Source organism: Cebidichthys violaceus, unplaced genomic scaffold (genome assembly GCF_023349555.1).
Source record: "Cebidichthys violaceus isolate CVI_PGR_0920_01 unplaced genomic scaffold, fCebVio1.0.p SCAF_13, whole genome shotgun sequence".
NCBI classification, from domain to species: Eukaryota; Metazoa; Chordata; class Actinopteri; order Perciformes; family Stichaeidae; genus Cebidichthys; species Cebidichthys violaceus.
In genome coordinates, this window is record NW_027176296.1 from 13,686,985 (window position 1) to 13,831,163 (window position 144,179).

Sequence of the window (144,179 nt, forward strand, 5' to 3'; positions counted from 1 at the left end):
GTTTTTTTTCTTGGTTATTCTTGCTTTGTTTTCTAATTATCTGTTACATGTTTGAAATAAAAATATCTTATCTAATCCGTGGAATCTGAGGGTAAGATCCTAAACCAAACCAAAGAGATGACTGCCATCTGTGTGTGTGTGTGTGTGTGTGTGTGTGTGTGTGTGTGTGTGTGTGTGTGGAGCCCTTTTCAGTGATCTTGAGGTACTGTATCTGTACGGAGGCAGTGAGAGGAGGGTCAGGGTGAACAGCAGAAACCACCTCATGTTTCTGTTTACTACATTTTGCTGTGAGGCTCTTGGAAACATATTAACCTCAGTTTTTAAAGCTCAGTTGAAGTTGTCAATAGTCCATCTTGGCAGGTAGTAGCCTAATTGTTTGAAGATGGGCTGAAAAATGCATGTGTTTTTAGATAAAAGTGACAACGTCCAGTACAGGTGTTTGACAGATGTGGTGAAGCAGAAAGTAGGATTTTCAGCTAATGTAATCAAATACAGTACTTTAATTTTTCTCAACATATTTACTCCTTTTATCACGAGGAAACGCTGTTGCAAGATCAGAATTTACAATCTCTAGATACTCAGTTGTCAGTTACTTGGCATTCCTGATGATGTGTTATGCAACAAACATGTTACATGTCAGCCAAAAAAAGAGTAGGGGGAAAAAAAAAGCATGGAAACAACAACAGTTTGGTTTGCAGCTCATCTGGAATGCAACCGACCCAAGTTCTCCCACACTGCTGCTCCTCTTGCCTGGGTCCAGACCTTTGAATCCGCCAACTCCACCGAGTTTGAGTGAACTGATAAGTCTGGCATTGTGACATGAAGCAACGTTTTTCTTGATTGATTGGGGGGGGGGGGGGGGGTCTTTTATTGGCGTATCGCGGTTACTCTTCTGGAGCCTTCCTTCTGTAACGTTAAGCTCCAACTGCAACCTCTTTAACTTCTCTTCAATACATTGCGACACTTCAAGTAATCAAACACATTTACACATATCCTCCCAGAATAGACGCCGGGTCTATATGGGAGAATCGCCCCCGACATCTCTGAATCGTTTCCTCACTGGCCTCTCTTTGATGTTTGGGCTGTTGAAAAATTGTTTGGAATTTGATATGACCTCCTTCCAAGTCTATGAGAAAATGAGAAAATGTATTGCAAAGCTATAGTCTGTAGAGACTTCAACAAACAAACGTGGTACCTGATATTTCACCCTGCATATATGTTTTCTAGTTTGGTGTCAATATGATGATGATCTGTTATTGTTCAATTGTTTACGACCAGGCGGCAACCTCTGGTTCTGCCGAGTGAAGCCGATGCTGAAGTGTCTTAAAACGTGCATTCTCTCTACTGACCATCAGGGGGCGACTCCTCTGGTTGTATAGAAGTCTATGAGAAAATGACTTTACTTCTCACTTGATTTATTCCCTCAGTAAACATTGTAAACATGAGTTTATGGTCTCAATCTCTAGTTTCAAGTCTTCTTCAATACAGCATGATGTTCATTTAGTAAATGATGGTCCATTTAGAGTCAAACACACCATAAAGCAGAGTATGCTGTAGGGCGGGATTACTATGATTGACAGGTCGCTGCCGCTACCAGAGACGTATGCGGCGTCTCTCCGTCACTCTTCTGCATTCCAAATATGGTAACTTCCGTTCATTGGTTGCCAAAAAAAAACAACACGGCGACAGTCGTAACTCGTAACAAAGATTGACGACAGCTAAGTCGCCGAACTTGAGGCTTCAAAACGGCAGTCTACAAACCAATGGGTGACGTCATGATAACTACGTCCACTTCTTATATACATTATGGTCACTAGGACTTTCTAGTGGGTTGGTTGTTTTCCCTGGCTGTGCTCTCTGTCCCTGTCTCCTGCCCCGGCTCACTTCCCTCAGTGCTCTCCTCTTACTCCCTAGAATTGCAAATCTCAAACCTACCACCAGAAGCCCTCTCTTGCCGGTCCCGCTTACCCGACGTCCCCTCCCACCTACACACCTGTTGCTATTTTCCTCATCAGTTACCTGGCTTCTCCGGGCCTACTCGCTCACCTGTTTCCTCTTTCCCTCATCAGCCTTGCTGTCCCCTCAGCCGACCCTTTTCCACACTCTCCTTGATTTCGTTTTCATTGCCATGCCCTTCTTGTCTGTTACCTGTAACCTGGCTTTGGAAAAATATTACCTGCCTGTTTGAATCTCTGCTTTTCTGTTTTGGATATCCTTGCCCGCCCCTCACCGGAATTTTGTTCGGCCGTTTGGACTGACTTCCTGGTGTTGACACACTGTAAGCCTTGTCCTAATAAATCACTGTTGAGTCCATAACTCGGTCTGTGTAGAAACAAGCACACATACGCTTGAGTTCCTTCAATTCAAAATTCAGTGTAGAGAAGTGCAACAGTCTTACAGTAACGTTTGCTTGACACTCTGGTAGAGGCATTGTAAGTCTCCAATGGATTTTTTTAGGATAGTTAATGTAGATTGCATTCAAATGATGTTGAATGAATAATTTCAACCCACATTCTTCCCATGTTGCTGCGGGCAAAAAAGCCTGCGGGTTTATTTCCTGTTTCATGACCCGTCGGGCTTCTTCAGAGCGATGTCCCCATGTTTCCAGATTTTAGCAGTTGGTAAAAAATATGTTTTTATTACAGAGAGGAGTGATTGGCAAAACTGTATGGGAATAAAATGAAAGTTTTGATACAAAATAATCATTAAAACTCTCCAATACGTGTGATTGTTTTGGTTTTTGTTCAAATTTCATGTCAAGTGTTTTCCTACAGTGAATGTGAGAAGTGAGGCAGTCAGGCTGTGAAGTGAAGAATCCCTGAAGAACCTCAGAAAAACTGAACAAACTTCCCAAAAGAACTGACACATCTAAGTTACCCTGAGTGTGCTCCAACTGATCTCTGCACTCAGGGAGCACTAGAGCCACTGATTGCATAATGAAGTGTAACTCATTCGATTTTGTTCATCAAATTGCACCAAACCACATGGTACAACTGTCAGCGTAACGTCGCCCCAACAACAAGGACAAACCAAGAGAACATGAACGGAGTGGTAACAGAGAGGAAAAGAAAGACAATGAAGCACCAAATACAGAGCAAAGATCAAGAAATAGACTTAAGAGAGAGAAAACAAAGACCACAGTTAGGATTTACACACAATGGCAATAAAGAGAACATAGATAGACAAGAGCCTGATCATAGAAGAGACAGACATCGAGGAGGAACAGGAAGAGGAATCGCCTCGTAAATCTTTGCCAAAGATTAAAACACGGAACTCAGTCGGTCAGGAAGTTACAGCGGTGCAGAGATGTGACACTCGTACAAATGTCCTCCCACAGCACCGCTCATATCACAAAAATACAGCTGATATTTTTATCCATTCCATATGGAGGCGAATGATTCTCAGCTCTGGGAAAATGTGGGGAACATCCATCCACACAGTGAACGGGACAAAGAAACACACGGGCCAAGGAGACGAGTGTGCACGAGTCTGCACGTCCAGTTCCCCGGAGTCCGCCTCTATCATGCGGGATCCAAAGTGTGCACGTTGGACATAAGGGAAGACAAAATCCAGAGTTTGCGCATAGTGCATAAAAAGACCCTCAGTATTTCAAATACCCGTATGGCTGTGGTAAACTGTGTCAACAGCAACAAATCACAGGAGAGCTATTACAGCTTTTACACAAAAGACAACATAAGACCGTGACTCTTCCAGCGGGATACGTCTTTTCAAACATGAATCCCTTTATTGGACTTTCACCCCACCAAACTCGCTCTACTGACTGACTGTCTGATGCTTCCAGTCTTGAGGTCTTATTCTGAACTTGGGAAATTTGCCTTTAGTTTTTGTGCGCTAAACACATCAAATTAACTGCAAACACCTTTTCAAGATGGACGCTCTCACAACCTACGGACAATTCAAGACGATCATCTCCAACCACCACCTTGTTTTCCTTTTTTGATTCTTACTTTGTGATCTATGAATGTCTTTTATTAAGGAAACCTTAATGATTTTATAGGCTGAAGTAAAGATTTGAAATAAATGACTGAATGTGCAGTAAACATGACAAGTCAGGTAGGTTTCAATTCTTTTGGTACTGCTTATTTTGTTTTCTGATTGATGTTTCAGATAAATCTAATTATTGTAGGCTTCCAAGTTGTAACAACCAACAAATAATGCTTTTTGATTTATGTGCGATATTGGAAACAGAATAACAGACAGCAACAGTGAGGCTGAAAAAAGCCAAACAATGGCACTGATTGTAACCATGAAAAAGCCAAAAGCCGAATATAGACACAAAGGACGGATAAACTCTTGTAACCACGGAGAGAAGAACTGACAAATAAAGACATGCACACTATGTCTTCCTCTCTTTCACAGGCCTACACATACATGTGGGAACACAACTGGGGCCAAATAGAGATATACACACACACACACACACATTATGGGATTATACTAGAAAGCATGTGGAAGCTGAAGACTTGTGAAGACAGAAGTCTGTTTAAATTAAGCTAGCAGAGCTCCGTCCGTCAGCGAGCCTTTGATGTCCTCATAAGGGAGAGCGATACTTGCTATAATGCTGTAACAGAAACACATTACAACCTGTGGCTCCTAATCTGTCCGCTAGCGCACAATTGCACACGTTCCAATAGCATGGCTTTTTTTGAAGGGCTGACTCAACCACCTAGCAGTCTTTGAGCTGAAGTTGTATATCTATATATGACTGTCTGCTTGCCAGAATAGATGAAAAGGATGAAATCTTTCCTTCAGACTTTACCAGGTGAAGTGTGTGAAACAGCCAGAGAATTAGGGCTCTACTGTTGCGATGCCTTAGTGTGTGTGCCATAGATTTGTGCTGACGTCAAAGCGCATACCACATGATTTGTACTTATGCTGTTTTTGTGCCCAAATGACGTTCAAACTGCATGACTTAAGGTTTTTATTGCTTTACCAAGCAATGCATACTCAAACAGATCCTATAATGAAGCTTGACAAGTCTTTTCGTGGATATTATGGCTAGATAAACAATTCTATATACAATATACCTGCTGAAAATATTTATTTGTGAGCAACTGTGTACAACCGCAAGGTTGTCAGGTTTGGTACCATTTTGTCTGAACCCAACCTTCGGGTCTGAAAAGTGAAAACAATTCGAAAGTGACTTATTCTAATGTCCATCAGGACTCCTCTCATTGTATAGAAGTTTATGACAAAATAATGGACGACCGAGCCTCAGCCTGAGAAACAGATGGCTCAGCTGAAATAGAATAGGACCTTTATTACTTGTTTACTGGTGGTATCTTCATTATTTTAAGACCTAAAATGTCAAAACTTTAAAAGATTTGACTCTTTGCCTTCTGAGTTTTAACAGACTTTATTTCCCTGATGGTAAAAAGAGCACAAGCTGCTGTCGACATGGCAACAATTACCAGCCTGGTAGTAGCGGCTAAAGACCAGGAGGTGTGTGTCTGTCCTTGAAGATAAGTGTTGATTTTCACCACTGTATAATTAAGACACAAACAACGTGGTTCCTTTTTTTTTTCCAGAAGACATTAAACACACGCACACATTATTTTCACCATAGCACCAGCGACATTAAACCCCTAACCCTCGCCCCACCCTCACCCACACACACAGTTCAAGACCCCCTGCTTACACACTACACATGATGTCCCTTTAATAAGAACTGCCTGCAGACGTGCTCCCCTCACTCAGCAGCCACCGCGTCCCTGTGGCATCTTGTGTGTTGTGTGTGTGCGAGCGAGTGTGTGGTACTGGCGGGGGTCTCGCCTCAGGCCACATTACAGCTCCTCATCACAAGTGATCTCTCTGTAATAGCAGGCCTCGCCAGAAGTCATTGGCAGCATCCCTCTGATGATGTCGTCTCCATTGATCCGCTGCTATTTTGAGAAGGCCGCGGCTTCTCCGACCCTCCCCCCTCTCGTCTCCGTCTTTACAAGGTGCCATTAGTTGAGGTCGAGCCTGTGAGGTGAGTGCGGCCGGGGTTAGAAGTGGATCCGGGGGTTCACGATGATGAAAATGCTTGGGGTTAATTGAAGGCCGCTGCTCCGGGTTTTGGTTTCACAATGAGCCCCTGCTGGGCTGGTGAAGGTTTGTGGTTCAACTCTCAACAACCGATTCTCTGGAGTTTATTTTTACACTCATGCTAAACCGACAGCAAGACAATTGCTGCCTTGCTATCTATTTCCCCTGAACGAAATCTACTCACCATATGATGTCAGCCTTCTTAACAGCAGGGCAGCAAATAAACAGTTTGGCCGCAGTGACTCAATTAAGGGATCATTTCCAGGTACCACTTGATGCCTTTTGTAGTAGTTTTGTCCAATATGTCAGTTATAACAACACGGTGCTCACCAAAGTAGCTGCTGAGGTCTGGAAACCCAGTGGCATTACTACGGTTAAGTCTGATGGGGATATTTACGATCAAGAGAGTGAGTTATCATTTTGCGGTTCACCTTTGTTGTATCTGCAAATTAGGTTTGACTAACCTCATGCTTCTGGTTCTGTCTGATCTGTCAGACTCTCTTATACAATGTTATTATTACTGATAAAAAAAATGACAGACACAAATAATAGCCAAATGAAAAGGACTGAATACAGGGAATTATCCTTTATTATTAACTTTGGTATTTGTGTATCGTGAAATGGGCCTCTGACAAGAAGGTCTACAGGGTCGAAGTGATGTTATATTCCTGGAGGGTCTGGAGGGAGGGCTCATTTCCAAATCTTGAGACTCTAATGTTCTGTCTGACGTCAATCATTTTGTAATGGGAGAACGTGACGATTTGCTCACAATTTTCAGAGGACAGTATCTCTGATGGGGTTTGAGATGGGGTTTAATAAGTTGATAAATAGTAAAAAAAATCACTGTTGATATTATGGTTAGTGATTTTATAGACGAAAGACAGTGTGACCTGTTTTATTTATGTTTTTGTAGCCATTCAGTAGATTTGATGGAGAACTTGACGTTTTGTCTTTCTTCACTCCATTTTTTCAGTGAGCTTTTTTAATTCTATATTTAACTTTTAATGATTACATATGCAACAGTGATCTAAGATAGAAACATCCATGACACAGGGTGCAGTAATATTAAGTATTGTTGTTTTTTTATCTTTATTTTTTGAGCTACATGATTTTGTGGAGGACTGACTATTGGTGTCTGAACCAGTAATAAGTTGTTTAGATTCCTGTATGTTACAGGAGATAACGTGTTCTGTGTTCATGGTGTTAGTGGTTCTTATGGTTTTATGATATTTGTATGGGGTTTTACTGTCTTGTTTTTATGTCTCTGCTATATTTGAATGTACAGCAGTTGGGTGAGCTTTTGTTGTTTTCAAAAGTGCTTTGTGCATTTCAATTTGATTGGATGATTACAGGAAATTGTACAGCAGAGTGACAGTCATTATTGGACTCACCAAACATCAGTAGAGAAACTTAAGAACCCGCGACATAAGGTGTAGCCATTATCACAGCTTCTACTTTTGTTTTCAATGGACCTGTTCCCTCGGAAAGCTCCGAAAATTGTGCTGCATCCCACAGTCTGTTCTCCAGCAGGTTATTCAGGAGAACAGAGGTTTTTGGACCGGCAGCAGCTATATAGAGCTGGTCAGCAGCTGTGGGAGCTGATCTGGTGCCGATCTCATGTTCCCTCTTTATGCTTCATTCTGTTGACTCTCTAAGCTTCTATTAATCTAACACTGAATATTAATAGCCATCACATCTAAATGTAAATTAACTTTGTTTTTTTCAACTATTGTCTGACTGAACTGCTCTCATAGTTGTTGACCATTATGCCTGCGCTTAAAAATTACGACGTTTGTCTCTGTGTTGCTTTTACAATGACATACTGCACATCTGAACCGGTCTGGTTTATAGAAGAGGAGAACTATAGGCAGCCCAACTATATGTCATTTGATGTAATTTTGATGTAATACTGGTGATTGAATCTAAGTATCAGTCTTTGAGTATTGCTGTTGTTTGTGGATTGTCTTGCTTCCATCAGGGTTTATTACAGGTATCAGGACAACACAGGGACAGTGATGGTTTCCCGTGCCCCACCGCTGGGCACATTACTATGACAACAGTGCCTCCCCGTTGGCTGCATCTGTCATTGCACATGTACATTTACACAACTACCAGAGTGACACCTGCAGCACAGCAGAGGAACTTCCCTTGATGTTATCCAGGGCTATCAGCCCTGCACTGCTGACCATCATCCATAGCTCATCCAGAGTTCATTTCAAAGCTGCCCGTGTTCAACCGCTGCAAAGGACCTGCTTTTGATCCCACAGACTTAATAACTTCCGGCCAATTCGGTCTTTTGTTTCAAACGTCCTTAATCAGATTACCATATTCGGAGAAGTTTATCTGGATACTGCAAGCTACATAGCAAAGACTCTACCCTCCTTAAAAGCCACCAATGGCTTACTAAAGGCTGCAGACTCTGGCGCGCGTTATGTGCTAATATTGCTTGGCATCAGTACAGCATTTGACACTACCATTCCATTGCAACATGGAAGAAAGTCTCTCCAATTATCTCCAAAATTAGACTAGTTCTGTCCTTCAGTGCATCTGAGAAAAAATTTAACACACTCTTTTATCCTCCCCTACTGAAGGCTAATCGACGCCCATCAGTGTTATAGAATGTATGGTCATAGTTTCCCTATTGAACAGGGGACTTCGAGAGAATGAAACAATGGTAGAGTTTCCAACAGCGTCTTGAAACTTGTTCGATAGCAGCCTGACAACATTTATCCAGGTAAGAAGACAGCTATGGTATTTACGCTACTTTAAGACTTTACCTTGAGCATTGATTGGCTTGTGGTGGAATTAATGTCATGCGCGGAGGCCGCTGCATTGAGGAGGCCCTGGTGGTGATGAAAGACACTGCTGAGGTAGAGGCTGAAGCATTTTATTCCCTGAATGCGGGCATGGATCGCTTGATGGATTTAGCCGGAGACTGCATGGTGCCAATAAGTTTGTTACCTGAACAGAGTGACCAGGAGTAGCAGATGGAGTTTCATGAGCAGGTGAACAAATGAGAAAAGATGTTTTCGCCTTTGCTGAGGAATTGTATATTGCTCGCTCCTACCAATAAAAGACTGAAAAAAGTTAACGTTGTTTGTACTGAACACTCACAGACACTGGGTGTAATCAGCAGCATAAATGTACAAGACAGAATGTTATCAAAAAGGAGAGAGGAGCAAGACGATAGCCTCACAATAAAGGTATCTATTTCACATTACAGAAGATTATTTTCCATTGCTATTGTAACATTGCACCACTTACTGTCCCTGGTTTGTTTGTGTTAACATTAGCACATGAGTAGATTAAAGCAAACACACAGCCATTAACTAGTATTAGTTACCTCAAATAAGTTGCAGGTTGGAGCTGTGTTTATGTGTTTGTTACTTTGTTCAGGCCCACCACGCAGGACTACTCATTGGGACGGGCCAGACCAGCATTTCCTGATTTTAAGGTGTCGGTGATGTCATGGCTGACCAAAGAAATCATTACTGACGAGGGTTTGAATTTCATTTCTTACTTCCTGAGGTACGTCTAGAACCTGCTGGGGATTAGAGGAGTCAAGACCAGTCCCTATCACCCACACATCGATGGTCTTGATGAATGTTTCAAAGGTTTTCATCAACTTCTGCAGTTTCATGCAGTAGAGTGTCCGCTGGATGTGCTGGAAGTAGGCCCGGGAATGACCTAAACCTGAAATACGATGCAGAGTTCTCTCGTCTGTATTGAAGACGTGAGACACGCTTGAACTTGTCAGATTAAAGTATGTTGAAAAAAAGTGATAGCATTGTAGCATAGTATGTCACAGTATACAGTCGTAGGCCTAAAAAAGTAATGAAATCGTATGTCAAAAAAGTCGTAGTATAGTATGTTGATTATCTCATGTCACCTGAATTCTGTTTGACTGTCATTTTCTACCTGTGCCTTAGGTTCATTCTCTGCCTGAGATCCATTCCAGCTCCTTGTTAACCTTCTGAAGAACTTGGCCCTGTTCTCTTTACCTGCTCTGCTCCGCTGCGAGACTCCGGACCAGCTTATCATAGTCTCTATTTCATCTTATTTGAATAAACTCTACTTTAACAAGTTTCCTGGTTTTGTTCGAGTTTTGTTTTTATGTCCAGACACAACTGAGCACAACACAATGTCAAAAGGTAATAAACAGTGATATTATAGTATGTTGAAAAAAACAGATAAAACGTCATAGCATAGGGAGTCCAAAAAATACAGTCTAGTACGTCAAAGTATTCAGTAGTATGCCTAAAAAACTCATGAAAGCATATCGTGTATGGACTTTGGGTTCATACTCAAATGAGCACTATGCTATGTCAAAAAGTCGTGAAAAAGTAAAATATTATATGTTGAAAAAAGCATTACAACTCATAGAACAGAATGTCTGAAAAATGAAAAAGCTTAATTTCATGTATGTTGAGAAAAAAAATAGCAAAAAGCCTTAAAAAGTCAAGAGTATAGTATGTAAAAACAGCCATAGTATAGTATAGTACATGGAAAGTGTCAAAACAAAGCCAAATAAAAATCCTAAAAAAGTCAAAGTATTATGTAGCAAAAGGACTTTAATAAGCCATAGAAAGCAATAGAAGCTCAATTGTGTCAAGTCAGATGTCTGAGAGAACTACTATATGTTTGAATGGTCTCTCATGCTTTTAGCTTGTAAGTCCTCTTTACAAATAGTTATTTTTTGTTCAGTATGTAGAGAACAGAATGCTGTACAACGGTTCAACCTGACCGACAACTGGTTCCCACAAGATCCCTCTGAGCAACAGTTGAATGAGAACAGAATAACTCACCAGTCAATGATTAGATAAACTGGAAGCGTAGCATCAAAATGTGTTCAGATTTAAACAGGAACAGCTTCCTGTTTCAGTGTCAAACAAATCACAGTTTAAACATCTGCATTGTAACCACTGAGTAGACTGCAGATGAGACACAAGAAAAACAAACTAACTTTGCTTCTCCTCTCCATGTCAGACAGTACAGAGTCGAGATTTATGGCACAACATCAATTACTTCCAGGCTGCATAAGGAAAAAGAATCAAGAAGCCTAAAATGCGACCCATAAATCAGCTGGAATTCCTTTCTTTTATTTTTAATAGATCCAAAATGAGACGGTCAACAACCGAGCCACCATTTGAGCTTGAAACGTGGACCAAAGAGAACGTCCACCACTGGCGGATGAGATCAGACTTGTGCAGACGAGTTTATTAGAGGACCTGACAGGACAATTTCTAGTTGCCTACATTGATCGAGAATACTCTAGGTAAACTTGTTACAATCTGAAGTCTTTTAATTTCCAACTAAGACATTACACTGACTCAGCGCATAAGGGTATGAACCCATTCCTGGAAGAGACTGGAAGATGCGGACACCGTGGACATTGCTAAGTTAAGATGTTTATGTGTCACATTGAATTTTTTCAAAAAAATCAATCAGAGTGAACTTGTTTCTTAACTGGAATGAAACTGAATGATGTCTGATTCACATTTGCCTGCTATACCTTTATTGAAGGATTTTATAGTCTAACAGTAGTTTGTTCAATACTTGATTCATCAATTTACTTATATGTAATTGTTACAGTTCAAGTGAAGCCCCATCACAGAGTCTGATTCATCGTCCTGTTCCAGATGTAAACACAAGAAGAGAGAAAAAAATTCAATCTGCCATCATGCATGACAGCTGGACAAGAACCTCGCAATTACTTTGACTGATTTTCAATGAAAATGCAAGAGAACATTGATTTCCAACACTTACAATGTTGTTGGGCATTAGAAACTCCCAGAAGTCTGTCCCACTGCTGTCCTTGAGGTGGCAGTATTACACCACACGACATTGAGCTTTTTTTCCTGCTGGTTGGGGGTTTCATTCTAGACTTCGATCTTTCTGGGATTATTGAAATGTTATGTATTGCAAAAGGCTGTCAGGTCACCAGTTTGTTAAATCTGTTAAATCTCACCACCTTTAAACACTGTTTTAGATCATGTTTGTCCTCCATTGCTTTTAATTCCATCTTGTAAATGATATGCCTATTTTAAATTTGTGTTTTAAATATCTTGTGAATGTGTTTTGTCTAATGTTCAACCCTGAATAAATAAACTCGACTGGCTTTTTTTGTTTTAGAAGTGTCCCTCACTGACATTTTAACTAGTTGTACTATGCTGGGCTTTTATGATGTTCAGCTTTTGATCAGATAACCTGCAATGCTATTTATAAATGTAGATTGTTTTGGTGTGATCTGGCATTTCCAATAACTCTAGAGCATTGTGAAGTCCAACGGTCAAAATAAAAATTAAGATGCACTAACTTTACCCACAATACAAACCTATGATTAATTAACAGACTAAATTCAACCCTTTGGCCCTTGCGCCGTACTTTGCACCCAGATTGCGCGTCTTTTATCTATAGTAAAAGTTGGACAGGCCCTAAATGCACTTGTACAGCATTCAATAAAATCTCCCACTGTGAAACTGACGAAGCACTCTGGGCTTTATTACCACACTCTGCAGCTGGATATTGGACTTCCTCATAAACACACCCCAGACAGTTCAGAATGACGGTCCACTATACGGCTGAACCCCCACTCATCATCTCACAAAAACCTCAGCTCTACATGTAAAGGTACAGGTTTACATCTTCTTTATTGCAAACTGTTACACTTTCTTCATATGCACATTACCATACCGTTACCTTTGCATTACACTATTACCTTAAGTGTTTGCATTACAACCTGCATATTACAGATATTGCATGTACTGTACATATTTTGTGTGTTTACAGATACATATACATAAGTGTATATCTTACTTGTATATATAATTTAGCTTTCCATTTATATTTCTTCCTTGAGGGCCACTTTTAAATACTTTGTTCTGTCATTGCCGATCTTATTGTTTTATCGTATTCTAATTAAATATATTTCAATATTTGTTTATACATTTATGTAATCCTGTATTGTATTATCATAATAATATTGAAACTTGAACTATACTCTGACAGGGGCTATTCTGCAGCATGATGAGTATGTCATGAGTGTGTGACGCAGCTTTTCATGTCATGACATAGCTGCATCACACACCCAAGCTGCAGCTACTTACAGTCAGAAACATCAGCAACATAGGCAATCCAGAACAGTTGATATCTGGAAAAATGGGCAAAAAGTCAATATAAGGGAACAAAATCAAGGCTTGAAAAAATAAGGCTTTGTGACATGGCTTGATTGCACTGGTGATTGTGATCACTAAGACAGGGAGCAGCTCCACAACCACAGCAAGGCCACTACAGAGCAGGAGAACCTGTCAGGCTGCTTCTACGTTTGTTGCTACGTTTTTTTTTATGGTCAGAAACATCGGTGAAATAGGCCTATACAGTCTACAGAAGGAGAAATGTTACTGGTTACTTCGTAGATTTAGATTTGACTCACAAAATATAATAATTATAATATGATGTGTTATTATTAATAAAACTATCCAGCATCATATTAGAATTAAAAATGTGCACCTTAAACAGAGGTAAAGTCAATTACAGTCAAGTACATTGTGCTGATAATTCCTCTCTTTCACTCTGTACTTGAAATTAACATTTAAATGCAGCACTTTTACTGTATAGTATTAATAGTTTTATTAAAAATTAAAAGTATTACTTTAGAAACACTTCCACCACTGCCAATACCAACATTCCCAGTAAGAGAAAGGGTGAAAGGTAAAGCAAGACGGAGTTTCCCTGAGACCCCCAAATCTATAAATCCATCCCTGAAGAACACAACAAGGGTGAGGCTACTCACGGTCAGAAACATCGGTGAAATACACAAAGGTATTCATTTCCAAATGCTGTGTGTGGGTGTGTCTCTATAGAGCTGCTTCCTGCCTTAGTGATCAGTGTAATCGTGCCATGTCACGAAGCCTCAGTCTCTGTCAAGCCTGATTGTCTTGTGTTCTTGCCAAGCTCTCAAGCCACTTTTTCAAGTCTTGATTTTGTTCCTTAATATTGACTTTTTCTCCAGACGTCCAGGGTTTTTGCTGACTCCTTGTCTTTACCTTAGCCTCACTGACAAACTTTTGGGATTTTTGACCATTGCTTGCCCACAGTTTTGTTTCTGCCTTGCAAATCCACCTTTTTTCATTAAAACTCAATAAAGAGACTTCTGAGTTCATCTGCTTGTGAGTCCTCTCCATGCTGCCTGACAAGATGTGGAGGTGTTGGCAATAAAGCTGAAGACATCACAGAAGGTAACGTTTTCACTGCATAGAGCAGTATTCATTTCGACTAAATTTCAAGTAAATAGATGACCTTGCAGTTAAATTCTTTTAAGAAAAATGTTACACCTTATGTTCCAGGAGAGATGGTCAGTGGTTGAAATCCAGTCTGATGAAGTGTAAAAAGACTTCAGATGGTGAGAAATTATCTGGCTTCTCATGCTGAAATGTTTTGAAACACACTTCAATTTGATACTGAACAACAACTTCATCTGAATCTAAAATGTTTATATATATATATCTGTTGTGGTAAGCATTTGTTTAAAATTATCAGCACTGCTCTCTTAATTATTATTTTTCTGACAAGAGCTTAGGCAAGAAATCGTTAAATGTGTCAGTAGTTAAATTGTAGGTAGAGTGCAATACACAGATGTAAACATGACTACAGGAATGCACCACACCCTAATTATCAGGATCGATGGAGACTGCAGGCACAGACTGCAGAGAGTAGATAAGCATTCGAATATGTTGATCTGTTTCATTAGGAGATTCTACAAGGCTTACTTTGAAAATATATTTTATAAAACTTTAACATACATTAAAACCATTATGGGATAAAACAATAGTGTACAGGGGAGTGAATTTAAATTAATTTATATTTTTTTAATACAAATTGTGAAAAACAAGTGTCATAATTACATTTGCTTACATTGAAAAACTCATTACAATGAAAAATTAAAAACAAATTAATTGTATTAAACATCTTCAACATCTACATAATGGCATGTAGATGTTGAACAGAAGAGGCCCCCAGTATTGAACACTACATGTCATTTTAGTCAGCTCTGATGTGTAATTAGCTACAGACACAAAGTATTCTCTGTCCTTCAAGTAGGATTCAAACCAGTTAAGTGCTGTGCCAGAGAGTCCCACCCAGATTTTTAGTCTTTCTAGTAGTATGTCATGGTCGACCGTGTCGAATGCAGCACTGAGATCTAGTAATACTAAGACTGAAATTCTGCCATTGTCTGTGTTTAAGTGGATGTCATTGAAAACCTTAACAAGAGCAGTTTCAGTACTGTGGTGCTGTGAAAAGCCTGACTGGAAGACATCAAAACAGTTATTTACAGCCAAGAAGTTGTTCAGCTGTTGAAAAAACGCTTTTTAAATTATTTTACTTAAAAATGGGAGGTTTGATATTGGCCTATAATTTTTCATTGCTGCAGTTTGTAGGGCTTGTAGGAAGACACCTTAGAGAAGGGATGTGTTTACAATTTGTAAAAGATCAGTGGTCATGCAGTTTGAAATATTTTTGAAAAATGTGTTGGTAGAATATCCAAGCAGCACGTGGATGATGAATTCAGATGTTGAATAATGTCTTCTAGGCTTCTACGGTTGATTGAATGAAATTGTGTCATGATATTTGAATGGAAGTTATTCAGAGATGGGGACAACACATATACTGTGGTTGGTGTGGAGGCACTGAATTTTGTCAGCAAAAAAGGAGGCAAATTGATTGCATGCCCAGGTGGATTGGAGCTCAGCAGCTACTGACACTGGAGGGTTTGTTAGCCTGTCGACTGTAGCAAATAAGGCGCGTGTATTGTTATTGTTTTTGGTTATGATGTCAGAGAAGAAGGACTGCCTTGCATTTCTAAGTTCCAAATTATAATTGCGAAGTCTCTCTCAGGTTCAAATCACAGTGAACCTGGAGATTTGTTTTTCGCCACCTACTCTCAGCTTTACTCTCTTTTCTCTATTCTGACCAGCGTAGCATTTCTCCAAGGAGATCTTTCCTTACCAAGACAACCTTCACTTTAGTGGGTGCAATGGCATCAATAACATTTTTAACTTTAGAATTGAAGCTATCTACAAGCTCATTGACTGAGATGCAAGAGAGGGCTGGTGTGGAGGAGTACTTCTGAATAAATAGTTCACTGGTGTTTTCAGAGATGTAACGCTTTGTCACAACCTCGGTTTGGACATTTGTGTGCAAGGAGATTGCACTCTCAAAGAAAACACAGATCAGAGAGTGCAACATCAGTCACAGCAACATTGGAAATGTTTACACCTTTGGTGATGATTAGGTCCAGAGTGTGCCCCCTGTTGTGGGTGAGTCCTGTCACATGCTGAGTCAGATCATAGTTATCAAGGACACCACATAGTTCTATAGACCCTCTGTCCTGGGGATTATCAACATGGATATTAAAATCGCCAACAATAACAACACAGTCAAAATCAATACAGATTATAGACAGCAGTTCAGTAAACTCATCAAAAAAGGTTGCACAGTATTTAGGTGGTCTGTAATTGTTTAGGAATAAAGCTTGAGTGGAATTCAGAGCCACAGATTCAAAAGAACTAAAATGACCAAATCTAAGTGTAGATCACACCATGTAAATGGCATGTACATCAGATGATCTTTGTCACATAAGGCCACCTGTTGTCAGTAGGTTGCGCTATGACTATAGCTCAATATGGTCTTGAGATTCTGCTGAACAAATCTGGGATGGATCAGTTGAGTCCTCTAGGTCTAGGAGTTTAGAAAAATTTGGGGTTGCAATGGAGCTGGCTTAACAAGCATGAACCCAATCACTGTAAATTCTTGCATTGTTCCGAGGTTTTGATGTGTCCTCCCAAGTTTCCTAACTTGTATAACTACACCAAGGGTGTCAAAAATGTGTTAGCCAAACGCTAACAAAATGCCTGTAGCTAGCTAAAAACATCAGATTTCAGTATGTCAAAAGGATTTTGCATCCTATGTCTACCAGGGGTGCAGTTGATAAACTAAAATGATGATGGGACAAGTTAGCAAGCTGTTAACAAGCTAATGTTGGCTGTGTGTTACTAAACTAAGCTACTGTAGTTAGGAGAGGCACTTACAAACATAATACTGCATAGAGTGCATAGAGCTGCGTATATAGAACTGCAGCGAACGCACAGAGCAGCCACCATGCATATGAGTATGTCAGCTTGGCAAGCACTGTAGTAACGTGATTACTTATTTTAAATGTCAATACTTGAGAATACAACACAGCTATTTTCATTACATTTATTTGTCAATTTCTTACTAATAAAGCAGTGATTTGATGTAGCCTCAGGGCAGCAGCAAAGTATTTTTTCAGTTATAATCAGTTGACAACAGAAACAGGAAACTAATAAATAAGGCTTGAACAGACAAAGACAAGGTGATGATAAAAAGCAAGAGAAACTGAATGGAGGTATAACTAGCTGGGAGATTCAGCAGAGTAACAGGACTGTCAGTTCCACTACTAACCACATTTTTCTCTGACAAACTGTTTTGTTGTTTGCCAACTGAAAGATGAGTGAGAAACGTGGTAAATCATATCCTGCTGTTAAGGGGGAGTTTTAGTGTGGATTGACATCTTTTCAAAATTGTTGCTTGTTGTTGTTTACACATGTAAATGGTGTTATAAGATTTAGCCAGTTTAGTGTGGAGGAGGTCAAAATGAGCTCTGTCTTGACTGAACTACCTTGGATTATCAGTTAATCCCACAATTATTTGAATCATTAATAAATGTATAGTTTGGACTAAAATGCCTCTGAGCTGATGTAATGTCTTCGAATTGCTGTTTTGTCTGACCAACCATCCAGAACCCAACTATATTTAATGAACAATGATATGAAACAGAGCAAAAGCAGCAAATCCTCACATTTGAGGAGTTGAAACAAGTCAGTATTTGTGCTTGATAATTGACTTAAATGTTTAATCAATTCTAGAAATTGTTGGTGATTCAACTTCATGCAAGCAAACAAGAAATTAAAATGATTTCAGGCTGGATGCTTTTAAGAGGACATATTATGATAATTTTCTGGTTCATACTAGTATCTCGAGTTTCTACTAGAGCACACCTGGGCATTGTACAGCCCCGGGCCATACCCGGCCCTTTGGCTGTCACTGACCGGTCGTCAATGGGAAATTAGGACTAAAACGTAAATAATTGTACATCATGCGGAATACAGCTGCATTGCTTTCCTTTTGAAGGTGACTGTTGCTGTTTTCTTCTCTCAATTTACGTACGTTAGTACATTCGTGAATGTGTGCGAGCAGCAGCATCACTGCAATGTGTTGGTGATGCAGAGCGACACGGACATCTGAAGCTTTGCTAGCTAAGCTGGAAAAGCAACATGCTCAGAAGATCTTGGTTCTCTTTGGATCGACCTACATATGTGAACAAACAGTCTACAATATGATGTTTAACAAATCCAGATCCAGATTCTCTCTCACTGACGATCACCTGTTAGCTGTCCTTTACATATCTACCTCAGGCATTCAACCTGACTTCAGTGCACTCGTTCAAGCCCAACACAGACTAGATTTCTTGCACTGAACTAAAAAACGGAAAATTGGGTAATTGGACAACAAACAATAATAATAAAAGTACTAATTTTGCAGAAACAGATCCCTGTCAGTGTTTTACGAATATTACATATGTATATTTTTTGGATCATTATTCCTGCTGCAGATGTTTAAGGTGGAGGTCATTTTAACTCCTTTATACACTGTTGTTCAGTTTGGTTAGTTAGGGAGAGTTTGAAAATATTCGCCCACCCCTGTACTAGAGCGATGGTAACCATATTGTAACCTTAGTTCTATAAGCCCAGGTTAAGCCCTCTACTGGACTCCATGGGTAATAATAATAATAATAATAATATTATTAATAATAATAATCTCCCCCAATCATGAGCATGCAATTGTCCATTGACAATTTGCATTAGCGTAGTCAGCAAATCAAGTCGTGCCTACCCAAATACGTTAGGTCAGGTGCAACAAAACTGACACTCTCCCCAGATCCTGCAGAGGAACAGACAAGGCGTTGACCCCGCCATGCTGCAAGTATAGTGTGCATGGACCACAGTGGGAGGGTCTCTTCCAGCCTGCCTACAGGCTTTGGAGATTTACTCACAAAGCCATCCAGCCAGCTTTCTGTTGGATAAGGTTTTACCAGCCACTCCATCCCCGAAGCACACACACAGCTGTTCAGCGGATCTGATGGGGCCGTGTGTTCAACATAGCCTGCCAACACACAAATTTGGCAAAGCAGATGTAACTTAGGAGGATATGGTTTACTGGTAGCCCCACTACGGTCACCACGAAGCAACACGCAACTGAGGTGCATCGACAGGGTAGTTAGCTCACATACTCTCTTAGCTGAGGTCAGTGTAAGCAGCAAAGTTGTCTTAAATGACAACACGGCTACTTAACATCACTTTCAGCAAACTTCACAAGGAACACTGAGGGCAAAACAGCACCACTGATCTAATTTAACTGAATATTCTCTCCTCTAGTTAAGCTAAAAAAAGCACAATCGGCACATTAGCTTGTCATTCACCATTTAGCTAACGTCAGTTAGCATAAAAAAGAAGCTAACGTATCATTAACTTTTGTCAACAATCATGATTCAAATGATAGCCCCAAATTATTTCATGGTAATTTAATTTAATATCAACTTCTATGTTTGCTTTCTTTGGGAACTCCAAGTGGGTGAAACAATACATTGTGTCCTCCAAGTCATAGCGGACTCAAGAAAAAGTTTCGGACCAACTTTGAAGAAATATAATTTGCCGTTTTGCTTCGCAGACCTGCAGTGCTGGTGATTCATCGTAATTGTCTCAGTTCCATTTTACTGCCTGCTTTACCTGGCACCTTGTCGGTTTTAGGTAGTTGGAGGAATCTTTTAAGTCAAAGACAAGACATTTGCCTACTGTCATGCCTTTGAGCATTGCGCTTGAGATTAGAGCAGCTACACAGTCTGGGACACAGCTTCATTGGTCAACAAGTCAGGAAGGCAACCTCTAATTGGTCGACAGACTCGACCCAAGAAATCATGGATTGCTAACAGAACTGTTTACTGCACGGACATTTTCACTTGCCTGATCGGACCACCCTTCAGCGTCAAAGTCAGAGTCCTCTTTCTGACTTCTTGGTTTTATCTTCTTGAAAAAGAGGTTGCAGTGTCTGACATGAACAGCAAACCACTCGTATCCTAACACCTATCTTGATACTTTCATTTAACATGTTTTTACAAAAGGAATACTAGTTAACTTAAAGAGTGTATTTAATTCTTCCTTATTTGAAAGCTGGGCCACCTCAGCTGCAAAAAACAGTTTGATATAAATCACAAAAAAACTGTTTTGTTAAGATTTTAAGGTTAAAGTTTTTTGAATCATTGACATTATCACATTTCAGTTTTCATCATCTTTCCGTCATCATTTACTATATTCCTTATTATTTCATTATGTTCATCTTTTACTCAACTCACTTTAGGTTGATCTGAAATGAGACGTTCAACAATGGAGCTGCCACCCTCAATTGAAAAATGGACCAAGGAAGATGTCCGCAAGTGGCTGATAACAGTGGTCAAAGTTCATGAGACTTATGCTGACAAATTCTGTGAAGAGGAAGTGTCTGGAGACAGTTTAGTTGTCTTTGAAAAGAAAGACATATTGGATATGGGAATAAATCATGGTCCTGCTGTAAAAATCAAATTGTATCTAGAAAGTCTGAAAGAAGAATCACAACATGAATCACAATTCCCACCATATGTGAAAAACTGGACAAAGGAGCAAGTGAACCAGTGGTTACTGCAGCATGTTAGGGTATATAGCAAATATGCAGAACGACTCCAAGAGGAAGATGTGTCTGGAGATTGTCTTGTTTGCTTCAAAAAGCAGGATTTTCTGGATCTGGACTTGAAAAGTGGTCCTGCTGTGAAGATTCTGGCAGAACTCCGTCAACTGTACAAAAAACCAGAGCCAACACTGCAACCAATCCTTCACACCAACACAGACCAAAAAGAATCTCCAAAACCCACTCAACCTGAAATGGGTCTGGCTCAGGCCATAGCAATCAAACAACCAGATTCAGATTACAAAACTGAATCAAAAGCAGACAAAATGGTGCAAAATGAATCTGAAAAGGCTCAGCTGCCATTCCAAAAAGTTTCAGAGAAGGAGGGAATTCAGCAGCCAAAAGCCACAGGAACTATTGTGGTAAAATCTCAAGTTTTAGTACAAGTTTTGTAATATATTAATTATTATATCCAGAATGTATAGAGCCTTTTGATATACAACATAAATATTTTGTTAGTGTACACAAAAACATCCAACTTTCAGGATTTTTATCAAGTATGAACAGTGATTACTTTGTAAATTTTAAACTAAATATTTCCTTCTGTTTCTTCCTGCAGACCACAGACATACCAAAGATCACTGTGGAGATCCAGAAAACCCTAGACAACCTTTTAAAAGATGACCTAAAAATTTTTCATTTCTACTTACAAGAATACACTAAATCCAAGCATAAACCTATTTCTCGAGGTAAACTGGAGGGCAAGGACACCATGGACACCACTAGGTTAATGACTGACCACTATGGAAGCAAGGAGGCTTTACAGGTCACAAGAGACATTCTGAAAGAAATCAATCAACAGGAACTTGCTCGTCAGCTGGAAAAGAACATAGGTAAGACAACCAATGCAAATATTTATTCATTCTGTGAAGTTGCATTCATTTGAAAATACATTGTATTCTACTAATAGTCTGCATTATTTCGTAATGTTTTCTATACAAGCTTGTTGACACGTATTAACTGACACATTTAATTAAGTCGACAAAAACCACTGAAACAATGAACCCATCCTACAAACAATATTTACTTGTGTATTCAAAGCCTCATCCTCTGTGCCACAGAGCTATATTGTTGTCCAATGGTCCCATTGTGATCTGGGTGACATGTTCCTTTATCACCATGAACACACACTGTAGTTTATTTTGATTCATTCCATACACACTGTCCTGCTGCCACAAATACTCACTAGAGCACCAAATGTGGATTAAAATAGTCCCCAACAAATGCAGTATTTCTTCTTCTTGTATTAACCAGAGTTTAGGAAATTAATTATTAAAAAAATAATAATCTGTGAAGTGATTTTAAAGATGTACGTCTTAACCAGTAGGGTTGACGCTGAGAGCCTCAGACAGAGTAGAAAAGTCCCTAAAAAATACACAGTGGTTTTATTTTTACTCAAAAAATATATATATTCAAAAATGCATTTACTTTACTGTTCATACAGGTCCATTGGAACAGAAGAGTCTTTCAAAAGACGTTTTGAAGAAAGAAGCTAACCAGGGTGACAAACTTAAGAATTTGTTAACTTGTGGTGGGAACTCACTGGACAACTATAACCATTTTATTGTTGTTGTCAACAAGAGCAGTCCAGAACAAGTGCAGTATCTTCAGTTTTTGAGTAAGCTGAAACCCTTTTGTGTGTTGGACTTTGACCCCAACTCTGTTGCTCCGGGTGGGCTGTGTCATTCCTACAGAGAGTCAAGGGTGGCCAATCTGCATACACCATCACAGTATCAAGGACAAACTGACTCAGTGATAAAGAGTCTTAACCTCTACAAACAGACCAGCTGGGTCTTCTGCAATGGCAGACATGACCTTGACGATGACTCAAACAAGGAGTTAGACTATAGGAACTGGCTGAGGAAATCTTGCAAAGATGTAGAGGAATTGGTTTCATTCATTTCCAACCCTGACGTTCTTTTACGCGGAGGAAGTCTCATCATTTTCCTCTTACTTTCGCCTGTGTACACTGAGAAAGACCCAATATTTGACATCTACAAGTCTTTCATAAAACAAACAAAAGAGGAAAGCATCATCACTATTTGTGACTCTCAGGGCATGTATGAAAAATGGCGGGAGCTTGTACAAGAAAAGTGTGACTCTGACATTGACCAACGATCTATATATGAGCTGACCCTCAGTGAGGTCAATGGAACCGTAATGGCACTGGGGCCATTTAATCAGTCATCTGAAAGGTTGCTTCCCTCTTCTGGTTCTAGTTTTGTTGTTCTAAAGCAGAAGGATGAAGACTTATTGACAGCTCTGGATATTTTGTGTCTGAATCAGTGTGAAAACACAATTGATGAAAACAGTTCAGAGTTTGATGACCACAGAATCAGAGTTGAGGAGGAATTCTTCAAAGGAGGCAAAGTCAAATGGTGGAACTTCTACTTCTGTGACAAAGACAAAGAGAAGCCATTTGTTAAACGGGACAAGTATGAAAATGTGAAGAAAATGATTAAGTCTCAGTGGAGGGAATCCAAAAACATGTGTGCTCTACTCAACCTGTTTCACCATCCAGGCTGTGGAGGTACCACTCTAGCAATGCATGTAATGTGGGATCTCCGTCAAGAGTTCAGGTGTGCTGTGCTGAAAGACAATGCACTGCCAAAAAAAGAAGTTGCCATTCAAGTCAGTACGCTCATGAAACTTGAAAGTGAGAAACCATTTCCAGTTTTGCTGTTCGTCGATGACTCAAAAGAAACCGAGAATCCTCACGAACTAGTGAACTGCATACGTAGAGCAGTAGAGTATGGCTTAAACATGAATGTGGGTGACGCACCAAACTGCAAAGTCATCATCCTTAACTGTGTTCGTTCCCATAGCCCAAAGGAGCAATACAAACAGCACAACCCAGGACAAAGTCAATACATAATTGCTTCATTGACACAAGAAGAACAGAAGGAGTTTGAAAAGAAACTCAAAGAGCTTCAAGAAACTCATGAAAAACCTGAAAACTTTTACAGCTTCATGATCATGAAGAGCAATTTTGACAAGAAATACATCAAGGATCTTGCTCGTAACACACTGGAGAATTTTGATAACAGCTCAAAGAAGGCCAGACTTTTTGCCTTCCTAGCGTTACTTAACACCCATGTGGCAGAATCTGAAATCTCTCTCTCCCTCTGTCAAGATTTTTTGGGGATGAAAATGATACATTGGAGGGGGGACAGCGTAATGGGCAGAATGGAGCCGTATTCAAACTTTCTCATCATGGACACGGTTGAAGACTTGGGAGGATACAAAGGAATCCGAATCCTTCATCACTCCATAGCATCTGCGTGTCTGGAAGAGTTGGAGAGAAGCTACTCTTTAAGAGTAAGTGATATCACTATGGAGATGCTTCACTGTGATCTGTTCTTCAGTGTTGGAGTTGTCAAACACAGATTCATGCGCTCTATTCAACAAATGTTGATTGAAAGGCAGCGCAAGAAAGATGGAGATGAGAGAGAACCATTTTCTCCTCTCATAGGGACAATCCACAAAGATCAAGGGAGAAAAACTGTCCAAGAAATCTTTGTGAAAGCATCATCCAGGTTTGTGACAAGTGCATCTATTCCCCAGGCACTGGCAAGATATTTGTACATCAAGGAGAGTGACTTCCCAGAAGCTCTGCAATGGGCTGAAAAGGCCAAGAACATCAAACAAAACCCATACACATTTGACACAATTGGGCAGATTCACAAAAGCAATTTAAAATCGAACAACCACAGAGAAAAGCAGGAGACATCACGCAATCCAGAAGACTTAAACACAAACATTCAAATTGCAAACAATGCTATCACAGCATTTAAAAGGGCTCAAGAGCTGGCAAATGAAGAGGACGAACCTGAGACAGAAGCTGCTGATGATGAGTCGGATGATAAGTCGGAAGACTACCCCAGAAAGTCATATAATGTTTATGGCTATGTGGGTGTACTGGATATTGCCTTCCTGGTGTTTGAGATATTGAGCAGATTGCCATTCTTTGAGGAAAGTGACCCAATGAAGAAGAGATACTTGCAGAGTTTTCTGAAAAAAACAATCAAAATTACCAGTGTGCATAAGGAGGACAATGAGATCAACAACAGATATGTGGAGATCATCAAAGAACGCGAGCAGTTTCTCCAGAGTTTAAAATCAGAAGTAAAAGACATTTTCGAACTTCTTGTCTTTTACTTCACAAATATAAAAGCAAACACTTCTAAATTAGATTTTCGTGCAATTGTCAGTGTTCTTTTTAAAAAGTATGTAGCTCTATTTTGCACAACTTCAGAGGAAATGAAAAACGAACAACAATGCAATCCTCATCTCAATTTGGAAATCGATATTGAAGAACGAAGATTGTTTCTTGAAAAGAATCATGCAGATACATTTGCAGGAATTCTTCAACATTTGGACAATCCTGCCGTGGAGATTGAGAGGATCACAGAATGCTATGCATTTTTGCAACAACAACAATTTATCAACCAAAAACAAAAGACAAAGGAAACAATCAATTACATTTTGTCAAACATAGTTCTTTTCCTTTTGAAACGAAAATCTAAACTTGTAAAGAGTTACCGCTACCTCACTGATCTACTTTTGAAAACTCTCCAAGAAGTAGGACTTCAGTATCCCTTCCCAGATCCATACTACCTGGCTCTGCTGTTACTCTGGCCAAGTCCTGGGCAGGAAAACACAGCAATTGAGACATACGTGAGAGCAATTCGAAAATCGAAACGCCTGATTTTATCATTTCGAATAAGAAACACTATTGCCCACCTCTACCTGGGGAAAGAAGAGGGACTCAAGAGGCTTGTTTCTAAACGCCAACTAGATGAGAATTTTAAAGAGATGCGCCGTGACAACTTAGCTCAACTTTGGCAGAGTGGAGATATATTTAAAAACAAAGCAATCATCAACCGCCTTCACCGAGTCAGTGGAACCACTGAACAAGGAGAGGTGTTTGCCAATCATGGCAAAGTGAAAATCCCTGTGCGTCCAGCTTTAATTGCTAGTATAAGAAGTGGTGCGAGCACAGAAAAGGTTTCTTTCTACCTTGGTTTTGCTATTAATGGACCCCTGGCATATGATATCCAGTATGAAGACTAGGGTGACTGATTGTAAAAACAAGTGCATCAGAAGTGCCATGAAGAAGACATGAACTGTACAGTTAGAAAAAAAATATGTGAACTCATTGTGACAGAAAACCTCATAAAAGCACATGAGCATTTGATAATGAGACAGATTTCAGGGTTAAATGGAAATCCTGTAGCTCAACATAGCTGCATATGTACTTTTTTGTTTTGTTTTTATGAAATCTAATCTTTTATTAACATGTATTATACATCTTCTGAGGAGTTTGTTTTGTTTTTGTTGTTTCTTGCAGATGTGGCATATTTGCCAAACTATCTCCGATTCATTTATTTGAAAGTGCTGATGCATGAACTGTACCTTTTGAGAAATAGGTGCGACAGCCAGTGAGTCACTGTGATGAAACTTTAAACACACCTCATAAAAGCACATGAGCATTTGATTAATAAGACAAATTGCATGGCGAAATGATGATCCTGTAGCTCTATCTATGGATGTTTGTTTTTATATTATTTTTTATGACATTTAATCTCTTATTGACTTTTATTATCCACTTTCTGAGGAGTTTTTGTTGATTAGACATCGTTGTCTCTTGCGGATGTGGCACATTTGCCAAACAATCTCCTATTAATTTATCTGCAAGTGCAAATATAATAAGCGTAGTTAATTTTTGTACAAACAAATGCAACACAAGCACTGATGCATGAACTCCTTTCTCCTTTTGAGAAATAGGCGTGGCAGCCAGTGACTCACTGTGATGGACTTTTAAACACACCTCATAAAAGCACATGAGCATTTTATAATCAGACAGATTGCAGGGTTAAATAGCAATCCTGTAGCTCAATATAGCTTCATATGTACTGTTAGTTCTTATATTATTTGTATGCATCTTATCTTTTATTAACATTTATCATCCACTTTATGAAGATTTTTTTTATATCTCTTGCAGATGCAGCACATTTGCTAAATGTAAGCGTAGTTCATTTTTGTACAAACAAGTGCAACACAAGCCCAAAACAGTGAAAATAAACTCTTGCTCATTTTCTCAAAGAAATAGAGAACCCTGGAGCTCCCACATCTCAGTTGAGAACCATTGATCTAGCCCTCAATCATTTTGTATTTTTTTTGTTTGACTATACATTGTAATACCATTATAAACATTATCGAACAAGTTATCATGAAATTAACCTTGTGTGACAAATGTGATTGATGGTTGTCAAGTTTTTTGTAAGGACAGGATTTTGCCAGAAATGGTTTGTGAACTGTAAATGTATCAGGCGTGTGACCACACAGCCCATAATACTAAACTATGATTTGTTGTTGGCCCTTTCAGACGTGTGACATTAATTTGTATGTTGTTACTGTAAGATACTGTAATGTGAGTAATTAATGTAGATATAAGTATTGGAATCATAAATGGTAAATTAATGTTATTTGACATGTGTGTGAGCACAAATGTACTTCATGCCACATTACTGCACAACTTGGGCCACTACTGTCAAAAGAGTCTGGACATGCCACTGATATGCATGTATAATCCTAAACTATGCAATAAAAAAACATATCATATTTACAGTATTGTCTTAGTTGTTGTTAATCATTGTAGCCTTCACTTTGTATACATGTGTAGTAGGAAATTAGTGACACTTTACAGCAGCTTAAACGTGTCAACCTGTGTGTCTCTGTGGGCCGTCTACAGTTGTTCAATGTACAGATTTCAGCCCTTGGAAAACCTATGAAATTGCCTCTATATTTATTCTTACGGTCTTTTAGTATAAAATTTGTCTGTTTTTCCTTTTCTCATAATTCATCACTTTTAGCACCAGAATTCTTGTTTTACCTGTATAGCACCAAAAGCCAACCAAATGTTTACCTGTTATTGGATCTTAGATAAATACTCAAATCAGTTAATGTAACTTTGTACTCACCAAATGGCTACCGTCTTGGCTTTGTGTAGTAACAAGTGACCGTGCTTCTTTTCTTGTTAAAACATGTGCATCACACATGCTACTGGTTTAGTGTGGCGTTTGGGTATTGAGTATCAAGGGCTAAATTGCTTTGGTGACCTGTTTAAACCAGGGTGTTCCGATTGACTTCAAACCTGATGTGCCAGATGGTTTGTTACACAGAACCATCAGAGAAACGGTCATTGGAAACTGTTTGAAAAAGTGCAGGCACTTTAAAAAAAAACATGGCAGGTGATTCGATGAACAATTTGTCAATCAAACTGTAAGCCTTCAGTGTCGTTTTTTGCTCTTCTTTCAGTGAAAATGCTCTCCCGTTCTGATATAACTGATGCTATTGCAGCATCTACGCTAAGCTTTTTTTTTTTAAGCTCCATTGATGTTTAGAACAAAAGGTTGCCTCTCTGTGTTGTGTCACACGCACCTACCCAACGTCCATAGCTGCCAGTAGTTCCTCTTAAGACCCCGATTGGTCAAAACCACTGTTTGTTGTTACTGGAAGACGAAGATGAAGATGGATTTTTGTGTGATCCTGTGATCTTGGGATTCTCGCTGGATCTCGCTGGATCTCGTGATATCGCGAGAATCCTGCTGCAGTGCGAGGTAAATTGGCTTCAGCTAAACATTAGAGATATTTGTTCAGCAGCCTACATACGTATCAAGGCTCATATTTTACCAATAAAGTTAAAGTCAAAAAGACTTTTAGAAGGTAAATTAAGTCACAAGTGAAGGAAAACTAGACACAAATATACTGCAGACTCCACAGATTATTCTATAATTTATGACATTGACAAATCCTGTGGAGGAGAGAAACTACAATATTAATTCATCAGATTAAAAAACTTTCCTCAAAGCATCATTTCAAATGTAAAGTATTCTGAAAAACAAACCACTTAAGAACCAACAGTTCAATACAAAATTAAAATAAATAATTACCAGTCATCCAGTTTATTCTCTAAATACTAATAGCATTTATCATTACACGAGGAAAAAAAAGCATGTAGTTGAGAAAATAGACAGAGTTACATCTGCTTCATGCTAAAAGCTGGATTTAAAACCAGTGGGGGAGGAAGTGTTCAGATCCTTATCTTAAGTTAAAGTTCTAACACCACAAAGTGAAAAAGTACTCAATGCCGAAAAATGGCGCCTGTGACTGTTATACTATTAAATCTTATCATCAGCTTATTATTACTTGTTCATCAATGTAAAAGCAGGATTGAGATGTTTAAGGTGGAGCTCATTTTTAACTGATTATTTTCATTATGGATCAGTCTGCTGATTACTTTCTCCGGTAATCGATTGATTGTTTGGTTTGTTAGAATAGTGAGGAATGCCGTCACAGTTACCCAGAGCCCAAAGGGACACCTTCACAATGTTTAGTCCAACCAACAGTCCAGACCTCAACATTATTACTAATATATTGCGATTATTAACATTATTGAAAGGAAAAAACACAAATCTTAAAATGTGTACAGCTGGAGCCATGAAATGTTAATGCATGAAAAATCACATTTAATTTCATGGCAATAATCTAATTGCTTAATCGACCAATCGTTCCAGCTGTACTTGTGTAAACTGTTGGTAAAGTCTTGTTTTGTGTGCGCGAAAATCTTAGTTTGTGAAGTAATTAAAGCTGTTGAATGAATGTAGTGAAGAAAAAAGTACAATATTTCCCTAGATGTAGTGGAAGAGAAACATAAAGTGGTAAAAGAAAATACTCAAGTGAAGTGCAAGTACCCATAAATGTATACTTTAGTGCAGTACTTGAGTAAAGTGTTTGAAACAGATTAAAAAATATATCAAACTGCTGATCTGCATCCAAAATTCAAAGACCCATACATCGGTTTGTGCAGCGATCTTTATTATGAAAAAAATATTAAAACTAATGTACAGAGCAGCATCATTGCGTATCATTAAATATGACTTTAACATGTTCACACAGGTTGTTATGACGGTAGTGGTAAATATGTCTCTCAGTGAGTCTGAGCTGGCGATGAACAGATGAATGTGTGTTGAGTTTCGGGGGAGCAGCCTGTGGAGATCCAGCTTCTGGGGTTTTCAACCAGCACGCAGTCAGAGCCGACGCCGGACCCGGACCCCTTCAGTCTGGAGAAGGCCAGCGTCCGACCGTCAGCCCACATCCAGCGGCCTGCACCTCCAGACAGTTTAGGCCGGGGACCTGTAAGCCCCGCCCTAAAGCATACTCTGCTTTATGTCTGTTTGACTCTAAATGGACCATAATTTACTAAATGAACATCATGTTGTATTGAAGAAGACTTGAAACTAGAGATTGAGACCATAAACTCATGTTTACAATGTTTACTGAGGGAATAAATCAAGAGAGAAGTAGAGCCATTTTCTCATATACTTCTATACAATCAGACTTCTTTTTGCAACCAGAGGAGTCGCCCCCTAATGGTCAGTAGAGAGAATGCAATTTTTAATACACTTCAGCATCGGCTTCACTCGGCAGAACCGAAGGTTGAACGCCTGTTTTTTTAGAAGCAGTGACCAACAATGCTATGCAGTATACCTTTAAGAACAAATCTGTTTGTACAAGCAGTTCTTGCGTTCGGGAATTGGGAAATAATCTGACAGTTGGATCTGTAAATTAAGCTTTCAGCGTGCTGTGATAAAAGCAGCCACTCACCGATCCAAAATGGCTTCCTCCCTGCGAACTTCCACAGCCAGGCCATGTCTCTTCTGGACTGCACGCCAGTGACGTGCGGTGGGGTTTGTGACTGGTGAGGCACTGACTCTTTCAGAGTCAGATTTACAAATATATGAACCCAATAGAGTAGCTTAAATCACCATTCAACTGGCAGCTTGCACATTGACTACTGAATGTTTTTCATATTTCATATCAGCAGTCTTTACACACACATAAGTAAGGTACATATTTGATTCCACAGGGAGCGTGTGCGCCACGATCCGGCTGCACATAATGTTTTATTATTTTAAATTTTCGGATGCTCTATCCCTTTTCGGTGTCTGACTTCCTGTCTGGGTCGATCTGCTTTGTGCAGCTTGACACAATAAACCTGACCCGTGGGCTCTCGCACGCCCCCTTCATTGAGGCAGAGGTACTGTTTGCCTCCACTCTGTGCTTTTTCACTGTGGTTTAATATCAGATCAGCAACACTAAATATGTTCTACACAGACATGAAATACAGTACCTATTCTATTCAAAGAAAGTACATATAATAAAAGTGTCTACAAATATTACAGTGTGTGCAGGAATGAGACAGCAACAGGTACGCGCTCAACCCAGTTAGTGAGGGATTCACAGTCTGAGGTGAGGAACAGCTCGTTGCTGTCTCACCTCGCGTGTCTCCTCTCTGTTTGAACAGGACATGCGCAAATTCAGCGATTTTGATTATAAAAATGATTGAAATTATTGGAATCATACAGAAATTACATTTATAGCACAGATCAGTAGAGAAATATTAATATTTATTTTATTTTATCATTATTTGTTTTTTACTTTTCATGACCGCACGTCCCTGCTTTGTAATGTGAAGTAATCCAACATTCAACCCTGAACATGCTTCACTAATGAAAACTGAACACAAGAGGAAAAAGAGTCTCATAGTCTTTATGTTAACCGAAGAATTGTTAGAATCTCATACTTTGTCAAAAAGTTTTAAAATATCGGGTAAATATCAAAGAATCTTGTATTTCATCTTTCTGAATTCTCTGACAAGACAAAATAAAATATTACTAATTTTAACTTATCATGTGCCTGTCTGTGAGTGTTAATAAACCCTTTGACACGTAACATAATGGGTGTTATTTTTTCCACAATAGAGTTAATAAATCATAAAGATGTGAATCGTACCACCTCAACAGAAGTAACAACACAGGAGAGCCAGAAGGTGTGAAGAGAGATCAGTACAGACAAGAGAACTAATAGACAACAAATAAAAGAAGCTGTGTGGTTGAACCAGACTTCAATAAATATACCAGAGGCTCATAAATAACAAGAAATTACCAGTCTAAGAAGTTTAGAATCCAGAAAAGGTTAAAGGGCTTTTTAAACCTCATTACACCTAAATTTAAGTGTCATGTTGCACGTTTGTCATAGAAATGTTGGCAAAAGTAGTTCCAAACCAGACACTTTTTTATTTTATTGTTCAAATAAAGAAAATATGTCCACATTGTGATCCACTTTTAAGCTACTCAGCTCAATATACTGTCTTGTTATTAAGTGTCAGAACACATGGTGTTCTCCGACAAGAGAAAAGTGATCAGCGTGACCACAGAGAAAAGAGTCTTTAACCAACAATGAACAGACTCTTATAGGTTAATTCTCCCCACGGGCAGTTTAAAACCAGTATGTTCAGAGACCGTGACGATAATTAAAAGCGGTAATGTGAAGCGCCACTACGAGACAAAGCACAACTGTTTTTAGCAAACATATCCACTCAAATCCGAAATTAAGTCACGGAAAATAAACAATCAAACTGCCCAATATGATCAGAATCCTAACACATTCATTCACTGTCCAACAATGATGTTAACAGAGAGGAATAGAGCTGAAACAAGTGGTTTAATAACCACAGATAGTCTCTGCACACAAATGTCTCTTATTGGAAGATGAGAAAAATATAATATGCTTTTTTTAGTTGATATCACTTCACACCTGTATGAATTGAGTTTAAAGCTGCAGGACAATTCAGTGAAATATTGTTTTCTAAATTTCAGTACTTAATTTTAAGATGCAAATTTTTCAAAAGCTTTCTGTTATTTAATTTATTATTTAATCCAGTCTTTATTTTACTTGAAGCGACAGAAGAACATGTATTTATTATTAGAGTATAACATTCTCTCGTACTGGACCTTGTTGAACTTTAATTGAATACCCCTGGTATAGTATGTTGAAAAAAGGCATAGTATAGTACATGGAAAATGTCATAATAAAGCCAAAGTGTAGTATTTTTTAAAAAGTCTTTAAAACAGCATAGTGTAGTTTGTAAAAAAAATCCTAAAAAAGGCAGAGTAATATAACAAAAAGTCTTTAATAAGCCATAGAAAGCAATAGAAGCTCAATTTTGTCAAGTCAGATGTCTGAGAGGACTACTATATGTTTGAATGGTCTTTCATGCTTTTAGCTTGTAAGTCCTCTTTACAAATAGTTATTTTTTGTTCAGTATGTAGAGAACAGAACGGTTCAATCTGACCGACAACTGGTTCCCACAAGATCCTTCTGAGCAACAGTTGAATGAGAACAGAATAACTCACCAGTCATTGATTAGATAAACTGGAAGCGTAGCATCAAAATGTGTTCAGATTTAAACAGGAACAGCTTCCTGTTTCAGTGTCAAACAAATCACAGTTTAAACATCTGCATTGTAACCACTGAGTAGACTGCAGATGAGACACAAGAAAAACAAACTAACTTTGCTTCTCCTCTCCATGTCAGAGTCGGGATTTATGGCACAACATCAATTACTTCCAGGCTGCATGGGGATAAGGAAAAAGACTCAAGAGCCCTAAAATGCGACCCATAAATTATCTTGTATTTCTTTCCTTTATTTTTAATAGATCCAACATGAGACGGTCAACAACCGAGCCATTTGAGCTTGAAACGTGGACCAAAGAGAACGTCCACCACTGGCAGATGAGATCAGACTTGTGCAGATGAGTTTATTAGAGGACCTGTCAGGACAATTTGTCGTTGCCTACATTGATCGAGAATACTGTAGGTAAATGTAGCGCATTGAAATATGTAATTTCATATTTCTTGCTGATTTAATATCAGTGTGTCTATGATAATCATTTGCTTTAAATGTGTTTAAGTTCATTCATAGTTGTATTACTCCAGTAGTTAATAACATTACCTAACTGTATGCTTGCTAACTGTAAAGGGAAGAAAGTTGTTGTACTGACCCTTTAGAAGAAAGCGCTGTCGCTTTAAGAGAGTTTTTAGAGAACATGATGTATGCAGGCTGAAGACAAGATGTGCTTGTGCTTAACCGTGGGATTTGTTAATAAAAGTTGCAAAACAAAGATGGATGTGTTTTTGGACAGTTCATTTTAAGGGTGCAACATAAACTTGCTACAATCTGAAGTCTTTTAATTTCCAACTAAGACATTACACTGACTCAGGAGTATAAGGTGTCAAGTAGGTTTGAGATCCCAGAAGAGCTGCCCTATGGTTAAAGGAATAAAGAACGGACTAAGAACATCAGGCCAAAGAACACAGAGCATACTGTATATGAAAAAAAAGTATAATCCAATAGTCAACTTATGCATTTATATGTTGTAAAGTAAACTGTAATGTGATCATAATAATGAGTCTGTTGACAAAGTTCAGGAAAGTCGGGGAATGTGTTTGTGCAGCACTCATTGACCATAAAAGGAAGTTTATCCTTTCCGCTTTAGGTCTGTGTCTGTGAGAGGAAAAGAATGAGGTAATGGTGTTCCGATTAACCAAATATGGAATGTGTATCCTGTTTAATCGTAATGTGTTTGTGTAAAACTGTGAGAGAGCTTGGGGAAGTGGGGGATGGCCCGACAGGGAAAGATATAGAGTAACTTGTAAGATCAAGTTGGGACTGTCCAGTACTCAGCTGAGACCACTGGACATTGTTCTTGAGAAGCATCGGAGGACTCCGTCTCTGTTCACGGCAAGGAGAACACCGCTCGTGAGCAAGAATTGGCTGACGGAGATTTTCCTCTCTCCCCTCCTTGAAACTGGATAATAGAGGACGCTACTCTCTGACTTTGTACTGAGCCCAGAGGACTGCTGAACAAACGTTGTTGTCCCTCGCAGGAGGAGTTGAGGCTCGGCCAGGCCTCCATTCCTAAACCACAAAGGATTTATTACTTTTCCACCCAGCCTCGGCACAGTAGGAATTTAAAGTTATAATCAGATGGTAATGAATTTAAATAAAGTAGTATTATTTGTGTGAGCTGTTGCTTTGCCCTTGCTAATTATCCTGCAGTAAATATCTAAACTGCATTTAAAGTAAATATCTCTGATATTTTATTCACCAAGTAGTAAAGAGTACTCATGGCTGTAAAAAGTTAAAGTATAATTGTGTGCATAACAACTAAAGAGTTCTGAATGGTTATCCTAGTTCCTAAGCCACTAAACAACCCCTTATAGCTTAATCTTAGCTATAAAAACCTATCCTGGCACCTTACCAAGAGCCTAGATCCATTAGAGGAAAGCTGCCATCAACTGACACGACTGATAGCTGCATTCGGCCAGAGGGCCTTTCGGCCTTGTGCAGTTGCCAGAGGAAGCAGGGTAGTCGTCAGGAGTCATGACAGTGAGCAAAGCCAGGGGAGTTTCCTCAACCACCGGCTCATTAACCTTTTGAAAGAGAGCTGGTTTATTAGTTTTTATTATTTATTAATAGCCCTGTATCGGGGCTTGAAATTCCCGGATCTAACAAAGGGTATGGACCCATTCCTTGAAGCAAACTGGAAGATACGGACACCATGGACATTGCTACATTAGTGACCGACTACTATAGACGACACAAGATTTTATGTCTCATTTCTGAATTTTTTCAAAAGAATAAATCAGCATGAACTTGTAACTGGAATGAAACACATGAAAACTGATGTACCTCTCTTACTGTAAAAGTCTTACTTTAGAAACACTTCTACCACTGCCAATTCCAACGTTCCCAGTAAAAGAAAGGGTGAAAGGTAAAGCAAGATGGCGTTTCCCTGAGGCCCCAAATCCAGGGACGTGCGGTCAGGGGAGGCAGGTGAGGCAGAGCCTCAGATTGTGCAATCCCTCACAAACTGGGTTGAGCGCATGCCTTTTGATTAAAAATGATTAGATTATAAAATAGTTATAACTTTGTGATTCTGTTGGCCCTGATGGCCCACCACTGGTAGAACCTATTTAGTCTTGCTGATCTGACATAAACTGCAGTGAAAAAGCACAGAGGGGAGGCAAACAGTACATCTGCCTCAATGAAGGGGGCGCGGGAGAGTCTATTTTTGACGGACCCACGCTGAAGTCGCGTCAAGCTGCACAGAGCCGATCGACCCAGACAGGAAGAAAGGGATAGAGCAGTCGGTAATTTTTCAAAATAAAACACTATGTGCAGCCTGATCGCGGCGCACATGCTCCCGGTGGAATCAAATATGTACCTTACCTATGTGTGTGTAAAGAATGCTGATATGAAATATGAAAAACAACCAGTAGTCAATGTGCAAGCTGCCAATTGAATGGTGATTTAAACTACTCTATTGGGTTCATATATTGGTAAATCTGACTCTGAAAGAGTGTGTCTCTATAGAGCTGCTCCATGCCTTTACAGTGTAATCGTACCATTCCACAGAGCTCAGTCTCTGTCAAGCCTTTACCAGATTGTCTTATGTTCTTGCCAAGCTCTCAAGTCAATTTTTCAAGCCTTGATTTTGTAACTTAATATTGACTTTTTGCCCATTTCTCCAGACGTCCAGGGTTTTTGCTGACGCCTTGTCTGTACCTCAGCTTCACTGCCAGACTTTTTGGATTTTTGACCATTGCTTGCCCACAGTTTTGTTTCTGCCTCGCAAATTGACTTTTTTCATTAAAACTCAATAATGAGACTTCTGAGTTCATCTGCTTGTGAGTCCTCTCCATGCTGCCTGACAAGATGTGGAGGTGTTGGCAATCAAGGTGAAGACATCACAGAAGGTAACATTTTCACTGCATAGAGCAGGATTTATTTCAGCTAAATTTCAAATAGATGACTGAATTCTTTTAAGAAAAATGTTACACCTTTTGTTCCAGGAGAGATGGTCAGCGGTTGAAATCCAGTCTGATGAAACGTAAAAAGACTTCAGATGGTGAGAAATTCTCTGGCTTCTCATGGTGAAATGTTTTGAAACACACTTTTCAATTTGATACTGAACAACAACTTCATCTGAATCTAAAATGTTTATGTATATCTGTTGTGGTAAGCATTTGTGTAAAATTATCAGCACTGTTCTCTTATTTATTATTTCTCTGACAAGAGCTTTTGGCAGGAAATGGCTAAATGTGTTAAAGTTAAATTGTAGGTGGAGTGCAATACACAGGGAGGGACACAGTAAAAAAGATAGTGCTTGATACGAGATGTAAACATGACTGTTCATGACTACAGGAATGCACCACACCCTAATTATCAGGATCGATGGAGACTGCAGGCACAGACTGCAGAGAGTAGATAAGCATTCAAAATATGTTGATCTGTTTCATTAGGAGATTCTACAAGGCTTACTTTGAAAATATATTTTATAAAACTTTAACATACATTAAAACCATTATGGGATAAAACAATAGTGTACAGGGGAGTGAATTTAAATTAATTTAGACTTTTTTACTACAAATTGTGAAAACAAGTGTCATAATTACATTTGCTTATATTGAAAAATTCATTACAATGAAAAATTAAAAACAAATGAATTGTATTAAAGCCTCAAGCAGCAATGAACAGGCCCTCTCCCCTTGTGCACAATCAGGGTATTTGCTGGACTGGTTGATGCGACTCTTGTCGTGACCAATGGACAGTCCTCGCATGAGTTGAATGCGTAGCGCTGGAAATGGCATATTATAGAATTTGTACCATTGAGTCCACTATGTTGCTGTTCGAAAAATTCTACTCAACACCAAGTGTGAAATCAATAATCAGGAAATGTCTTCTTGCAAGAAGGAGCAGAGTCACAGCACATACAGTTATGCGTCTTATAGCTTGCTCAGAGCTCTGTCTCTAAGTCCCTGTCTTTTATACACTGTGACAAACAACTTTTACACATGGTATAGTGAAGGTTTGGACCAGTTTGAACCATGTTCTTGGTTGATTCATTTGTAATTGTGTGGCTGTGTGGGTGCCTGCCCAGGTGCACACCTCTTTGAAGCGAATGTGATACCTGTCTTCAAAAACCATCTGTGATTAGCAAGGTCATAAGAAATTGAAGGCTATATGCAAACAGGTGCACAGTCATGGAAAAGTACAAGCATTATGCATATATCATTCTGTATTTTTCCAACAGTTGCACTAGAGACATTAAGACAAGTTGTCTTGTCTTAATGTTTTATACATTTTTTACCTTGTTGCTGCTGAACTGACTGATGGGTTTCCAACTTAATTTCGTTATATCTTTTTACGATGACCATAAACATCCTTATCCTTCGAGGACATACACACAAATTATACACCATGTTGCTCTAAGTGTAGATCACACCATTTAAATGTCATGTACATTGGATGATCTTTGTCACATAAGGCTACCTGTTGTCAGTAGGTGGCGCTATGACTATAGCTCAATATGGGCAAATTTAACAATGTTAAGTCAAGTTACAACAGCTTCCTGAGTCAAGGCAACACATGTAAATTGCCCTCCTCTCCATGGCAACACAGCCCAAAAGCTTCTCAATTTATATTTGGGAAGGTCTTGAGATTCTGCTGACCAAACCTGGGATGGATCAGTTGAATCCTCTAGAAGTTTAGAAAAATTTGGGGTTGCAATGGAGCTGGCTTAACAAGCATGAACCCAATCACTGTAAATTCTTGCAATGTTCCTAGGTTTTGATGTGTCCTCCCAAGTTTCCTAACTTTTACACCAAGGGTGTCAAAAATGTGTTAGCCAAACGTTAACAAAATGCCTGTACTACATCAGATTTCAGTATTTTAGAGGATTTTGCATCCTATGTCTGTCTACCAGGGGTGCAGTTGATAAACTAAAATGATGATGGGACAAGTTAGATAGATAGATAGATAGATAGATCTTATAATAAATAAGTTGGCAAACTGTTAACAAGCTAATGTTGGCTATGTGTTACTAAACTAAGCTACTGTAGTGAGGAGAGGCACTTACAAACATAATACTGCAGCAAATGCACAGAGCAGCCACCATGCATATGAGTATGTCAGCTTGGCAAGCACTGTAGTAACGTGATTACTTATTTTAAATGTCAATACTTGAGGATACAACACAGCTATTTTCATTACATTTATTTGTTTATTTGTCAATTTGTTAATAATAAAGCAGTGATTTGATGTAGCCTCAGGGCAGCAGCAAAGTATTTTTTCAGTTATAATCAGTTGACAACAGAAACAGGAAACTAATAAATAAGGCTTGAACAGACAAAGACAAGGTGATGATAAAAAGCAAGAGAAACTGAATGGAGGTATAACTAGCTGGGAGATTCAGCAGAGTAACAGGACTGTAAGTTCCACTACTAACCACATTTTTCTCTGACAAACTGTTTTGTTGTTTGACAACTGAAAGATGAGTGAGAAACGTGGTAAATCATATCCTGCTGTTAAGGGGGATTTTTAGTGTGGATTGACATCTTTTCAAAATTACCTGAAAGTGCTTGTTGTTGTTTACACATGTAAATGGTTTTATAAGATTTAGCCAGTTTAGTGTGGAGGAGGTCAAAATGAGCTCTGTCTTGACTGAACCACCTTGGATTATCAGTTAATCCGACAATTATTTGAATCATTAATAAATGTATAGTTTGGACTAAAATGCCTCTGAGCTGATGTAATGTCTTCGAATTACTGTTTTGTCTGACCAACCATCCAGAACCCAACTATATTTAATGAACAATGATATGAAACAGAGCAAAAGCAGCAAATCCTCACATTTGAGGAGTTGAAACAAGTCAGTATTTGTGCTTGATAATTGACTTAAATGTTTAATCAATTCTAGAAATTGTTGGTGATTCAACTTCATGCAAGCAAACAAGAAATTAAAATGATTTCGGGCTGGATGCTTTTAAGAGGACATATTATGATAATTTTCTGGTTCATACTAGTATCTCGAGTTTCTACTAGAGCACACCTGGGCATTGTACAGCCCCGGGCCATACCCGGCCCTTTGGCTGTCACTGACCGGTCGTCAATGGGAAATTAGGACTAAAACGTAAATAATTGTACATCATGCGGAATACAGCTGCATTGCTTTCCTTTTGAAGGTGACTGTTGCTGTTTTCTTCTCTCAATTTACGTATGTTAGTACATTCGTGAATGTGTGCGAGCAGCAGCGTCACTGCAATGTGTTGGTGATGCAGAGCGACACGGACATCTGAAGCTTTGCTAGCTAAGCTGGAAAAGCAACATGCTCAGAAGATCTTGGTTCTCTTTGGATCGACCTACATATGTGAACAAACAGTCTCCAATATGATGTTTAACAAATCCAGATCCAGATTCTCTCTCACTGACGATCACCTGTTAGCTGTCCTTTACATATCTACCTCAGGCATTCAACCTGACTTCAGTGCACTCGTTCAAGCCCAACACAAACTAGATTTCTTGCACTGAACTAAAAAACGGAAAATTTGGTAATTGGACAACACACAATAGTAATGAAAGTACAAATTTTGCAGAAACAGATCCCTGTCAGTGTTTTACGGATATTACATATGTATATTTTTTGGATCATTATTCCTGCTGCAGATGTTTAAGGTGGAGGTCATTTTAACTCCTTTATACACTGTTGTTCAGTTTGGTTAGTTAGGGACAGTTTGAAAATATTGTACTAGAGCGATGGTAACCATATTGTAACCTTAGTTCTATAAGCCCAGGTTAAGCCCTCTACTGGACTCCATGGGTAATACTCTCCCCCAATCATGAGCATGCAATTGTCCATTGACAATTTGCATTAGTGTAGCCAGCAAATCAAGTCGTGCCTACCCAAATACGTTAGGTCAGGTGCAACAAAACTGACACTCTCCCCAGATCCTGCAGAGGAACAGACAAGGCGTTGACCCCGCCATGCTGCAAGTATAGTGTGCATGGACCACAGTGGGAGGGTCTCTTCCAGCCTGCCTACAGGCTTTGGAGATTTACTCACAAAGCCATCCAGCCAGCTTTCTGTTGGATAAGGTTTTACCAGCCACTCCATCCCCGAAGCACACACACAGCTGTTCAGCGGATCTGATGGGGCCGTGTGTTCAACATAGCCTGCCAACACACAAATTTGGCAAAGCAGATGTAACTTAGGAGGATATGGTTTACTGGTAGCCCCACTACGGTCACCACGAAGCAACACGCAACTGAGGTGCATCGACAGGGTAGTTAGCTCACATACTCTCTTAGCTGAGGTCAGTGTAAGCAGCAAAGCTGTCTTAAATGACAACACGGCTACTTAACATCACTTTCAGCAAACTTCACAAGGAACACTGAGGGCAAAACAGCACCACTGATCTAATTTAACTGAATATTCTCTCCTCTAGTTAAGCTAAAAAAAGCACAATCGGCACATTAGCTTGTCATTCACCATTTAGCTAACGTCAGTTAGCATAAAAAAGAAGCTAACGTATCAGTAACTTTTGTCAACAATCATGATTCAAATGATAGCCCCAAATTATTTCATGGTAATTTAATTTAATATCAACTTCTATGTTTGCTTTCTTTGGGAACTCCAAGTGGGTGAAACAATACATTGTGTCCTCCAAGTCATAGCGGACTCAAGAAAAAGTTTCGGACCAACTTTGAAAAAATATAATTTGCCGTTTTGCTTCGCAGACCTGCAGTGCTGGTGATTCATCGTAATTGTCTCAGTTCCATTTTACTGCCTGCTTTACCTGGCACCTTGTCGGTTTTAGGTAGTTGGAGGAATCTTTTCAGCCAAAGACAAGACATTCACCTGCTGTCATGCCTTTGAGCATTGCGCTTGAGATTAGAGCAGCTACACAGTCTGGGACACAGCTTCATTGGTCAACAAGTCAGGAAGGCAACCTCTAATTGGTCGACAGACTTGACCCAAGAAATCATGGATTGCTAACAGAACTGTTTACTGCACGGACATTTTCACTTGCCTGATCGGACCACCCTTCAGCGTCAAAGTCAGAGTCCTCTTTCTGACTTCTTCTTGGTTTTATCTTCTTGAAAAAGAGGTTGCAGTGTCTGGCATGAACAGCAAACCACTCGTATCCTAACACCTATCTTGATACTTTCATTTAACATGTTTTTACAAAAGGAATACTAGTTAACTTAAAGAGTGTATTTAATTCTTCCTTATTTGAAAGCTGGGCCACCTCAGCTGCAAAAAGCAGTTTGATATAAATCACAAAAAAACTGTTTTGTTAAGATTTTAAGGTTAAGGTTTTTTGAATCATCATTGTCATTATCACATTTCAGTTTTCATCATCTTTCCTTCATCATTCACTATATTCCTTATTATTTCATTATGTCCATCTTTTACTCAACTCACTTTAGGTTGATCTGAAATGAGACATTCAACAATGGAGCTGCCACCCTCAATTGAAAAATGGACCAAGGAAGATGTCTGCAAGTGGCTGATAACAGTGGTCAAAGTTCATGAGACTTATGCTGACAAATTCTGTGAAGAGGAAGTGTCTGGAGACAGTTTAGTTGTCTTTGAAAAGAAAGACATATTGGACATGGGAATAAATCATGGTCCTGCTGTAAAAATCCAATTTTATCTAGAAAGTCTGAAAGAAGGATCACAACATGAATCACAATTCCCACCATATGTGAAAAACTGGACAAAGGAGCAAGTGAACCAGTGGTTACTGCAACATGTTAGGGTATATAGCAAATATGCAGAACGACTCCAAGAGGAAGATGTGTCTGGAGATTGTCTTGTTTGCTTCAAAAAGCAGGATTTTCTGGATCTGGATTTGAAAAGTGGTCCTGCTGTGAAGATTCTGGCAGAACTCCGTCAACTGTACAAAAAACCAGAGCCAACACTGCAACCAATCCTTCACACCAACACAGACCAAAAAGAATCTCCAAAACCCACTCAACCTGAAATGGGTCTGGCTCAGGCCATAGCAATCAAACAACCAGATTCAGATTACAAAACTGAATCAAAAGCAGATAAAATGGTGCAAAAGGAATCTGAAAAGGCTCAGCTGCCATTCCAAAAAGTTTCAGAGAAGGAGGGAATTCAGCAGCCAAAGCCACAGGACTTAGGGGCCAGGAGAAAAGTAGCTATTGTGGTAAAATCTCTGTTTTGTAATATATTAAGAATGTATAGAGCCTTTTGATATCCCACAAAAATATGTTGTTAGTGTACACAAAGACATCCAACTTTCAAGATTTTTATCAAGTATGGACAGTGATTACTTTGTAAATTTTAAACTAAATATTTGCTTCTGTTTCTTCCTGTAGACCACAGACATACCAAAGATCCCTGTGGAGATCAAGAACATCCTAGCCGAGCTTTTAAAACATGACCTAAAAGAATTTCATTTCCACTTACAAGAATACACTGAATCCAAGCATAAACCTATTTCTAAAAGTTCACTGGAGGGCAAGGACACCATGGACACCACTAGGTTAATGACTGACCACTATGGAAGCAAGGAGGCTTTACAGGTCACAAGAGACATTCTGAAAGAAATCAATCAACGGGAACTTGCTCGTCAGCTGGAAAAGAACATGGGTAAGACAACCAATGCAAATATTTATTCAATCTGTGAAGTTGCATTCATTTGAAAATACATTGTATTCTACTAATAGTATGCCTTATTTCGTAATGTTTTCTATACAAGCCTGTTGACACGTCCTAACTGACAAATTTAATTAAGTCTTACTGTCAACAACGACCAAAACCACTGAAACAATGAAACAATGAAAGCCTGATCTTCATCCTCTGTGCCACAGAGCTCTAGTGTTGTCCAATGGTCCCAATGTGGCACTGGGTGACATGTTCCTTTATCACCATGAACACACACTGTAGTTTATTTTGATTCACTCCATACACACCGTCCTATTGCCACAAATACTCACTAGAGCACCAAATGTGGATTAAAATAGTCCCCAACAAATGCAGTATTTCTTTTTGTTCTTTTGATAAAAAGCTATATTGACCAGAGTTTTAGAAAATTACGATGACTTTAAAAAAAATGAAACTATATACATCTGTGAAGTAATTTTAAAGTTTTACGTCTTAACCAGTAGGGTTGACGCTGAGAGCCTCAGACAGGGTAGAAAAGTCACAAAACAATACACAGTGGTTTTACTTTTTTTCATTGGATTTGGTGACATTAACAAAACCAGCCTTAACCCAAGATGTTGTTTTGTGAGTGTCTTCTTTTACTCAAAATGCATTTACTTTGCTGTTCATACAGGTCCACTGGAACAGAAGAGTCTTTCAAAAGACATTTTGAAGAAAGAAGCTAACCAGGGTGACAAACTTAAGAATTTGTTAACTTGTGGTGGGAACTCACTGGACAACTATGACCATTTTATTGTTGTTGTCAACAAGAGCAGTCCAGAACAAGTGCAGTATCTTCAGTTTTTGAGTAAGCTGAAACCCTTTTGTGTGTTGGACTTTGACCCCAACTCTGTTGCTCCGGGTGGGCTGTGTCATTCCTACAGAGAGTCAAGGGTGGCCAATCTGCATACACCCTCACAGTATCAAGGACAAACTGACTCAGTGATAAAGACTCTTAATCTCTACAAACAGACCAGCTGGGTCTTCTGCAATGGCAGGCATGGCCTTGACGGTGAGTCAAACAAGGAGTTAGACTATAGGAACTGGCTGAGGAAATCTTGCAAAGATGTAGAGGAATTGGTTTCATTCATTTGCAACCCTGACGTTCTTCTCAGTGAAGGAAGTCTCATCATTTTCCTCTTACTTTCACCTGTGCACACTGAGAAAGACCCAGTTTTTGACATCTACAAATCTTTCATAAAACAAACAAAAGAGGAAAGCATCATCACTATTTGTGACTCTCAGGGCATGTATGAAAAATGGCGGGAGCTTGTACAAGAAAAGTGTGACTCTGACATCGACCAACGATCTATATATGAGCTGACCCTCAGTGAGGTCAATGGAACCGTAATGGCACTGGGGCCATTTAATCAGTCATCTGAAAGGTTGCTTCCCTCTTCTGGTTCTAGTTTTGTTGTTCTAAAGCAGAAGGATGAAGACTTATTGACAGCTCTGGATATTTTGTGTCTAAATCAGTGTGAAAACACAATTGATGAAAACAGTTCAGAGTTTCATGACCACAGAATCAGAGTTGAGAAGGAATTCTACAAAGGAGGCAAAGTCAAATGGTGGAACTTCTACTTCTGTGACAAAGACAAAGAGAAGCCATTTGTTAAACGGGACAAATATGAAAATGTGAAGAAGATGATTAAGTCTCAGTTGAGGGATTCCAAAGACATGTGTGCTCTACTCAACCTGTTTCACCATCCAGGCTGTGGAGGTACCACTCTAGCAATGCATGTGATGTGGGATCTCCGTCAAGAGTTCAGGTGTGCTGTGCTGAAAGACAACACACTGCCAAAGAAAGAAGTTGCCATTCAAGTCAGTACGCTCATGAAACTTGAAAGTGAGAAACCATTTCCAATTTTGTTGTTAGTCGATGACTCAAAAGAAACCGAGAATCCTCACAAACTAGTGAACTGCATACGTAAAGCAGTAGAGGATGACTTAAACATGAATATGGATGAATCACCAAACTGCAAAGTCATCATCCTTAACTGTGTTCGTTCCCATAGCCCAAAGGAGCAATACAAACAGCACAACACAGGACCAAGTCAATACATAACTGCTTCATTGACACAAGAAGAACAGAAGGAGTTTGAAAAGAAACTCAAAGAGCTTCAAGAAACTCATGAAAAACCTGAAAACTTTTACAGCTTCATGATCATGAAGAGCAATTTTGACGAAAAATACATCAAGGATCTTGCTCGTAACACACTGGAGAAGTTTGATTACAGCTCAAAGAAGGCCAGGCTGTTTGCCTTCCTAGCGTTACTTAACACCCATGTGGCAGAATCTGAAATATCTCTCTCCCTCTGTCGAGATGTTTTGGGGATGAAAATGATACATTGGAGGAAGGACAGCGTAATGGGCAGAATGGAGCCGTATTCAAACTTTCTCATCATGGACACGGTTGAAGACTTGGGAGGATACAAAGGAATCCGAATCCTTCATCACTCCATAGCATCTGCGTGTCTGGAAGAGTTGGAGAGAAGCTACTCTTTAAGAGTAAGTGATATCACTATGGAGATGCTTCATTGTGATCTGTTCTTCAGTGTTGGAGTTGTCAAACACAGATTCATGCTCTCAATTCAACAAATGTTGATTGAAAGGCAGCGCAAGAAAGATGGAGATGAGAGAGAACCATTTTCTCCTCTCATAGGCAAAATCCACGAAGATCAAGGGAGAAAAACTGTCCAAGAAATCTTTGTGAAAGCATCGTCCAGGTTTGTGACAAGTGCATCTATTCCCCAGGCACTGGCGAGATATTTGTACATCAAGGAGAGGGACTTCCCAGAAGCTCTGCAATGGGCTGAAAAGGCCAAAAACATCAAACGAAACCCATACACATTTGACACAATTGGGCAGATTCACAAAAGCAATTTAAAATCGAACAGCCACAGAGAAAAGCAGGAGTCATCACGCAATCCAGAAGACTTAAACACAAACATTCAAATTGCAAACAATGCTATTACAGCATTTAAAAGGGCTCAAGAGCTGGCAAATGAAAAGGACGAACCTGAGACAGAAGCTGCTGATGATGAGTCGGAAGACAGAAAGTCATATAATGTTAATGGCTATGTGGGTGTGCTGGAAATTGCCTTCCTGGTGTTTGAGATATTGAGCAGATTGCCGTTCTTTGAAGAAAGTGACCCAATGAAGAAGAGATACTTGCAGAGTTTTCTGAAAAAAACAATCCCAATCACCAGTGTGCATAAGGAGGACAATGAGATCAACAACAGATATGTGGAGATCATCAAAGAACACGAGCAGTTTCTCCAGAGTTTAAAAACTGAAGTAAAAGACATTTTTGAACTTCTTGTCTTTTACTTCACAAATATAAAAGCAAACACTTCTAAATTAGATTTTCGTTCGATTGTCAGTGTACTTTTTAAAAAGTATGTTGCTCTTTTTTGCACAACATCAGAAGAAATCAAAAAAGAACGACAATGCAATCATCTCGATTTGGAAATTGATATTGAAGAAAGAAGATTGTTTCTTGAAGAGAAAGATGCAGATACATTTGCAGGAGTTCTTCAGCATTTGGACAATCCTGAAATTGAGAGTATCACAGAATCCTATGCATTTTTGCAACAGCAACAATTTATCAACCAAAAACAAAAGACAAAGGAAACAATCAATTACATTTTGTCAAACATAGTTCTTTACCTTTTGAAACAAAAATCTAAACATGTAAAGAGTCACAGCTACCTCTCTGCTCTACTTTTGAAAACTCTCCAAGAAGTAGGACTTCAGTATCCCTTCCCAGATCCATACTACCTGGCTCTGCTGTTACTCTGGCCAAGTCCTGGGCAGGAAAACACAGAAATTGTAACATATGTGAGAGCAATTCGAAAATCAAAACGCCTGATTTTATCATTTCGAAATAGGAGCACTATTGCCCACCTCTACCTTGGGAAAGAAGAGGGATTGAAGAGGCTTGTTTCTAAACGCCAACTAGATGAGAATTTTGAAGGGATGCGCCGTGAGAACTTGGCTCAACTCTGGCGGAATGGAGATCTATTTAAAAACAAAGCAATCATCAACCGCCTTTACCGAGTCAGTGGAACCACTGAACAAGGAGAGGTGTTTGCCAATTATGGCAAAGTGAAAATCCCTGTGCGTCCAGCTTTCATTGCTAGTATAAGAAGTGGTGCGAGCACAGAAAAGGTTTCTTTCTACCTTGGTTTTGCTATTAATGGACCCCTGGCATATGATATCCAGTATGAAAACTAGGGTGACTGATTGTACAAACAAGTGCATCAGAAGCGCAAAGACATGAAATGTTCAGTGAGAAAAAATCTGTGAAACACATCTCATAATGAACATTTGATAATGAGACATATTGCCGTGTTAAATGGAAATCCTGTAGCTCAACATAGCTGCATATGTACTGTTAGTTTTTATATTATTTTTATGAAGTCTAATCTTTTATTAACATGTATTATCCATCTTCTGAGGAGTATTTGTTCTTTTGTTTTTGTTGTCTCTTGCAGATGTGGCACATTTGCCAAACTATCTCCTATTCATTTATTTGAAAGTGCAAATATCAAAATACAGAAGTTAAGCTGAGCTCATTTTTGTACAAACAGCTGATGCATGAACTGTACATTTTGAGAAATAGGTGTGGCAGCCAGTGACTCACTGTGATGAAACATTAAACACACCTTATAAAAGCACATGAGCATTTGATTAATAAGACAAATTGCAGGGCGAAATGATGATCCTGTAGCTCTGTTTGTTTTTATATTATTTTTTATGACATTTAATCTCTTATTAACTTTTATTATCTACTTTCTGAGGAGTTTTTGTTGATTAGATATCGTTGTCTCTTGCGGATGTGGCACATTTGCAAATAATCTCTTATTCATTTATCTGCAAGTGCAAATATAATAAGCGTAGTTAATTTTTGTACAAACAAATGCAACACAAGCACTGATGCATGAACTGTACCTTTTGAGAAATAGGTGTGGCAGCCAGTGACTCACTGTGATGGACTTTTAAACACACCTCATAAAAGCACATGAGCATTTTATAATCAGACAGATTGCAGGGTTAAATAGCAATCTTGTAGCTCAATATAGCTTCATATGTACTGTTAGTTCTTATATTATTTGTATGCATCTTATCTTTTATTAACATTTATCATCCACTTTATGAAGATTTTTTTTATATCTCTTGCAGATGCAGCACATTTGCTAAATGTAAGCGTAGCTCATTTTTGTACAAACAAGTGCAACACAAGCCCAAAACAGTGAAAATAAACTCTTGCTCATTTTCTCAAAGAAATATAGAACCCTGGAGCTCCCACATCTCAGTTGAGAACCATTGATCTAGCCCTCAATCATTTTGTATTTTTTTTGTTTGACTATACATTGTAATACCATTATAAACATTATCGAACAAGTTATCATGAAATTAACCTTGTGTGACAAATGTGATTGATGGTTGTCAAGTTTTTTGTAAGGACAGGATTTTGCCAGAAATGGTTTGTGAACTGTAAATGTATCAGGCGTGTGACCACACAGCCCATAATACTAAACTATGATTTGTTGTTGGCCCTTTCAGACGTGTGACATTAATTTGTATGTTGTTACTGTAAGATACTGTAATGTGAGTAATTAATGTAGATATAAGTATTGGAATCATAAATGGTAAATTAATGTTATTTGACATGTGTGTGAGCACAAATGTACTTCATGCCACATTACTGCACAACTTGGGCCACTACTGTCAAAAGAGTCTGGACATGCCACTGATATGCATGTATAATCCTAAACTATGCAATAAAAAAACATATCATATTTACAGTATTGTCTTAGTTGTTGTTAATCATTGTAGCCTTCACTTTGTATACATGTGTAGTAGGAAATTAGTGACACTTTACAGCAGCTTAAACGTGTCAACCTGTGTGTCTCTGTGGGCCGTCTACAGTTGTTCAATGTACAGATTTCAGCCCTTGGAAAACCTATGAAATTGCCTCTATATTTATTCTTACGGTCTTTTAGTATAAAATTTGTCTGTTTTTCCTTTTCTCATAATTCATCACTTTTAGCACCAGAATTCTTGTTTTACCTGTATAGCACCAAAAGCCAACCAAATGTTTACCTGTTATTGGATCTTAGATAAATACTCAAATCAGTTAATGTAACTTTGTACTCACCAAATGGCTACCGTCTTGGCTTTGTGTAGTAACAAGTGACCGTGCTTCTTTTCTTGTTAAAACATGTGCATCACACATGCTACTGGTTTAGTGTGGCGTTTGGGTATTGAGTATCAAGGGCTAAATTGCTTTGGTGACATGTTTAAACCAGGGTGTTCCGATTGACTTCTAACCTGATGTGCCAGATGGTTTGTTACACAGAACCATCAGAGAAACGGTCATTGGAAACTGTTTGAAAAAGTGCAGGCACTTTAAAAAAAAACATGGCAGGTGATTCGATGAACAATTTGTCAATCAAACTGTAAGCCTTCAGTGTCGTTCTTTGCTCTTCTTTCAGTGAAAATGCTCTCCAGTTCTGATATAACTGATGCTATTGCAGCATCTACGCTAAGCTTTTTTTTTTTAAGCTCCATTGATGTTTAGAACAAAAGGTTGCCTCTCTGTGTTGCGTCACACGCACCTACCCAACGTCCATAGCTGCCAGTAGTTCCTCTTAAGACCCCGATTGGTCAAAACCACTGTTTGTTTCAGACAAAAATGTATTACTGGAAGACGAAGATGAAGATGGATTTTTGTGTGATCCTGTGATCTTGGGATTCTCGCTGGATCTCGCTGGATCTCGTGATATCGCGAGAATCCTGCTGCAGTGCGAGGTAAATTAGCTTCAGCTAAACATTAGAGATATTTGTTCAGCAGCCTACATACGTATCAAGGCTCATATTTTACCTATAAAGTTAAAGTCTAAAAGACTTTTAGAAGGTAAATTAAGTCACAAGTGAAGGAAAACTAGAAACAAATATACTGCAGACTCCACAGATTATTCTATAATTTATGACATTGACAAATCCTGTGGAGGAGAGAAACTACAATATTAATTCATCAGATTAAAAAACTTTCCTCAAAGCATCATTTCAAATGTAAAGTATTCTGAAAAACAAACCACTTAAGAACCAACAGTTCAATACAAAATTAAAATAAATAATTACCAGTCATCCAGTTTATTCTCTAAAGATTGGTGGCATTTATCATTACACGAGGAAAAAAAAGCATGTAGTTGAGAAAATAGACAGTTACATCTGCTTCATATTAAAAGCTGGATTTAAAACCAGTGGGGGAGAAAGTGCTCAGATCCTTATCTTAAGTTAAAGTTCTAACACCACAAAGTGAAAAAGTACTCAATGCCGAAAAATGGCCCCTGTGACTGTTATACTATTAAATCTTATTATCATCAGCTTATTATTACTTGTTCATCAATGTAAAAGCAGGATTGAGATGTTTAAGGTGGAACTCATTTTTAACTGATTATTTTCATTATGGATCAGTCTGCTGATTACTTTCTCCGGTAATCGATTGATTGTTTGGTTTGTTAGAATAGTGAGGAATGCCGTCACAGTTACCCAGAGCCCAAAGGGACACCTTCACAATGTTTAGTCCAACCAACAGTCCAGACCTCAACATTATTACTAATATATTGCGATTATTAACATTATTGAAAAAAAAAAAATGTGTACAGCTGGAGCCATGAAATGTTAATGCAGTACTTGAGTAAAGTGTTTGAAACAGATTAAAAAATATATCAAACTGCTGATCTGCATCCAAAATTCAAAGACCCATACATCGGTTTGTGCAGCGATCTTTATTATGAAAAAAATATTAAAACTAATGTACAGAGCAGCATCATTGCGTATCATTAAATATGACTTTAACATGTTCACACAGGTTGTTATGACGGTAGTGGTAAATATGTCTCTCAGTGAGTGTGAGCTGGCGATGAACAGATGAATATGTGTTGAGTTTCGGGGGAGCAGCCTGTGGAGATCCAGCTTCTGGGGTTTTCAACCAGCACGCAGTCAGAGCCGACACCGGACCCGGACCCCTTCAGTCTGGAGAAGGCCAGCGTCCGACCGTCAGCCCACATCCAGCGGCCTGCACCTCCAGACAGTTTAGGCCGGGGACCTGTAAACCCCGCCCTAAAGCATACTCTGCTTTATGTCTGTTTGACTCTAAATGGACCATAATTTACTAAATGAACATCATGTTGTATTGAAGAAGACTTGAAACTAGAGATTGAGACCATAAACTCATGTTTACAATGTTTACTGAGGGAATAAATCAAGAGAGAAGTAGAGCCATTTTCTCATAGACTTCTATACAATCAGACTTCTTTTTGCAACCAGAGGAGTCGCCCCCTAATGGTCAGTAGAGAGAATGCAATTTTTAATACACTTCAGCATCGGCTTCACTCGGCAGAACCGAAGGTTGAACGCCTGTTTTTTTAGAAGCAGTGACCAACAATGCTATGCAGTATACCTTTAAGAACAAATCTGTTTGTACAAGCAGTTCTTGCGTTCAGGAATTGGGAAATAATCTGACAGTTGGATCTGTAAATTAAGCTTTCAGCGTGCTGTGATAAAAGCAGCCACTCACCGATCCAAAATGGCTTCCTCCCTGCGAACTTCCACAGCCAGGCCATGTCTCTTCTGGACTGCACGCCAATGACATGCGGTGGGGTTTGTGACTGGTGAGGCACTGACTCTTTCAGAGTCAGATTTACAAATATATGAACCCAATAGAGTAGCTTAAATCACCATTCAATTGGCAGCTTGCACATTGACTACTGAATGTTTTTCATATTTCATATCAGCAGTCTTTACACACACATAAGTAAGGTACATATTTGATTCCACAGGGAGCGTGTGCGCCACGATCCGGCTGCACATAGTGTTTTATTATTTTAAATTTTCGGATGCTCTATCCCTTTTCGGTGTCTGACTTCCTGTCTGGGTCGATCTGCTTTGTGCAGCTTGACACAATAAACCTGACCCGTGGGCTCTCGCACGCCCCCTTCATTGAGGCAGAGGTACTGTTTGCCTCCACTCTGTGCTTTTTCACTGTGGTTTAATATCAGATCAGCAACACTAAATATGTTCTACACAGACATGAAATACAGTACCTATTCTATTCAAAGAAAGTACATATAATAAAAGTGTCTACAAATATTACAGTGTGTGCAGGAATGAGACAGCAACAGGTACGCGCTCAACCCAGTTAGTGAGGGATTCACAGTCTGAGGTGAGGAACAGCTCGTTGCTGTCTCACCTCGCGTGTCTCCTCTCTGTTTGAACAGGACATGCGCAAATTCAGCGATTTTGATTATAAAAATGATTGAAATTATTGGAATCATACAGAAATTACATTTATAGCACAGATCAGTAGAGAAATATTAATATTTATTTTATTTTATCATTATTTGTTTTTTACTTTTCATGACCGCACGTCCCTGCTTTGTAATGTGAAGTAATCCAACATTCAACCCTGAACATGCTTCACTAATGAAAACTGAACACAAGAGGAAAAAGAGTCTCATAGTCTTTATGTTAACCGAAGAATTGTTAGAATCTCATACTTTGTCAAAAAGTTTTAAAATATCGGGTAAATATCAAAGAATCTTGTATTTCATCTTTCTGAATTCTCTGACAAGACAAAATAAAATATTACTAATTTTAACTTATCATGTGCCTGTCTGTGAGTGTTAATAAACCCTTTGACACGTAACATAATGGGTGTTATTTTTTCCACAATAGAGTTAATAAATCATAAAGATGTGAATCGTACCACCTCAACAGAAGTAACAACACAGGAGAGCCAGAAGGTGTGAAGAGAGATCAGTACAGACAAGAGAACTAATAGACAACAAATAAAAGAAGCTGTGTGGTTGAACCAGACTTCAATAAATATACCAGAGGCTCATAAATAACAAGAAATTACCAGTCTAAGAAGTTTAGAATCCAGAAAAGGTTAAAGGGCTTTTTAAACCTCATTACACCTAAATTTAAGTGTCATGTTGCACGTTTGTCATAGAAATGTTGGCAAAAGTAGTTCCAAACCAGACACTTTTTTATTTTATTGTTCAAATAAAGAAAATATGTCCACATTGTGATCCACTTTTAAGCTACTCAGCTCAATATACTGTCTTGTTATTAAGTGTCAGAACACATGGTGTTCTCCGACAAGAGAAAAGTGATCAGCGTGACCACAGAGAAAAGAGTCTTTAACCAACAATGAACAGACTCTTATAGGTTAATTCTCCCCACGGGCAGTTTAAAACCAGTATGTTCAGAGACCGTGACGATAATTAAAAGCGGTAATGTGAAGCGCCACTACGAGACAAAGCACAACTGTTTTTAGCAAACATATCCACTCAAATCCGAAATTAAGTCACGGAAAATAAACAATCAAACTGCCCAATATGATCAGAATCCTAACACATTCATTCACTGTCCAACAATGATGTTAACAGAGAGGAATAGAGCTGAAACAAGTGGTTTAATAACCACAGATAGTCTCTGCACACAAATTTCTCTTATTGGAAGATGAAAAAAATATAATATGCTTTTTTTAGTTGACATCACTTCACACCTGTATGAATTGAGTTTAAAGCTGCAGGACAATTCAGTGAAATATTGTTTTCTAAATTTCAGTACTTAATTTTAAGATGCAAATTTTTCAAAAGCTTTCTGTTATTTAATTTATTATTTAATCCAGTCTTTATTTTACTTGAAGCGACAGAAGAACATGTATTTATTATTAGAGTATAACATTCTCTCGTACTGGACCTTGTTGAACTTTAATTGAATACCCCTGGTATAGTATGTTGAAAAAAGGCATAGTATAGTACATGGAAAATGTCATAACAAAGCCAAAGTATAGTATTTTTTTAAAAGTCTTTAAAACAGCATAGTGTAGTTTGTAAAAAAAATCCTAAAAAAGGCAGAGTATTATAACAAAAAGACTTTAATAAGCCATAGAAAGCAATAGAAGCTCAATTTTGTCAAGTCAGATGTCTGAGAGGACTACTATATGTTTGAATGGTCTTTCATGCTTTTAGCTTGTAAGTCCTCTTTACAAATAGTTATTTTTTGTTCAGTATGTAGAGAACAGAACGGTTCAATCTGACCGACAACTGGTTCCCACAAGATCCCTCTGAGCAACAGTTGAATGAGAACAGAATAACTCACCAGTCAATGATTAGATAAACTGGAAGCGTAGCATCAAAATGTGTTCAGATTTAAACAGGAACAGCTTCCTGTTTCAGTGTCAAACAAATCACAGTTTAAACATCTGCATTGTAACCACTGAGTAGACTGCAGATGAGACACAAGAAAAACAAACTAACTTCGCTTCTCCTCTCCATGTCAGACAGTACAGAGTCGAGATTTATGGCACAACATCAATTACTTCCAGGCTGCATAAGGAAAAAGAATCAAGAAGCCTAAAATGCGACCCATAAATCAGCTGGAATTCCTTTCTTTTATTTTTAATAGATCCAAAATGAGACGGTCAACAACCGAGCCACCATTTGAGCTTGAAACGCGGACCAAAGAGAACGTCCACCACTGGCGGATGAGATCAGACTTGTGCAGACGAGTTTATTAGAGGACCTGACAGGACAATTTCTAGTTGCCTACATTGATCGAGAATACTGTAGGTAAACTTGTTACAATCTGAAGTCTTTTAATTTCCAACTAAGACATTACACTGACTCAGCGCATAAGGGTATGAACCCATTCCTGGAAGAGACTGGAAGATGCGGACACCGTGGACATTGCTAAGTTAAGATGTTTATGTGTCATATTGAATTTTTTCAAAAAAATCAATCAGCGTGAACTTGTTTCTTAATTGGAATGAAACTGAATGACGTCTGATTCACATTTGCCTGCTATACCTTTATTGAAGGATTGTATAGTCTAACAGTAGTTTGTTCAATACTTGATTCATCAATTTACTTATATGTAATTGTTACAGTTCAAGTGAAGCCCCATCACAGAGTCTGATTCATCGTCCTGTTCCAGATGTAAACACAAGAAGAGAGAAAAAAATTCAATCTGCCATCATGCATGACAGCTGGACAAGAACCTCGCAATTACTTTGACTGATTTTCAATGAAAATGCAAGAGAACATTGATTTCCAACACTTACAATGTTGTTGGGCATTAGAAACTCCCAGAAGTCTGTCCCACTGCTGTCCTTGAGGTGGCAGTATTGCACCACACGACACGACCTTTAAACACTGTTTTAGAACATGTTTGTCCTCCATTGCTTTTAATTCCATCTTGTAAATGATATGCCTATTTTAAATTTGTGTTTTAAATGTCTTGTGAATGTGTTTTGTCTAATGTTCAATCCTGAATAAATAAACTTGACTGGCTGTTTCTGTTTTAGAGGTGTCCCTCACTGACATTTTAACTAGTTGTACTATGCTGGGCTTTTATGATGTTCAGCTTTTGATCATTGAAGTTCAACTTTTACTGAACCTTTCTAAAACCAAGATCATTGAAACTGCAAGAGAAAGGAGTTATTATGCCTCTTGGAAAGCTGGAGTCATTGTAATAACTTTATTTATATAGCACTTTTCAAAAACAAGTTACAAAGTGTTTTACAAAAAAAAAAAGTGATCGTGGGTAGATAGTGTCCAAAGAGATGTCTGCCTTTTTATATAAGGGGAAAATAGGGATGGGCGATATAGCCAATATCTTCTATCCTGATATAGATCATCTCGACAACTATATCACGATATAGCACGTCTTCTGGTAATTCCCTAAATATATAGTCATACAAAATAACTGCATGGTAAAGCCTATTTTTGTATACTCATGTGTGAATTAAATGAAAAGTACTGAGTATTTCCTCATCTAATTAAGAATCTTTTGTGCTGAGCAGTTTCAAGTGAAATTAAAGAGGAAGAAAAAAATCCAGCTATACACTGACTATTTTTACATGCATGCAAACAGTTCCAGAGTAATTAGATTAAGGAAATTATTTGATTTAAATGAGTTTGAATCAAATTATTTCCGAGAAATTTTAAGCGCAACTCTTATTGTGACAATAGTTCCAACCTGAAACCACTCAAAATAAGGTCATTGGATTATTTTAAGCATGAAAATTCCAACTCATGTGATCTGGCATTTCCAATAACTCTAGAGCATTGTCCAACGGTCAAAAAAAGATCAAATTAAGATGCACTAATTTTAAAAAGATCAAATTAAGATGCACTAATTTTACCCACAATACAAACCTATGATTAATTAACAGACTAAATACAACCCTTTGGTCCTTGCCAGATTGTGCGTCTTTTATCTACAGCAAAAGTGGAGTTGGACAGGCCCTAAATGCACTTGTAGAGCATTCAATAAAATCTCCCCCTGTGAAACTGACGAAGCACTCTGGGCTTTATTACGTGCTGTCTTTAATCAACTGTCTTCCTATCTCCACCAGAACAACCTCTTGGACCCCCACCAGTCCGGGTTCAAAGTGGGTCACTCGACTGAGACAGCCCTCCTTGCGGTGACAGAGTCGCTTCACGTTGTGAGAGCTAACTCTCTCTCCTCTGTCCTGATTCTCCTGGACCTGTCTGCGGCGTTTCACACGGTGAATCATCAGATCCTCCTCTGCACCCTCGAGGGGATGGGCGTCTCAGGCTCTGCACTCTCCCTGTTTGCATCCTACCTGACAGGTCGATCCTACCAGGTGACCTGGAGGGGGGCCGTGTCGGAACTACGCATGCCGATGATACCCAGCTGGTCTTGTCATTTCCCCTCGGTGACACTCAAGTGGAGGCAAGCATCAATGCGTGCTTGGCTGACATCTCGAAGTGGATGGCGACACATCACCTCACTCCTGGACTACTGCAACTCTCTACTCGCCGGGCCCCGGCGTCGGCCATCAGACCTCTGGAGCTTGTCCAGAAAGCTGCAGCTCGCCTGGTGTTCAATTGCCCCAAGTTCTCCCACACAACTTCCCTTCTCCATTCTCTAAACTCTAAGAGCTCACATTCAGTTTAAGACTCTGGTGCTAGCCTACAGGGCAGTGAAAGGAACAGCTCCTTCCTATCTCCAGGCCATGGTCAAGCCCTACACCCCCACCCGACCACTTGGCTCTGCTGCCTCGGGGCAATTGGGTTCCCCGTCGCTCAGAGATCCCTGCGGCCAATCGACCCGGTTACGGCTGTTTTCTGTCCTGGCCCCACAGTGGTGGAATGAACTTCCCACTGACGTCAGGACAGCAGAGTCGCTGCCCATCTTTCGGCGCAGGCTGAAAACTCACCTCTTCAAGAAGTGCTACCCTGAGTCTTCCACTTAGCACTTATTGTATTCATACTAGCTTGTTGCACTTATTGTATTCGTATTGGTTTGCTGCACTTATTGTATTTGTTTGTTTCTGCACTGTACTTTTGCTCTGGTTTATGCTCTTAGATGCTTGTTTAAAAAAGGAGACGCACTTATGACTTCTGGTGATTAGTAGTTCTCTTGAATATCTATGTTGAATGCACTTATTGTAAGTCGCTTTGGATAAAAGCGTCTGCTAAATGACTGTAATGTAATATAATGTAATGTATTACCACACTCTGCAGCTGGATATTGGATTTCCTCATAAACACACCCCAGACAGTTCAGATTGACGGTCCACTATACGGCTGAACCCCCACTGTTGAGTTGAACTGTGGGCCACGCCCCTTACAGCCTGAGTGCACCAGGTTGAGTGCACCAGGTGAGATTGATCAGCTAATTAACTGGCTTTGCAGTCACACACTCACAGAATCACGGCAGTTCAGCACTGATAGTCTGGGAGGAAGCAACAGAAGTGACTGAAACAGTGTTTGTGCAAACCAAAGCTTGTTTTGAACAAGGAAGAAGCAGCTGGTGAGCTATCATGCATTGTAACTGTTGTAGCCCATTGCTTGTAGCCATTGGCTGAGATGAACTGATTAAGAACTGCAAATACTGATGGTTAAAAGCATGTTAGGTAAATATAGTTAAAATGCTGTCATGGTATTTAATTAATTAAAAATGGATTATTTGCTATGTATTTACAAGGTTACATTTTGGGTATTTAATTTAAGTAATTTAAGTATTGTAGTCTGTGCACTGCATGTGGTTATCTTGCTTTTCATTTTCTTAAGTGGTGTTTTGTTTGTATCTAAAGGTTTTTCACCTGGTCACTTGATCACTGCATCAAACTTCTAAAATAAAAGAAAGAAGAAAAAGAGAGCAAAAGTGTGATCAATGAGTGGAATCCTGTGAAGTCTTCCTGAAATTGGCTGTCCTTTTCAAGTGGGGGAGTTTGCACATTGAAACCTCGCAAAAGTGAGGGATCACTTGACACCCACTCATCATCTCACAAAAACCTCAGCTGTACATGTAAAGGTACAGGTTTACATCTTCTTTATTGCAAACTGTTACACTTTCTTCATATGCACATTACCATACTGTTATGCATTACACTATTACAACCTGTACTGTACATATTTTGTGTGTTTACAGATACATATACATAAGTGTATATCTTACTTGTATATATAATTTAGCTTTCCATTTATATTTCTTCCTTGAGGGCCACTTTTAAATACTTTGTTCTGTCATTGCCGATCTTATTGTTTTATCCTATTCTAATTAAATATATTTCAATATTTGTTTATACATTTTATGTAATCCTGTATTGTATTATCATAATAATACTGAAACTTGAACTATACTCTGACTATACTCGGGCTATTCTGCAGCATAATGAGTATGTCATGAGTGTGTGATGCAGCTTTTCATGTCATGACATAGCTGCATCACACACCCAAGCTGCAGCTACTTACAGTCAGAAACATCAGCAACATAGGCAATCCAGAACAGTTGATTTCTGGAAAAATGGGCAAAAAGTCAATATAAGGGAACAAAATCAAGGCTTGAAACAAATTAGGCTTTGTGACATGGCTTGATTGCACTGGTGATTGTGATCACTAAGACAGGGAGCAGCTCCACAACCACAGCAAGGCCACTACAGAGCAGGAGAACCAGTCAGGCTGCTTCTACGTTTGTTGCCAAGTTTTTTGTTTTTTTTTTATGGTCAGAAACATCGGTGAAATACACAAAGGTATTCATTTCCAAATGCTGTGTGTGGGTGTGTCTCTATAGAGCTGCTCCCTGCCTTAGTGATCAGTGTAATCGTGCCATCTCACAAAGCCTCAGTCTCTGTCAAGCCTGATTGTCTTGTGTTCTTGCCAAGCTCTCCTAATATTGACTTTTTCTCCAGACGTCCAGGGTTTTTGCTGACTCCTTGTCTTTACCTTAGCCTCACTGCCAGACTTTTGGGATTTTTGACCATTACTTGCCCACGGTTTTGTTTCTGCCTCGCAAATCCACCTTTTTTCATTAAAACTCAATAATGAGACTTCTGAGTTCATCTGCTTGTGAGTCCTCTCCATGCTGCCTGACAAGATGTGGAGGTGTTGGCAATCAAGCTGAAGACATCACGGAAGGTAACGTTTTCCCAAAAGCTTCTCAATTTATATTTGGGAAGGTCTTGAGATTCTGCTGACCAAATCTGGGATGGATCAGTTGAATCCTCTAGGAATTTCGAAAAATGTGGGAGTGCAATGGAGCTGGTTTAACAAGCATGAACCCATTCGTTGTATATTCTTGCATTGTTCTTAGGTTTTGATGTGTCCTCCCAAGTTTCCTAACTTTTAACTACACCAAGGGTGTCAAAAATGTGTTAGCCAAACGCTAACAAAATGCCTGTAGCTAACTACATCAGATTTCAGTATTTTAAAGGATTTTGCATTCCTTGTCTACCATGGATGCAGTTGATAAACTAAAATGATGATGGGACAAGTTAGCAAGCTGATTGGACAACTGCATGAGGCATTCTACTTAACCAAACATAGAGTTTACTTGCGTTAATGTCAAGCCCTGATTTATTTTACATGTATCAAAGTGTTATTTTTAAATCGAGGTAATGATACTTTTACTTTAATAAAAAGATAAAAGAAGTACTTCTCTATAAGTATGTTCTTTGTTTCTCCCTCCCCTCCAGCCTCCTCTCTCTCCTCATTTTGCTTTTTAAAATAATCAGTTATAGACTATAGCTTCATTTTCAATACATGGTAACAGCTAAATGGATCATATCTTTTAAATAGTCTTAACCTTCACACATAAAAACCAGGCTGATGCACATGATTCGAGCATACAGTGCGAGTGGAAACGCATCATGCAGAGCGTGCAAGGCTGTGACAAGCGCAAGCTTTAGTTTTGAGAGACAGTAGCTTATGTGTCCACTGGCAGGGACATCAAAGATAATGATGAGCGTCATATCCATCATTGTCTTATTTTACCCACCCATCAGTTATAAATCAAAAAAGTTTATTTTTGTGACCCAGCCTGTGCGATCTGCAGATTAACTGCTTAGCTGCGGTTATATCTGCTATCCGTGCATCCCTTCTCCGGATAAGCCAATATATGTGCACATAAATAAAAAAGATTGACCAGGTAGAATCAGTGAATAATATCATTGATTAATGTTTATCAATTAAATTTGTCGTTTGATGTTTATACATAACATTTTACAAAACATTTGCACGCTTCAGCAGTTGAGTTTGAGAAGCACCAGGGAAGAGCGTGAAGATATTTCATAGTTTAAGATAGATTCTACTTTAGGCCTAAAGCTTATTGATCTGTTTATTAATTTTCTTTATCTGAGGTTAACTTATTGACTAAGAAGTTTTTATTAACTGAATTAAAAATGATCTGGCCTAGAAACATCCAACTTATTCACATCTGGAAATTATATTGTTTTCACCAGACGGTTCTGATGGGCAGAGGGGAAGTTAAGCTGAGTGAAGAAGTCGCAGTTTCTCTTCAGGCATCTCTGCATCTTGGATCTTGTTGGATGATAGCAGTTTGTTTGGATCACATTCTTCCATCTCTCGCTCTGAGGCAGTTGGTTTAGCTTTCTCTAGTATCTTCAGACCTGGTCGTCTTCTTCGTGGAGGTTCGGCAAGAACCAATTTTCTCTCGCTCTCTCTCTCTCAGCTGAATCATCTTGTCACCCTTCAGGGGTCATTATGGCATGCTTGACAGTTTCAAAATGCCTTTTTCTTTTAAAGTCTCTTTCTCTCAATAGTTTCTGGAACACAAGGTCAGAACCGGCAGAGCCGTGAGGGAGAGCTCTGGCGTTCAGGATTCTAAGATATGAATCTCATCAGGTTCTTGCTTCTCAGGTCGGCTGGATGTCCTCTCAGCCTGTGGACTACTAGTCTGCAGATGGACAAAACTTTCCTTCTCCCCCAACCTCTTTTGGCCTGCTGGCCAGGCGGGTAGGGTTGTGGGGATCACCCTTCAGCATCAAAGTTCAGAGTAAAAACAGGGTCTTTCTTCTGACTTCTTCTTGCTTTTATCTTCTTGAAAAAGGGGATGCAGTGTTTGGCATGAACAGCAAACCACTCCCATCCTAACAACTATCTTTAATTTAACCTTCTTTTACAAAATTAATACTAGTTAACTTACATAGTGTATTTATTATTTATTTATTCTTCCATATTTGAACGCTTGGCCACCTCAGCTGCAGAACAATACCAAACAGTTTGATATAAATCAATAAAAAAAACTGATCAAGTCGAATGAATAAAACAATTATACAACATAGATATACCCTGTTATCATGACACATACAGCTCTATGTATATATACATATATATGTGTGTACCTGTATGTGCAATAAATGAATGGATAAGATACAATTTTACTTTTTAGCACAAAACAGTGTCTTGGGTGAAGGATAAGGAGGGGGAGAACGTCCCTCCCCTCTCTTCTAACAGACACGATGGTGGTCTGTACTTTGGTTGAGAGGAAAGTTGCTAGCAGAACAATCAATATCTAATTTATGACAGGAAACAAAACAGAATTGTAAAAATAGCTGGTTATAAGGTACCAGAAAACTCTAGGGCCTAGGCCAAAGCTCTATGATCGACTTTGTGGTCATATCATCAGATCTGCGGCCGTATGTTTTGGACAAACAGGTGAAGAGAGGAGCAGAGCTGTCAACTGATCACCACCTGGTGGTGAGTTGGATCAAATGTCGGGGAAGCCTTGTAAACCTAAGCGTGTGGTGAGGGTGAACCAGGAAGGTCTGGCTGAGGCCCCTGTCCGCGAAGTCTTCAACTCCTACCCCTGGAAGAATTTATCCTGCATCCCAGGGGAGGCTGTAGACATGGAATCCAAGTGGGCCATTTGAGAGCCTCCATTGTGGAAGCGGCAGCACAGAGCTATGGTCAGAAGGTCCTTGGTGCCTGTTGTGGTGGCAACCTGAGAACCCACTGGTGGACACCAGCAATAAAGGAGGTTGTCAAGCTGAAGAAGGAAGCCTTTCAGGCTTGGCTGGACCAGGGGTCTCCGGAAATGACAGACAGGTACCAGTTAACCAGAAGGGCTGTAGCTGCGGTGGTTGCCGAGCCAAAAACCCGGGTGTGAGAGAAGTTCGGGGAGACCATGGAGAAGGACTTTTGGTTGTAAACCATGAGGCGACTCCGAAACAGAAAGCAGGGCTTGGTTCAGATTGTGTTCAGCAGGGGAGGGGAACTGCGGACCCAAACTGGGGAAATAGTTGAGCGGTGGAAAAACACTTTGAGGAACTCCTGAATCTGACCAACACGTCTTCTGTCTAGGAGACAGAGTTTGAAGACTCGGGGGAAGACGTATCCATATTTCTAGTAGAGGTTGTTGAGGTAGTCAAAAAACTCCGCAGTGGCGAGGCACCAGGGGAGGATGAGATTCACCCTGAGATGCTGAAGGCTCTGGACATGTGTTTGTTGGGCTGTCTTGGCTGACACGCCTCTTCAGTGTTGCATGGAGGTCCGGGACAATGCCTATGAAGTGGCAGACCAGGATTGTTTTAAAAAGAGGAAATTGTGCTCCAATTATTGGGGTATCACACTGCTCAGCCTCCCTGGGCAATTTTATTCCTGGGTGCTGGAAAGAATGGCTCCGACCGATTGTCGAGCCCTAGATCCAGGAGGAGCAATAGGGATTCTTTCCTGGTGTGGAACAGTGGACCAGCTCTTTACCCTTGCAGGTCCGGGAGTTTGCCTATCCAGTCTACATGTGTTTGTGGACTTGGAGAAGGCCTATGATTATGTCCCTCGGGGAGTCCTTTGGGGGGTACTGTGGGAATATGGAGTAGCTTGTATGAGCAAAGTGAGAGCTGTTTCTGGATACTCGGATCAAAGTCAAACAGTTTCCAGTGCGTATCGGCCTCAGCCAGGGTTGTCCCTTTTCACCAATCCTGTTTGTGATTTTCAAGGACAGGATTTTAAGGCTCATTCAAGGAGTGCCCAGTTTGGGGACCTTAGAATTCCATCCTTGCTTTTTGCAGATGATGGATTGCACCTTCCCAGTGGAAAGTGAGTCACTGCCCCAAGCAGGGGAGTGTTCAAGTATCTTGGGGTCTTGTTCAAGAGTGAGGGTAAAATGGAATGGACAGGCAGTTCAGTGCCAGTCACAGAAGACAAAGATGTCGATTTACCAGTCCATGTGTTCCGACCCTCACCTATGGTCATGACCTAAGGAATGAGATCACAGATAATGAACTTCCTTCATAGGGTGACTGTGCGCAGCCTTAAAGACAGGATAAAGAGCTGAGACGTCCTAAGGAAGCTTAGAGTAGAGCCGCTGCTCCTTACGTCAAAAGCGGCCTGCTGAAGTGGGTTGGGCTTGTGATCAGTATCCCTCCTGAACGCCTCCCTTTAGAGGTCTTCTGAGCACGTCCAACTGGTAAAAGGTCCCGGTGTAGACCCAGAATATACCTTGTCTGACCTGGGAACATCTCAAGGTTCCCCAGGAAGAGCTGTAAAGGGTTGCTGGGGAGAGGAACGTCTGGAATGCCTTCCTAAGCCTGCTGCCCCTGTGACAAGGCCTGGCCCTGGATAAGCGGAGGTTAATAGATAATAGATGGATGTTTAACTGTTTGAGATTTGGTGAATTGCTGTATAAAGATATACTATATTAAGTGAGTCGGTAACGTAAAATGAATTTTGTATGTCTACAGAACAAAGATGTTAACAAATGTTAAAAAATAGCCAATGTGTGAATAGTTTACAAATAAAGTGAATTTGTTACTGTGAGGTGGATTCAAAATATATATACAAAATGCAAGGACATTAGTGTGCATTCAAATTTCAGTTTAAGATCTCTAGAGACACAAAGATGGATTTATGAAAAATGTATATCAAAGGATAGTCTTTATCTTATCTGCTGTGAGTGTATCGAGGCATCATCATTATCATCATTGTCATCAAATTTCAGTTTTTATCATCTATCCATCATCATTCACTACATTCCTGACTATTATTTCATTATTTTCATCTTTTACTCAACTCACTTTAGGTTGATCTTAATTAAAACGCTCAACAATGGAGCTGCCACCCTCAATTGAAAAATGGACCAAGGAAGACGTCCACCTGTGGCTGATGACAGTGGTCAAAGTTCGTGAGACTTATGCCAACAGATTCTGTGAGGAGGAAGTGTCTGGAGACATTTTAGTTGTCTTTGAAAAGAAAAACATATTGCACTTGGGAATAAATCATGGTCCTGCTGTAAAAATCACATTTTATCTAGAAAGTCTGAAAGAAGGATCACAACATGAATCACAATTCCCACCATATGTGAAAAACTGGACAAAGGAGCAAGTGAACCAGTGGTTAGTGCAGCATGTTAAGATAGATAGTAAATATGCGGAACGACTCCAAGAGGAAGATGTGTCTGGAGATTGTCTTGTTTGCTTCAAAAATGAGGATTTTGAGGATCTGGATTTGAAATATGGTCCTGCTGTTAAGATTCTGTCAGCTCTCGGTCAGCTGTACAAGAAACCAGAGCCAACACTGCAACCAATCCTTCACACCAACACAGACCAAAAAGAATCTCCAAAACCCACTCAACCTGAACTGGGTCTGGCTCAGGCCATAGCAATCAAACTACCAGATTCCTATGACAAAACTGAATCAAAAACAGACAGAATGGTGCAAAAGGAATCTGAAAAGGTTCAGCTGCCATTCCAAAAAGTTTCAGAGAAGGAGGGAATTCAGCAGCCAAAGCCACAGGACTTAGGGGCCAGGAGAAAAGGAGCTATTGTGGTAAAATCTCTGTTTTGTAATATATTAATTATATCCAGAATGAATAGAGCCTTTTGATATACAACATACATATTTTGTTAGTGTACACAAAGACATCAAACTTTCAGGATTTTTATCAAGTATGGACAGTGATTTCTTTGTAAAGTTTTTACACTAAATATTTACTTCTGTTTCTTCCTGCAGACCACAGACATATCAAAGATCACTGTGGAGATCCAGAACATCCTAGCCGAGCTTTTAAAAGATGAGCTAAAAGTCTTTCAGTTCCACTTAGAAGCATACACTGCATCTGAGCTTGAACCTATTCCTCGAGGTAGACTGGAGGGCAAGGACACCATGGACACCACTAGGTTAATGACTGACCACTATGGAAGAAAGGAGGCTTTACAGGTCACAAGAGACATTCTGAAACAAATCAATCAACGGGAACTTGCTCGTCAGCTGGAAAAGAACATGGGTAAGACAACCAATGCAAATATTTATTCAATCTGTGAAGTTGCATTAATTTGAAAATACATTGTTTTTGTATTCTGCTGATTGTCTGCATTATTTCGTAATGTTTTCTACACAAGCTTGTTGACAAGTCTTAACTGACACATTTGTGAAGTGATTTGTGAAGTGATTTTAAAGTTTTACGTCTTAACCAGTAGGGTTGACACTAAGACCTTCAGTCAGGGTAGAAAAGTCGCAAAATAATACACAGTGGTTTTACTTTTTTCATTGGATTTGGTGACATTAACAAAACCAGCCTTAACCCAAGATGTTGTTTTGTGAGTGTCTTCTTTTACTCAAAAATGCATTTACTTTGCTGTTCATACAGGTCCATTGGAAGAAAAGACAGTTTCAAAAGACGTTTTGAAGAAAGAAGCTAACCAGGGTGACAAACTTAAAAATTTGTTAACTTGTGGTGGGAACTCACTGGACAACTATGACCATTTTATTGTTGTTGTCAACAAGAGCAGTCCAGAACAAGTGCAGTATCTTCAGTTTTTGAGTAAGCTGAAACCCTTTTGTGTGTTGGACTTTGACCCCAACTCTGTTGCTCCGGGTGGACTGTGTCATTCCTACAGAGAGTCAAGGGTGGCCAATCTGCATACACCCTCACAGTATCAAGGACAAACTGACTCAGTGATAAAAAGTCTTAACCTCTACAAACAGACCAGCTGGGTCCTCTGCAATGGCAGACATGACCTTGACTGTGACTCAAACAAGGAGTTAGACTATAGGAACTGGCTGAGGACATCTTGCAAAGATGTAGAGGAATTGGTTTCATTCATTTGCAACCCTGACGTTCTTTTACGCGGAGGAAGTCTCATCATTTTCCTCTTACTTTCACCTGTGCACACTGAGAAAGACCCAATATTTGACATCTACAAGTCTTTCATAAAACAAACAAAAGAGGAAAGCATCATCACTATTTGTGACTCTCAGGGCATGTATGAAAAATGGCGGGAGCTTGTACAAGAAAAGTGTGACTCTGACATCGACCAACGATCTATATATGAGCTGACCCTCAGTGAGGTCAATGGAACCGTAATGGCACTGGGGCCTTTCAATCAGTCGTCTGAAAGGTTGCTTCCCTCTTCTGGTTCTAGTTTTGTTGTTCTAAAGCAGAAGGATGAAGACTTATTGACAGCTCTGGATATTTTGTGTCTGAATCAGTGTGAAAACACAATTGATGAAAACAGTTCAGAGTTTGATGACCACAGAATCAGAGTTGAGGAGGAATTCTTCAAAGGAGGCAAAGTCAAATGGTGGAACTTCTACTTCTGTGACAAAGACAAAGAGAAGCCATTTGTTAAACGGGACAAGTACGAAAATGTGAAGAAGATGATTAAGTCTCAGTGGAGGGAATCCAAAAACATGTGTGCTCTACTCAACCTGTTTCACCATCCAGGCTGTGGAGGTACCACTCTAGCAATGCATGTGATGTGGGATCTCCGTCAAGAGTTCAGGTGTGCTGTGCTGAAAGACAATGCACTGCCAAAAAAAGAAGTTGCCATTCAAGTCAGTACGCTCATGAAACTTGAAAGTGCAACACCATTTCCAGTTTTGCTGTTCGTCGATGACTCAAAAGAAACCGAGAATCCTCACGAACTAGTGAACTGCATACGTAGAGCAGTAGAGTATGGCTTAAACATCAGTGTGGATGACGAACTAAACTCCAAAGTCATCATCCTTAACTGTGTTCGTTCCCATAGCCCAAAGGAGCAATACAAACAGCACAACCCAGGACAAAGTCAATACATAATTGCTTCATTGACACAACAAGAACAGAAGGAGTTTGAAAAGAAACTCAAAGAGCTTCAAGAAACTCATGAAAAACCTGAAAACTTTTACAGCTTCATGATCATGAAGAGCAATTTTGACAAGAAATACATCAAGGATCTTGCTCGTAACACACTGGAGAAGTTTGATTACAGCTCAAAGAAGGCCAGGCTGTTTGCCTTCCTAGTGTTACTTAACACCCATGTGGCAGAATCTGAAATCTCTCTCTCCCTCTGTCAAGATTTTTTGGGGATGAAAATGATACATTGGAGGGAGGACAGTGTGATGGGCAGAATGGAGCCGTATTCAAACTTTCTCATCATGGACACGATTGAAGACTTGGGAGGATACAAAGGAATCCGAATCCTTCATCACTCCATAGCATCTGCGTGTCTGAAAGAGTTGGAGAGAAGCTACTCTTTAAGAGTAAGTGATATCACTATGGAAATGCTTCACTGTGATCTGTTCTTCAGTGTTGGAGTTGTCAAACACAGATTCATGCTCTCAATTAAACAAATGTTGATTGAAAGGCAGCGCAAGAAAGATGGAGAGGAGAGAGAACCATTTTCTCCTCTCATAGGCAAAATCCACAAAGATCAAGGGAGAAAAACTGTCCAAGAAGTCTTTGTGAAAGCATCGTCCAGGTTTGTGACAAATGCATCTATTCCCCAGGCACTGGCGAGATACTTGTACATCAAGGAGAGTGACTTCCCAGAAGCTCTGCAATGGGCTGAAAAGGCCAAGAACGTCAAACAAAACCCATACACATTTGACACAATTGGGCAGATTCACAAAAGCAATTTAAAATCTAATAGCCACAGTGAAAAGCAGGAGACATCACGCAATCCAGAAGACTTAAACACAAACATTCAAATTGCAAATAATGCTATCACAGCATTTAAAAGGGCTCAAGAGCTGGCAAATGAAGAGGACGAACCTGAGACAGAAGCTGCTGATGATGAGTCAGATAATAAGTCGGAAGACTACCCCAGAAGGTCATATAATTTTTTTGGGTATGTGGGTGTGCTGGAAATTGCCTTCCTGGTGTTTGAGATATTGAGCAGATTGCCGTTCTTTGAGGAAAGTGACCCAATGAAGAAGAAATACTTGCAGAGTTTTCTGAAAAAAACAATCCCAATCACCAGTGTGTATAAGGAGGACAATGAGATCAACAACAGATATGTGGAGATCATCAAAGAACACGAGCAGTTTCTCCAGAGTTTAAAAACTGAAGTAAAAGACATTTTTGAACTTCTGATCTTTTCCTTCACAAATATAAAAGCAAGCAGTTCTGAATTTGATTCGAAAAATCGTCGGAGTGTCGGTGTACTTTTTAGAAAATATGTTGCTCTTTTTTGCACCACATCAGAAGAAATCAAAAAAGAACGACAATGGACAATGGACAATCCTCATCTCAATTTGGAAATTCATTTTGAAGAACGAAGATTGTTTCTTGAAAAGAAACAAGCTGATACATTTGCAGGAATTCTTCAGCATTTGGACAATCCTGAGATTGAGAGGTTCACAGAATGCTATGCATTTTTGCAACAACAACAATGTATCAACCAAAAACAAAAGACAAAGGAAACAATCAATTACATTTTGGCAAACATAGTTCTTAACCTTTTTGAACAAAAATCTAAACTTGCAAAGAATCACCGCTACCTCTCTGATCTACTTTTGAAAACTCTCCAAGAAGTAGGACTTCAGTATCCCTTCCCAGATCCATACTACCTGGCTCTGCTGTTATTCTGGCCAAGTCCTGGGCAGGAAAACACAGAAATTGTAACATATGTGAGAGCAATTCGAAAATCAAAACGCCTGATTTTATCATTTCGAATAAGAAACACTATTGCCCACCTTTACCTTGGGAAAGAAAAGGGACTGAAGAGGCTTGTTTCTAAACGCCAACTAGATGAGAATTTTGAAGGGATGCGCCGTGATAACTTGTCTCAACTTTGGCGGAGTGGAGATATATTTAAAAACAAAGCAATCATCAACCGCCTTCGTCGAGTCAGTGGAACCACTGAACAAGGAGAGGTGTTTGCCAATTATGGCAAAGTGAAAATCCCTGTGCGTCCAGCTTTCATTGCTGGTATAAGAAGTGGTTCAAGCACAGAAAAGGTTACTTTCTACCTTGGTTTTGCGATTAATGGACCCCTGGCATATGATATCCAGTATGAAAACTAGGGTGACTGATTGTACAAACAAGTGCATCAGAAGCGCAAAGACATGAAATGTTCAGTGAGAAAAAATCTGTGAAACGCATCTCATAATGAACATTTGATAATGAGACATATTGCCGTGTTAAATGGAAATCCTGTAGCTCAACATAGCTGCATATGTACTGTTAGTTTTTATATTATTTTTATGAAGTCTAATCTTTTATTAACATGTATTATCCATCTTCTGAGGAGTATTTGTTCTTTTGTTTTTGTTGTCTCTTGCAGATGTGGCACATTTGCCAAACTATCTCCTATTCATTTATTTGAAAGTGCAAATATCAAAATACAGAAGTTAAGCTGAGCTCATTTTTGAACAAACAGCTGATGCATGAACTGTACATTTTGAGAAATAGGTGTGGCAGCCAGTGACTCACTGTGATGAAACATTAAACACACCTTATAAAAGCACATGAGCATTTGATTAATAAGACAAATTGCAGGGCGAAATGATGATCCTGTAGCTGTTTGTTTTTATATTATTTTTTATGACATTTAATCTCTTAACTTTTATTATCCACTTTCTGAGGAGTTTTTGTTGATTAGATATCATTGTCTCTTGCGGATGTGGCACATTTGCAAATCTCTTAATCATTTATCTGCAAGTGCAAATATAATAAGCGTAGTTAATTTTTGTACAAACAAATGCAACACAAGCACTGACGCATGAACTGTACCTTTTGAGAAATAGGTGTGGCAGCCAGTGACTCACTGTGATGGACTTTTAAACACCTCATAAAAGTACATGAGCATTTTATAATCAGACAGATTGCAGGGTTAAACAGCAATCCTATAGCTCAATATAGTTTCATATGTACTGTTAGTTCTTATATTATTTTTATGCATCTTATCTTTTATTAACATTTATCATCCACTTTATGAAGAGTTTTTTTTATGTCTCTTGCAGATGCGGCACATTTGCTAAATGTAAGCGTAGCTCATTTTTGTACAAACAAGTGCAACACAAGCCCAAAACAGTGAAAATAAACTCTTGCTCATTTTCTCAAAGAAATATCAACAATTTTGTATTTTTTTTGTTTGACTATACATTGTAATACCATTATAAACATTATCGAACAAGTTATCATGAAATGAATCTTGTGTGACAAATGTGATTGATGGTTGTCAAGTTTTCTGTAAGGACAGGATTTTGCCAGAAATGGTTTGTGAACTCTAAATGTATCAGGCGTGTGACCACACAGCCCATAATACTAAACTATGATTTGCTGTTGGCCCTTTCAGAGGCGGGACATTCATTTGTATGTTGTTGCCGTAAGATACTGTAATGTGAGTAATTAATGTAGATATAAGTATTGAAATCATAAATGGTAAATTAATGTTATTTGACGTGTGTGTGTGTGTGAGCACAAATGTACTTCATGTCACATTACTGCACAACCTCTGCCACTACTGTCAAAAGAGTCTGGACATGCCACTGATATGCATGTATAATCCTAAACTATGCAATAAAAACATATCATATTTACAGTATTGTCTTAGTTGTTGTTAATCATTGTAGCCTTTACTTTGTATACATGTGTAGTAGGAAATTAGTGACACTTTACAGCAGCTTAAACGTGTCAACCTGTGTGTCTCTGTGGGCCGTCTACAGTTGTTCAATGTACAGATTTCAGCCCTTGGAAAACCTATGACGTTTTTAGTATAAAATTTGTCTGTTTTTCCTTTTCTCATAATTCATCACTTTTAGCACCAGAATAAAAATGTTTTATCTGTATAACACCAAAAGCCAACCAAATGCTTACCTGTTATTGAATCTTAGATAAATACTTTGAGTAATCTTTTCTCTGCTGCAGGTGGGATCAGGTTTATCTCGTTTGTCAGTTTTTCAAATCAGTTAATGTAACTTTGTACTCACCAAATGGCTACCGTCTTGGCTTTGTTATTAACAAGTGGCCGTGCTTCTGTTCTTGTTAAAACATGTGCATCACTATGCTTTTAATGTTTGAAAATGTGTAGGCACTTTAAAAAAAATACATGGCATTCGATGATCCATTTGTCAATCAAACTCTTAGCAAAGCTAGTTGGGAGAAGAGCAACAACATAATTTTCAAAACATGGAGAAAAGCCTTCAGTGTCGTTCTTTGCTCTTCTTTCAGTGAAAATGCTCTCCAGTTCTGATATAACTGATGCTATTGCAGCATCTACGCTAAGCTTTATTTTTTTTTTAAGCTCCATTGATGTTTAGAACAAAAGGTTGCCTCTCTGTGTTTCGTCACACGCATCTACCCAACGTCCATAGCTGCCAGTAGTTCTTCTTAAGACCCCGATTGGTCAAAACTACTGTTTGTTTCAGACAAAAATGTATTACTTGAAGACGAAGATGAAGATGGATTTTCATGTGATCCTGTCATTCTCGCTGGATCTCGTGATATCGCGAGAATCCTGCTGCAGTGCGAGGTAAATTGGCTTCAGCTAAACATTAGAGATATTTGTTCAGCAGCCTACATACGTATCAAGGCTCATATTTTACCTATAAAGTTAACTTAACTTAATTTACCTTTTAGAAGGTAAATTAAGTCACAAGTGAAGGAAAACTAGAAACAAATATATTGCAGACTCCACAGATTATTCTATAATTTATGACATTGACAAATCCTGTGGAGGAGAGAAACTACAATATTAATTCATCAGATTAAAAAACTTTCCTCAAAGCATCATTTCAAATGTAAATTATTCTGAAAAACAAACCACTTAAGAACCAACAGTTCAGTTTATTCTCTAAATACTAATAGCATTTATCATTACACGAGAAAAAAAAAGCATGTAGTTGAGAAAATAGACAGTTACATCTGCTTCATGCTAAAAGCTGGATTTAAAACCAGTGGTGGAGGAAGTGCTCAGATCCTTATCTTAAGTTAAAGTTCTAACACCACAAAGTGAAAAAGTACTCGATGCCGAAAAATGGCGCCTGTGACTGTTATACTATTAAATCTTATTATCATCAGCTTATTATTACTTGTTCATCAATGTAAAAGCAGGATTGTAGATGTTTAAGGTGGAACTCATTTTTAACTGATTATTTTCATTATGGATCAGTCTGCTGATTACTTTCTCCGGTAATCGATTGATTGTTTGGTTTGTTAGAATAGTGAGGAATGCCGTCACAGTTACCCAGAGCCCAAAGGGACACCTTCACAATGTTTAGTCCAACCAACAGTCCAGACCTCAACATTATTACTAATATATTGCGATTATTAACATTATTGAAAGGAAAAAACACAAATCTTAAAATGTGTACAGCTGGAGCCATGAAATGTTAATGCATGAAAAATCACATTTAATTTCATGGCAATAATCTAATTACTTAATCGACCAATCGTTCCAGCTGTACTTGTGTAAACTGTTCGTAAAGTCTTGTTTTGTGTGCGCGAAAATCTTAGTTTGTGAAGTAATTAAAGCTGTCGAATGAATGTAGTGAAGAAAAAAGTACAATATTTCCCTAGATGTAGTGGAAGAGAAACATAAAGTGGTAAAAAAAGAAAATACTCAAGTGAAGTACAAGTACCCTTAAATGTATACTTTAGTGCAGTACTTGAGTAAAGTGTTTGAAACAGATTAAAAAATATATCAAACTGCTGATCTGCATCCAAAATTCAAAGACCCATACATCGGTTTGTGCAGCGATCTTTATTATGAAAAAAATATTAAAACTAATGTACAGAGCAGCATCATTGCGTATCATTAAATATGACTTTAACATGTTCACACAGGTTGTTATGACGGTAGTGGTAAATATGTCTCTCAGTGAGTCTGAGCTGGCGATGAACAGATGAATGTGTGTTGAGTTTCGGGGGAGCAGCCTGTGGAGATCCAGCTTCTGGGGTTTTCAACCAGCACGCAGTCAGAGCCGACACCGGACCCGGACCCCTTCAGTCTGGAGAAGGCCAGCGTCCGACCGTCAGCCCACATCCAGCGGCCCGCACCTCCAGACAGACCTGAGAAACATGCAGAGTTAGCAAAAAAGTGTGACGTAGAGTGACGTAGAGACACCGTATACGTCTCTGGTAGCGGCAGCAACCTGTCAATCACAGTAAGCCCCGCCCTAAGCATACCCTGCTTTATGGTCAGTTTTACTCTAAATGGACCATAATTTACTAAATGAACATCATGCTGTATTGAAGAAGACTTGAAGTAGAGTCATTTTCTCATAGACTTCTATACAACCAGAGGACTCGCCCCCTGCTGGTCAGTAGAGAGAATGCAAGTTTTAATACACTTCAGCATCGGTAGAACCGGAGGTTGCCGCCTGTTTTTTTTACAAGCAGTGACCAACAATGCTACGCAGTATACCTTTAAGAAAAAATCTGCAAACCAATATAGATGGCGTCTGAACCCTACTCTCCTTCATAGACCAGACTTTTGCCAGTTTATTAGGGACCAGATAACTTTTTTTTGTGAGACAAACTGCGCCTCCTCCCCTAATAGTTTCATATTATGGGACACGCTAAAAGCTTATCTAAGAGGACAAATAATATCTTATACAAAGGGTATCAAAAATAAATATATGGCAGAGATAAATGAGCTAGAAGCAGATATTTTGAAATTGGAAAAGGAGTTTCAACAATCTGGGTCTAAAGAACTTTACAAACGGCTGGTTAACAAAAAACTGAAATACAATACATTACATACCTATAAAGTTGAAAAAAACATTTTACGAACCAAACAAAAATATTATGAATTGGGAGAGAAAGCTCACAAAATTCTGTCCTGGCAATTGAGAACAGAGGAAAGCTCAAGGACAATTAATGCAATTCAAACTGAAACGGGTGCAACCTCACACAACCCAACAGAAATTAACGATGCATTCAAACAGTTTTATACAAATCTATATACATCAGAATCACCAGAGGATCTATCTAAGATTGATGAATTTCTGTCCACTATTGAATTGCCGAAACTCGGCCACGAAGACCAAAAGAATCTTGATTTGCCCTTCACCCAGGAAGAAATTGAAAAGGCCTTATGCTCACTCCAATCCAATAAATCACCAGGAGAGGATGGCTTCCCTCCTGAATTCTACAGAGAATTTAAGGACTTACTTACCCCCCTTATAATGGATGTGATTAATTTAGCATCCAAAACTCAAACTCTTCCAGAATCATTCTCCACTGCCATAATCACTGTGATTCACAAAAAAAATAGAGATCCATTAAAGTGTTCCTCTTTTCGACCTATTTCCTTGTTGAATTCAGATTACAAATTGATTTCCAAAGCCCTGGCTAACAGGCTTGGCCAATATTTGCCAAAATTAATAAACCCAGACCAGAGCGGCTTTATTTTGAAACGCTCATCAGCCAATAACTTGTGCAGACTCTTTAATATTATCCATCTAACAAAATCTAAAACTGAACCTAGTGTAGCTGTAGCATTAGACGCTGAAAAGGCCTTTGATAGGCTAGAGTGGCCGTACTTATTCAAAGTTTTGGGCAAGTTTGGATTTGGCCATTTGTTTATCAATTGGGTGAAAACCCTTTACCATAAACCCAGAGCCAAAATTACCACAAATGGACAGACTTCGACAGCATTTCCCTTGAGTAGATCGAGTCGACAGGGTTGCCCTCTGTCTCCAGGACTCTTTGTCCTGGCTATTGAACCACTTGCTGAAGCAATTAGACGGGATCCAGATATAAAGGGGTTCAGAGTGGACCAAATAAATCATAAAATTAATCTCCTGGCAGATGATGTAATTCTGTATCTAACAGACCCGGTTAACTCTCTCACTAAACTACAGACGCTACTAAACACCTATAGTGCTATTTCAGGATACAAGGTCAATTTGGAAAAAAGTGAAATTATTCCACTCACAAACTTCGATCACACTGAATACCAACAAACAACCCCATTTAAGTGGCTACCGAATATTAAATATCTAGGAATAATTACAGATAATGATCTTAAAAACTTGTACAAATTGAATTACGTCCCATTGCTGAGTAAAATCGAGAACGACCTACGTCGATGGATGAATCTACCCATTACTCTAATTGGTCGAATAAACTGTGTGAAAATGAATATTCTCCCGAGGTTGCAGTATCTTTTCCAGTCCTTACCCATTCCATTACCTCAAACCTTTTTTAAAACCCTCAACAAACACATTAGGCAGTTTTTATGGAACTGTAAAATGCCAAGGGTGTCAATGGAAAAATTAACATGGGATTATAGTCTAGGAGGTTTTCGACTACCCAATTTAAAGAAATATTATTTAGCAGCCCAGATGCGATATATTCTGTCATTTTTTGACGGTGGTGCTGCCCCCTCTTGGATACAAATTGCACTTCATCCTTTGAAAGAAGAAACCTCCAGTGATTTTATTTATAAATGGAACTCCAAAACCATATCCAGCAGGACAGACAATCCTATTTTGAAACATTTTATTAAAATATGGTATGAAGTTCACAAAACTCTTGGACTAAATATGAGACTATCACCAAAAACACCTCTAAGACAAAATGAACTTCTACCCATGATTCTAAATAACAAGATTCTGGAGACTTGGCATGACAGAGGAATCCGGCATCTCGAAGATTGCTTTGATCAAGGACTTCTCATGTCTTTTGAAGAACTGAAGAGAAAGTATGACTTGTCCAGTAGAACTTTCTTTTGTTACCTCCAGTTAAGATCTTTTTTGAGAACCAACCTGGGCCCTGGAATGACTCTACCTGTGTTAACTAATGTGGAAAAATTGCTTCACCAGGGAAATGTGTACAAATTTATTTCTAAAACGTACTCCATGTTGCTGAATGAGGGCCCAAAACCAGGATTACACAGATCCAGGATGAGATGGGAATCAGACTTGAATATAACAATTGATGAACAACTCTGGTCAGATTTGTGCCAGAACAGTTTGTCAGCAACGGTTAATGCCCGGTACAGACTTGTTCATTATAATTTTCTTCATCAGCTGTACCTCACCCCACAGAAGCTACATAAATCCAAACCTGAATTGTCAGAAATGTGTTTCAGATGTGGTATAGAGGTCGGCTCCTTCCTACACTGTACCTGGCTTTGCACAAAGGTGAGGTCCTTTTGGTATGACTTTTGTAATACAATAACTAAGATCACAGGTGTTACCTTTCCATTAGATCCTGAGCTATGTTTACTGGGAAACTTCACAACTCTCAACAGGTCTTTAACAAAGCCCCAAATTAAACTTGCAGTAATTGCTTTATGTGTGGCCAGGAAATGTATTGCAATGACATGGAAATCTGATTCCCCCACTCTCATCGACAAATGGTCTGTGGAAATGAACAGTTGTATTCCTCTTGAAAAGATTACATATAGTCTCAGAAAAAGATATCATTTATTTTTGAAAATCTGGCAGCCTTATTTGGAGTACATGGGTACAACACTAACAGTACAATAGGACAGATTATTTGAAGTTACAATATGCTTTCTGCTGTGTCACTTTATGCACCAACCTTTTTTGTTTTTTGGTTTGTTCGGGTGGGGGGAATTATTTATTTATTTACTTAATTTTATTTCATGTATTTGTGGTTTTTTTTTTTTTTTTTTTTTTTTTTCTTTCTTAGCGTGTTATGTAATTTTTTGTAATGTTTAATGTACTGTGTTCTGTAAGCTCTGCACGTTCTCTTGCTTGGTTAAAAAACTTGGAAAAATAAAATATTCCAAAAAAAAAAAGAAAAAATCTGTTCGTACAAGCGGTTCTTGCATGAGGCCCATTGTTTTAAAATTGGGAAATAATCTGACAGTTATAAAAATCAAAGCTTTCAAGCTTTCAGCGCGCTGCGATGAAAGCAGCCACTCACCGATCCAAAATGGCTTCCTCCCTGCAAACTTCCACAGCCAGGCCATGTCTCTTCTGGACCGCACGCTGGTCAGGCTGCTGTTAAACCTGACACACAATGTTAAGGGTCAGACACACATCTACAGCTGTGATGATACAACTTAAATAAACTGGAACTTGATGCATGTGCAGGCACTTTAACTCCGGGTTGGGGTTAAATTAGCAAGAAGCATTACAACAGATTAAACTGTATTCCACGCTGTTGGGCAACCTTTTTCCATTTTTTTTCTAATTGTCATGTAAGTACATTACAAGTAGGCTGGAACCTATTTCCCTATTCAAGTTATTATTCTTTCACTGTTGTGATTAAATCCTAAAGTCACATCTAAACAATAAAGGGAAGACATTTTTCCCGTTGAATGTTACGTCACCCAGAAGACTTAAAAGAAGAATTTATACATGAAGAAAATCTTTCAATATTGTATGAAAAATTATCCCATTTTTCATTATGGTAACATGGTTTTGGGTTTGCTTAAAATTATACTAATCAAAACAAACACAATAAGAATAAAATGGCTCTAAGGGGTCAAATTCCTTCCCAACACAGCAGGGCAAACTAATGCTAATAATAATATGTTGCATATTAGTGAGGTAAAGTGTGATTTTGTAAGTATTCTGGGATTAATTTAACATGATACCATAATAGTTTTCTATATTCAATATAATCAATATTTTCACTTTAAATATATATAAAATGACAATGTGACTCGATGAACCTCCAGAGAATAATCAGCAGAATCTGAAGCTCCACTCGTCTTTACAGAAGTGTACGCTCATTATTTAGGTGTCCAGGCCCACGACGTGTTCTGGTTCACTCTCACCGCTTTCATCGCATTGTTTCTCAGAGAAAAAGCTGTGAAAGCCACTGAAAACAACCGACTGTCTATTACTGTCTGTCATTGTTTCATCTAAAATTGTATTTTATTTTATCATAACAAATAGAAATGATGGAGAAAACTCTGACGAAGAGACCCAAGCTGCAGTTTTAAAAAAAAATGTATCCTTCAAAAGTAAAAGTGTGTTATTTACAGCAGAGAGCAGCTCCTCTCAGCGCTGGCCCAGCTGGCCACGGACGAGCTGACGATGTAGCAGCGTCTCCTGTAGTGAGTCCAACCGTCAGGACAGGAGCTGCTGATCGCCTTCCCCGTCTAAAAAAAAAAAGAAAGCGAATGATCACAACATTTTAACATTGACTCTGATTGTTTACAAGTCAGCCCGGCTTATACAACGTATACAGGAGGGAAAAACATGGGGGTGTTGAGGCATCATTGTAAATGTAGTTCAAAATGTAGATAACTTGGAGGTTTTGAGCAGCTGTCTTCGGCGTTTATGCTTCACGAGGAAAAATAAAAACTGAAATGAGGTATGTGTTCGCACCTTGCGCTGGCGTAGCTCCGGTTGGTGTCTGGGTTCCGGATGATCCATCTGAGGAGGCTCTCCGACTCGGAGGTCCTGCGGGGGACCGCGAGGCGACCAGCTCCACCCGGCGTCACCCGGATTCAGCTCCTCCACCCGGAGAGGAGTCAGACTGTGGAACTGAGGAGAACCAGGCGGATGTTAACACACACGTCTGTGTGTTTTCATCCAACTGCAGACAAACAAGTGAGTCTTACCGTCCAGACCTTCTCCTCAGACCTCCTCTCTCCGGACTGATGGACCTGAACATCGGCAGTCAAAACACTAAAATATCAGCTTTGTGCAGAAAATTCATAAATCTAAGCATATTTACACAGTTCAGCCTGCAGTGCTCTCTCACCATACAATATAGAATCAAAATGAAAGAAGCTTCTTCAGCCTCAGAAACGATGATAAGACTAATCAAAAATAAGACTTTTAATTGTCAGTAATTATCTTTTAATCAGTGCGAGAGACAAAAAACTACTGGAAGCAGCGCTCACCTTCAGTCCTCCGTGTCTGACTCTGTGTCCAGTGCTCCCAGTGCTCCCAGTGCTTCCTGTCCTCGCCCCTGGCAGCTGCCTGCCGTGGTAGTGGACATTGCTGTAGCCGTCGGGGACCGCCTGGTCCTGTGGTTCCCCCTCTCCGTAGTCCAGGTAGGGCCGGCGGTTTGGGACGTCGCCTCGGGGAGGGTGAGGCCGGTTCTCCCACAGCAGCTCCGCCTCGATGTCGGTGACGGCGTCCTCCTCCTTCGGTCTGGGAGGGTCCGGGAGGCGAGGAGGAGGAGGAGGAAGAGGTGGGAGTCGCGTCTCGTCCTCCTCCACCTTCAGGTCGTCTGGATCGCACCGTCCTAGTAGACAACAGACTTTCTTTGTATCTTTGCAATATATTTCTAATTTGTAAGTCTTTCTAAAAACTACCATAAAGCAAAAAAACTAAAACCCCCTGACTCCTGGTGATGCTTTACCTCCTCTGGGGTCGATGATTTCCACACTAGCGGAGGTCCTCTGTCCCAGGACGGCGTTTTTGGGGCTTTTCAGGGTGACAGTGAAGGTCTCGTGGTTTTCCTCCAGACCGTCATCTATCAGGTAAATGTTCCAGGTTTTCACACTGACTCCTAAACAAGAGACGGGATGGGAACCAAAACAAAAATCATCATCATAGTAATTTTGATATTGCAGGAGTAACCAGAGCTAAACCAAACGCTGCACCAGAGCTGCTGAATTTACCCAAAATACAAAAGCGGATTGATTCAAATTTACAACAATCCAGCTGAAGCTGTCTGATTGGATGTTTCTTACTGCAATGCCCTCTGGGATTTGATTTCGACTTCTCTCCTGAAGCAGAATTTTTCTTTTTAAAGTGTTTCTTTGCACCAGTGATTAAACCAGGAGAGACTCCCCTGATGGTGTCTTGTGTTAAATGAAGCAGAGTGGACCTGAACAGAGTCCAGTAGAGTCAGACCTGGGTCGAATTGGATGAGACCGGCTGTGCTGTGAGTGAAGTCCCTGCCGGGTTTGGCCGATCCTTCTTCCACCTTCGCAAACGGGGACGTAAAATGAACGCACATATCAACATAATTATGATAATATTCTTCATTTGGTCTGCACTTTTAAAATCAAACGGCAGCTCACAGAATGAGGGCGCCACACGCGTACCTGGATGGCGACGTACGCCGGGTCGACGCTCTTCCCACTGCGTTGGATCTGGATCTGAAGCGTCCCCGAGGTCTCGCAGGTTCTGTAGCAGGTCGCCGACAGCTCCACCCGGGACCAGGACAGCTCCAGTCTGCAGGAGAATCCTTCATGTACTGAGACACACCCACACACTGCTGTATTTGAGCTACCCTATAATAATACCCTATAAGATCATATACTACAAGCAAGTTTCATTAATTTATAATTATAATCCAATCATGTTTTCTGAATAATCAGTACTTTTACTTTTGGTACTTTTAGTATGTTTTGACATGAATACTTTTACAAATGTTTTGAATGTAACAGTATTCCTACACTGTGGTATTGCTACTTTAAGAGTACTTCTTCTTAAGCCATAGAGGTGGTCAACTAATACAGTTGGTAAAAAAAGTTGTACATTTTTTTTAATTTTTTTCTCAGAATAATACTGCCTCTATAATTTTTTTTACCTACATTACGATGGCCCTAATATCCCGCCATAGTCGACACTGACCGGACCAGGTCCCATCTAATAAATGAACACATTTCGGTTCCTGTGCATCAGTTCGGATCCTTTTCCTTCTAAAAAAAAAAACCTTACATTTCGGGCAGCATGGTGTTTCCTGCCGGGTCGGTGAGGCGAAACAGGAAGCTGTCGGCCGACACCTCCATGTCGGCCGGGAGGACGAACACCACGGCGCGCTGGTCCACGTCCCGCTGGGTGAAGCGACCTTTGATGTAAGCTCCTGTTGGGACAGGAAGTTTGAATCTGACTGAACAAACGGTGTCTACATCTGATTCATTGATCACTGCGGCTTTAACTGCCCACCTGTGAGGCCGTTCTCCAGGTAGCCGAAGTGCGGCGGCCTGGTGATGGAGAACTCCAGCTCCTCGGCGGGGCTGTCGGGGTCGGAGGCCTGCAGGTGTTTGGAAGTGATGAGGATGCCGTAACGCCCGCCGCCCAGATCCACCACCGTGCTGGGACTCCGCCTGGTGGTCAGACTGGGAGGTAACCTGTCCACGCGATCCACCTGATCCACAGCGGGAGACTTTTATTAAAAAAAGACATTAAGAAGAACGCAGGAGATCTGACCGTCTGAGTGGATAATCTGGGTTTCCCTACAACGTTATTGTGTTATATTTACTGTCATTCAGAGGTTCTGGTCCTTTAAACATTTTTTAATTACATTTATCTGGCTGATACAATTATTGGTAACTTTGCAGATTAAGTTTCTTTTGACCTGTTTTGTGTTATTTTTGTTTGTTTCATCTTGTTATATGGAACAAATGAAAAGTAATAACAAGAAATGAAGAATTAAATTAGAAAAAAGCTATAATTTAAACAAATACATAGAAGCAATTAATAAGGAGCCTACACATGTTACATGACACCAACTACTTTCATGTAGAATTACCATCAACTAGTTTATTCATGATCCTTAACATTAACTGTTTACTTTTTGGCACATTTGTGTACATTTGTTTTACCTATTTTGTTTTTATTTGCGCTTTATATATTTATCCACCTCTCTCAATTTCCCTCAGGATGAATACAGTTTCATCTCATCTTATCTTGAAATATGATCGGCAAAGTAATCACTTGTCTAATGTTTGATTCCAAAATGTAGAGGAAGAGGAGCAGAAAGTCTCCCCACATGTAAATCCGTCACTCAACGTGTTCCTGTTATTTTGTCCACCAGCTATAGGATACTAATAAAGCTCCCTCTGTCAGATGTTTGCTAACAGGAAGTCAGAAATCACCTCGAGAGTCCAACAGAAGAATAGAAAGGAACAGAGGTGCAGTTTTTATTTTCAGCCACTGGGTGTCGCTCCTGTCATGTGTAACAATCATCGAGTGAAAAACATCTTCTTTCCATACGATTGATGTTTCTACGTTTCCGTCCTCTTTGGTTCTTGGTTTCATTTTTCCCCAATCTCCCAATTATTAATAAAGGAAAAATGCCAAACATTTTTGGACTGCAAACGTAAAGATAAAGTGCTTTACGTTATATCCAGTGGTGGAGGAAGGACTCAGATCCTCTACTTAAGTAAAAGTACAAACACCACACTGTAAAAATACTTTGTTACGAGTAAAAGTACAATCAGGAAAATGTACTTCATTCAAATAATATAATGAATGAATTAAATGCAGTAGATCTTTACATTAGTGAAAGCGGAAGCGTGAAATATTTGAATGTGGAAAATGACATCAGCCGTCAAAATAGTTGCCAATTAACTTTCTGTCATTCGACTAATTGATTCACCGACTTTAATCGTTTCGGCTGAGCTCGGAGAAACAGTTGGGGAGTTTCATTCATAACAAACCATCATATTTCATAAACGCTTTGTATGTTCTGCATGAAAAAAAATGACTGAACAGTAACTAAAGCTGTCAGACAAACGTAGTGGCCTGGAAGTATAAAGTCACATGGAAACTAATTTACCTCCCACTACTGTTAATATCACAGTACACTGAGAATATTTGGATTTTGGACGGTTGGAGGGACAAAACAAGACACGTCATGACATCGCCGTCAACACTATTTCATGAACTAAACGAATAAATAATCAAAAATGAAAATAATCAGTTGCAGTCAAAATGTAACAGTCACAGAATTTCAAACCGTTAACAACCATATTTAAAAGTATATTTACACAAATAAACACATCCAACATGGCCTTCTTCATCCGTCTGTGACTCATACAGTAAGACCTTTCATTTTGACCTTTGCCCTTTACTTCAATTCCACTTGAAATGATTTGTATTGCTGTTTCTTTCAGACTAACTGTAGTTGATGTGAATGTTAGAAGACAAAAAACAGATTTCTCTTTCTTCTTCTCTGATTTTAGTGACTATAAAAAGCTATTTGATCTCCAGAGTTGTGACCTGTGTGTGTGTGTGTGTGTGTGTGTGTGTGTGTGTGTGTGTGTGTGTGTGTGTGTGTGTGTGTGAAATATTCATGAAGCCTTAAAATACTCACACACACACTAAAATCTCTACTGCTGTACATATCACACACACACACACACACCGTCCAATCATAAACAGCATCCAGTCCCTCAGAGGCTCAGGACACTCGGTCCGGCCAGCATGTTAGCCACCTGGCTGCCTCTCTGTGTGTGTGTGTGTGTGTGTGTGTGTGTGTGTGTGTGTGTGTGTGTGTGTGTGTGTGTGTGTGTGTGTGTGTGTCCATCTCGGAGCAGGTAACATGTGATGTGGTTGGTTGGGGGGGGGGGGGGCTCTTGGCTTACCTGCTGCTCTCTGTTTCAAATATTTATCTGTGTACTTCAGTCTTTCCACCTGGGAGAGTTGACAGCACTGTACTTCAGCAGCGTGAGGTACTATATACTTCTGATCCATACGTGTCAGAAGGAAATGTTGTACTTTTTACTACATTTATTCAATACCTTTATTTTGCAGATCCAGCTACCCAGCAGTATGTAAAGTAATTCAAATGAGCTCCACCTTTAACAGCTGCAGTATTTAAGTGATGAACACATAAATGCATCAATATCAATAATTATCCAATTATATATTACGATATGATGTAATATAAAATAATGATATAATAAAATAATACAAAATAATAAATAAAATAAAAGTATTTTTTACGGTGTGGCATTAATACTTTTACATAAGTAAAATATCTGAGTACTTCTTCCAGCATAGCACACAGTCTGAGTTCTGACTGGACGAAATAGAAATCTATACTATTGTATGATGTGTTGTTGTGTGTTCTGCTCACCTGTATGTTGAAGACAGCCGGCTCTTCTCTCAGCTGCCCGAACTCAAGGTACCCTCTGTTGTTCCCGTCCGTCGGCAGGAAGTAGAACCTGTCAATGTCCGCCGGGCTGCCCGGGTCGTGTCGGTAGGCCAGGTTCAGGTCGTCCACGTCCGTCTGGGCGAACGTCAGCGGCGGCGACAGCGGGACTCCTCTCAGCAGCAGTTTGCCGTGGCGGGGCAGCTGCGTGATGACGTAGCTCAGGTTGGCGGCGGCGGTGTCGGGGTCGGTGAGCCTCAGCCGGTCGGAGGTGACGGTCTCCGTGGCGCCGTCCTGCAGCCGGAGGCCCTCGTTGTGGTGGAGGGTCGGCGGGATGCGGTCGCCGTGCTCGATGGTGAAGTGGAGGGTGCCGCTGCGGGACGAGTCGCCGTTGGTGACCACAAAACTGTGAAGACGGAAGACAGTTTGGTTAGAAGCAGATCTGAGATTATACAAACTGTTTATTAATCTATCATTATCAGTAAAGCATTTAAAGGCCTAATTACAAGTTCACCACACAGGTAATATCACTATAAGGAGGAAAAATATGAATCTGTTGTTCAGAAACATCTGCAGCAGTGTCCAATCAGAAGGAATCTTCACAGCAAATCAAATTCTCAATCATAAGTTGCAACAGAAATATAAGTAGTTTAAATGGACCAAAAAGTAGAATAAACTTCTCTGTCACTTTTAAAATATATTTTTAAAATGTGTGTTAAATGCTACATTGACATTTAAATAAGTGTCTTTGTGTGCAGTTTGATTATAAAATATTGTCAGTAATTAATCTCATGACTCTCTCTTGAGTAACACTGACGGCAGCTTCAGTCATCAATCACTCACATAAAGGCCTGTTTTCATTTGTAGACACACGCGGCTCATTTTTCAGGTCCACTGCACTGTCAATTGTCACTATGGTGTGTGTGTGTGTGTGTGTGTGTGTGTGTGTGTGTGTGTGTGTGTGTGTGTGTTTTGTCCTCCTCTCAGCCCTCTGCCAACACAATCTGCCTCTCAGCCCTGCAGCTGACTAACTGCCCCGGGCCTCGGCACACCGGCCACCACACACACACACACACACATACACACAGAGGCAGGTCCTGCTGTAACATCTGGCTCCGATGTCGGCCATATTTGCCCAGGGATGGCCGTCTGTGGCCGGCGCTCTGGCCGGCGTCGTCGTGCCAACGCCTGTTGTTATTCTCCTAGTAATGCCCATTCATCATCTGCTGTCACGGCAACACACACACACACACACACACACACACACACACACGAATAATGCACAGGTGTGTCTTCTTCAAATTTGGCCACACCTGAGTCGACAGAACAACCCAACATCCTCCTCTGTCCTAATACAGTCTTGTCTTTCTTTCTCTCTCTCTTTTTGTCTTTCTGTCTCTCTCTCTCTCTTTTTCTGTCTGTCTCTCTCTCTCTCTCTCTCTTTTTCTGTCTGTCTCTCTCTCTCTCTGTCTCTATGTCAGTCTCTCCCCCTGTCTCCCCGTCTCACCGTCCTCCAGTCCCTCAGTCTCTGAGTCTTGGCTGTGATCTGACCGGCTCTTTCAGAGCCAGACAAACCAGCCGGTCGGGGCAGCAGAGGTCTGGGTGACAAACCCGGGGTCTGCACACACTCCAGGTCACACTCACCCCAACACACTTCCCCCCTCCCCCCCCCCTCCTTTAAAAAAAACCCCTGCTGCTGCCAAATTGGCTGGAAAAGCAGATAAACATACTGCAGCAGAGAAAGCCTCTCGTCTCCCGACGCTCTCTCTCTCGTCTCGCTGCCCAGTTTCTCTTTCGCCGGCCAAATGTTGTGTGTGATACTTTTCTCGACAGAAATATCCTCCTCTCATAATATGTAGGCTGATCATTTTGCCATTTATTCTCCTGATGTGTGCAGAATTTCATGCTGTGCTGCAAAATAGCTTCTCTTTACAGAGAAGGCCAAAGTCAAACAGCTGTTCGACACCAACAGTGGAACAAGAAGGAGTTAGGTTTATTTGTTACATGCTTGAAATTTTGAAATTTAAATAATATTTATATAAAATGTATATTTTAATCAGAATAGTCCATTGGGATCTTTATCTTTGTTATTTAAGAGAGCCCCAAATGACCAATATGATGCTGATTTCATTGAGATAATAACAGCCATAGACTTCCATGTATCGTGAGCGCGTGCATTCTCACCTGAAGGAGTCTGTTTCTGCGTGGTGGCTGTTGTCGTGGGTGTAGCACACCCGGTGGGCGGCCACGTCCAGCTGTGTGAAGGTGGTCAGTGGGACGCCCGGCTGCTGGACGGCGTGGACGAGGCCGTGCCGCGGCGGGACCGACACCGCGTAGACCAGCTCCTCCGGGCGGCCGGCCGAGTCCGACGCCAGCAGGATGTCGGTGTTCAGGACGACGCGCTGCCCCTCCATCAGACGCACTGCCTTGCTCAGCAGCACCAAGTCACCTGGAGGGGGCCAGAGGGAAAAGGTCAAAACACTGGAGGGTTGGTCTTTATTTTGAAAATGACATACAGCAAGGCAATCAATATCTTTCTATCCGTTTTTTTCCTATTTTGTACTAACTGATTGGGAACTGGGGGGCAAAATAAGCAGCTCATGTGCGTTTTTCTTCTAATATTTCTGTAACTGATTTCTGATTTTGAGGTGCCACCGCAGTGATAGGGGACTCGTCTACTTCCACCTACGACACGGATTCACAGAGCTGAATCTGCAAAACTGTGTCCTAAATAAATAAATATTTTAAAAAAATCCTAAAACTAAAAAGTCGACTGGCAAAAGGTAAAGTGAAATTTCTTTCAAAAGAGGATTAATTCAACTTGAGATAACACAATAAAAAAATACCAAGGCCTAGATGCCACAGTTTTTTGGAGCGTTGTTCTTGCAGGAGGAGGAGGAGGAGGTGGAGGAGCACCCAGAGGACAGAAGCCAGCGCCGATCCACAGCTGCTCCACCTCCCCTCCGTTAATTATTCACCGGCTGAGGAGGCCGGTCGTTTCTCACCTCCGCTCCTCCAGGATCAGAGGGCCCGCAGCCAGAAGGGCCGAGGCCTCGGCACACCGTGTTCACCCGACTGGCAAAACTGGCACGGTGAGCTGGAGCAAGAGGGGGGGGGGGGGGTGCTTAATAATACATGAACGAGGGCCGGCCAGAAGGACCGCGGAGGGGCTCAAGTGTGAGAAGGTGCGGAGGCAGTGTGTGTGCGAGACCATGCTTCTTATTGTTGCTGTAACTTTAGTCAGTAGTCATTGGACTTGTTTTACTTTCTGAACACTTTAAGAATTCTTCATCCATGTCGACTTCAAAGCTGAAACATTCTAAATGGACCTGCTGGAGCTGAGATTGTTTCCTGCTGCCTCCAGATCAGGAACGAACTTTGGAAAACTCAACTTTTACGAGAAGTCCCTTTAAAAGTGAAACCTCTGACCTTTCTGCACGGTGTGGACAGAGATGAAGAAGCTCTGCGCGGGGCTCTCGTTGTCCAGGTCACTGAGGGTGAAGCGGAAGCTGTCGTGACCTTTGAACCCGCCGGCATCGGCGGCGGCTCTGGTGTGAGCGTACCACAGGCGGTTCATCTCCACGTCGTCCTGAGTGAAGTTCCGACCGGCCGACAGCTCGGTCCACCCCGACTCCGTCTGCGCTCACAAAGTTCAGTGCCGTCACGACAATGGATCAGTCAGTCGGTACAACCATCTTAAAGGAACATTACGCTTATTGAACTATCTGGGTATTTGGCTCTCAGCTCAAAACTCATTGGTTCCTACTGAAGATCTTTAAAAATACCTGGTCTATTTGACTCTAAATGGACCATAATGTACTAAATGAACATCATGATGTGTTGAAGAAGACTTGAAACTAGAGATTGAGACCATAAACTCATGTTTACAATGTTTACTGAGGAAATAAATCAAGAGAGAAGTAGAGTCATTTTCTCATAGACTTCTATACAACCAGAGGAGTCGCCCCCTGCTGGTCAGTAGAGAGAATGCAAGATTTAAGACACTTCCTCATTGGCTTCACTTGGCAGGAAAGGAGGTTGCCGCCTGGTTTAATCTACATGCATCATAATCTATAAGATCATCATATGTTTGTGGCGTCACTGTCCTGCTACCTTGAGTTTATAGTTAAGAACAGTACTGGCTCTTTCCAAGATGTCTTCAAAATTGAGGTCTAAAACTCCAAACTCCTCACAAAGAGAAACAGCGTTGTTTTCCTCACCTTAAGCCGCAGCTTGCCGAAGCGCGGCGCGGCGTTGAGAAAGTAGTGCACCTGGTTAGGGGGGGTGTCCAGGTCCTGGGCCTCCAGAGCCACGCTGGAAATCACCCTGCTCTCACCGGAGTCCACCTCCAACCCCGCGTTCCTGAAGACACCGACGAAGAAGAAAAAACAATGGTTATAATAATGTATGTTCAACGTGAATTTTTTGAACTGAGATGACATTTTGATTAGTTTTAGCTGATTCTGGATTTTTGTTTTTGTGCTGTTCAAATCAATTCAACACGAAATATAGAGTTTAGATTTTATTTTGTTCTGCTCCTGCTTTCAAAAAGAGTCGTAAAAACATGGGATGTGTTTGAAACGTCCAACTTTTGATGTGATGAAACTGCAGAAACAAGCAGGAAGAAGTTTGTGTGGGAGCAGCTTTTTTTTTCCCCAAGCGGGATCATGGAGATCTGGGGCGGTGGTGTTGTTGGGTGATGGTGTTTGGGGGTGGGGTGGGGGTGGGGGGTTGGTGAACATCAGAAAGCGTCTGGCTGCTTCCTCACTCGGAACTAAAATCCACGCAGGAGAGGAAGCCACGTCCGTCCTGCAGGAACGCAAACAAAAAAAAAACAAGGAGGCTGGCATCTGCCAAGTCCCGGCGTTACTTCTGCCTCGGTGCCCTTTACAGTACCAGCTCGGGCCTGTGCCAGCACACCCACACACACCGACGGCTGATCTGGGGACAGCAAGGACGTGAGGGTGAGGGTAAAGGGGGTGGACGGGGGGGGGGGGCAGCATGGGGAACCCAGTCAAGGATGCAAATTCCCAATGGCTCGCTCGTTGGAATGAAAATATTATGGGTTTTTGAGGCGGAGGAGTGAACACCCACTCAAGCAGAGAGAGCCGCCACATGTGCACACACACAGGTCACTCCCCCTTCTACTCCCCCCCTGTCCCGTGTTGACTCCCCTGACCTCGCCCCCTCTGGATTTTTTCACTGTGGCAGCCTCCTCCGATTATCGCGTCAGAGTGCATCAACATAAAACGACAAATTAAAATGTAACTAACACAAGACATTTTTTTCCACATCAATGTGTTCCACGTCCCAGAGAATATCATTGCAAAGCTTAATTCTGGTGTTATTCTACATTTAATGGTTATCATCAAAGCCATATTTAGACACAAACCAACAACGTGTGAGTCGGTCTCTCTATACCGCCTGACTTCTTTAAAATAATCTTTAAAAAAATAAATATATTTTTTATTTCATTTCAGTCATGTTGGGGACTATTTCTCGCGGCGGATAAACCACATTTGGTGTTTTAGAGAGTGTTTGTGGCAGCAGTACGGTGTATTGAGTCAAAATACACTACAGCCAGTGTTCAGGCAACCAAAGAAAATAAAACGGCACTTTTAGTACATTGTACTTTTGTAGTTGTACTTCACCAGAGTATTATTATCTGACAGTTTTAGTTACTTTCTGTAAAATATTAGCAAAATAAGAAATGATAACGTATTATTATAGATTAAACTACCCAGCAGTACATAAAGACATTAAAATGAGCTCCACATTTACCAGCTGCAACATTAAAGTGATGAACATATGAATGCGTCAATAATTATAATCCAAGAATAGAATATATATTATTCTATCATGAACCATTCCGCATAATGAGTAATTTTACTTTTATTACTTTAAAGGGATGGTTTGGGTCTTTAGAAGTGGAGTTGTATGAGATACTTATAAATAGTCAGTGTATTGACTAAATAGTATATATTGTATATATTATAAAAATAGAAGCCGTTTTTATGTACAAAGCAAAAACTTCTGCGTCTGTCGGTGCGACCCTGACCTAAAACCTCACACAGTCACATATTTCCAGTAATACCATATTAACAGGCATTAAGCACTAAATCCTCATATCAGCTCACATCTGTGTGTGTGCATGCATGTGTGTGTGTGTGTGTGTGTGTGTGTGTGTGTGTGTGTGTGTGTGTGTGTGTGTGTGTGTGTGTGCATGCGCGCGTTGGCGTGTACTTGAGCAGCCGTGGCTTCTCGTCGTTGACCGGCAGCACGGTGACCCGAGCCGTCCCCTGGACTGTGTGGACGCCATCTGTCAGCCGCAGAGCCACGGCGTCCTTCAGGGTTTCCGTGTCATCGTGCATGTACACGATCTTCATGCCTGCAGCGGGAGGAAGAGGAGGGGGGGGGATTAAAAAATTAGTTATAAATGTAGCGAGTCTCTGGTTACCTTTGGTTTTGTTTCTTTCATTCATTTGTTTGCGCACTAAAAGCACAGATATATGATTTATTTTTAAGAGGCAAGAGGAGGTAGTGGTTGAAATAAACCATTAAAAAATCTCAGTATCTTTATAAAATATTTTTCTTTGGAAAAAAAAAAATCCATCAATTAAATTATGATTAAAATGCCTCAACAGTGACACCCTCAGGACAGACAAGAAAGTGGTGATGGTGTGGGGTTACAGGAGGACGGTCTCCTGCTGTCCTCCCTTTAGGGCGGGACCTCCTCTATCAATTTAACGTAGTTTACTTTTTTCATGTTATTGGCCGAAACACGTAAAATAACGTCCTCCCAAACCAAACAACAACCAGAATACAATATTGACGTTGTTGGTGTAGCTACATAATGTATTCATACAGAACTATTTTAGCATGCAAATTGCAAACCTTTTTTTAAACGTGTGAAAAAATATTTAGATTTTTTATTTAGGCCGCATCAATTTTCCTTTTTTGAGATTTACGTTTTTCTAATCAACCAATAACTAGCTACTTTGCATTAGCCATTACAACAGTTAGCTTCTTGTTGGGGGGGGGGGGGGGGGCGCACGATGGCGGCAGGGCGCCAGATTTTACTGCTTAATTTTTGTTGAACGTAAGAAAGTAGAGATAAGTAGCCAACTAGTGTACAAGAACATGCATCATGAGTTAGTTTTCCCCGTCCCGCCCACATTTTTGCTCAGTTTTCACTGACTTTAGTTGCAGACACTACATTGCATATATTTCTATTTTCAAAATAAATTGAGCAACACAGAAAAATCATCAGTTGTCTGAACGGCGGTATTATTTGTGTTCCGACACTGTTCCTAGCTACGATAGCAGAGTGGCTCAGTCCGCCACTTTGCGTCCCTCTCACCTTGTCGGAGCTCCTGCAGGGTGAAGGAGGTGACGGGGAGGCTCCTCCGCAGGAGGTCGGCCCCCATCTCCTTGTAGCGGCTCGTCTCGGTGCCGTAGATGCCGTTGATCAGGCTGCCGTGAGCCGGCGGCTGAACCAGCGTGAATGTCAGGACGTCCGGGGGGGCGTCCAGGTCGAAGCCGTCCAGTATGGACGGAGTCAGCTCCCTCATCCCGCCCTCCTTCACCTGCGTTAGATGTACAACAGGAATTACTCTACACCTACGCTAGCGCCCCTGTGAGGCTGTTGGATGGACAAAAAATGTCAGTGTTAGATTTTTACCACACGTGGAGTAAAAAAAAATGGTCTTGAACTTACGGTGAAGTTGGCGAGCAGCAGCGAAGGCGTCTCGTCATTGGTTGGATTGATGATGATGTAGAAGGGGACAAGGGCGGAGTGGTGCAGCCCATCACTCACGCTGATGGACAGCTGGTCGACAGTCGGCTCCGCCCCTTTGCTCTCCGATTGGACGTAGTTGATGAAACCCGAGGTCAGGTGGATGAGACTGAAGGATTCTGGGAAAGAGAGGGATATGCCAGGGTCAGGTCATGTGTGTGGCAAACACACACACACACACACACACACATACACACACACACACTCTCACACACTGACCGACTCGGACTCCCACGTTGCTCTTCTCGGAGCCGGGTGTCGGCAGCGTGTTCTCCAGGAAGCCGTGCAGAGGAGGAGTCTCCAGGTGAAAGGTCAGCCGGTCGGGGGGGCTGTCAGGGTCTGAGGCCCCGAGGACCCCCCCACACAGACAGGCGGAGGAGCCCTCGTCCACCACCAACATGGAGTTACCTAAGTCAACACATAACAACAGCAACATGAGTCATGCAAATGTTTTTTCCATGGATGTAGCAGTTTGTCTCTACTGTCACCGGAGTGAAAAATATTTCCATTTCCTGATTTGGCCTCTTATGTTATACCCCCAAACTGTACACGTGTAAAAGAATGACCTGGCAAATCCAGCTTTATGTTACTGAAAAAGACCCAGCCAGGGAACAGGACGTTGGAACAGTGGGGAGGTAGACCAGAGGGAGGTCACCCTGAACCACACAGGGTCTCGACTAAACGATCACCTGTATCGCCCCGATCTGTGTAGCAGCCCACCAGGAAAACTGCCAGTATTTGGTAGTCTGTCCATGTCAGGCAGCTGTCCATCCATCCATCCATCTGTCTGTCCATTCATCATCCATCATCCAACCGTCCATTCATCATCCAGCTATCCACCTTCATCTATCCCTCCATCCGTTCATCTATGCGTCCGTCCATCCATCAGTCAATCAGTTTATCACTCCACCCATCTATCCATCTATCCATCAGTTCATCTATTCATCTATCCCTCCATCAGTTTATCCATCCATCCATCAGTTCATCTATCCATCCGTCTATCCATCCAACTTTCCATCCGTCCGTTGATCCGTCCATCCGTTCATCCGTCCATCACTTCATCCGTCCATCCCATTGTCAGCTGCTAATGAATCCACCACTCACCCGTCTTCCTTCACACTGCTGTTAATTAACAAAACACAATCACCTCTAGACCTGGATCCATACTGACAAACCTCCCTTGTGCATGTATTAATTATGCTGTATATATACATACATATATATATATGTATGCATTGTGTGAATGTGCGTGAGCATTAGCGATGGACAGTCCTGTATCGCGCTGATAAACTAAACTAGGAATCAAGGAAGAGCTGGATTCCCCGCGTTTCGCCGCGCTAATGCTCTTACTCTGCGTCTTTATTCACTGCTAATTAATTAGACCAAGCAACACCACATGCACCCCCCCCCCCTCCAACCCCCAACCCTGCACGGCCTGGCGGTGCTGGTGTTGAATGAATGGTGAGATATGCTGGCAGGATTAGAGAGTTATCCTGTCGCTGGTAGCGCCGTGGTAATCCGGCTGGCGAGGCGGCTAGTACACGTCGCCTATTGTGACAGTGGGCATGCGCCTCTTTCTGCTTTTGTTTTGAAAAGACGCTCATTGTCCACTGTCTCCTGGGGAACACACACACACACACACACACACAGGAGTGATAATCTCACCCAGCTGTGTGCGTGTGTGTGTACATGTAATACCAGCAGACAATAGGAAGATTTCACTTAAAACACGTCAGTGCCAACCTCGTTAGTGCGGCCGCCACGCTGACAACAACACACACACACACATGCCATAAATCACCCATAATGCAATGTGCAAACAATGAGACTTTGGACTCAGCTAAAACACACGACAAACACCACACTGCAAGAAACACAGCAGAAACTGAGGTTTTACTTGAAAAGGTTTTCGTTTTAAAATGAGAAATAATCACACTTGTTCCAAGTTTCAGGAAGTTTCTAGAAATGAGCTTCAGTAACTTAAAGATGGATGTTTAGAACTGCATCGCAAGACCTTCTAAATTAGACAGAATACTGCCGAGCACTGCAATCAAGAAAATGTACTTCAGTCTGACAATATTCTTGCAACGAGCTGACTAATTTCACAGATTTTCCGTTTGTTTGGTCCTGAATTCTAAAAATCTCTCTTCTCTACAAACAAAGATTTTTTTACAGTTTTAACATGCCGTTGCAACACACACACATCATCTCCCAGTCATCCCAGTGTGAATCCCAGTGGTCACTGGTCTCCATTGATAACCACAGAGCTCCTCCAATCCCTTTTCTTGGCTCCGACTCCGGCGAGAACTATCACCCTCCCCAGGAGAGTGTGTGTGTGTGTGTGTGTGTGTGTGTGTGTGTGTGTGTATACATGAAGTGTATGTTACCCCCCCTCACCCCCCTCACCCTTCCCAGAACACAGTGTGTGTTGGACTGATAGGTGACGGCGTGTTGTCGGGGTCAGAGCTGCTCCGCTGCATTAAGAGGATTGTCAGCAGTGAACACAGACACACACTCACACACACACACACACACACACACACACACACACACACAAACACACACACAAACACACACGATTGTGTTTATCTCTCAGTCTCTCATTGAGACATTTTCGGCTCCATTCACACTGAAGCTGAGCCATTGTTAATGCTGAACATGCGTGTGTTATTATAACCAACAGAAATAATTACATTTACTGCAGGTTCACCAAGTTAATTACAATACTTTTAAAGATGTTAAAATTTCAGAACCCAATTTAAAAGAACAGTGTGTAACATTTTTGGGGGATTAATTGGCAGAAATGGAATACACTCTTCATAACTATGTTTTCATTCAAATCTAAGAATCATAGTGTTTTCGTTAGCTTATATAAAGCCGTTCATCTTGCACCGCCATGTTTCTACAGCAGTCCAGAACGGACACGTTTATGTTATCTGAAGGAAGGGATGCTAAATTATAAAAGATTGTAGTGTTGATAAGCCCAGACATTATTGTGTTTTTACTGTGTTATTCCCTTACTTAAGTAAACTTACTGACTACTTTATTCTACAGCAGCCAAGAGCAAATATTTACAATTTTGAAAAGCCTTTTTTGAGTGAACAGGGTAAAAGATACCCTGGAGGTGTCATGACAGAACTCTTACCCAGAGTGACGGTGGGTACTTTGTTGTTGACGGGGAGAACGGTGATGTTGAGGTCGTACACAGGAAGCGTGCCGTGGAGAGGCACGGGAGGGGGCGGGGCGTCTCCGTGGCAACATCCGTCCGTCCCTCCAGCCTCGCCGTCAGAGATGATGAGGGTGACAGTGTCAAACACCTGCTCGGGTCCGATCTCTCCTCCTGACACAGAAACCCCAAAAACGTTATTTCTGAATGCTGTGAGAACAACGAGTCTAATGAAGAGCTTCATGACAACAAAGGACACGATTCGTATTGTTCTCACAAACAGCAGCTCTTTAGCTCCTAACAGCTGTTTCTGTTTGCACTTCAACTCTCTGTAATATCAAAATCTCATCAGCTGACCAAATATGTCCATATCTTGTTGTGAAGATATGGACATATTTGTTCTCCATAAAAAAAATTTATGGAGAACTTGGAACGCTATCTCTGTGGTAGATACATTTCATTTCCCAAAACAGCTTCACAATAAAAGCCTTCACCTGTTTGGCCGAGGATAAGCTTTTAATGTGAAGTAGCACAAAATGTTTTCAACGGCAGGCATTAAAACAGCTCTGATACAGCGATCAGTAAACAAGAAAGCTAGGCTGATCTGTGAAAAGTTCAAACAGGAACTTAGAAGTCATTCTGATATTTATCGCTTATTTCTTCAGTTTTGATTTATTGAAAATGTAACGTGTAGTGATTGTTAATGATGCCTTCTGTGAGGGTCTAGGGTCCACATTTCAGATGTCTCTGAGTTGTCAGCAGTTCCACCAAAGCGACATTTACCCTCTTAACTTTTACTCAACGCTCAAAGAGGTCAAATCATCCAATATTTCCTGAAAAATCAAAGAATAGAAAAAAGTCCAGCAACTGAAGACAGATATTTGTGTATCAGAACGTATATTTTCTTATTTGCTCTTCCATTAATCATCTCTTGACCTTTTGGAGGGGCCAAAACCCCATGACTAAACTAGCTAACGGCATATAAAAAAATGTCCACGTGCCACGAACACAGCGTCGTCCACAATAATGCTCCCTCACCTGTGTGGACATAGTAGATGTGTCCCTGCAGCAGGTCCTGCTGGGAGAACTTGTCCACGGTCAATCCGGCTCTCTGAAGCTCCCCTCTGCCTGGTCTCCGAGCCAGCATGTAGGTCAGTCTGGAGTCGTCGCTGTCCCGGTCTGTAGCCGACAGGTAGTCCACCGTTACCTGGACCCGCCCCGCCTCCTCGCAGCTCAGCTCCCCCCGCAGCCCTCCACCCAGCTGGGGAGGTTCATCGTTCATCGGCAGGACCTGAGGACGGCAGGAGAGGCTTCACAGACTACAAACACACAGCACGAACAAATAAAGGCTGTAACAAAAAAAATAAAAAACTTGTGAGTCCAAATCAAAAAAACGTCAAGACCTAAAAACAGAAAATAATCAAAAGCCTTGATTGATGATGTAATGTTGTGCACGTTTTGGCGGGACAGGACACTCACCTGTATCGGCAGGATGACGTCTACTGAGTTCAGACCGTCCGTCACCTTCAGATGGACTTCATCCTGGGTGGTCTCAGAGTCGTCATGGATGTACCTGCCACACAAAGAGCCATCGCACTCCATCTGTCAGTACACCCAACATGAGTTACAAAGTATAGTAGTACTGGTTTTACCAATGTTGTTCTCTATAGAGCATTATGTTATGATCAGTTCTGCACAGGTCATTGGTGTGTGGACAGTTTGTCCGGTCTTCTCTCTCTCATCCTCTTGGAAAATGATTGAAACGTGTAAGTAACAATCTCTGTAAAGTCATCGGACCAAATGTCACTTAGTCTCCTCCTCTCGCTCCAGTTCATTTTGTTTTGTCGCCTTGTTTCTCCTTTTTACCAAAAGTCTGAAAAGTCTGAACCATCAAAAAAAAAAAACGATTTCACACTAGAAAGGACCAGGATCATAGTTCAGTTTGACTCTTTTCGTTAGGTTAGGTTAGAATTCATTATTAATTAACTCATTTGCCACCAAATCAACTAATACAGACAACAAACACTAGATATAGTTTCCACAGCACACAACAAACATAAAACCCAATACAACAAATAAATGACACCATAAAAAGCCTTTTGAGACATGATTAACTGCAGAAAGATGCTACATCTAAAAACCATTAAAAAAAATCGCTGGAACGAAAGACCTTCTGAGTCGTTCAGTAGAACACTGAGGCATCCTTAGTCGTTCTGACACAACCGTTTTTTAACTTGTCCCTCAGGGGGAGGTTTCACACTATTTTGATTCGGATCAAGTCTGAAAGTCTGGACCAGGTGTGAAAAGGCCCTAGGATCTGCTAACTGACAAAGTCAAAGAAGGAACTCAAGCTATGACAAAGAGCTTAGATAAATAGAGTCACTGCAGAATAGAGGACAGTATACATATCCATATATTTACAATTTATATATATTAATGGGATGTCTAACCCATTGCTTTACTTCCTCTCTAGCTCTTGATTGGCTGAACACCCCTTATTTAAGCGAATTTGGTGATTTGTGGAAAGTAGGGAGGGTTAGTTTAGAGGCTCCAGAAGCAGGTTTGAGACCACAGAGCTGACATACAGAGTGAGAAATCAACCTATGACATTGTAATAAAGCCACTTTCCACAGGCGCCAAAATGAATTTTCGAAATATATATATTTGTTTGAGTGTACCAAGGCCGCATGAGGAGAGAGACAGAATACTGAGATGAAAAGTTTCAAAAGGTTTGTGGGTACGGAAATAAACATGGAGCGATGACTCTCATACACCCACGCTGAAATACCCACATCCGAAAACCCAGACCTGACTGAATGTGTCGCTTCCCCCTGAGGTTTTAGTTTACGTTACCGTTAGCTTCGGCAGCCGGATCAGTGAGGACGCTGTAAACAGACACTCCACAAGAATCCAGTCAAAAAGAAGGAGCAGACTAACAGTTTACAGAGGAATCAGAGCACGTGGGCCTGCAGCGTGTAATCACGGAACATCTAATTAGCGTGTTAGCTCTCTGTGATATTCCCACAGCTTTGATCGTGTTTGGTCTCCATGTCACTGCAGTCAGTGATCCTGAAACCCATCGGGGACAAAGAACATCCGTTTTGTATTACGTCACTGTATTGTTCCAGAGATCTTGTTTGGATTGTTTTCTTGTTTAATCACATCAACTCAACCATTTAAAACCCAACACATCTAACATGTCTAGAAGGCTATATTTTGTGTACTTTTTCAAATTAAATGTATTAAAAAAAACAATCAGCTCTTTAGAACAATGGACAAATTATATTTTATCATAATTATATTATGTACTAATATATTCCTCAGCCCCTCACCTTGACCTTAGAGACAAACTCAAGTGATTTAAATCTTTAAGAAATTGTTAAAACTGTGACAAACCGACTTTTTAAATATTGTAATTGCAGTAGAGGTGGAGATATCCTGACTATCCTGACTTCCCATAATGCAACTTGATTACATTTCTTCACAAGGCCTTCAACCTTATAATCAGGGATACAGTGTTGATATTGTACGATTCTATAAAACCTCAGATTACGTCGAACACCAATGTTTTTGAAATGACCTGAGCGATGATGTTCAGGTCAGGCAGCTAAAACTCCTGGCTAAAGCTCGGAGGACCTTTCTGTCTGGTACACATCGATGTTTTTAGAAATACTTCAGCCAGTATACAGACAATAGCTTGCAACAGAAATGTTTTTACACTATTATTAATTCCAGACGCTGTAAACACAGATGAGGAAAAAGAGAACATTAGAAAATAAAAGCCTCTATTATATATTATATACAGGCCTGGTTCTCTCTGCAACTGACGAGTAAAACTTTTTCAGACTTGACAAAGCTCCTTTACAGCAACAGAAAACCTTCTACAACTGCTAACCGTTTTTGCTAAATTAACTTTAAAAACATCCTTTGAAGGCCCCTTTAACCATCACTAATATCTGTTTAAACCCCAACTCTAATCTTAAAGCGAACGAGAATGACTAACTGTAAAACCAAGTGTAAGTACAACGCCCCACTGAGTCTGACCTGAGTCGGAGTCCTCTCAGGTCCTGCAGGGTGAATCCGTCTCCCTGCTGCAGCGCTCGGCCCTGCAGCTCCAGCCGGCCATGGCGAGCCGTCCTCTGAACCTCGGCCCTCAGAGCCTCCTTCCTGCTGTCCCGGTCCTGAACCAGGAGGTGCTCCTCGGTCACAAAGGCCCCTCCGCCCTCCTCCACCCGCAGCAGGTTGGTGAAGGCCTGAAGAAGCACACAGAGGATCAACCAACAGAGCTGCATAGTCGAATGTGGAGTTAAATTACACAACTTCCAGTCACAGATCATCGCATGGCATTAAAACCACCCCGACAATCAAGAGTGACCCAGTCCGTGTTTGACCTCTGACCTCTGGCGCCTGGTCGTCCACTGGGGTGACGGTGATGTTGAAGAGAAGGCCGGAGACGGTGCCGCCGTGGTGGTCGCTGACGGAGAAGACGAACTGGACGAACAGCGGCTCCGGGCCGATGTCCTCCACCGGGGGCATGAAGGCCACTTTCATGTGGTGCACTGCATGCTGGGAGAGCACGGGAAACAAAGTATGTTTACCGCTTTGTCAATATCACATTTATTCAGATGTATATTATCATCTTCATGAAACTCCTGAATACATACTTCACCCACAAAATTCGTATATCAACTACTCAGAGTGTTACCATGAATGTTTTTAGTTTTTCTCGCATGCCTCCACAGTTATCCACAACAGAGTAAACCCTTGAGCATGTGAAATAAATGGAGGTCAGGTTTAACAACAGCAAAACTATATCAAGTGTACTTTTCTCCATTTACTTCACCTGGACAACGAACAAATATATTTCGTGGTACATCTACCAATTACGGCGCATTCTTTTCCGTAGTTATTGCTGCGAACGCTGGATGAGACCAGCCTGCACGTGGTGAGCAATGGATACACCAATGGTCGTTTGGTGGGTAAAGTATTCCTTCAAGTAGGAATCGTGCTGCATGTGCATATCAGGATGCCGTGTATGTGTTTCAAACCTGTGTGAAGGACTTTAACACCGGCACCATGTGGTCTCTCTTCATGCTGTTGGCGCTGTCTGTGTAGAACAGACGCCCTGCATCCATCAGCCTAAAATAAAGAAATGAATAAAAAGGAGAGTTTCTGTAGATTTCAGGAATCAGGAGAGTGTGAATCAGACAGATTTATGCTAAGCTAGGCTAAACATGTCCTGGACAGCAGAAGCAGTCCTGCCCTTGTCCTGTCCTTACCCAGGATGCAGTGGGCTGAAGCAGGGCTGCGTGATGACGTAGGTCAGGTCCGTGTCTGGATGCTCTCTGTCGGCGAAGTGGAGGTGAGCCTGAGTGACGTAAACCACCTCCGTCTCCTTCACCGTCAGAGAGCGAACGCTGCCGGAGACCTCCGCCGGCAGCTGGTCCTTCACCGGGAATATGTGGACCACCACCGTCTGGATCCACAGGGAGGAGAAAAGTACTAGTACCACACTGTAAAAATGCTCAAGTGAATACAAGTTAATGTACTTAAATACATTGCTTTTCTAATCTATGGTGACTCACATATGTCTGGGAGAGGTTGGGCGGCTGGTGGCTGTCAGACAGCGTGAAGTCGAAGGAGTCCTCAAACTGCTCCTCTCCTGAGTGCTGGTAGTAGATCTGACCCTGGATCAGATCTCTCTGGAGGAAACTGTCCACGGGATCTCCTGCACAACACAAAACACAGCGACAGTATGTACGACCCAGCAGCTGAAACACGGGAATTTATATTTTAGACTGCAAAAAATGAAAAAGACCTCAGATCCCATCCAGATAAAGGAAAGCCACAAACATCTAGAGTGTTTTTTTCATCGTCACACAACATAATACAGTTTATGCAGTACATATCTCTCTTTAAGCACAGTGTGATGTTGCTACATAAAGTTAAAACATACATACAATTTTTTAAATACGGCATGTTACAAAAAGAAGTAAAATTAAAAATATGATGTAATATCATGGTTGAGAACATGATGTCTTTTGAGGCCTTTTATTTATCATTTCTAACTACACTCACAACCTTTGACCTTGATAACAAACATTAAACATGTCTTTATTCTTCTATTTCTCATGGAACTCATGGAACTGAACACGCCCCTCCCTCACCTGTCTCGTGGGTGGAGGTCTTCCGCACCAGCTGCCCCGCCCGGGGGCCGGATGCCACTCGGTAGAGGATGTAGTCGTCGCTGGAGTCCAGGTCGGAGGCCAGCAGCGTGTACTCCTCCAGCCGCACGGCGCCGCCCTCCCGCACCTCCACCGCCACGTTGTTGATGAGGAACGGCGGCGAGTCGTCCTTGGGCAGCACGTTGATGGGGAACCTGTGGCGGATGCTGTGGCGGCCGTCGCTGATGCGGAAGACCACGTGGTCGCGCGCGGTGTCGCTGTCGGAGTGGTGGTAGACCACCGCGCCCTCCCGCAGGTCCCGCACCCGGAACATGAACGCCTTCCCGCCTGGGAAACAAGAGAGCGCCATCAGACCGTACAGGTGCTTACATCAGGAGGAGGCTGTATAGTTAATGTGAGTAAGTCCCACTATATATATATATATATATATATATATATATATATATATATATATATAATGAACTCATAAATGTGCTGATTTCATCCATTAAGTCATTTGTAGTCTTGACTTTAATACAAACCAGTACCGATACAGTTAATAAGACGTTTAAAACAGAACTATTTTAATAGCGTGTCAGATTTATTGTCTCAAGACTTCCCATTACCAATATGCTACGTCTTTATCCGCGTCTCATTGGACAGTGGTATGGATCGTCTCAATGTGTTAAATAAGAATTATACAAGTACAAGATTTTACACATTTTTAAAATGATCCAAACTGGACGATGAACATTGGGACCAAGGATTTCCTCTCCGCACACTAAAAAAACACAATCATCATGCTGCTTTCTGGGGAAAAATGGCTTTGTCCCCAAATGGTAAATGATCATTATATGATTTCATATTTCTGATGTTATAATCATATCATCACGGTCATGAAAAACAAGATTTGTTGTCTCTTGTACCATGACGCTTTTGACCCACGCCAAGGTTGTTTAATAGGTTACGCTCACATCAGTGGAACCCAGTCCATTACATTAAACAGACGTTTAAATATTTGTATTTCCTTCATGTGAATTTTCATGCATTTGCAGTATCAATTCATATTTATATTGTAAAAATGTCTTTTTATTAATATCCGTGATTTTCAACAATGTTACTCAAAGCTACTTTCAAGCTTGGACAAATTTAAATAATGTGAATGATTGAAAAATATATGTTCTTAGTATTAATAAATTCAAATTTTCGCCTCAGATATAATCCGTGGAGTCTGAACTCGGCGAGGAGTTGGACGGAACATGAAAAAACTTGTCTGTCCCACATTGAGGGAATGTAGGCCGTGTCCATCTGTCGGCTCTCTGCTGCTGGCTGGCCTCCCTCGCACTGTACATCATGCTAACCGCTAACAGCACAGCGTCACATGACTAGCGGACATGTGTTGTCGTCGGAGGACGGCGCTCTGTTGTTTCCAAAGCTTCGCACTTTTGATTCAATTACCGTCCCCGACACATGCGCCACTTTTTGCTTTTTTTTCTCTTGCCATTGTCACTTGGAAAATAACAAGTTTCTCATAGGCGCCTGAAGGCACCGCGAGGCACTGGCTGGGGGTCCGCGTTGGTGGGGTAAAGTGTGGCGTCCTTCCCGGTGGCCCGCCTCGGTTTGCCAGCGTTGGGAGGGCTTCCTGTCTCCCTTTCGCGCGTGCCAGAGAGACAGAAGGGCAAGGTCAGCAGACAGATTGAGAGAGACGAGCGGTCGCAAGCCCCGAACCTCATTAGCGACTTTACTGAGGTGGGGGGGGGGGGGGGGACAGCTACCGGTCCAAGTGGATGGAAACAACTTGGTAATTGGGCCCAAAGGTGGCGTTGGGCAACAGGCCCATAACGGAAGAAATGGGATGGGAGGCGTGTGTGTGTGTGTGTGTGTGTGTGTGTGTGTGTGTGTGTGTGTGTGTGTGCGTGTGTGTGAGCATCAGGACAGGCAGCCATCCATTTGGCTGAAGGCGTTGGACCGAGACTGCAGTGACTGTCCCCACCCCCCCCCCCTTCGCGTCGCAGCATGGAGGGTCAGCGGAGCTCTCCTCGGAGACACAACTCCACCAGAGGACTGCTTCCTACAGGGATCGTACGTACGTACGTACATACATGGAAGCGGAGCACAGCCAAACTTTTGTTCCTTCGTAAACAAGAGTCCAAACTGAGGAGAAAAAACGGTGCCAGAGCAGGTGCTATTGTCCAACATGGGGGGGGGGGGGCGTCGGCTGGAAACAAGCCTAGTGGGACAAAAGTTTCAACAACCAGCCAACTACTATACTGTACTGTAAAGTAGGGTTTCTCTGCAGGTTTTTGATAAAAAAAAGACAGAAAGAAAGAGAACTGAGAGTTTAAAGATTTACGATATGAGAAGCAGGAAACAAAGACAATGAAGACGCAAGGGGGGGGGGACAGAAGAAGAAAGTCGTTAAGTCATAAGAGAGGAACTTGTTTGGATTGATTTCTTTAATCCGGTAGAGACCAGTACGAACCGACCCACATGAGGGTTTTCTGACGTGACATTCCCAGTCTGTAGGACATCGCTGTTCGTCAGTTCATGACGTACATACTTGTTTAAGGTTAGAGAAAGAGGAAACCTCTTCTCAGTCTAGTCAGTGGTGGGAGTACCTCTAAATTGTTCTCAAGTACAGTACTTGAGTATTTCTATTTTCTGCTGATTTGTGCTTCTAATCCGCTACATCTCGGATGTGGACTCCATTACAATTATTTGATAGCTTAAGGCCTTGTTCAGGATGCCAGCTCAAATCTGTCTTTTGGCATTTTATATCCACATTGATTTCTCTGGACAGCAAAGCAAGTTAGATCCAAAACCACATTTGGAGGTGGTTTGAAGTGCATTTCCAGTGGGATTTCTACGGACACTCAGTTTGGGTTGTGGAGGTGCTGATCAGAATCCATGCTGCTCCTGTCAGAGCGCTACGGAGGACAGCAGTCCGCGGACAGATGCACAAATAAAACAGCACGAGAGGCTGAATGGGCAACTTTAAGTTGCTTAATGTGCCACTGAGCAACTTTTATATCAATGAACGAGACGCCAACTCCAACACTGTATGCAGTTCTCTTCATACATCCATCACTCATACACACAGATGAAGCGTAACTCCGACTGCATCGGTTTATGACGGACGTATTGAATTCTGACAAATTATAGAAAACTCTTTTCCGAGTGGCATCAGTAAAACTTTACATTTTTAATATATATTATTCAGTCTCCAAATTGAGTACATTTGGTACATTTCAGTTCATATATTTTCAGTATATTTTGATGCTAAATCTTTTGTACTTTTACTCTTTTACTTTTGTTTTCTGTTTTAAATGAGCGTTCAATAATCACTGTGCTGTTAGCAGAGACTTTAGACTGCAATGCAGTTTCATGCATTTCCATGAGAAACCACAGGATTTCGCATAATCCCATGCAATAATTATAACCAAAATAAAGTGAAGGCTCACCTCTGTCCTTCTGTCCATACACACACACACACACACACACACACACACTCATGGAGTCAGTGAAGTTTAAACGTCAATATAATTAACTTAATTTTCAACCCTAATATTTGTAGTTGGTGACAGTGTAATTGTTTCTGAAGCAAACTTTTACACTTTTTCATTTAAGTTTTTCTGACCCTTTTGAAAACCTGGAACCTTCTAAATTGGTCATGAGAGATTAAAGGGCAACGGAGGGATACATTATATCTATTTTCTTTAAAATAAATATTTAATATCCTCAGACCTCTCAATATCCTTGAAATTCAAAATGTGGTGAGTGAAAAAAACCAAACACAACCACTGTGTAATATGGTCTGTAATGGAAGAGAAAGTTCACCTTTGAGACTTTGCTCTCATCCGAACTGAATTAAGACACAGAATCGATCTCTAAAATGCAGATATCCTCGCTGAAGCCCACTGCAAGGTGCTCTTGCAGGTCACGATAATTCATTGTTTGAGAATGTGTCCATATTAGAGATAATAAAAAGGAAATTTGAGGAAACGAGCTGGAGAATCAGCTGAAAACAGGCCTCCTCTCCCTCTGAGCTCTCCTCTGTTCCTACGAGTCTAAAGCAGCCATGAAAGGTTAACTCCCTGCTGAACCCCTCGGGGGGAGCGCCTGCACTCCTGCCACTTCACCACCCCCCCACACACACACACTCCCTTCCTCACTGCCCCCCCCCCCCCCCCCCCCACCTCCTAGCTGGTAGCATGAAAACCTGTTTGGGGACAGTGCATCTGCTCCCTGTGCACGGCGGCATGAAATGGCATAAATCCCTCCAATCTGCTCGGTCCAGCTCTCCGTTTCGAGACAAAGAGGCCATGTCCCAGCGCGCTGGGCTGGAAGGGACAGACGTGGACGGAGAGGGGCGGTGGTAGCAGCCTCCGCCTCACCCCCGTCCCTCCCTCCTCCGGCGAAGCGGCCGTGGCCCCATTTTACACCTGATTAGGAAACACATGCAGGGCCACTAGACATATGCTTCCCCAGCCACACCGCAGTCCCTGACGGATGGGCAACACATGGAGGAAAAAGAGCGGAAAAGGCCAGAAGACGTTCTGTGGGAATTCCCAGGGTGGTGGTGTGTGTCGGAATACCAGCACGGGATTAGAAGGGCCGAGGTATGGGGACGGAGGATCAAACTGGGGTTCTTCCTCAAAGTAGTGTGACTCCGTCTGCATGTGGATAAACGTGCAAATATGCATTTTACCGCCCTCCATCATCCGTCTCCACCCAGTTTGGGTGCTGCATCCAATCAGGACTGTGCTGAGGTGATTCATCTTGCTGTCTTACTTTGATCCAGCTGCTTTTGGGCTTTTGAAACATATGTTTCTCACATCTCAACAGAGGTCGGATTCATGCAGAAACCAACAACTAAAATATTCACAGGTTAAAGAAATGCAGCTGCTGATGTGAACAGAGAGACATTTAAATTTAAACTAACTAACACATTGTGGTTGATTATAGTGTATAGTGTAGGGGTGGAAGAAATATGTGGTGTCAATCACAAGGTAGCCCCGCCCAAAGCATACCCTGCTTTATGGCCTGTTTGACTCTAAATGGACCATCATTTACTAAATGAACATCATGCTGTATTGAAGAAGACTTGAAACTAGAGATTGAGACCATAAACTCATGTTCACAATGTTTACTGAGGGAATAAATCAAGAGAGAAGTAGAGTCATTTTCTCATAGACTTCTATACAACCAGACTTCTTTTTGTAGCCGGAGGAGTCGCCCCCTGCTGGTCATTAGAGAGAATGCAAGTTTAAAGACACTTCAGCATCGGCTTCACTCATTTGTAAGTGATCAGATCAGATTTGTGTGTCCAGACATCACCAACCTATCTGCATGGGTAGCTGTGGTAACGACTTAGGCGTTAGTGACTACGTAGCTTCGCTGGTGACACAGATACACAAATAATATGCGGTGAAGTAAAAAGCACAACATTCGCCTGAAAGATGAAGTGTTTGACCTCACCTCTGACACTAAGGCGTCCATGGAGAGGCCCGTCCACAGCCACCAGGTACACTGCATCGATGTTGTCGTTGTCCACTATCTGCAGCTCCTCCCACGTGATTGGTCGGGACTGACCCTCCAGCAGGTCCAAACCTGAGACATCAGAGACAGGAAGACGATGGCATTAAAGTTTAGGTTAAACTGGTGCTCAGTTTGGCGACAGTAAAGGATGTATTGCGGATGAAACAATGTAAAGGGTTTTATGTCAGTGAAACTTCTGTACCTATGTTCCAGGAGACTCTGGGGGCGTTTGTTTTCGTCGCTCTGATAGAGATGTGGACCACGATGGGTGGGCTGGTCATGTAGGAACTGTCTATAGCCTGGAACTCCATCTTTCATCAAATAGATTGACAGAATGGACTGTAAATGTAATATTTGACCATGTAAAACAAATATTTAATGACAGGAAATTCTGCGAACAATTGTTTTGCTGAATGTTTACTTGATTCCTGATGATAATAAGAAGATAAGACAAAGAGAGACATCCAAATTAATTTATTTGGTCATAAATGTTAATGAGACAAGCCTCTACTTAAAAAAGTTCCTTATTTTTTATTCAATTTTATTGAAATCTCACTAATCTCATTAGCATAATTAGCATAACCTCCAGTACCTCGTAGTTCCTGCGGTGCGATTGGCTGCTGTTGGGCGGCTGGTAGGCCACCTTCATCTCGTGGAGGTCCAGCCACGTGAAGGACGTGACGGGCTTTGTGTGGTCGTCCAGGTGGGTGATGTAGCCCTCGGCGGGCGGGGCGGACACGTTGAAGACCAGCCTCTCCTGCGGCGTCTCGTGGTCCTTGGCGTCCAATGAGGCCGTGGTGAGCGGGGTGAGGATGAACTGGTCCACCTCCAGGATGAAGGAGGCCATGAAGGCGGCTTGGGGCGGCTGGTTTTGCATCGCGCCGTGGATCAGAACCGGCAACCACACTGACTCTGCCTGTAGGGGCGGGGCAAAGGGACGGGAAGGTGAAGGTCGGTGATAAAGTTGCCACATTTTTTCTAAAGAGCGACTCATGGTTCTGCTTTGAGCCTCATGAGATTTCAATTTCCTTCCTCTAAAATCTCTTTTGGGACTCTTTTTCGAGTTTACTTTGACTTACGTCACATTTATTAAATCACACACACAACTTGAGACTGGACTCGGACTCGAGATTTGGGACTCGTGAAAATTCTGTACTTCATTTCATTAACATTAATAAAAGTCTCATCTCAGCTATGGCTCTCCAGGCAGTATCTTTTTTTGCCATTGTGCCAAATTTCACAACCTTAACAAGCGAGTCTCTCCTCATCCAATCATCGACACACGCGACAGACAGCAGGAGGCGGGTGAGGGGATCGAAAGTCGAGCTACCACAGGAGCATAGAAGAAGAAGAAGAGCCGCTACGAGAGGCGCTTTGACGTGAGCCGTTCGCATCTGGTGGGCGAGGCCACAGATGACGGCTGCAGCAACAACACCGTGTTGAACACATCACCTAACTTGATTAGACCGGCGTTGGCAGAATATTAGGAAAATATGAGTGGGTGTTTGTTTGCTTGCACACAATTGACCCTTTGCTAAGTCCCGCCCTAGAATGTAGACTGGCCAATCGTAGCAGAGCATCGGCCAGCTCCGACAACTAATCCGCTCTGCTCCATAGATTCTCATGCAATGGTTTCAGGTTTTCTTCATGTTCAGGCTGGTTTAGTGGATTTGGAGCTAGTCGTATACGGTGTTGCTACGTCACTCTTCCACAGTCCAAATATGGTAAGTTCTGTTCATTGGTTGCAAAAAGCCAAGATGGCGACGGCCAAAACGCCAAACTCAAGGCTTCATAACTGCAGTCTACAAACCAATGGGTGACGTCACGATGACTACGTCCACTTCTTATGTCAACACGTCTTCTTATGTCCACGTCAACGTATCTAACGTGTCAGGCTCATCCGGTTACCATTAACACCATTACACTGGGTTTGAGGGGCTAGAGGTATGTATTCATTCATTCATTCCCTTTGTTTCTACGCTGTAGCTGTATCTTCAAGCTGTTCTTCAAACTTCATAATATAAACAGAAGGTTTGTGTAGGGTTGGCACTAGTGGAATATTATTTTATTCTTCTTCTTTTAGGGCCAAAACTATTTAAAATGAGTCAATTTAAAAAATGTTGAATTTAAAAAAGTTTAAATTATTGTTATTTTTTTTTTAAATCTCCGTTAAAATAGTTCTTAGTGAAGGAAGGAAGGAAAAACATCAATACAACTGCTGATTCCTAACTTTTCAACTGCGTGTATGTCTTAATATAACATGTATCACTTAGAAATCAACACATGCTGCCACAACTTTTGCTGTTACACGTGGTGTTGTTGAATAAGCCCCAAAAAGACGTGTTAGAAATGACAGGTCTTTGTTAAAAAAGACACACTGTTCATGTGCTAACAAAGGACGTTTTGACATTTGGGTTAATTTTTTGGAGCATTTTAAATTCCTCCACAACCTCCTGCTCAGCTTCCTTCCACTTCCACAGAGCTGAGGATGTGAAAGTGGGATGTCACCTTCCGACTGCCAATAAACCTCTCAGATGTTAATCTCACCTGGAAAACATCCGACTTGGAAAGACAGAAGCTGCAGTGTATCGCCTTTGTTCAATTCAAGCACTTTTGAGTAGCGTTGCCACTAGTTGTTTTCCCTCCGGCACACTTTTTCCTACAGTGCGATCAAAAGAGAAGCGAATGTTGCCTGTACCTCCAGCAGAGCCCTGGTGCCCTGCTCCCTCAGCTCCACCCTGATGGGGATGTAGTCGATCTCCGGTGACGGAGGGCTGAGGTGTTGGTACTTCAGACCGGAGCTCAGGAAATCCTGGCAGCTGGTTTTGAGGAAACGAACCTCCTTGGTGTCATGACGGCAGGGTTTGTTACCGGGACAGAGCGCTGCCGTCTCTCTGCCTGATGGAGGACAACAGACGATTGGAGACGAATCAAGCTGCAGAGACGCAGCAGCATCAGATTAAGTTTGTGCATGCATACATCATCAAATGTACGCAGAAGCATCCTTGTTAACATTCAGTATTTCATTTGTAATCATTATTTTATTTATTTTAAATTCTTACAAATTTGTAGACAGTCCTAAATGTATTTATTTTTATTTATTTTTTCACATTCTATTGGATTATTTTTGTAATTTTTATAAAAAAAAATTGTTTATTTAGCTATTGTTTAAAAAAAACTATTTTCCACTGTTTTCATATACTTTTTTAGTGTGTTTATATTTTCTTATATTCTTATTTTCTCTCAGATCATTTGACCATTTCTCAGTTAAGCTTTGTGGTTTTACTGTAACACAATTTATTATTGTTATTATTATTATCCCAGAGTTGCTCACATCCATATATCAATCTAATTTATGTCAGCGATGCAATGTTGTATTGTTTCACAATTTAAAACAAATCTTTTATTTAAATTTGTTACATTTCATAACTTCATTAGTTACAGTAGAGTTAACTGCTGACAGAGCCTGAAGCATCAGGGTCGTTGCTATAGTGTTTGAGGTCATCTGTCGGCCAAATAGGAAATATATGTTGTGGTTTATAAGCCAGACCTTGAACCAGTACTGCGACGTACCCTTCCTCTGTGTGGCGTCCTCTTCCCTCACCAGCTGACCCAGAGCCGGGACGCTGGTGTCGGTGGTCATCAGCCTGACGGTGCAGACCTGGTCTGCCGTGGTCCGGATGTTCAGGACGGAGCTGTTGATGGCGTTGGATAAACCATAAAACAGAGGGACCACGAGCGGAGCGCTGCCCAGCTCCACCACGCCGGACCCCGAGTCCACCACCCGCACCGGCAGAACCACCGTCTCCACCAGCGTGTCCGAGGACGTGAACCTTCACAGGGACACCACCCAGGGGGGAAAAGAGATTCATTTGGGTTTAGCTTCAATGTATTGTTTCAAACACACTGTTTCTTCACAACATAATTGAATACACAGCCGGAAAGAGCTGATCTGGCAATTTAAAAAAGTTTGTATGGTTTCTATTTTTTTCTTCAGTAAAATAGAAAATCTAAGCCGATTTCAGCTGCAGATACAAACTTTTCAAATCTACAACAGGCCAACAGGAGTGTTTGATAGACTTTCATGGAAGTATTCCTTTAAAGAAACCGGTGACAATTACATTTCTAAATGTTACAGATAATTCACATATTTGAAGGGATAATTGTCTTATAAATCCCCTATTTGCAGTGCAAACTCTTTATCATCCTTTAAAGTACTTTGTCTCGAATGCATGAGCAAAAGCTCATTCGCAGTTCTGCATAATTTTTGCTTTCCAATACTTAAATAGAACCATGTAAAAAAAGAAAATATATAGATTAATTTAATTACTTTCCATCTGCATTATCCAATATCAACTCTTAATCCCAAGATTGATCTCCAATCGGGGTCTTTTCTTGATGAATAGTGTCCATTTGAGCTCAATGTTATGTGTACATTGTGAAAGAATTAATATAACTGTAAATTGTGATGTTAAAACATAAACATCAGTCATGAAGTAACATAGATGATAGCTGTTTACATACTTGAGCTTCAATGGGGTCATTTCCACGAATCCAGCAAATCTGCAACATTGGTATTTATCTGATGTTGTTAAATATTTAAGAATTAAAACCCGATAAATCAAATCAGGATTTTCTGAAGAGTGCCAACATCCAGCCTCCATTTGGTTTAATATTTCTTTATCGTCTATTCAATTTAGTTTTTCATTTACTTTAGCTTTTGTTGAAATTTATAATTTGTATTTATTTTGTTCGATTTTTCTTTTCTTGTCTTTATATTTCCATGTATATTATTTAATTTTATTCGATTATTTCACTGCATTTTAAATTTATTTATTTTTGTTGTTTTACTGTAAAATACTTTGCAATTGTGCCAAGCCTTCATACTGTAAATACTGTTTATCAATATTATTATAAATCAAAGCAATGATTTATTGCATTTTTCATTATTATTATTATTATTATTTCTGATTATCTTAAATGATAATTACATTAATGAATTGTTTAAATGAAACCTAGTTTTACTTGCATTACTACTACTGTACTCATACTGCCAACTGCTTCTAATGCTAACAGTCGCTAACTCACCTGTAGACTCTCAGCATCACTGCGTCCTCGTCCAGCAGAGGGCTGCCGTCGTGGACGTATTTCACCTCGTCCTCTAGGAAGCTGCAGTCAAACACCTGCAAACCCCACAGAACCAAACACCAGTAAAACCACTGGACTGGTTCAGTTCCCGTGTAACTGTAGAACTACAGCAGGCGTGTCCTCACCTGCGGGGTCAGCCTCCCCACCCTCTGAGTGACGGGTTCGTTCATCACCACCTCCACCTTACAGTCTGCGGTGGGGCCCACGCTGATCTTCAGCTCCCTCTCCGTGACGAACACCGACCGACCCCTCGCGACCTCCACGCCCGAGTTCACCGCCACCAGACTCCCGCCGCACACGGACGTCGTCGTTGCCGCCAGCAGCAGCAGCAGCAGCGCAGCACTGACAGCAGCCATGTTGGATGAGGGAGGTCCTCTTGTTGCACGGGTTTTCGCGGGAAGTTGTGTTCTAGGACAAAGCGAGTCGATGGAGGACGAAGGCCGAGGCGTCTTCCATTCAGTCTGCTGCGACCCGCATCCTCTTCTTCTTTTGTCTAGTCTTTCAGAGTCTAGTCATCAGAGCTTGTTCGATGAAAATGCTGAGACTGAACCAGACGGGAAATAAAAAGGAAAAAAATAAAACATAGAAGTTTAAATCTCCCCCTTTCACTTCACATATTTGAGTCACTTTTAATATGAAATATTGTTTTGTGGAGCTTGAAGTTAAAACAAAATAAGGCAATTCAAATTTTAGAATTTGATCCATTTAAGCTAACAAACACAGCCGTAAACCTGACCCTTGACCTCTTACAACACACACACTTCTCCCCGCAACACTGAATCCGGTGATACTTACAACTCAAACTCCTGAACAGCTCCGAGCCTTCTCCGACGTCACCATCTACCCCTTAAAAATCTTTCATGCTAAAAAAGGATGAGTTGCAGCTCTGAATCCCCACGACTGCCCATAGCCAACACCAAAAACCCCTCTCAGTCCACCAAACCCATAAAGAAAAAAAATCCCAGCATGCAGCTGGCCAGCCTGCGCCCCCCCCCTCCGCTGCTTCACACTCCCAGCCGGAAAACGCTTTCACCCTCCATTTCACTTCAAAACTAAGGCCCACTGCAGGAAACAAGGGGTTAATCTGCGTGACCCGCAGAGGTGCTGGAAATGGCATGGGACCGGGGTGGAGCGGGGGAGGAGGGCAAGGGGGAGGCGGGGGGTGTTTTCAGGATCAAAGCAGGGCACCAACTGGAGCCGGCGTGTCACTTCCCATCCAGCCAGACGAGTGTCGCTTCATTAGTTTGAGGTTTTCAGCTGGATGTGTGTGTGTGTGTGTGTGTGTGTGTGTGTGTGTGTGTGTGTGTGTGTGTGCGCGCGACTGCAGCTCTGTGGAACTTTGGGAACGTGCTGTTGAGGACTCAGTTTAGCCTTGGATTTGGGATTCAAACCTGTATGCAGTGGTGAAATGTACCTTGTAAGTTGATGTAATTGTAACGTAAATGTACACTTACTCAGGTACTTGAAGCTACTACAAGGTACATTCATTTTGGGTTGATAAAAGCAGTTGTGTTTCCGAGCCCCAGGGTCCCTTTAGAATACCTTTAATTTCACTGCAACAGGGTCTGACAGTCGGCCCCGTACAGTCCTGGTTCTGGTTTTTCCGTGCCTCATATCCCTCCAGCGGGCCCAGCAATACAGCCTGGGTCTCCAGTAGTGTGGCTTCAATGTTGCCTTGTAGCCGGGTCAGGCGGAGCAACGAAGCGAAGCAAAGCTACTGGCCGGTGGAGGAGCTGCTGCTCCAGGTCTAAGGCAGCAGCGGAGCCGGATCTGGGTCTATCCATGGTGGGCTGGTCGGCGCCAGAGGCCCCGCTGTAGTCTGAGCTGCTGTCTGATTTTGTCGGATTTCTCGCATGACAAGCATTAAGTAAATCTATATAGAAGTAGTCAAGCTTATCACTGGTGGTCTTGTTTACTCATGTAGGTCATATAGAGCTCACTAATAGGCGGACCGCTGTCCTATCCGGACCCGGTAATATAACTGATGGATAATTGAGAATTATACAATTTGGCGGAGCGCTTCTATTTTTAGCTTTTCTAGCCTTTACGACACTTGTTCAGCAGTCCAGGAAACACACCAACCAATTGCATGCGTTGTAAATGATCTCACGTGACTCTACTCAGCCAATCGAATGTGTGTTTTCCAAAATGCATCGTGACACAGACAGGAAAGACACAGGAGAGAGAGAGAGCAGTGAGAGAAGAGTCAGCCATTTAGAGTCAAACAGACCATAAAGCAGAGTATGCTTTAGGGCAGGGCTACCTGCCTAAAGTGATTGACAGGTAAATGCTGCCAAAGCCGTATACGGCGTAACTACGTCACTCCCCCGCATTCCAAATATGATCACTTCTGTTCATTGGTTATAAAAATCCAACATGGTGGCGGCCATATTCCAAGATGGCGACGGCAAAATCGGCAAACTCGAGGCTTCAAAACGGCAGTCCACAAACCAATGGGCGACGTCACGATCCACTTCTTATAAACAGTCTATGGTTGACACAGTTAGTACAGTTATCATGATCCCTGGAGGATAAATCCCTTTGATTTTGGTGACTCTGTCTTTTGCTCTTAGAATTTAGGCAAGTACAGGCGCACTGAGCTGCTAGCATGGGAGCTAGATTCTTGCACAATTCAGATGTTGTTTATCGCCCAGTTTAAGTTGTTTAGTTTGTGACAGTACGTTTGGTCGTATCCTAGCACACTGGACAAAGCCTTTGTAGAATAAAGTGTCAACAGAAGTTCTTAAATCATATTAAAACAGAGACATTTCTCTACTTACATCCCTGCTGGCTCTCCAAGAGGAACTCACTTCCCAATCTCAACCTGCACAGCCGGAGGATTGGGGTCCTTCTCCGCAGAAGTGATTGAGCGTCGGATCCGAACAGCAGGACTCGTTGCTGAGGCAGGACGTCTGTTAAATGATCCGCCAGCTGCAGCGACGGCTGGAAGTGACTCACTGCTGCTGAATGGGAAACATACTGTCTGAGGAGAACTGACACGGTTCTAAATGAAACATGATAATTAACTTCAGATCCGACCACCGTCAGACCCACACGGGCCTTTGAACACGGATGCTGACAGTTTCTAGACTAGCTGAGGCCAACTTTAAAAACCTTAAATTTGGATTACTTGCATTCCAAACATACCGAGTATTTAGTTTCATGTTTTTAAACTGCAAAGCAGCCTAATACTCTTCACTAAAAAAGGGATACTTTAACTACAACAATTGCAACAGTACATAAAAAGACAGAACAAAAACGTCCAAAGCCAAAACAGCTATTGCTGCTGCTACTGCAACTTTACTGCCTCTGGTATTTCTGGAATTACTACTACTATAACAACAACAGCCACAATATACGTATATCTACTACGATCTTGACCATCAGTTTGCTTTTAAAAAATATTTATATTTGCTGGTCTGGGCTAATAAAGTTAACTAAACTTGCTATAACTGTGTTTTATCGCTAACTAATCTTTCTATCTTAAACCATACCGTTCTGTTTCATGTGTACAATGAGTTTATCTGTTTACAGGAGTATATTCTTGAGTTCATCTGGATATTTGTTTTTATCTGCTTATTCGTGAGTTCATGTCTGTATGTTTGTTTATCTGCTCTTACAAATGTTTATCTGTTTGTATGTTCATCTGTCTATTTGTGAGTTCATCGGTTTGTGCGTATTATTATTAGATATTTATTACATATACATACAGGTCATATTTCGAAGCAGTGGGCTGCTATCAAGCACCCAAAAAGCAACTTAGGGTTCAATGTCTCGCTCATGGACACTTTGACATCAGACAGTCGGGGTTGGGATCGAATTACCCAACCTTGTGTTTAAAGGAGGACCCGCTCTACCCAATGAGCCACCGCCACCCCCATACAGTGGGCGTCCATATAGTGAGATATCTGTCCATTCAGTGAGTTTGTCTTTTCATACAGTGAGTTTATCTGTCCAGTGGGTTAATCTTTCCATGAGTTCATCTGTCCATACTGTACTTTGGTTTTATCCGTCCATACAGTGGGCTTTCTGACCATATAGTTAGTTTCTGTCTATACAGTGACTTTATCTGTCAGTGCAGTGACTTTATTTCATTGTATAGTGCATTTTCTGTCAGAACAGTGACCTTATCTGTCAGTGCAGTGACTTAATCTGTCCGTACAATGATTTAATCTGTCCGTACAGTGACTTTATCTGTCCGTACAGTGATTTAATCTGTCCATACAGTGACTTTATCTGTCCGTACAGTGATTTTATTTGTCCGTACAGTGATTTTATCTGTCCGTACAGTGATTTAATCTGTCCATACAGTGACTTTATCTGTCCGTACAGTGATTTTATTTGTCCGTACAGTGACTTTATCTGTCCGTACAGTGATTTAATCTGTCCATACAGTGATTTTATCTGTCCGTACAATGATTTTATTTGTCCGTACAATGACTTTATCTGTCCGTACAGTGACTTTATCTGTCCGTACAGTGATTTAATCTGTCCGTACAGTGACTTTATCTGTCCGTACAGTGATTTAATCTGTCCATACAGTGACTTTATCTGTCCATGCAGTGACTTAATCTGTCCATACAGTGACTTTATCTGTCCGTACAGTGACTTTATCTGTCCGTACAGTGATTTTATCTGTCCGTACAGTGACTTAATCTGTCCGTACAGTGACTTTATTTGTCCGTACAGTGACTTTATTTGTCCGTACAGTGACTTTATCTGTCAGAACAGTGACCTTATCTGTCAGTGCAGTGACTTAATCTGTCCGTACAATGATTTAATCTGTCCGTACAGTGACTTTATCTGTCCGTACAGTGATTTAATCTGTCCATACAGTGACTTTATCTGTCCGTACAGTGATTTTATTTGTCCGTACAGTGATTTTATCTGTCCGTACAGTGATTTAATCTGTCCATACAGTGACTTTATCTGTCCGTACAGTGATTTTATTTGTCCGTACAGTGACTTTATCTGTCCGTACAGTGATTTAATCTGTCCATACAGTGATTTTATCTGTCCGTACAATGATTTTATTTGTCCGTACAATGACTTTATCTGTCCGTACAGTGACTTTATCTGTCCGTACAGTGATTTAATCTGTCCGTACAGTGACTTTATCTGTCCGTACAGTGATTTAATCTGTCCATACAGTGACTTTATCTGTCCATGCAGTGACTTAATCTGTCCATACAGTGACTTTATCTGTCCGTACAGTGACTTTATCTGTCCGTACAGTGATTTTATCTGTCCGTACAGTGATTTTATCTGTCCGTACAGTGACTTAATCTGTCCGTACAGTGACTTTATTTGTCCGTACAGTGACTTTATTTGTCCGTACAGTGACTTTATCTGTCTGTACAGTGATTTTATCTGTCCGTACAGTGACTTAATCTGTCCGTACAGTGACTTTATTTGTCCGTACAGTGATTTAATCTGTCCGTACAGGGATTTTATTTGTCCGTACAGTGACTTTATTTGTCCGTACAGTGACTTTATCTGTCTGTACAGTGATTTTATCTGTCCGTACAGTGACTTAATCTGTCCGTACAGTGACTTTATTTGTCCGTACAGTGATTTAATCTGTCCGTACAGGGATTTTATCTGTCCGTACAGTGACTTAATCTGTCCGTACAGTGACTTTATTTGTCCGTACAGTGACTTTATTTGTCCGTACAGTGATTTTATCTGTCCGTACAGTGACTTTATTTGTCTGTACAGTGATTTAATCTGTCCGTACAGTGACTTTATTTGTCCGTACAGTGATTTTATCTGTCCGTACAGTGACTTTATTTGTCCGTACAGTGATTTAATCTGTCCGTACAGTGACTTTATCTGTCCGTACAGTGATTTAATCTGTCCGTACAGTGACTTTATTTGTCCGTACAGTGACTTTATTTGTCCGTACAGTGATTTTATCTGTCCGTACAGTGACTTTATCTGTCCGTACAGTGATTTAATCTGTCCGTACAGTGATTTAATCTGTCCATACAGTGACTTAATCTGTCCGTACAGTGACTTTATCTGTCCGTACAGTGATTTTATTTGTCCGTACAGTGATTTTATCTGTCCGTACAGTGATTTTATCTGTCCGTACAGTGACTTTATCTGTCCGTACAGTGATTTTATCTGTCCACATAGTGACTTTATTCGTCAGTACAGCGATTTTATCTGTCCATACAGTGACTTTATCTGACAAAGCAGTGAGTGGATCTCTATACAGTGAGTTAATCTTTCCATAAAGAGAGTTTATCTGTCCATACCGTGGCTTTATCATAGTGAGAAGACATGCAGGTATGCTGGTCTCCCTAAAGAACTGCAACAAAACACTGCAGAGAAAGTTTCCGCTGAACTCCTGCTGCTTTAATCACATCCTCAGCCTGTCAAACTGGAGGAGCACACTTCGCATGAATGTGTGTGTTTACGAGTGTTTTACAGAAGAAGCCATAAGAGAATGAAAGGAAGGAAATCCCCCATTTTTCCTCTAGTTTGTGATTTTTTTCTATGTCAAGGCCTGTTCGAGGCATGTGTCGGCACGAGAGAACAACAGCCATGAGTGTGTGAAAGCTGGTTGGCACCTACCTCCAAGTTGTTGGAGCTTCTCTGTTTGTCGTCTTCACCTCCTGCACACACTCAGAGGAAGGGGAATGCTGTCACACACACTTCACACTTTGCCAGCACCTCCTCCCCTCTATTCCACAGCTCTCCGCCACCCCAAGACGTCTGGCATCCGACAACACAGAAATAGAGAGAGAGAAAGAGAGAGAGAGAGAGAGAGGGGTAAAGTGTGAGATAGGGAGAACAAAGGGCGAGCGAGTTTCCTCAAATCTGTCCTCAAGCCAAAAACCAGAGAGAGAGAGAGAGAAAGAGAGAGAGAGAGAGAGAGAGAGAGAGAGAGAGAGAAGAGAGAGAGAGAGCGAGAGAGAGAGAGCAGACAGGAAATGTGCTGAGAGGTTTCCAGGACTTTTATTTTTACAGCCCCTAGCCTCACTGCCTGTCTGTCTTTGTTTCTTTCTCTGTGACGCAGATAAATGTGAAAATCCACCGTTTGCTCTCATTTTCGACCTGCATCAAAGAGCCGGACCCCATCGGACCAGAACTACCTGATGACCTCACGTGATTTAGAAGTTCCCGTTTGCCGTTGTGCCATTGTGTAAACACGATGACAAACAGGGACTGTGTGATCAGATTCACTGAGATACAAAATAAGAGATCCCAGGGAGTTGAAGTTGACAGAACTGAGCTTTAAAAAGACATGTTCTTCAACCCGGATGTCACTCTCATATTTTCATCCGACATATTTCCCCCTCAGGTTACCATCTTACTGTTAACCTGTTTACATTTCTGGCAGTGTGTGCATTTGGTTTTTGCACCTTATTGATAATCTTTATTGATTATATTTTATATTATTTGCACACTTTACTCTTTACTTCTTTGTTCTCCAACTGCTACACAACAGTTTCCCAAGGGATAAATAAGAAAGTTGCATCTGATCTGACTGTTAGTGACAATAAGTGGGGGAAGATCTACAATGATACATCATAATTTCTGTTAAACTATATTTTGTGTTAATAATCTGCAAAGTAACTAAAGCTGTCAGACAAAGGTATTTGAGTAAAAGGTTCAATATTACATTTAGAGATTGGTCGAGTTGAATCTTAAAGAGGCATGAAAAGGAAAGACTCAGGTCAAGTAAAAGTTCCTCAAATTTCTACTCGAGTAAATGTACTTAGTTACATTCCACCACTGCTCAGCACACAATCTGGAAGCAGGGGGGAACTGCCAGCCTAGCTTCATCAGAAGAGATACAAAAATGCAGTTTCCATTAACTCCATGTTGTTGGTGCGTGAAACCCCCACGGACTTAAACCAGGAGACCTCTTGTTTTGTTTGAGAAAACTGGTATGTCGTTTGATAAGAACGTCTTCCCTTCTGCTGCTCTGTGGAGAGTATTTTTGTTTCCTCTGAGCGTTGTGCTGGCAGCATTGAGAGTGTTTCAACACATGTTGTCCGTGGAGGGTGTGATGATCGCTGGGAAATCCATCCAGGAGGAAAGAAAATCTGCTGGACGGAACAACACTGATCAGGATGTTCCATGTTGGAGGAATGTAAAGAAGTGCAAATACTCAAGTACTGTACTTAAGTGCAAATTCAAGGTACTTGTACATTAGGTGTACATTACGCATTTCATTTCCTGCTACGCATTTCATTTCCTGCTACACCTCAGAGGGGAAATATTGTTCTTTTCAGATGACAGCTCAAAAATATGTCTCTCTCAGCTGATTGGACAAAGTCATAGAGCTGTCACTCTTTGTCACGTCAGCAGAGCGGTGTTTGTTTCCTCGTTTTCTGCCTCGATCCAACTGTTGGCGTCTCTGATCTCGGCTGAGTGAAGACAAACGGATAATTAACGTAGAATCAGTGACACGTCCTTTTAAATGAACCCCCCGCTTCTTTCCTCCAGCCCGGCACTCATCCACACTATTAAATCCTTTCCACTTCACGGTTTTAAACGCTTGCTGTCGCAATAGTAGAACAAACACTGACCCCATTGAAACTGCTTTAAGAAAGCATGAATCATCTCTTGGTCTGTTTGCACACAGCCTTTTGTTGTCCCTCACTTTGCACCCTAACTGTAGATGATGCTGAGAAACTAGCAAGAGGTTCCTACAGGTACGCTAGACTAAAAAAAAAAGAAAATTATTCAACTGAAAAATCCAGCCCAGTGTTGCCAACTGTTTTTCAATGAAAGTAGCTATAGAATTACCAGCTCCAAAAGTCGCTAAGTCTAGCAAGGGAGTTGTCAAAGCAGCAACACTGACAGCCCGTCCCTTCAGCCCTCCCTCCGAAAGCCACTCCCCCAAAATGATCATTCCGATCTTAAACAACCATGGCTAATGTTAGTACTCACAGCTGTTTAGCTAGCAGCTTGTGGAAAGCTCCTATGACGAGCGACAAGTGCACGGACAGAATACGCACGAGAGGTAGAGCGGCAGGTAGTCCGGCCAATCATTACATTTGAAATGATAGGAAGGGCTTATTACAGTCCTGGGACAGCCACGGATACCGCCGTTCTTTTCTCGTTTTCTGTCAGAGCATTTGATTCATTGATTGCCGTCAGGATGTAATTGGAAGAATTTCAACCAAAATATAGAATGTTGTTGATGTGTGTCGCTTTAAATGTTGCTGCTGCTTTTTAGAAAGGTTTTCCAGTGCACCCTAAGGAGGCCAGAAAGGAAGCATTGAAGCACCTATCCTTCACATTTAGGGAACTCGTCCAGCTCTTATCATGGCTACCACTTCCGGGTCATTTCACTCAGTTAGGAACCTTCCCTTTTCAAAAAATGACAATTTGTGTTTTGCACACTGGTTGCTTTAATCTTTTGATTCCCTGTAAAATCATATGCAAACACTTGTTTTATACAGATATATAGATTTTATTGTCCCCAAAATGGAACGTTGTTTGAATATACAATATTTACATACAAGAACATACATTCTAACTAAAATGGCTTCATTGTGACTCCATGCAAACCGTTTTGTAGAAACTATTGAAAATGAATGTTAAGAAATGCTGTGACCTCGGCAGAGAGAGGTCAGATAAAGAAAGTTGTGCCGAAGTTAAGGCGCGTCTGTCACACCGGATTTAGGTTGACTCTGTGGCTTTGGCGCCAGAAACGTCGCTGCTGCTCTGACTGACTTCCAGCCGACGGTCCGGCGCTCTCTGATCACTTGTGACTGCTACCCTTTGCGTGGTGACTTTAGACTCTGCCACGGCGTTTGGCCCCCTGCCCACCTCCTCCTCGGTCCCCCCCGGGGGGCCCCCTGTCAGCCCGACGCCGTGACTCCTCCACCGCCTGAAATTAATTTCCCTTCCTCGCTGACCCATAATTAAATCCTGGAACAGTCTGCGCTGATGAGCGGAGGCAGGAAAGAAAACAGGAGGAGGAATCCTCTTTTGGACTTTGTTGGCCACGAACTTGGAGAACACTTTGTCCTCGCGTCGCAGGAGCGCCGGATTTTCTGGGTGTTGAATCCGCAGTGGTGGCGCTGGAGACTGCAGGCCTTCGCTCTGCTGGCGGCCGACGCCTTCTGACAAGTCTGTTGGCCGACAAAGTGAGGTTCGGTCCGCGCTGCTTTGAAAAAGGCAGCTCAGTAATTATCAGGTACCCTTCCAGTGGAAGCTGAGAGATTCTGCAGAGCCACGAATAAAGTGAGAGATTAAAGCGGCACCGTCCACTGAAGCCTCTCCAGCGGCGCCGTGTTGGCAGCGGCATCAGAGCGGCGGGTACCTGCCAGCCTCGTGGCACCCGTTCAGCTCGGTGGCACCGGCCCACGAAGATCCAGAGCCCCCCCCCCACTTCCCCTCACACAGCCAGCGAGAGGCTGCGAGAGGAGGACGTCGTTATTAAGAGATTCACAGAGAATCACTGAATATATTCCTCCATCATTACTACCTCCACATGCAGAGCTGAAACACAATGAGATCACCAATAACAGTGTTTCACGTCATTAACACAAAGCTGAAGTATGATCAGAACCTGATTATTTGACCGCATCATCACCCACCTGTCTTGTATCCTGTGACATAGTAACCAGGGTCGTCTCTGGAGCTGCCAGTTTAATGAGTGATGCAACACAGAACCAATAAACACATAGTGCTGTGGCTCAGAGGTAGAGAGGGTCGTCTTCCAATCAGAAGATCGGCAGTTCGATCCCTCCAGTCTATGTTGATGTGTCCTTGTGCAAGACACATATTGCCCAAATCGCTCCCAAAGTCTGTGCCTTCAGTGCATGTGTGGGTGTGAATGTTAGTTAGAGTCCTGATGGGTGTGAATGGATGAATGATGACATGTAGTGTTAACATGCTTTGAGTGGTCGGAAGACTAGAAAAGAGCTATACAAGCCCCTCGAATGCAGACTGGCCAATCATAGCGTAGCCTGGGCCAGCTCTTCATGTTCTGGTCATGGCTAAATGTTGGGTAATAGTGATACCCGTTACCCGGAGATGTTGGAAGGACATATACATTTCTAATATGTTGATATGTAAAAACCTGTGGAGCTAGCATTATCAGAGTTTGTTAGCACCTCATTAACTCATGTAGCACTTCTATGCTACGCTAGCTACTGAAGGTATTTTGCTTTTTAATAAAGACTTACCCGGCTTTACAAGAACAGTGTTCCCTATTTGTCTTGTGTCTGGATCTCCAGGTGATGTGGTGGTTCACTTTTACACTGTGATCTATAGCTTTAGCTTCTATCTTTTTCTTTTTAACCTGTTTTTACTGCTGAATCAGCTTGACATCCTCCATATATCATGCCAATACATATTGTAGACCCTTCTGTCGGCTTCCTCTCTGAAATCGCTTTTCCATTTTTTTCAAAAGTTTGATAATCAGGGAGTGCAGTTAGTGACTGTGTGGGCTCCATGCTAACGTAGCTCTGACAGCCTGAATGAGTAGCAGCAGGGGACGGGGGGCTTAGCGATGGGTCAATTAGGGCTGCAGCTTCGGGGTCATCCCTATATGTTCTTAGGTGCTCCAAAGTTGTTGCTTGACCAAACAATGTTCTGGTTGATACAAAACAATAAAGTACATTGATTTCTTTTATACTGGCTGCAAGATATAGTACATGATGACACTTACTACAAAGTAGAGGTGAAACAGAGAGGCTATTTTGATAATCAATCTAGCAAAAATACTCGGAAAATTCCAAATATTCTCTGGTTTCCGTTTCTCCAAACATTATATTCTGCTTTACTCTGTTCTGTATCACAGTAAACTGAATATCTTTGGCTTTTGGACTGATGGTCAGACAAAACAAGACACTTGAAGACGTCTCTTTCGACTCATTGAAGACTTCGATTACATTTATTGACAACATTGATCAATACATGGAGTAAATAATCCGCCGACTAATCGATAATTAAAATAACTGTTAGTTGCATCCCTGATAGGTAGTACGTGCTGTTTAGAGCGGTCACCTTTTCAAAAAGTCAAGTTCAACAAAATTTAAACTAACATGTAACTTGTTTTGTTTACTAAAAGGTCAACAGGTCACGTAGTGAGTGGGAATGAGAGTGAAATTTGAAGAGCGCCCTCTGCTGGAAGACAAGGCTACTACTACAAACACTGATGCAGTTTACATCTGTAACTTTGTAATTTAGACAGGTCAATATAGCTACACTTTATACATGAAGACTGGTACAGAGACGACTGGTGTGTGTAGAGACAGACTGACGGTGTCCAAGTGTCTGTTGTAGTCGAGACCATTAGTCCCATTAAAGAGTCACACTGGGGACCAGTGAAGGTACAGAGTCACACTGGGAACCTGTCAGCTTTAATAGGTCACAATCACTGACTGACTGAGTGACACCCTCCTCCTTCAGTCCCCCCCCAGGAAAAGATGGAGTGATATTTGGAGGGGGGGGGGGTCACACACACACGCACACACACACACACACACACACACACACACACACACACACCTGCCTGAAGCCTGACCAGCAGTATCAGGTGAGGCCGGATTGAAGCAGGAATTAGACGACTGAATGGACGAGACAATGAGAGAAAGAAGGGGGATGTGGTGTGTGTGTGTGTGTGTGTGTGTGTGTGTGTGTGTGTGTGTGTGTGTGTGTGTGTGTGTGTGTGGGGGGGGGGGGGGGGGGGGGGGTGTCTGTATCACCTCCTGAGGAAGACGGGAGGAGGTTGGATGGGGGTCTGACCTTCCCCCAGCAGCAATGAGGAGGGCGGAGCTCATCCTCAGATTATGCAAATGAGGCGTCGCTTTGATGCAAAACAAGACGGACTGGCCGCTAATGTTTCGCCAGTCGTGAAAGGGCGAGACTCCCTGGGAGAAATACCAGAAGAGGGAGAGAGAGAGAGGGGAAGAGGGAGGGAAGGAGCAGGGGAGTCTGGGTAATGAGTGGGGCTTGGCGGGCGGCTCCCCCAGCGTTATACATTATCATATTTCCACGTAATTAGTTGGTTTTTCCACATGAAATGAGGAAGCGGCTCGACGACGCGTTCACTGCCGCGAGGACAGCCGGCCTCTCCTCGTCGTCCTCCTCCTGCTACCAAGCGATAACCTCTGACCTTTTCCTAGCACATCATCAACCCACCAACACACACACACAACCCCCGTCATTAACCTATCGAGGATGATGGAGTCCATTGATCTGATTAATATGTGTGTACGGGGGCCGTTAGTGAGAGACGGAGAGCTAACAGTGAGCTTCAGGGGCCTCCGAGGGGCCCTCGGCGGTCTGCTCTCCGTATCACAAGCACACGCAGAAGACACATGGCAGGATAACCTGGGCACACAACCAAACACACACATGATATCAAAGCGGTTTTGGGGCTTTGATAGCGTCCTGTAGCTTAAGGCCCTTGAGAGACCTGCTGAGACCCACTGAGACGCCAAAAACTCTGGGTCTAATATCCCTGCGGACCCTGAAGGCATCCTGCATCTCCACTGTGCAGGGCCGCAGTTAAAGTCGGCGCTCAGATTGGAGAATAAACACCAACATTCCTGTCCTTGAAGACTTAAACTTCTTAGTCATTTACAAAATGCTGCTAAAACAATCAAAAGTGCAGCTATGACAGAAAGTCAAAGACCTGACGTTACTTCCTGTAAATATTCCTGAAATATTGAATAAAACCTTTTGATACAAAAAAAAAAAGATAATAATTAAGAAACCCATGCAGTTTACTTGAGTCACTATATGTTCCAAGGCTGGATGAACAAATCTTTTGTACCAATTTTATTTGCAAGTTCAATTTGCACCGGGTCTGCATTGGTACGCACTGCTCCCCGGAAATATACATATACTCACACTCTGAAGCACAATACTGACCAACGCTCTCACAGGCCCAATCCTAATCTCCTCACTCACCGAGTCACAGATTTTGAGTGTTTAGAGCCGTCCCACTGTCAAATCATCGAGTGTTTGAGGCCTCTCTCACAGACATTTTGAGCCCTTTATGAACATTTATGCCTGCATTTCTGCAAACTTTGCTAAAGAGAATTACCCACAATTCATAGCAATGTGACGTTAAACACGGGGTTACCAGTGCAACATAAAAATCACATGAAAGCAGAGGAATACAAGCAGAGACTATATTACACAGCTGGTTTAACCATTTTATTTTGTTAAAAGCTGTTTTGACAGAAGAAGAAGAAGCAAAAACTGATTTTGTTGAAAGGACATTTAGAGATTTGATCAGTCTCAAATTTCAGACAAAAGTGAAATGTTTCAGAACTTTTAACTGCATAACAACTTTTTAAAAAGTTACAAGAATATAGGGACTCTGCTTTAATTAAAACTATCTGACCGGATATATCATTGAACCCATAATAAACTAATTACTTACTATGCTGACTAAAGTCTCAATCTTAAAATGTCATGCCAAGCATTTACTTTATTCATTTTGACCTGTTTGTGTCTCGTCTGGGCAGTGTCCCCCAATCACAACAAGCCACATCACACATGGTAACAGCTGCCTGGAAATGAAACAAAAACAGTGGGTCACTGTTTACGTCTCACAGAGATCATTAATACCACAATCATATGAAAAATGAAGACACGTGTTCTTCATAATAGATTCACTTCCAGGTGTCTGTACAGAACCCTTAGGGGGCCCAAATGTCCCAAGTTCAATGCATGTTGGTATCAACTAAATGATGGACCATTTGGAAAACGCTCAGGAGCCAAACTATTTGTATTCAAAAGCCTTCACCTTGTGTCGCCTCCTCGGAATGATTCCATCATCCGTCTCACGTCAATATCAGCCCAAACTCCTTCTGACGTGGCATCTCCGTGCTCTCCATCTGTCCCCGGGGGTCCCGCTGAAACCCTGCCATCATGCGTGTTTGGAGGCGGCATGAGCCCAGGCTAAACCCGACCTGGACGGACGGCTGGATGGATGGATGGGTGGACTGGAGGCTACAGGCTGGGCGAGGCGGAGCGACCGGGCTTGATGGCGTGCATCCCACGGAGCACGCTCAGTGAAGCAGCAGGCGAGCAGTAGCTTCCGATTAGCCCGTCGAGGCTGGAGAGGAGTTGGCTGCAGTCCGGACTTCATGCATCATCAGCCAGAGTCCTGAGTGTGTGTGTGTGTGTGTGTGTGTGTTTTCTATCTTTGGAGCTGGACTAAAGTCCACAGTGTTTCTGCTCTCATGTGTAACTTCTGTGGTTAACCTCTGATCTGATTTGATGCATTTTGATTGATCCTATGTTGACTGAATGTTAGATCAATGGCTGTGGTTGTCAGAAGGAAGCCCTAAGCCTCAGCTGATGCTTAATCAGAATATCTGCATGGATATTAAGGAGACTTAAGAAAACCAAAAGCATTCGTGGTTTCAGCAAATGTTTCCGCAAAGGAAGACGTTGTTTTATAATGACAACGAGGCGATATCGAGGCGTAGAGAGGAGGTCTGGGGTGGGGGGGGGGTACCCGAATCATGACCAAGTGGTGTCCGACATATTTTAGCCAAACCACAATCGTTCCTGAATTATTGGGTTGTGTGTAGACTTCAGGTTTATTAGGTTGTCATGTGTGTTAGTTTGTCTTTAAATTCTTTCTAGTTGTATATACCTTTTATAATACTAATAATTATTATTATCATTACTCTTCTGGGGATCAATAATGGCTCATCTTATCTTATGTTATCTTATCTTAAAAACAAGAAATTCCCCTTTGTGTCTTGGCAAGAGCCATAATGAACAAAGTAAGAGATACAAAAAAACATTAACATGAAATCTATATTTATAGTAAAAAACATGTGAACAAGAGCTACACAGTGTTTAAAACGAAGAGGATGTGCAAACTAGTGACTTCAGTATGTGCTGTCAGTCACAGTATGAAGTGGGACAATTAGAGGACTGACTGACAGCTGCTTATATAGACTAGCATGGTATTATTATTATTAGGAGACTGTCCTTATAAGAAACATGACAACTTTTGTTGTTTTATCAAATGCAGAGGAACTTCCTGTTTGTCTGACAGAAGTAGTGTCTGGTCTGGGTCTGTGTTGTTTTAGTTTTTGGATGATTCATTGACTGGAAGAGATTAGGTGGATGGAAACTGTTACCATGACAAATAATTCACACACTTGCTAATTATTCTTAGGCCCCATTCACACCTTCCTTATTTGGTTTGATCTGTACCAAAATGACAGTGGTGAAACCTCCTCTGGACGCGGTCCAGACCAAACGGCTGAACCTTGGCGGTCTCAAACTGAACCATGGTCCGGGTTCGGTTCTAGCATGGACACATTTTTTGGATGGTTCAGATTTTTGGATCAGATACAGGAAGTTCTGGCAGGCTGTCTATAAAACAGGAACAAAGGTAAAAACAACAAAAGGAAATAGCACACCAAGGAGGAGACCAAATGTTTTCAACACTTTTCAATCATTTAGCGAGAGAGCTGGAGCGGTTGTTCTGTTGTAGGTTTGGTTGGATTTGGTGGTTTTGGTTGGAGGGAGCAGCTGCTGCAGCAGCCTGATGAGAGAAGAGGAGCTGGTCAACGGGGACAAACATCCACACACACACACACACACACACACACACACACACACACTGCATCACTGCGTCGCCAACCCGAGTGACAATGCTGGCTTCATCTGTCTGTTAAAGTGACGCTTTTTGTCAGGAGAGGAAATAAGTGGAGCTTTAAATGACCATCTTGAGCGCCTCCTCTTATCTGACAATTTTCATCAGTTTCATCACGTTTTAGAAGATTCTTCTGCCTGTTTTATGAACATCATTTTAACTTAAAAATGGTCTCTTTCCCAGCGTTTTTATTCTGATATTATTTTCGTTGTGCATAAGAGGTCATAACTACAGTGATCTTAGTGAGATAAAACAAAAACCGTATATGATCTCTCACTGTATGCAACCTTTATATTAACATAATATTAGATTCACACTTGAGTTATGTTTAAAAAATATGAAGAAAAGTAAAAAAATGTTAGAACTGCTGTTCGGACTTCAATGTAAAAGTGCATGTTCGAACTTCTCATGTCTGATTAAGACCATGTCTCGACCGCAACCCGACAAAGGTTGGACCTGTAACATTTCTGAAACACTTTTAATGATTAAAAAAAAGACTGCAGCATCACACGGTTAAAGGTGCAATGCGTCCGATCTCGCCAGAATTTTAGTTTCAAACATTCAGAAAATGAACTATCATTATTTACAGAATGTGAAGAAGTCGCTCTGTCAAAGACCTCCATGATTTCGAGCTAACTAACTGAAGGTCCGTCACCCACTCTCCTCCCCGTCGAAGCATAAACTCTGTTCTTGGGTGTGAAACGCTTTAGTGTGGATGTGAGGCCAAACTGGAGAAGAGAAGATTTGTTTCCAGATTCAGCCAGCTGAGTGTGGACATGTCCTCAGAGTGAAGGAGGAGGAGGAGGAGGAGATGAAGGAGGAGGATGTTGGCTGGTGGAGGAGCAGGATGGGGCTGCATGGCGGGGCTCCAGTCCGCTGGCCCGAGCCCAGTTGGTGCTTAATCACAGCGAGCGGGCCTCCGCCTTTCACAGCCAGCTGACATCAGGGCTATGTGTGTGTGTGTGTGTGTGTGTGTGTGTGTGTTGGGGGGGGGGGGGGGGGGGGGGAGTTGGGGCTTCCCTTTCCCCCTCCCATCACCCCCTCACCTCCCGTCCAGCATGTAGGTGTGTAATCTGCAGCCAGAGAGAGTGGTGGTGGTGGGGGTGGGGGTCGGTGGTTTGAGTGTGACCTGCCAGCGCTACGAGTGTATGCAGACGGCGGTGGCGAGGCGAGCCAAGGCCGGAGCCGAGCTGCCAAACGGAGCCGGGTGACCCGTCCGTCCACCGCTTCTCCCCAGACACTCTGCAGCCGCTAACAGCAGCGCCGTGCCAGCATGTGTGTGTGTGTGTGTGTGTGTGTGTGTGTGTGTGTGTGTGTGTGTGTGTGTGCGCTCAAACAGGATCTTTAAGGTGTGAAAACATCGCATGATGACAGTTTGGCCGGTAAAACACAGCAGCTGCTCAGCGACACATTTACATCCCCAGTGATTCTGTGGTTCTGTCTCGTTATTGTTAATTCACCAGCGTGGGTTCATGTTGAAGAGCAAACATTATTTACTCCATTTATGTGTATTTAAATATATATATGTATAAATACACATAAATAAATACTATATATATATATATAGTATTTATTTATATGTATAAATACACATAAATAAATACTATATATATATATATATATATATATATATATATATAGTATTTATTTATATGTATAAATACACATAAATAAATACTATATATATATATATATATATATATATATATATATATATATATATATATATAGGGACAAAAAACAATCCGTTTGCAGGGCTGAAATATTGGACATTGAATATTGGACACAAACACCACCACAACTTTTTTCATCAGCTTTTCGGAAAAGCTGAACAATATTATTGGACACATGGTTGTGTACTCCTCCATGTAGCACTTGCCTTATTTTAATAAACTACATAGAGCAAGGATTATTTTGTCAATAACAGGCGGGGCCTCCTCAAAAACGCCCTTTGGCAAAGCGAGTCGGGCCAATCAGCTGATGAGCCTGTGGAGCAACCAGGCGATCAAATGTAAATAACGTGGGGAAATGGATTCAATGTAGACATGGAGCTCTTGCTGTTGAATAAAAATGAGAAAAATTATATAGTTTATCGTAATTAAAAATCGTACATATCAGTGTCCGTTCCTACCACATCTACAGGCATCATAACAGGAAGGCAGTGGTAAAGTAGTGACATCCGCCTCTTGCTCGATTTGATAGGCTGTGTGACATTGATGAGTGGTGAAAAGTTGAGAATATTTCAATTTTGAAAAAAAACGCTAAAAAAACACAGCGGTCGGCGTGAGAATTAATGAAGCGCCAGTTAGCTTTTAGCTAGCAAGAAACACGCACAGCGACTGTTTTTGTGTAAAGTGCTTGCGCGTTTATTCAGCTCTTTCTTATAACTTCCCCTGGTTCCCTTTTATTTTTTTTCCTCTTTTTGGTCAATTTTCGACATTTTCAATTTTAACTTGTGCATTTGCCTCTTTTTGCCACTCATACCTTTCCATTGGATTGGTATGCAATCGTGCTGCCTCTAAAATTGAAATCAGAACATGCCTCGACAGCCATGGAAGATGTTGTTTAATGCAAAAACCAAATGGACATGTTTTTGTCCATTACTGTGAGATATACTCATTTGTCTTACGTATCTGAACAGAACACCTCGGTAACATGTTTGAGTGTTTCACACTGATTAGACTAAAACAGCAGAGAAACTCAGATGGTTGAAAACCGCTCAAAACTGTGAAACAGACGACCCAAAATCAGAAATCGTCCAACAGCCAAATATCATTGACTGTTCTGACAATAAATCAGATGTTATGAACCTTTAAGCATACGTCAAATGACTATAAAACGATTCAACTCAGGGGTTGAATTGGGCTTAAAATGCTCAGTTTAACACATTCAAGCAAAAGAGTTGTAACAAAGTGACTAACTAGTGACTAACCCCACTGACTCCACAGAGACAGCAGATTACAGAGAGAGGTTTGGTGCTGGTTTCTCTAAGTGCGCCACCGTACAAGCCGTGTGTCTGATCTTAATGAGTGCTAACATAATTACTGTGGTGTGCCGGTCGCCCCGAGGCGCCGTGCAGCCGAACAAACCTCTGAATGTCAAACAAGACGCGGCGGCGGAGCCGTGATTGCGTTTGTAATCGGAAGCCGCGGCGCATACGGAGGTCGAACACGAGCGCGACGGGATTAGAGCGCAGGAAGCCCCCTACTCAGTATGCGGCGCTGTCCGCTGCAGCGCACCGCATCACAGCAGAGGTTAAGGGAAAACATGATCAGGATGTTTTCAGGTCATATTCAAATCGCTCAGCGTTTTATTGTGAGGAGAGGCGTGCAGTTACATAAAGGAACATGCTGGGAACCTTTTTTAATAAATAATAGAAAAATGTATTTACTCTTGCAATTACTCTTTAATATAAGTAGATATGTGTTGTTTTTGAGAACAAATGAAAATGACCGTCCTAAAAGAAAAAAATTGTGATAAAAACAACAAATTGAATGATGGTGCCAACAAATCAGAAAAAAAGATGAAATGCCATAAACTAGAGTTAGACAACAACATTATAAAATGATTGAATACAGAAAGTATAGCATAACTCTCAGATATCGATTTCCTTCACCCGGCTCTCAACATGGTGACGGCTGAGTCGGCGGCTATCAGCTAACGCTGCTAACGGCGCTAACAGTGCAAACAACAGCAACAGTGCTGACAGTGGTAACAGTGTTGACCTGGGAGTAATGTCTGCTCAGGTAGCAGAGCATAGCTAATACTTGTTTGCTGCTACGTTAGTGCTCTGAAACCCGTACATAGGACCTTTAAAGCTGGGAAAGACAGCTTTTTTTGGGGGTGTTATTGGGAAAAACTTTTATGATAGACTTTCAGCATATTTCACTTCTGTTTTCACGCTTCAGCACAGCTAGACTGTGACGGGAGTCTCTGGCCAATCACAGGACATTTCAGAGAGAGTTATATTGGCTGTTCTACAAATGCAGATGTGTGCACACGGTGAAAGATTGATTTATTATGCAGAAAATACTGCAGAAAAAGTTGCTATTTCAGCATTGGCAGCAACTGCCTAGACTGCAAAGCAACCCCCAAAAATAAGGACCAACAGATGTTTTTAGGAAATACATTTTACTACAGTTTTTACACATCAGTAAACTCTGTGGGGTATGTGTGTGTGTGTGTCTTTTTTAAGTTAGACATTAACATTATTAGAGGTGTATGATATAATATCAATGGATTTTGGTTTGATGTGTGAAACTTTTTGATGGTTACCTCAACTTCAATCAGCACAGACTCTTGCTCTAATCCTGCTCTCTGCTAATTCGAAATATTGCCAAATTCAAACCTATGCTTTCCAAAAACATAGATGAAAAACTCATCCATACCCTCATTTCCTCCTACCTAGACTTCTGTAATTCATCATTTACTTGGCTAAAAGATGCAGCAGTTGCCCGGCTACAGTTGGTGCAGGTTGCAGCAGCAGGACTCCTCACAAACACTCAACGTTTAGGGAACACATCCCTACAGTCCTGGCCGAGTTACACTGGCTCTCCATTCGTTACAGAATTCACTTTGAGATTCTATTGGTCACTAGATGTGCAGTTTCCCTAACGATGATGCCATGTTGTAGTCAAACAGCAGGTGGAGCGTTTAGAAGCAGCAGTGATGTGATGTTAGCCATCAAGCGGAATATATCGTTCACTAATAAACCTGAGTTCCATTGCTTTGTATTTACACGTGTGTGTGTGTGTGTGTGTGTGTGTGTGTGTGTGTGTGTGTGTGAATGAAGCAGCAGAAGGAGGAAGGAGGTTAAAAAGAAAAAAGAAAGAGGAGATCACAGGAAGGAAAAAAAAAAAACTTTGATGTGTACATATGCAAATGAGTTTGGAAATGTCAAATTAGCATAGATTTGGGTTGACCCGAGCGGGCGGCCTCCCTCGCAGCTACAGGCAGCCGGGACGCCTGACAGCTCGGCCCGCGTCCAGACGGCCTGCTTTACATATTAGAGTGGCCTCCCATCACCGCGGGTTACCACCAGCATCCCGTCACCACGGAGACTGATGGAGACTGACAGGGCGGACGGCCTGACTGACGGACAGAGAGGGTGGATGGATGGATGGAGAACAGAGAGCGAGAGAGGGAGAGAGAGAGAGACGGGGGGGGGGGGATTAGCTCTGGGCCTCGCTCGCCCACAGAGGAAAATATAAAAACACTTGATTATGTTAATGCAGTTGTTAATTTAATCAATTACTGGTGGACTGTTCATCAGAAACACAGCATCTCCATGACCCCGAGCTGAATTCTCTAGAAATATATTTTGAAAAAATAACAAGAGGAAGGCATCTCGCTGTACTAGAAACTTGATTTTTGAAACAGATTAAAAAGTAATAACTTGTTACACTTACACAAGCATTAGCCTGTAAGGGTTTATGAACGCTAATCTTCTGGAAAAGCAACAGGAATACTAATCTATTCATCTCGTCTCGGAGCTGCAAAAACGCATTCATAAATTCAAGGTACTGGAATCATTCTTTAGTGTCTGTCGTTTTTTCAAACTTAGAGAACAAGAAAGTAAAACTCAGATTTTCTGTATAAACCGGAGCTTTTCTGCAGCTGCTCCTGTTGTCTGGAAGCTAAAATGACGTATTTGGTTTCTCTGCAAATCCAAATATGATTCCAGTTTGGTCTTACTTATTTTTCATGGTTTTAGTCAACTCTAAGATTATTTTAAAGTGTTAAGTCTTTATGATATTTTATTGATGATAAATTCCTGTTCCGTTCTGATTTGTGGCATGTTTTTTTCTTCTTCTGTTGCATGTTTTATCTAACTCTTGTTCACTAACACTATTAAATAAAATAAATATTTGTACATTGTTTATGTATGATTCATGTGTGCTAAGATGATCAGATCCCCTGGCTGTGTTTGTTGTTACATGTTCATTGAGTAAAAAAAAAAAAAAAAAAAAGTTTCACGTTATGAAAAATTCAGGTCTTGCATCAAACCACAAAGGGACAACACTATCCGTACCTGTGTGTACAGGATACTGTACGGGTGTGTGTGTATGTGTGTGTGTGTGTGTGTGTGTGTGTTGCCCTGCAGCATTATGAGCAGAGCTCCTCCTGCTGGTGAAGCCTCAGATGACAGCAAGGACACACACACACACACACACACAGCAGTAAGACCTCATCACACATGCATGCTGCATGTGTGATGATGCCAGAGCTCTCCTGTTTCATTCGAGAGTCAAATTTAATAGAAGATCCGTTTACAGTCCGATTTATCGCAGCGGGTCGTAACCAGCAGTTGGTCCTGGTTTCATGTGTTTCATTTAGGTCACTAATCAGCCCCGAGGCGCTGGATCAACTGGATCCTGCAGAAACCTGCTGGACTGATGTGAAATCAGTTTAGAACAGCTTCCATGTGAATGCGGAGGAGGTCACGAGACGCTGGTCTGAGATCAGCTCGCAGTCCGACAACAACATGTGACATGTTTGATGAGTCCGCGCTGCTGCAGGCCTGAAAAAAACACACACACACACACACACACACACACAGACACACAAATCTCCATTCATACATGGAATTAGAATACTAATTCTAGTTTGTAATAAGCTGGAGAGGATTGCAGTGGACACGTTTGTGCCTCTATATATACATATATATATATACATATATATATATATATATATATATATATATATATATATATATATATATATATATATATATATATATATATATACATATATATATATATATACACAGTATATATAATAAAAAGAGAAATCCCTTATCAATAATGTTAACACAAGAATGCAAACTTAAAAGATTGACAAACTTTACACAGCAGAATATACACAAATTCACACAGAAATCATTTACATGGATGTCTTATTGTGGGTTTAAATAAATAAAAGAAAAAGGTGACAATCACAACTGTCATCTGTGTGACAGCAACAATAACACAATAACACATCAGAGGTGTATTGTCCTCTCTACTGGGTGTCCCATTAGTAAAGTCTTTGTATTGCATGAGAGCTAATGTAACTGTAACCGTAAGTACAAGATGGTCAAATGGAGGTATTACAAAAGGACTAATGTCTTAAATCCAAGCTACGGTTGCTGCATGTTTGTCCCCGGTGAAGAGGCCATCGTTCTCCCCCCCCCCCCCCCCCTCAGCTTGATGAACTGAGCCGTTTGCCACCGACGAGCTCCCCTCCTGGGTCTGGCTCCCGGAGGGTGCCCCCGGTTTCCCTGGTCCGGGCGAGGTGGCTGAAGACCGTTGGGCTGCTTCTCATCAGGGTTATTTTGAACCGGGAGACCTTACAACATAGCTCCCAGGATCACTGAGCCACTCCACCACGTTGAACATGTGAGGCACATGTACAGTATGCAAGTGTACAGACCAAGAGGAACACTGCAGCTTCCAACTACACTAACGGACTGTAAAGTCCAAAAAAAGACAATCAATGAGAAAACGGTACACTTCTGAAAATAAATCAAAACGATGGATCGAGGGTATCAAGCAGCGTCCAGGTGTCGCAAAACAGCGAGAGCCTTCTCCTCACTAAGAACCGTGGAGAGACGGAGCAGAGGAGGCTGGAATACTGTCAGAATACTATGTTTTAGGACATAGTAGCTGTTTTTCTGGCATATTAATAGAATGGAGGTATGGTTATTGGAACACACATACACGTCACTAAACCACTGAACTGATCAGTGTTTAGGAAAAGAATGCAACACAAATGAGCTTTTATTTTGGTGGTTTGGGAGTTGACCAACAGCAAAATCCTGCGTTTACATTGATGCATGAGTCATGATATTTCAATGATATAATATATATAATAGTAGAACAGAAATACTTGTTATACTTTAACAACATTTTACTGATGATGCTTTTAGAAAGGTGACATTTTCAATGCAGGACTTTTAAGTCAGTAAAGAATCTTAATGCTTCCTCACCATTGCTTCCTGGAGAGTAAAAGCTGTTGCCAGTATAACCAACTTTTGACCAACTCTGGTGCATATACAGCAGTTTCCATGACTACACATTGTCCCTGTTAAATAAACAAAAAAAGTGAGATAGAAACATGTTTAATTAATACAGTAAGGTGCACTCCGGGGTCGCGGTCATGAGGTCGTGATGTCATGACGCAGGGTGACCGGTCTCCATAACTGTGAATGGATGAATGAGTTTCTCGTCAGCGACTTGTGTTTACAGCTCCTGATTGGTCGTTCATACGGCAGCGTGAACTCTAAACAGACCACAGGAGAAGACCTTTATTCAAAACCCACGCAAACTCAGCTGTTTACTTTACTGTTTGATTTAATCAAACACGACCAGAAGTATGAGGACACCCACAACATTTCAGCCGTTTGAGACGGTTGTTCAGTCAAGTTCTTCCACACCAAAGTGTGAAAAAAACCCCCCACTGCTGGGCCTGTTTCCCACAAATAGATGATGGTAAAATCTATTTTGTAAACCCTCTTTAGATTAGAGCACCATAATTTAAGATGCTCATTTAAATGAATAAATAGGAACTTTTAACTGGTTATGAAACAGTCAATTTAACACTGAAGCCTTTATATGACCTACATAAGTAAGGGTGACCTAAGTGGAGAGCAGGGCCGCCTTTCAATCAGAGGGTCGGCGGTATGATCCCCGGCTCCTGCTCTGCTAGTCTCATGTCAATGTGTCCTTGAGCAAGACACTTAACCCCAAAAATTGCTCCCGTAGCTGCGTCTACGGTGTGTAGATAGATACTGAATTGTAAGTCGCTTTGGATAAAAGCGTCTGCTAAATGACTGTAATGTAATGTAATGTGATGTAATGTAATAATCTAATGTAAGTAAACGTAGACGGACTCCGTTCGGTGTGAAGAGCTCCGCGCCCGCAGCAGCGCCTCCTCCATCCGCCAGGAGCAGAGCTTCTCCCCGCTGCTCCACCGGTCCCGGCTGGGAGACAACACCGACATCACGCTGCTGGAGGGAAGCGAGGCAAGCGAGAACCAGAACCAGGACTGAACAGAGCAGACTGTCAGACCTCTGCTGCAGTAAAATCAGAGGTTTTCTTAAGGGACTCTGGTGCTCGGCAACACTAGCAAAACACCGCCAAAATCAACAACATTTAATTTCTTGATAGTGACTTTAAATAAGACAGTAAGAAATAAAGCTAAACTTCCATACAGACACACAGTTGTCATTTTCCATATGTTCTCACATCTTTCTATTTACATTGCCTGAACATAGACTGTGTATAAGAAGTGGACGTAGTCATCGTGGCGTCACTCATTGGTTTGTGGACTGATATTTTGAATAAATCAAGTGAGAAGTAGAGTCGTTTTCTCATAGACTTCTATACAAACAAAATAAACAGATTTTGCTGTGATTTAACTGCAATAAACGGACAAATAGGGATGCCAAAATAACTACGTATTCATGTTTTGTTAGTTATCTCCGCAAGACGACAAGCAAATACCTTTTAAAATACTTGTCTCAATGGAGCTCGGGTCGATCGTTGCTATTCAATGCTAACATTGTAGCAGCTCCATCAACACTCAAAATAACGCCATCTCAGCGTAAATACGGCAGCGTCTTTTTCATTGTTTGTACCATATGGTTTACACACACACATGTATACACATAGTTTGGTCCGGTCGCTAATATGAGGTATTCATATTAGTGAACGCGGCGTAAAAAGCTTGTAGAAAACACACAAACTTAAAAGAACCCTGTTGCTTTAAATTGTATCTTCACCGGAACCAGAGACGGTTTCGTAACACTGGAGTGTGTCCGCGTTCCCACAGAGGAGCAGCGGCAGGTACCATGTTTGTGTGAGGATCTCAAACCTGCAGAGTGTTGCGGTGATGCAAGGGGAGCTGACTGTTCTCACCTGAGGCCTCTCAGAGAACCAACACATCTATTATACATACATGAAGGGAGGGGGGAGGGAGGTGTGTGTGGGGAGGGGGGTCCAGATGCTGCCAGGGAGCCTGGTTGCTGTTCTCAGTTGAATGGGCAACTCAGCTTAAATGGCCCCAAACACCTTTCATTTATTCATTCACCATTTTTTATTGATCTGCTGGTGAGGCGGATGGCATGCAAAAAACGCTACACACACACACACACACACACACACACACAAATGAGGAACATATGGACACGTATGGTCAAATGTGTTCAAACATCATTGAACAGAATTCTATTGCTCGTATATTTTAATGCGCAATAGTAAACTCCCATGACGTAAGCAAAATGACGTCATTATTTTTCCTATTTCTCCATAATCTAGTTGATAATAGATGAAGGAAAATCATCCCTTATAATATATTTAGTAAAAATCTGTTATAGAGTTCAATTCTGCAAGAGTTTAGCATGTTATCACATACACTGAGATAAAAAAGAGCATATATTCTTTCTCTGTACAATCAAAGATTCAATAAGACAATGTGTTTTGACAGCAAGAGCTACAAAACGGACAGATTTTTCAAATTTGTTTCCATCATCGTGGACATGGTTAAATGCACACACACACACACACACACACACACACACACACACACAGTATATATACCCAGTGCCAAATGCCAGTGGCTCACAGCTGCCATCCAGACAGCTGAAATCCATTTTGTTGGTGGTATTTTTTCTTTCTTTCTATCATTCACAAATGGAAACCAACTGGGAGATCGGGCCGGCGTGTGTGTGTGTGTGTGTGTGTGTGTGTGTGTGTGTGGATGCACACACAGCATCCCCTTTCTCTAGGCCGAGGGTCAGCCATCTTCCCAGCACCTCCCATTCACTCAAACCTGCTGGAGAACATCAGCAGTGACTGGGAGCTGTCTGCAGTATCAAAAAAGAAAGACAGTGTGCTATCTGCTTTCATCTCGCCGTCACTGTCCTCCCATAACAGACACATCAGTCACTCACATTGTTCATGTCTGACTCAGACAGCGAGAGTGCGACACTTCAGCCCAGCCGTGACTCTGACCTCTGACAACAGACTCTCCGAGGACGGCAGGGGACAAAGTCTGATACCTCACTTTTCTACAAAGGGATTTTAATGTGGCCGGCGACAGCTAATGACTTTCAGCAGAGAACAAAAATGTGAAAAGTCATCTTTAAAGTAGCTGGGGACAGTTGGGTTTAATGACGGGTTCCCGACTCCCAACATCAAAGTTGGGAGTCTAAATGAGACACAAATGGATGCATTAGACTCACACGCGAAACACAAAAGTGTAGAAGACCTTCTGAGTCTGTGTGTTGAGTGCAAAGCTGGAGTGAGGTCGTGGTTAGCCTAGCTTAGCATGAAGACTGGAGACAGGGGGAAACGACAGCGAGCTCCGTAAAACAGAGTGGAACTGTTTCGCGACGCACCACAGTGTATCCATCCACCCGGTACTTCTCCCCAGTGCCAGATTAGGTCAAAGAGCTCATGTTTTGATCCCTGTACAGATGATGGTACCAAACCTGGCAACCTCACTTTGATGACAAGACTTTGTGAAGCTGCACACAAAACTCAAATGTCTCTCTGTGCTTTGGGCTCGGCTCTAGGGATCAGTTGGTCCAGACTAAAGTATCTAAAAGAAATGGTGGATAAAAATGAGGTTCACACATTCATGTTTCCTTCAGGATGAATTGTGATGATGGTGGTAAACCTTTTTTTAAGCTAGTGCCATCATAAGTTCAACATTTGAATGTGTCCAATACTTTGGTTCAACACCTGCAGAACTAATGGCATTCCCATCAGCTGCAGCTGTACTTTGCTTTTACTGCTAATTAGCTAATGTTAGCATGCTAACGTGCAAAGCTAAGATAGTGAACAGCCTCACAGACAAGCTAACTTGGCTGTAGAGTCAACAGAGTTTATTGATCATCGGCAAAGGTGTATTCTATCCATCAGACATCAACCACATATCTGTCTAACCTCTGAAATACCCTTAAACCCTCCTCCTCCTGCTGTTTCATGTCAACTGGCTGAGGCTTCCTTCCCCTTCACTGCTCCCAGTGCCTCTGTCTGTATGGCTCCTCTACTGTGTGTCCGTCAGCAGGGAGGCAAGCCGTCCCTCCAGAGTGATGGAAAAACCAGCAAGAGGGAGCGAGCTGCAAAGTGGGTAAAATTCACAGCGTGTTGATGTTATCAATAAAAACTACAAACACATGGACGGAATATTTGTGGATGGAATATTTGACCATTTTATAACCCTTGAAAACTAAAATGCCCAAAATAAACTCAAAAGCACTGTTGAGAAGCTTCTAGAGATTTTCCGTACAGTTATGTGTTTCCCAGTAATGTCAGTTAACGTTTACAGTTTTTCATATTTATGGGCTGAAGTTATCTATGATCTCACAAAATTAGACAAAAACGAAATAGCTGGAATAAACAACAAAAACACGCAGGCTAGCACGCCGCCATTTATAAAATGTCAAGCTAACGTTAATGTAACATTATAATGCTGTAAAGTTTTCGCTACTTTCCGTCCATGCTAATGCTACTTTGGTCTGTGGGTATCTCTCACATTTATCAGCTGTTTGTAGTAACGAGAGAAGGATTCATGTCAGCTTACAACCAACTAAACTTCTCTCCAGATGTTTTAGCTGCTCATCTCAAGTTCAACGCTGACCAGCATATTAGTATTCATCCTGAATAACGGGTCGTTATATGACATAATAACATATATAATATCTGGTTTTAGACGTAACCACTGATGCCAGTAGACAAACTGGAGCTGACTGGGAGAGATGGTTCAAATACAATCTGGAGGTGTATTTAAGTCCGAAGATGTAGAGTCAAAGAAATCAATACCAGTTTGTCCAGCTGTAACAATGATGTCACCACTTTATTATAATCGGAAAAAAATCATACGAGCTGGACCGAAGCATCTGCTGTCCACAGCCAGGAGGAGGAAATGCTGGCCAAGGCGAATACAAACGCTTGGCCACCATCATCATCATCATTACTAATCCTTCAATAATTCATGCTCATACTGACGCGACCGAATCCCTCTCAAACGCGAGGCGTTCCGCTGCCAACAAAACCCGACGCCGCTCACCACGAGTCCAGGCCTGATTGAGTTTTGGCTGCGGCTGCGTTTGGGAAGATCCTCTTTTGGGAACGCCGCCCAACATGTTTCTCGTCCCATCAATGGAAACATTTGGAAGCATGACCAAAGGCGTTGTCCCGGTCCAAGTCGCTCCCAGCAGGGGGGCCACGGGGGCCCCTCAGGAGCCTCTGTAGCATCTCTGCTGCTACTGTGAGAACACAAACCACACAGGATGTCGGCGATGAGAGAAAAATAAGAGGACATACGGTGAATCTCACTTTTTAGTGTAGTCCTTATCAATGCAAAGGTAAAATATTGTGTTTTCACCAACAAATGTTTTAGTTGTCTTCTGTAATTTTCACGAGTGCTGATCAGCTAGGATTTTCTCTTAGTGTGGATTGGGACAAAATACATTAACTCATGTACTGCTTAAGTACAAATTCAAGGTACTTTACTTGAGTATCTTTACACATTGCAGTGTTTCATCCCCCTTCCTGTCCAGTTGATGTTGAATATTTGTGATAAACTGAAGGATGAAGTTTTCCTTTGTGTTGAGAAAATCCTCTTACTTCTTAAGCTAAATAAACTATTTAAAAAGCCTCTTGGATCAGCTAGAAAATGCATCATATACAAACATATGAGGATCTTATAGAATATGATGCAGTGATGTAGAAGATTAAATTAACCAACAGGATATAAAGGAGTTAAAAACATCTGCAGCAGTAAAATGCAACATACACATTAATGCAGCAGTAATATTAATCCAGATCCTTTATATTAGTAAAACACTGACATGAACATTTGCACAATGAGTCCATTTACTTTAAGTACATTTACCTGAGAATAATTACATACTTTTATTTAGGTTTTGAAAGCAGGACTTTGACTTGTTGTGGAGTTTTTTCACAATGTGTTATTAGTACTTTAACTGTATTTAACAATCTCCACCACTGTGTGTGTGTGTGTGTGGCTCACTGTTACCAGGAGGAGGAGGGACGCTCTCAGCCCCTAATAGAGCTGACTGTGCTCGTTTGACAGCGCTCGTTAATTATCTCATTTAAACACTTATTACCCAGCAGCTGTCAACTTATATGAGCAACAGGGGGCAGAGAGAACAAAGACTGTGCTGCTCTGGATCTCTGAGAGCCACACAAGATCGCCTCGAAACCCAGAGGCTGTCAGACGAGTTCACATCTGAGCCAAAGAAAAACTGCAGTGTGTGGTGGAGGCGAAAAATAAAACGCAAATGTGAAGGTTCATTGATATAACTTGGATACCATGGCATGTGGCCCTGAGGTTTGAGGAAACCTCAATTTGGATCATTTTTGCAAGAAGAGTCCATTTAAATGACAAACTGGTGTTTAGTGGTGAAAGTATTCATACCGTTTACTTAAGTAAAAAAACATAAAAAAATGTTTTCAATAAAATGAGAAATAAACTAGACAAAAACTAAAAAATGTCACAAAAACTAACAATGATTTTAGTTTTTAGACTAAATCAGGAAGGGTGTGACATCACGTTTTGCCACCAAAACACAGTGTGACTGGTTTCTGCTATTACTGTAGCTCAGAATTACACTTGTTGTTTATGTTCATTATCATTTCTTGTTAATTTTATAGAAAAATCATATAAAAATGAAAGCCGCAAGGAGCGATGAGGGGGCCCTCGCTCCTTCCCAAGAGCCAGTGGTACTGGCGGCACGCTGATCGACGCGGCAAGGAACAGTGAAACAGGAACTCTGCTGAGTGCAATGATGGCTCCCTCAAGTGTCTACAACAAACTGTTCATGGGTTATGATAGGGGTGGGGCTATGAATAGGGTCCGGTTTGCATTCAGGCGGCAACCTCTAATTCTGAAGCCAATTCCGAAGTGTCTTAAAACTTGCATTCTCTCTACTGACCAACAGGGGGCGACTCAGGGGGCGAAAATAAGTCTGATTGTATAGAAGTCTATGAGAAAATTACCCAACTTCTCACTTGATTTATTACCTCAGTAAACATTGCGAACACACAGGACACCGCAACCAGAGCAGTATACGGCATCTCCGCGTCACTTCTCCGCACTCCAAATACGGTAACTTCCGTTCATCGGACGCAAAAAAGCCAAGATGGCGACGGCGAAATCG

The 144,179-nt window shown here is 41.2% G+C and overlaps 4 protein-coding genes and 1 long non-coding RNA gene across 7 annotated transcripts; 3 read left to right on the forward strand and 2 right to left on the reverse strand.

Annotated features, from left to right (window-relative positions):
• The first annotated feature begins 12,628 nt into the window (after positions 1 to 12,628).
• LOC137870483 (sterile alpha motif domain-containing protein 9-like) lies at positions 12,629 to 33,593 on the forward strand. 3 transcript variants are annotated; one of them, XM_068707821.1, is made up of 6 exons: positions 12,629 to 12,678; positions 14,195 to 14,285; positions 14,394 to 14,449; positions 20,542 to 21,266; positions 21,464 to 21,737; positions 33,468 to 33,593. In XM_068707821.1, the coding sequence occupies exons 4-6, from the start codon at positions 20,553 to 20,555 to the stop codon at positions 33,476 to 33,478; spliced, it is 999 nt and encodes a 332-aa protein (XP_068563922.1). In that variant the 5' UTR covers positions 12,629 to 12,678; positions 14,195 to 14,285; positions 14,394 to 14,449; positions 20,542 to 20,552; the 3' UTR covers positions 33,479 to 33,593. The 3 variants fall into 3 exon arrangements, with proteins under 3 accessions (XP_068563922.1, XP_068563920.1, XP_068563921.1); XM_068707819.1 differs by lacking the exon at positions 33,468 to 33,593 and adding an exon at positions 22,349 to 27,532; XM_068707820.1 differs by lacking the exons at positions 14,394 to 14,449; positions 33,468 to 33,593 and adding an exon at positions 22,349 to 27,532.
• An 849-nt stretch (positions 33,594 to 34,442) lies between these two features.
• Positions 34,443 to 49,136, forward strand: LOC137870484 (sterile alpha motif domain-containing protein 9-like). The gene is made up of 6 exons (XM_068707822.1): positions 34,443 to 34,801; positions 36,346 to 36,570; positions 36,667 to 36,722; positions 42,083 to 42,828; positions 43,001 to 43,274; positions 43,963 to 49,136. The coding sequence occupies exons 4-6, from the start codon at positions 42,094 to 42,096 to the stop codon at positions 47,562 to 47,564; spliced, it is 4,611 nt and encodes a 1,536-aa protein (XP_068563923.1). The 5' UTR covers positions 34,443 to 34,801; positions 36,346 to 36,570; positions 36,667 to 36,722; positions 42,083 to 42,093; the 3' UTR covers positions 47,565 to 49,136.
• A 15,578-nt stretch (positions 49,137 to 64,714) lies between these two features.
• Positions 64,715 to 71,392, forward strand: LOC137870162 (sterile alpha motif domain-containing protein 9-like). The gene is made up of 3 exons (XM_068707169.1): positions 64,715 to 65,443; positions 65,627 to 65,900; positions 66,264 to 71,392. The coding sequence occupies exons 1-3, from the start codon at positions 64,724 to 64,726 to the stop codon at positions 69,899 to 69,901; spliced, it is 4,632 nt and encodes a 1,543-aa protein (XP_068563270.1). The 5' UTR covers positions 64,715 to 64,723; the 3' UTR covers positions 69,902 to 71,392.
• A 2,173-nt stretch (positions 71,393 to 73,565) lies between these two features.
• frem1b (Fras1 related extracellular matrix 1b) lies at positions 73,566 to 112,757 on the reverse strand. Its single transcript, XM_068707823.1, has 35 exons — positions 112,527 to 112,757; positions 112,342 to 112,436; positions 110,827 to 111,086; positions 109,952 to 110,151; positions 107,846 to 108,169; positions 107,456 to 107,564; positions 107,194 to 107,325; positions 101,719 to 102,063; positions 101,137 to 101,279; positions 100,831 to 101,027; positions 100,600 to 100,690; positions 99,950 to 100,117; positions 99,596 to 99,804; positions 97,031 to 97,124; positions 96,590 to 96,842; positions 95,531 to 95,725; positions 92,605 to 92,793; positions 92,308 to 92,504; positions 91,951 to 92,176; positions 90,834 to 90,978; positions 88,811 to 88,952; positions 88,020 to 88,227; positions 86,775 to 87,039; positions 84,576 to 84,996; positions 81,659 to 81,860; positions 81,431 to 81,575; positions 80,812 to 80,941; positions 80,618 to 80,690; positions 80,121 to 80,270; positions 79,657 to 80,003; positions 79,372 to 79,416; positions 79,136 to 79,294; positions 78,788 to 78,906; positions 77,721 to 77,806; positions 73,566 to 73,889 (listed from the first exon to the last, which is right to left on the reverse strand). The coding sequence occupies exons 1-35, from the start codon at positions 112,755 to 112,757 to the stop codon at positions 73,696 to 73,698; spliced, it is 6,489 nt and encodes a 2,162-aa protein (XP_068563924.1). The 3' UTR covers positions 73,566 to 73,695.
• Positions 112,758 to 112,791: 34 nt separating this feature from the next.
• Positions 112,792 to 119,156, reverse strand: LOC137870163 (uncharacterized). The gene is made up of 3 exons (XR_011102688.1): positions 118,981 to 119,156; positions 115,182 to 115,361; positions 112,792 to 112,945 (listed from the first exon to the last, which is right to left on the reverse strand). It is a non-coding gene; the product is annotated as an uncharacterized lncRNA (long non-coding RNA).
• Positions 119,157 to 144,179: the final 25,023 nt, after the last annotated feature.

Bases quoted from the DNA above. Each gene is read 5' to 3' on its own strand.
- LOC137870484 (XM_068707822.1), top strand. From the start codon at position 42,094: ATGAGACATTCAACAATGGAGCTGCCACCCTCAATTGAAAAATGGACC. The intron at 42,829-43,000 runs GTAAAATCTCTG...TTCTTCCTGTAG, and splicing joins GGAGAAAAGTAGCTATTGTG to ACCACAGACATACCAAAGAT. The intron at 43,275-43,962 runs GTAAGACAACCA...CTGTTCATACAG, and splicing joins TCAGCTGGAAAAGAACATGG to GTCCACTGGAACAGAAGAGT.
- LOC137870483 (XM_068707819.1), top strand. From the start codon at position 20,553: ATGAGACGTTCAACAATGGAGCTGCCACCCTCAATTGAAAAATGGACC. The intron at 21,267-21,463 runs GTAAAATCTCAA...TTCTTCCTGCAG, and splicing joins AAGCCACAGGAACTATTGTG to ACCACAGACATACCAAAGAT. The intron at 21,738-22,348 runs GTAAGACAACCA...CTGTTCATACAG, and splicing joins TCAGCTGGAAAAGAACATAG to GTCCATTGGAACAGAAGAGT.
- frem1b (XM_068707823.1), bottom strand. From the start codon at position 112,757: ATGGCTGCTGTCAGTGCTGCGCTGCTGCTGCTGCTGCTGGCGGCAACG. The intron at 101,280-101,718 runs GTGAGGGAGGGG...TGTGTTGTGCAG, and splicing joins GACCTCCACCCACGAGACAG to GAGATCCCGTGGACAGTTTC. The intron at 88,953-90,833 runs GTACACGCCAAC...CGGTGTCTTCAG, and splicing joins GAGAAGCCACGGCTGCTCAA to GAACGCGGGGTTGGAGGTGG.
- LOC137870162 (XM_068707169.1), top strand. From the start codon at position 64,724: ATGGAGCTGCCACCCTCAATTGAAAAATGGACCAAGGAAGACGTCCAC. The intron at 65,444-65,626 runs GTAAAATCTCTG...TTCTTCCTGCAG, and splicing joins GGAGAAAAGGAGCTATTGTG to ACCACAGACATATCAAAGAT. The intron at 65,901-66,263 runs GTAAGACAACCA...CTGTTCATACAG, and splicing joins TCAGCTGGAAAAGAACATGG to GTCCATTGGAAGAAAAGACA.